The sequence below is a fragment of the Ascidia mentula genome, chromosome 6, assembly GCF_947561715.1.
Source record: "Ascidia mentula chromosome 6, kaAscMent1.1, whole genome shotgun sequence".
Classification (NCBI taxonomy): domain Eukaryota; kingdom Metazoa; phylum Chordata; class Ascidiacea; order Phlebobranchia; family Ascidiidae; genus Ascidia; species Ascidia mentula.
Window position 1 is genome coordinate 116 of NC_138571.1, and position 138224 is coordinate 138339.

At 38.9% G+C, this 138224-nt stretch overlaps 19 protein-coding genes and 1 pseudogene across 29 annotated transcripts; 9 read left to right on the forward strand and 11 right to left on the reverse strand.

Annotated features, from left to right (window-relative positions):
- Window positions 1-3129: 3129 nt before the first annotated feature.
- On the reverse strand, window positions 3130-8126 carry LOC145905613 (multicopper oxidase mco-like). 3 transcript variants are annotated; one of them, XM_082992858.1, is made up of 15 exons: window positions 7999-8126; window positions 7405-7563; window positions 7141-7325; window positions 6937-7038; window positions 6703-6834; window positions 5546-5745; window positions 5352-5492; window positions 5082-5286; window positions 4773-5026; window positions 4505-4601; window positions 4281-4398; window positions 4087-4229; window positions 3921-4026; window positions 3399-3618; window positions 3130-3322 (listed from the first exon to the last, which is right to left on the reverse strand). In XM_082992858.1, the coding sequence occupies exons 2-15, from the start codon at window positions 7538-7540 to the stop codon at window positions 3268-3270; spliced, it is 2094 nt and encodes a 697-aa protein (XP_082848984.1). In that variant the 5' UTR covers window positions 7541-7563; window positions 7999-8126; the 3' UTR covers window positions 3130-3267. The 3 variants fall into 3 exon arrangements, with proteins under 3 accessions (XP_082848984.1, XP_082848985.1, XP_082848983.1); XM_082992859.1 differs by having other exon boundaries at window positions 8017-8114; XM_082992857.1 differs by having other exon boundaries at window positions 7405-8120.
- A 1110-nt stretch (window positions 8127-9236) lies between these two features.
- On the reverse strand, window positions 9237-16483 carry LOC145906389 (multicopper oxidase mco-like). Its single transcript, XM_082993804.1, has 14 exons — window positions 16432-16483; window positions 16189-16373; window positions 15961-16062; window positions 15637-15768; window positions 14776-14975; window positions 14582-14722; window positions 14312-14516; window positions 14005-14258; window positions 10973-11069; window positions 10674-10788; window positions 10387-10535; window positions 10221-10326; window positions 9366-9561; window positions 9237-9297 (listed from the first exon to the last, which is right to left on the reverse strand). The coding sequence occupies exons 1-14, from the start codon at window positions 16481-16483 to the stop codon at window positions 9237-9239; spliced, it is 1995 nt and encodes a 664-aa protein (XP_082849930.1).
- A 2582-nt stretch (window positions 16484-19065) lies between these two features.
- LOC145905596 (mediator of RNA polymerase II transcription subunit 14-like) lies at window positions 19066-25219 on the forward strand. Its single transcript, XM_082992840.1, has 7 exons — window positions 19066-19548; window positions 20079-20807; window positions 20930-21090; window positions 21740-21908; window positions 21969-22128; window positions 22739-22997; window positions 23176-25219. The coding sequence occupies exons 1-7, from the start codon at window positions 19126-19128 to the stop codon at window positions 25154-25156; spliced, it is 3882 nt and encodes a 1293-aa protein (XP_082848966.1). The 5' UTR covers window positions 19066-19125; the 3' UTR covers window positions 25157-25219.
- Window positions 25220-28527: 3308 nt separating this feature from the next.
- LOC145906390 (uncharacterized) lies at window positions 28528-30848 on the reverse strand. The gene is made up of 3 exons (XM_082993805.1): window positions 30842-30848; window positions 30682-30776; window positions 28528-29433 (listed from the first exon to the last, which is right to left on the reverse strand). Exons 1-3 carry the CDS (start codon window positions 30846-30848, stop codon window positions 28528-28530), a joined length of 1008 nt encoding a protein of 335 aa, XP_082849931.1.
- Window positions 30042-32849, forward strand: LOC145907497 (serine/threonine-protein phosphatase CPPED1-like). Its single transcript, XM_082994909.1, has 6 exons — window positions 30042-31013; window positions 31278-31370; window positions 31422-31538; window positions 31751-32033; window positions 32274-32496; window positions 32699-32849. The coding sequence occupies exons 1-6, from the start codon at window positions 30890-30892 to the stop codon at window positions 32837-32839; spliced, it is 981 nt and encodes a 326-aa protein (XP_082851035.1). The 5' UTR covers window positions 30042-30889; the 3' UTR covers window positions 32840-32849.
- Window positions 32850-33139: 290 nt separating this feature from the next.
- LOC145907496 (zinc finger CCCH-type with G patch domain-containing protein-like) lies at window positions 33140-37639 on the forward strand. Of its 2 annotated transcripts, none has more exons than XM_082994907.1 (10): window positions 33140-33270; window positions 33341-33490; window positions 33843-34237; window positions 34295-34480; window positions 34533-34666; window positions 34731-34815; window positions 34914-35034; window positions 36277-36536; window positions 36946-37092; window positions 37158-37639. In XM_082994907.1, exons 1-9 carry the CDS (start codon window positions 33220-33222, stop codon window positions 37082-37084), a joined length of 1521 nt encoding a protein of 506 aa, XP_082851033.1. In that variant the 5' UTR covers window positions 33140-33219; the 3' UTR covers window positions 37085-37092; window positions 37158-37639. The 2 variants fall into 2 exon arrangements, with proteins under 2 accessions (XP_082851033.1, XP_082851034.1); XM_082994908.1 differs by having other exon boundaries at window positions 34737-34815.
- Window positions 37640-39697: 2058 nt separating this feature from the next.
- LOC145905928 (uncharacterized) lies at window positions 39698-41474 on the reverse strand. Its single transcript, XM_082993255.1, has 2 exons — window positions 41204-41474; window positions 39698-40330 (listed from the first exon to the last, which is right to left on the reverse strand). Exons 1-2 carry the CDS (start codon window positions 41404-41406, stop codon window positions 40012-40014), a joined length of 522 nt encoding a protein of 173 aa, XP_082849381.1. The 5' UTR covers window positions 41407-41474; the 3' UTR covers window positions 39698-40011.
- A 2316-nt stretch (window positions 41475-43790) lies between these two features.
- Window positions 43791-48516, reverse strand: LOC145906391 (b(0,+)-type amino acid transporter 1-like). The gene is made up of 9 exons (XM_082993806.1): window positions 48435-48516; window positions 47416-47667; window positions 46958-47164; window positions 46750-46886; window positions 46514-46661; window positions 45201-45388; window positions 44984-45094; window positions 44736-44831; window positions 43791-44341 (listed from the first exon to the last, which is right to left on the reverse strand). Exons 1-9 carry the CDS (start codon window positions 48514-48516, stop codon window positions 44111-44113), a joined length of 1452 nt encoding a protein of 483 aa, XP_082849932.1. The 3' UTR covers window positions 43791-44110.
- Window positions 48517-49366: 850 nt separating this feature from the next.
- On the forward strand, window positions 49367-56016 carry LOC145905538 (E-selectin-like). The gene is made up of 14 exons (XM_082992770.1): window positions 49367-49415; window positions 49495-49580; window positions 49700-49801; window positions 49859-49976; window positions 50036-50173; window positions 51094-51220; window positions 51461-51555; window positions 52152-52349; window positions 52883-53074; window positions 53180-53365; window positions 54232-54343; window positions 54525-54676; window positions 54834-54997; window positions 55714-56016. The coding sequence occupies exons 1-14, from the start codon at window positions 49367-49369 to the stop codon at window positions 55930-55932; spliced, it is 1938 nt and encodes a 645-aa protein (XP_082848896.1). The 3' UTR covers window positions 55933-56016.
- Window positions 56017-56147: 131 nt separating this feature from the next.
- On the reverse strand, window positions 56148-58002 carry LOC145905539 (3-oxo-5-alpha-steroid 4-dehydrogenase 1-like). The gene is made up of 3 exons (XM_082992771.1): window positions 57796-58002; window positions 57430-57648; window positions 56148-56534 (listed from the first exon to the last, which is right to left on the reverse strand). The coding sequence occupies exons 1-3, from the start codon at window positions 58000-58002 to the stop codon at window positions 56148-56150; spliced, it is 813 nt and encodes a 270-aa protein (XP_082848897.1).
- A 3092-nt stretch (window positions 58003-61094) lies between these two features.
- LOC145906147 (aldehyde dehydrogenase family 3 member A2 pseudogene) lies at window positions 61095-63276 on the forward strand (annotated as a pseudogene).
- A 7851-nt stretch (window positions 63277-71127) lies between these two features.
- Window positions 71128-86530, forward strand: LOC145906824 (kinesin-like protein KIF28). 7 transcript variants are annotated; one of them, XM_082994290.1, is made up of 28 exons: window positions 71128-71199; window positions 74930-74968; window positions 75621-75697; window positions 75881-75897; window positions 76014-76036; window positions 76169-76287; window positions 76484-76562; window positions 76671-76734; window positions 78319-78505; window positions 78642-78794; window positions 79000-79097; window positions 79414-79580; window positions 79955-80112; window positions 80227-80330; window positions 80489-80679; window positions 80732-80874; window positions 81022-81165; window positions 81383-81530; window positions 81620-81707; window positions 82179-82352; window positions 82545-82667; window positions 82774-82881; window positions 83070-83231; window positions 83514-83669; window positions 83745-83870; window positions 84059-84097; window positions 84325-84501; window positions 85883-86530. In XM_082994290.1, exons 1-28 carry the CDS (start codon window positions 71186-71188, stop codon window positions 86012-86014), a joined length of 3210 nt encoding a protein of 1069 aa, XP_082850416.1. In that variant the 5' UTR covers window positions 71128-71185; the 3' UTR covers window positions 86015-86530. The 7 variants fall into 7 exon arrangements, with proteins under 7 accessions (XP_082850416.1, XP_082850415.1, XP_082850414.1 ...); XM_082994289.1 differs by lacking the exon at window positions 71128-71199 and adding an exon at window positions 73846-73959; XM_082994288.1 differs by lacking the exon at window positions 71128-71199 and adding an exon at window positions 74324-74585.
- Window positions 86531-98036: 11506 nt separating this feature from the next.
- On the forward strand, window positions 98037-106089 carry LOC145905305 (protein phosphatase 1 regulatory subunit 3G-like). Its single transcript, XM_082992466.1, has 5 exons — window positions 98037-103754; window positions 103963-104176; window positions 104767-104912; window positions 105126-105260; window positions 105329-106089. The coding sequence occupies exons 1-5, from the start codon at window positions 103258-103260 to the stop codon at window positions 105567-105569; spliced, it is 1233 nt and encodes a 410-aa protein (XP_082848592.1). The 5' UTR covers window positions 98037-103257; the 3' UTR covers window positions 105570-106089.
- A 36-nt stretch (window positions 106090-106125) lies between these two features.
- Window positions 106126-110947, reverse strand: LOC145905304 (vesicular glutamate transporter 1-like). The gene is made up of 13 exons (XM_082992465.1): window positions 110853-110947; window positions 109953-110096; window positions 109597-109771; window positions 109409-109527; window positions 109060-109174; window positions 108913-109000; window positions 107987-108073; window positions 107784-107923; window positions 107503-107652; window positions 107208-107340; window positions 106955-107065; window positions 106744-106871; window positions 106126-106567 (listed from the first exon to the last, which is right to left on the reverse strand). Exons 1-13 carry the CDS (start codon window positions 110945-110947, stop codon window positions 106142-106144), a joined length of 1911 nt encoding a protein of 636 aa, XP_082848591.1. The 3' UTR covers window positions 106126-106141.
- A 6514-nt stretch (window positions 110948-117461) lies between these two features.
- LOC145907483 (succinyl-CoA:glutarate CoA-transferase-like) lies at window positions 117462-119672 on the reverse strand. Its single transcript, XM_082994888.1, has 2 exons — window positions 117857-119672; window positions 117462-117600 (listed from the first exon to the last, which is right to left on the reverse strand). Exon 1 carries the CDS (start codon window positions 119556-119558, stop codon window positions 118359-118361), a length of 1200 nt encoding a protein of 399 aa, XP_082851014.1. The 5' UTR covers window positions 119559-119672; the 3' UTR covers window positions 117462-117600; window positions 117857-118358.
- LOC145907484 (peroxisomal biogenesis factor 3-like) lies at window positions 119557-120784 on the reverse strand. Its single transcript, XM_082994889.1, has one exon. The coding sequence runs from the start codon at window positions 120685-120687 to the stop codon at window positions 119668-119670; it is 1020 nt and encodes a 339-aa protein (XP_082851015.1). The 5' UTR covers window positions 120688-120784; the 3' UTR covers window positions 119557-119667.
- A 2623-nt stretch (window positions 120785-123407) lies between these two features.
- On the forward strand, window positions 123408-126269 carry LOC145906460 (uncharacterized). 2 transcript variants are annotated; one of them, XM_082993877.1, is made up of 9 exons: window positions 123408-123911; window positions 123971-124094; window positions 124139-124363; window positions 124417-124575; window positions 124626-124764; window positions 124819-124932; window positions 125000-125182; window positions 125769-125911; window positions 125970-126269. In XM_082993877.1, exons 1-9 carry the CDS (start codon window positions 123508-123510, stop codon window positions 126156-126158), a joined length of 1680 nt encoding a protein of 559 aa, XP_082850003.1. In that variant the 5' UTR covers window positions 123408-123507; the 3' UTR covers window positions 126159-126269. The 2 variants fall into 2 exon arrangements, with proteins under 2 accessions (XP_082850003.1, XP_082850002.1); XM_082993876.1 differs by having other exon boundaries at window positions 123971-124068; window positions 124122-124363.
- Window positions 126270-127130: 861 nt separating this feature from the next.
- LOC145905952 (suppressor of cytokine signaling 4-like) lies at window positions 127131-131423 on the reverse strand. The gene is made up of 8 exons (XM_082993285.1): window positions 130586-131423; window positions 130438-130512; window positions 129877-129947; window positions 129345-129681; window positions 128840-128923; window positions 128393-128507; window positions 127678-127821; window positions 127131-127439 (listed from the first exon to the last, which is right to left on the reverse strand). Exons 1-8 carry the CDS (start codon window positions 130654-130656, stop codon window positions 127320-127322), a joined length of 1017 nt encoding a protein of 338 aa, XP_082849411.1. The 5' UTR covers window positions 130657-131423; the 3' UTR covers window positions 127131-127319.
- A 705-nt stretch (window positions 131424-132128) lies between these two features.
- Window positions 132129-133626, forward strand: LOC145906683 (uncharacterized). Its single transcript, XM_082994133.1, has 4 exons — window positions 132129-132386; window positions 132436-132544; window positions 132742-132929; window positions 133193-133626. Exons 1-4 carry the CDS (start codon window positions 132323-132325, stop codon window positions 133354-133356), a joined length of 525 nt encoding a protein of 174 aa, XP_082850259.1. The 5' UTR covers window positions 132129-132322; the 3' UTR covers window positions 133357-133626.
- Window positions 133627-133720: 94 nt separating this feature from the next.
- Window positions 133721-136495, reverse strand: LOC145906570 (uncharacterized). The gene is made up of 6 exons (XM_082994004.1): window positions 136374-136495; window positions 135245-135835; window positions 134958-135028; window positions 134558-134716; window positions 134240-134378; window positions 133721-134080 (listed from the first exon to the last, which is right to left on the reverse strand). The coding sequence occupies exons 1-6, from the start codon at window positions 136429-136431 to the stop codon at window positions 133887-133889; spliced, it is 1212 nt and encodes a 403-aa protein (XP_082850130.1). The 5' UTR covers window positions 136432-136495; the 3' UTR covers window positions 133721-133886.
- Window positions 136496-138224: the final 1729 nt, after the last annotated feature.

Below are 138224 nucleotides of genomic sequence, written 5' to 3' on the forward strand. Positions count from 1 at the left end.
CCTAACCCTAACCCTAACCCTAACCCTAACCCTAACCCTAACCCTAACCCTAACCCTAACCCTAACCCTAACCCTAACCCTAACCCTAACCCTACCCTAACCCTAACCCTAACCCTAACCCTAACCCTAACCCTAACCCTAACCCTAACCCTAACCCTAACCCTAACCCTAACCCTAACCCTAACCCTAACCCTAACCCTAACCCTAACCCTAACCCTAACCCTAACCCTAACCCTAACCCTAACCCTAACCCTAACCCCTAACCCTAACCCTAACCCTAACCCTAACCCTAACCCTAACCCTAACCCTAACCCTAACCCTAACCCTAACCCTAACCCTAACCCTAACCCTAACCCTAACCCTAACCCTAACCCTAACCCTAACCCTAACCCTAACCCTAACCCTAACCCTAACCCTAACCCTAACCCTAACCCTAACCCTAACCCTAACCCTAACCCTAACCCTAACCCTAACCCTAACCCTAACCCTAACCCTAACCCTAACCCTAACCCTAACCCTAACCCTAACCCTAACCCTAACCCTAACCCTAACCCTAACCCTAACCCTAACCCTAACCCTAACCCTAACCCTAACCCTAACCCTAACCCTAACCCTAACCCTAACCCTAACCCTAACCCTAACCCTAACCCTAACCCTAACCCTAACCCTAACCCTAACCCTAACCCTAACCCTAACCCTAACCCTAACCCTAACCCTAACCCTAACCCTAACCCTAACCCTAACCCTAACCCTAACCCTAACCCTAACCCTAACCCTAACCCTAACCCTAACCCTAACCCTAACCCTAACCCTAACCCTAACCCTAACCCTAACCCTAACCCTAACCCTAACCCTAACCCTAACCCTAACCCTAACCCTAACCCTAACCCTAACCCTAACCCTAACCCTAACCCTAACCCTAACCCTAACCCTAACCCTAACCCTAACCCTAACCCTAACCCTAACCCTAACCCTAACCCTAACCCTAACCCTAACCCTAACCCTAACCCTAACCCTAACCCTAACCCTAACCCTAACCCTAACCCTAACCCTAACCCTAACCCTAACCCTAACCCTAACCCTAACCCTAACCCTAACCCTAACCCTAACCCTAACCCTAACCCTAACCCTAACCCTAACCCTAACCCTAACCCTAACCCTAACCCTAACCCTAACCCTAACCCTAACCCTAACCCTAACCCTAACCCTAACCCTAACCCTAACCCTAACCCTAACCCTAACCCTAACCCTAACCCTAACCCTAACCCTAACCCTAACCCTAACCCTAACCCTAACCCTAACCCTAACCCTAACCCTAACCCTAACCCTAACCCTAACCCTAACCCTAACCCTAACCCTAACCCTAACCCTAACCCTAACCCTAACCCTAACCCTAACCCTAACCCTAACCCTAACCCTAACCCTAACCCTAACCCTAACCCTAACCCTAACCCTAACCCTAACCCTAACCCTAACCCTAACCCTAACCCTAACCCTAACCCTAACCCTAACCCTAACCCTAACCCTAACCCTAACCCTAACCCTAACCCTAACCCTAACCCTAACCCTAACCCTAACCCTAACCCTAACCCTAACCCTAACCCTAACCCTAACCCTAACCCTAACCCTAACCCTAACCCTAACCCTAACCCTAACCCTAACCCTAACCCTAACCCTAACCCTAACCCTAACCCTAACCCTAACCCTAACCCTAACCCTAACCCTAACCCTAACCCTAACCCTAACCCTAACCCTAACCCTAACCCTAACCCTAACCCTAACCCTAACCCTAACCCTAACCCTAACCCTAACCCTAACCCTAACCCTAACCCTAACCCTAACCCTAACCCTAACCCTAACCCTAACCCTAACCCTAACCCTAACCCTAACCCTAACCCTAACCCTAACCCTAACCCTAACCCTAACCCTAACCCTAACCCTAACCCTAACCCTAACCCTAACCCTAACCCTAACCCTAACCCTAACCCTAACCCTAACCCTAACCCTAACCCTAACCCTAACCCTAACCCTAACCCTAACCCTAACCCTAACCCTAACCCTAACCCTAACCCTAACCCTAACCCTAACCCTAACCCTAACCCTAACCCTAACCCTAACCCTAACCCTAACCCTAACCCTAACCCTAACCCTAACCCTAACCCTAACCCTAACCCTAACCCTAACCCTAACCCTAACCCTAACCCTAACCCTAACCCTAACCCTAACCCTAACCCTAACCCTAACCCTAACCCTAACCCTAACCCTAACCCTAACCCTAACCCTAACCCTAACCCTAACCCTAACCCTAACCCTAACCCTAACCCTAACCCTAACCCTAACCCTAACCCTAACCCTAACCCTAACCCTAACCCTAACCCTAACCCTAACCCTAACCCTAACCCTAACCCTAACCCTAACCCTAACCCTAACCCTAACCCTAACCCTAACCCTAACCCTAACCCTAACCCTAACCCTAACCCTAACCCTAACCCTAACCCTAACCCTAACCCTAACCCTAACCCTAACCCTAACCCTAACCCTAACCCTAACCCTAACCCTAACCCTAACCCTAACCCTAACCCTAACCCTAACCCTAACCCTAACCCTAACCCTAACCCTAACCCTAACCCTAACCCTAACCCTAACCCTAACCCTAACCCTAACCCTAACCCTAACCCTAACCCTAACCCTAACCCTAACCCTAACCCTAACCCTAACCCTAACCCTAACCCTAACCCTAACCCTAACCCTAACCCTAACCCTAACCCTAACCCTAACCCTAACCCTAACCCTAACCCTAACCCTAACCCTAACCCTAACCCTAACCCTAACCCTAACCCTAACCCTAACCCTAACCCTAACCCTAACCCTAACCCTAACCCTAACCCTAACCCTAACCCTAACCCTAACCCTAACCCTAACCCTAACCCTAACCCTAACCCTAACCCTAACCCTAACCCTAACCCTAACCCTAACCCTAACCCTAACCCTAACCCTAACCCTAACCCTAACCCTAACCCTAACCCTAACCCTAACCCTAACCCTAACCCTACCCGGCGTAACAAAGAGGCATTAGTAATCCGGTACTTGCAAGAAATAAAACACATACATTAAACTTTATTTGTGAGGGGGAAGACAATGCACAAAAATGAAAATGAAAATTTACAAAAATGTTTCACATTTGCAGCAAATACGACAAAATTCGCACGGTCAAGGCAATATTTGATGTCGCAGTAAACGCACGTGCGTGGGCACCGACGTCGTTCGTCATTGTGACGCCATGCATAGCAACAAGACAGTTGAGAGAAGGATGTACAAAAATCTACAAACGAAAACAATGACATTATGTTTTTGAAGAACTATCAAAATGTACATGGAAAATCATATTTGTGTTTTACCTATTGTGATCATTTCTCAGTGCTTTGCTGGTTGTTTGTTCAAACCTTCCAACCAGAATAGTCTCAGTTGGTTGGTTGTATGTAGTTGTCTCAGACATTGTGATTGTTGTGTTTTGTGCAGGACATGGGTCAGACATACTACCATAGGGATATGTGTCACATTGACCACATGTGGTCGGATAGGAGTTCCCAGATGCTATCACTGCTGTCAAATCAGCTCCTGCATATTCAACAGATTTTCAAGGATTGGTTTAGGATATACGGAACCAGCTAAAGTAAACCAAATGATAAAAATACGATTGCTAATATTACTAGTAAGGGCTTCGCAGTGGGGCGACCCAAGTTTGAGTCACTAATGCGTTGCCTGAATATGATTGTAGGGACCCTCTACGTAAATTGCTGCCTTGACTTTGGCCAAGCTCGATTGCTATCCGGATTTAGTTGTTGCTATTATGAGGGGAATAAAAATACTTTCAATGCAACCAAACTTTGTTGAACCCAACTTTTATTTTATATTATCACCTTGTGGTACAATTTCTGTTGTCAACATCATTCCAATATCTTCATGGTTAAGAAAATGGCAATGAACCACAACCGTACCAAGGAACTTGTCGGCAAGAAACCTTACCTGATGTAAATACAAAATATTTATTTGTGACCACTAGGTTCCGTTCGTGCACTAACTTACAGTAATATTTGACAGGGGTGGTACCCAAACTACGTCACGGAATTCCCCTGCTTCTGCGTAACCAAGTGTTCCGCTCCCGCCTGCCACCCAGCGTTCGTAATGACCGGACCATTGATTTTCCGGGAATGGAATAACGTCATCAGCTACACGGGATTTTAGTAATACGTTTATTTGTATTTCGGCGTCAAACTCACGATTAAAGTTGTGATGTTGGTGAAAACAAGTCTCTTTGTTCCTTCCAAATAATTTCCAATCCAATGTATCGAAATCCACGTTTCCTATTGGTCCTTTGTACGGCTGGAAATTTATGATCTGTAAACATCAGAACTTTCACAAACCAAACTGTTCACACGAATTCAACACCGCGATGACGTCATAAATACCATCGAACGAGATAGAACAAGAATAGTGATCTTACTTGGAAATGGTTGACGTGTATGTGTATCGGGTGACCAATATCAGGAGAAGTGTTGACAATTTGCCATTCCTGTATACTATCAACCTCCATTTTGTATCTAAACAAATATTGGTTGCGAACGAACGTTAATGTAACCATATGATATTGATCGCATAAGTTTGTTGGCAATTTTAACACGTGTACTTTTGTAACAATTAACCCAACACTTCATTCGATTATGCTTTTGGTGGGAATCGAACCACCAACCTTCGTACATGAGACAAATTACCTGTAGTGTTCTTCGCATGTAAAACGATCTCGATTTAAACCGAAAGAAGGACTCAGTTCCAAAACCCATCTCCCGCCAATTTCCTCATCGGTAACGTTTTGAAAATCTCCAATAAAACTTGGTCGTCTTGGTAGTCTGGTATCAATCGTTGTGAAGTTTTTCATACCACCGACGTTGATAGTAAGAAGCGTTCCGCTCCAACGCACAGCCGGTCCCAACGACGCTTCATCGTCTGGATCCGCGTTCGAGCGTAACTAAAACACGAACACTTCTCATTTCATCAGTGGTTTTCTATCATCTGTTGCTTACCAGATATATTCCAGGTTGACTGCACATTACCAACCAATCAGAACGTTGTGATGACATTAGAAAAGTTTTATTCAATCTCTGCTTCCTAGCTTCGTTTAAATAAACACCGTCTATAGAAATCTCATACACCTCACAGGCAGGCTGTCCGCTAGAGGCGTCAACGAGTTCAACCTCAAGGGTAGGTCCCCCACCAGCGTTCGCCATTCTGTAATAAACAAAATTTACTTCGTAGGGATTTGAACCCTTGACCTTCGGGCTACCCCAGCTTACCTAAATCTTTTAACTTGTCCAGTTGATATGTTTAAAACAGGTTCAATTTGTCCGTTTGTTGTGAAATAATCGACGCCATTGTTTTCATTTTCAATCCATTGTCTAAACGTCCCACCGTCGGAAACGTTGAAACGATTTAAACTGTTGACAAAGGTATGAAGTAGAATACGTGAGTGTTTGTAAACCACGCTTACTCGTCGACGAGATCCCCAATTTCATCCTGCACTGACGAGAACTGATATCTTGTTACAATATTTGAATAAAGCAAGGTTGGCTGGAAAAGAAGTTGGACGTCATCCTGGCAATTAAATGGACACGATACTGACTTCAGTTGTTCGCTTAACTCTGTTTCATCGTCTTCAACTATTATGAAACCGGCCATTCCACTGTGGACCTACCGAATATTGTACTTTTTATAAACGGGTTACTTACTTTTCATGTTAACATCTACATTAAACAGAGGAAAATGTATTTAAATAAACTTATTTCATTTGTGAGGTAAATTGTAATCATCTCACTTTCGTGATGTATCAATAAACAATTCTGTTTCGCACGTAGGCACAGGGGGGTTACCTGCAAACCCTTTTTCGCGTTATGTTAGAATAAATAATTTAATGCATTGTATCTGAATAGCGCGCACTAATTTTATTGATTTTGTTTTTTCCAAATTAATATTATAACCCACTTTATCGATTTGATATATAATTCCATACTTTTAGTGGTTTCCACGTTACTCGTTATCATGAACTTAATCGAGAATGTATTTTCTATTCCGGATTAAATTATGAAACGATTCAAGGCGGTCACGTGAGTGACAACATTGCCGGTCTGTGTGGATTTTTTTACTCCTGCCCAACGAATATCACTTTAATATTCAATGGATTTCTTCTTGTGTATAATTTGCATTGTTAAAATTTCAAGTTGTTTTCAACTAGATGACCTACAATGCAAAATGGTTGAGGACCAACGAGGTTCCCTGAAATGACATCATCAGAAGTTTCAACGTATTTTGTTTTCCTTCCTTTGTATTACGCAACTTACTGGATGCTGGGATATCGGAGGTTTAACACACATGAATATTTAAGATTATTTCACTCGAGGCGAATCCACAAAACCGTTGGGTGGCAGCAGACAGCACATGTGTGATGACGCCATCCAGCGGACTACGTAGGAAAGATGAAAACAGACTCGTAAATAATGTCGGAATAATTTAGATATGGGTCAAAACAATTTCTCAATAAAGTTGGTATTCAATACAATGATAAATAGAATGAAAAATTCTTCTCAAATTTCTTCACTAGGATTTTAATCGCATCTGATTTTGTGGCATTTTAACATCCTGGTTACTTACTTGAAACAAGGTTGCTCCATGTAAATGGGGGTGGTACCAGTAAGTTCCGGATGGCTGGTCACGCTCGATGGTATATTCATAAGTAAATTCTTGTTGGGGATAAACGTGTACGAATACATTGTCCCCGGGGACCTGGGGAGAAGTTTTTTATTACTCGGCCCACAACAGTGTTAATAATTGTGATGAAACAGAAGAGTTATATAAATTAAATATGACGTCACAAAAATATGTCACCTGACTCCCAACATGTAGTCCGTGGGTGTGAAGGTTTGTGCTGTTTGGAAACCTCATATTGTTGTGGCCAAAGTTAGGATCAGGTCGTGTGAGTTTGTTCATCTGAAAACATTGATTAGGGATATTCTCATATCAAGGAAGTAAAAAGAATGGACTTGACGCCCGTTTGCATGGATGGATGCCGTAAACATTTCAATGACCTACCAGCCTGACTTTGACCTTGTCTCCTTTCCTAATGTTCCAAGTTGGGGCTGAGATGAATCCGTTGAACATTCTTCTTCTCAATCTCATCCAATCCACGACAAAATCACCAACATCAGAAATCAAATCTATTTCTAAAGATCCGTTAACTGAACGAACTTGACGCGGTTCCACCAAATCGTTTCCGCCTAAATATACAAACTTTTATAACCTTTTCAGCACAAAAACTTACCAACTTCGTAACCAACCAAACGTTACAACACAAACCTGTTAGTCGACACGGATGAGTGAAATTACATGATTTTTCTCTTTGTGTCGTCATTATGTCCACGAGTATTTGTGTTTGTCCATCTCCCCACAAGCAACCAATCACAAAGAGTAATAGCATCACGTGATTATACATGGCTTGTAATTTTGAGTTTTCACCTGAATAATCCATAAGAAATTGCCATCATTTTATGGCGTTCTTTGTCTCAAAATCATTTCACGAAGTGACGGAAAGTTGTGGAGAATATTACTGCAGTTCATTTGTCCTTATTTAGACTGAAGTTTGAGGGTTTATGCGCAAAATGGGTGAAAAAGGGTTGCAGATAACTATGTTATAGTTCAGTCAAAATCAGCACTTTCATTGACAAATTACCAACAGAGCATATTTAAATGGAAATACATGTCACACACAAATCAATGTAGTTAATGCAAAGCAACGTCTGACGTAATATTTATTTTATTTATTTTTCAATCTGCTTCGGTGATTACCCTTTGGTTGTGGGTCAGATAGAAATGATACAAAACCTTACAGTAGCTGTGTTTGCATCTGAATTGCCACATATAAACATATGAAGTTCAACACTGGGGGAATACCTTATTGTGACACAGCACCTTTTTATTTTCCTGCTTCTTCGTTTTAAAAATAAATTCCTGATACAAAAACAAGCAAAACAATTGCTCAACCCTTTATAGTATTTTCTACAATCTCGAAAACTAACGAGTTAAAATTTATGCGATGTTTTCGAAGGGGCGCTTTATATATACCCCTAACAAAGCTCGTATTGTTTCTCAACAATGCCGTCTTTGCTTGAATAGAGGGGGCGGGGGTTTTCCACAGAAATTTCCAAACAAGTTCTTTGGAATTTTCCACAGACAAACATTCAGGGGTAACTTTCTCACAAATGAGTATTGAAAATAATGTTTACTAAAACGGGAATTTAAAAGCAAAAGTTCTTAATTTCAGTGTTAAGCAATTAATAGAAACAAGAAAACGTGCCACAAAATGTAAAATAAAATCGTAATTAATCTGACAGTTTGGTGGAATGAACCGGACTTTGGGGGCAATAGTTGGCTCTAACCCCGCTTATATATTTACGGTCATTATGTTAAACCCTACAAATTTAAATGTCCATGAGTTAGACTTTTTCCGTTGGATAATTTTTGCCACAAAAGATATGGCCGAAGGTGAAGTTTAATCGGGATTTAAAAACCAAATTACTGAAGATTTCAACAAGGGAAAGGAAACTAGTGCTTGGTCTCCATAATGCCGTGTAAATATATCGCGCCCTTATTGTGACGTCAGCTAACAGTAAGGTTGCCTCGCTCTGAAAACCACAGAGTTTCTAAAGCCCGCATAGTTTCGACAAAACCTGCATAGAAGGCCACGCGCGAATGAACAACCTCCACTGCTGTGGATTTAGGTTTCGGAGGCTAAATAAACCTTTTGATCAATGAGGTGGATTCGACTTACCTATGAAGTTATTTTGTGACGTCACAATATCAACCCGACTCGTAAGGATGTAATATTTATTTATCAATTATACCTGAGTTTGTTGCAGAACAATAGGTTAACAAAGGAAGGCGTTTATCTTTCGAAAATCCACCACGCGGTAGTCGAAGCCCGATTGACTCCTGTGGGTTACAGCGTAAAACCCCAAAGTTTCACAAACCGTAATTTAATCCCGACAGACGGCTTTTGGGGATTTCTAAAGAGATGCGTAAACCCCCCCAGTGCCCCCTGGATTCTTCACGCTTGCTTTCAAAGTGTGCTCAACATCTCACAAACACATTTCTTTGCATTTTATACACGATAGTCCGGTGTTAAATGATTGTTAATCGATTTTAAATTCACATTTACTTGAAAACACGATGATCAGAATGAAGACAATGAACCTGGAACAAATATAAATCTTGTTGGTGTTTCACCGAAACAACCCAAAATATTTGTTTATAAAACTTACACAAATCTTGGATTCACTCTGATTGCGTCACTGGTGGTTACGTTAAGAACGCGTGGTGTGGCGACAAAAGGTGACCTCAGTTGCATTTTTGCATTGGGTAAGTTACATGGACTTGGTGAGTTTGACGGGAAGCTGTCGCATCTGTCACAAGTGCCTGGGTAGGAATCTCCTGGTAGTAGCGCCGCTATATTGCTCTCTGTGTAAAGGAAATATGGTCTCAGTGGTTTTCACTGTTTTTTATGCTTCCCCCCTTATTTGTGCCTCTAGTGTTTGCGCTGTCTTTGAATCGTTTTGAATGTGGGTGTGGCAGTAGCGAATAAACATGTCTTAGAGCAGAAACAAATTCCTTTTGGCCATTTGTTATAGGCATTACACTAGTGATTTGTTTGGTGGGAACAGTGCGTCTATAGTTGCATCCATTGGCTCTCTGTAAGGGTTCAAGTATTACACCTTGCGCTTGCGGCCCAAGTCGTTCTTTCAGTTGTAATATGACCTCACAGTCGTCAATTATTGTGACACAAACAACCGAATAATGTCATTGTTTGTGTGTCAGAGGAAGATGTTTACTTTCAATGTCAGGCCAATTTGTTGTAATTGAAAGTATGAGGGCAAAAGAAAGGTTTGGCCAAATTAAGTTTTTGAAGGCAGAGGATATTGTGAATAATTTGAAAGTGTCTGTTTCTTGTAAATGTGTTGTCAGACACTTGAAAAAACCAGCGCAGCTGTATTCTTTATTTCGTATTCCAGTCTTTCCCCAATAATTTACCCCTGCCACAAGTGTTGAGCCCTGCTGACGTAGATCATAAATTCCCACGCAAATATACAAACATGCGTTACTGAAGATGAAAGTTTAACCTGAATTAGAAACTTTAACTGTCAACATCATTCCAATATCTTCATGGTTAAGTAGATGGCAATGAACCACAACCGTACCAAGGAACTTGTCGGCAAGAAACCTTACCTGATGTAAATACAAAATATTAATTTGTGACCACTAGGTTCCGTTCGTGCAGTAACTTACAGTAATATTTGACAGGGGTGGTACCCAAACTACGTCACGGAATTCCCCTGCTTCAGCGTAACCAAGTGTTCCGCTCCCGCCTGCCACCCAGCGTTCATCGTGACCGAGAAATTCAAGGGCATTTTCAGGAAAGGGGATTGTTGTGGAGTCTGGTGAAAAATAAATCATCAAAACTTAATCATTCACTGGCGACGTCGACAAGACATGATTTTCTTGCTAATACAATCTAATACAATTTCACTTTTACAATTACAGAAAAACACTATAAAGTAAAATTGTTGTATAGCCACCGTCATATAACTTGTGTTGGTAAAAACAAGTTTGGTTTGTTTGTGAATAAAGTTTCCAATCTCCGTCTCTCGCCGCTCCCACCGGTCCAGTGTATTCCTCAAAACGAATTATCTTTGAAACAAAAATTATTTCTATGTTATTGCAGAGTGTGTATAAGCTGCAGACAGATGGCCACTGTCTGCAGCTAATACACAATTCATATCATTGGCTCCACTTTGCTTATTGCAGAGTGTTTGTCACAAGCAAATCAGGCGACATAATATTTCATTGTTTCTTCATGATTAATTGAAATTACCTGAAAATGATTCACATGGATATGAACTGGATGGCCCTCAGTCGGATGAGAGTTAAGAAGTTGCCATTCTTGCAGACTCCCTTCTTTCATTGTGTATCTGTAAAATAAACACTGTGTGGTAGAGTTATTAGGAGGGCTTTATTACGTAAACACTTTGTAGTAGATTGATTAGGAGGGCTTTATTACGTAAACACTTTGTAGTAGATTGATTAGGAGGGCTTTATTACGTAAACACTTTGTAGTAGATTGATTAGGTGGGCTTTATTACGTAAACACTTTGTGGTAGAGCTATTAGGAGGGCTTTATTACGTAAACACTTTGTAGTAGATTGATTAGGAGGGCTTTATTACGTAAACACTTTGTAGTAGATTGATTAGGAGGGCTTTATTACGTAAACACTTTGTAGTAGATTGATTAGGTGGGCTTTATTACGTAAACACTTTATGGTAGAGTTATTAGAAGGGCTTTATTACGTAAACACTTTGTAGTAGATTGATTAGGACGGCTTTATTACGTAAACACTTTGTAGTAGATAGATTAGGAGGGCTTTATTACGTAAACACTTTGTAGTAGATTGATTAGGTGGGCTTTATTACGTAAACACTTTGTGGTAGAGCTATTAGGAGGGCTTTATTACGTAAACACTTTGTAGTAGATTGATTAGGAGGGCTTTATTACGTAAACACTTTGTAGTAGATTGATTAGGAGGGCTTTATTACGTAAACACTTTGTAGTAGATTGATTAGGTGGGCTTTATTACGTAAACACTTTATGGTAGAGTTATTAGAAGGGCTTTATTACGTAAACACTTTGTAGTAGATTGATTAGGACGGCTTTATTACGTAAACACTTTGTAGTAGATAGATTAGGAGGGCTTTATTACGTAAACACTTTGTAGTACATTGATTAGGTGGGCTTTATTACGTAAACACTTTGTGGTAGAGTTATTAGGAGGGCTTTATTACGTAAACACTTTGTAGTAGATTGATTAGGAGGGCTTTATTACGTAAACACTTTGTAGTAGATTGATTAGGTGGGCTTTATTACGTAAACACTTTGTGGTAGAGTTATTAGGAGGGCTTTATTACGTAAACACTTTGTAGTAGATTGATTAGGAGGGCTTTATTACGTAAACACTTTGTAGTAGATTGATTAGGAGGGCTTTATTACGTAAACACTTTGTAGTAGATTGATTAGGAGGGCTTTATTACGTAAACACTTTATGGTAGAGTTATTAGAAGGGCTTTATTACGTAAACACTTTGTAGTAGATTGATTAGGACGGCTTTATTACGTAAACACTTTGTAGTAGATAGATTAGGAGGGCTTTATTACGTAAACACTTTGTAGTACATTGATTAGGTGGGCTTTATTACGTAAACACTTTGTGGTAGAGTTATTAGGAGGGCTTTATTACGTAAACACTTTGTAGTAGATTGATTAGGAGGGCTTTATTACGTAAACACTTTGTAGTAGATTGATTAGGTGGGCTTTATTACGTAAACACTTTATGGTAGAGTTATTAGAAGGGCTTTATTACGTAAACACTTTGTAGTAGATTGATTAGGAGGGCTTTATTACGTAAACACTTTGTAGTAGATTGATTAGGTGGGCTTTATTACGTAAACACTTTGTGGTAGAGTTATTAGGAGGGCTTTATTACGTAAACACTTTGTAGTAGATTGATTAGGAGGGCTTTATTACGTAAACACTTTGTAGTAGATTGATTAGGTGGACTTTATTACGTAAACACTTTATGGTAGAGTTATTAGAAGGGCTTTATTACGTAAACACTTTGTAGTAGATTGATTAGGAGGGCTTTATTACGTAAACACTTTGTAGTAGATTGATTAGGTGGGCTTTATTACGTAAACACTTTGTGGTAAAGTTGTTAGAAAGGCTTTATTACGTAAACACTTTGTGGTAGAGTTATTGGGACGGCTTTATTACGTAAACACTTTGTGGTAGAGTTGTTAGGTTGGCATTATTGCGTAAACAGTTTGTGGTAGAGTTGTTAGGAGGGCTTTATTACGTAAACACTTTGTGGTAGAGTTGTTAGGAGGGCTTTATTACGTAAACACTTTGTGGTAGAGTTGTTAGGAGGGCTTTATTACGTAAACACTTTGTGGTAAAGTTGTTAGGAGGGCTTTATTACGTTAACACTTTGTGGTAGAGTTGTTGGGAGGGCTTTATTACGTAAACACTTTGTGGTAGAGTTGTTAGGTTGGCTTTATTACGTAAACACTTTGTGGTAGAGTTATTAGGTTGGCTTTATTACGTAAACACTTTGTGGTAAAGTTGTTAGGTTGGCTTTATTACGTAAACACTTTGTGGTAAAGTTGTTAGGAGGGCTTTATAACGTAAACACTTTGTGGTAAAGTTGTTAGGTTGGCTTTATTACGTAAACACTTTGAGATAAAGTTGTTAGGAGGGCTTTATAACGTAAACACTTTGTGGTAAAGTTGTTAGGTTGGCATTATTGCGTAAACACTTTGTGGTAGAGTTGTTAGGTTGGCATTATTGCGTAAACACTTTGTGGTAGAGTTGTTAGGAGGGCTTTATAACGTAAAACTTTGTGGTAAAGTTGTTAGGTTGGCTTCATTATGTAAACACTTTGTGGTAGTGTAATTAGGTTGGCTTTATTACGTGAACACTTTGTGGATGAGTTATTAAGTGAGCTTTATTACGTAAACACTTTGTGGTAAAGTTGTTAGGTTGGCATTATTGCGTAATCACTTTGTGGTTGAGTTGTTAGGAGGGCTTTATTACGTAAACACTTTGTGGTAAAATTGTTAGGAGGGCTTTATAACGTAAACACTTTGTGGTACAGTTATTAGGTTGGCTTTATTACGTAAACACTTGGTGGTCAAGTTGTTTGGTTGGCTTTATTATGTAAACACTTTGTGGTAGTGTAATTAGGTGGGCTTTATCACGTAAACACTTTGTGGTAAAGTTATTAGGTGGGCTTAATTACGTAAACACTTTGTGGTAAAGTTGTTAATCGAATATTTGTGACATCTGAACGAAACGTACTTGTAATTTTCCTCATACGAATAATGCTCTCTGTTTAGACCGAATTCTGGAACAATCTCAACGGAAAACCTTCCCCCCACATTTGAATCGGTAACGCCATGCAAATCGCTGACGTAACCCGGTTGCTGGGGTAACGCGGTGTCGATTGCTGAAAAGCGTTCGTTTCCAATAACGCGAAGGGAAAGAAGCGTTCCGCTCCAACGCACACCGGTGCCGATTGATATGACGTCATCTTTAAGCGGGTTGGAACGGAGCTGGCAAACGCGAAATGAGTTAAGATAATGTTAAGGAATCACATATTATTTACCAGATATATTCCAGGTTGACTGCACATTACTATCCAGTCACATCTACCAGCGGGAACAAGAAAAGTTTTGTTCAATCTCTGCTTCCTAGCTTCGTTTAAATAAACACCGTCTATAGAAATCTCATACACCTCACAGGCAGGCTGTCCGCTAGAGGCGTCAACGAGTTCAACCTCAAGGGTAGGTCCCCCACCAGCGTTCGCCATTCTGTAATAAACAAAATTTACTTCGTAGGGATTTGAACCCTTGACCTTCGGACTACCCCAGCTTACCTAAATCTTTTAACTTGTCCAGTTGATATGTTTAAAACAGGTTCAATTTGTCCGTTTGTTGTGAAATAATCGACGCCATTGTTTTCATTTTCAATCCATTGTCTAAACGTCCCACCGTCGGAAACGTTGAAACGATTTAAACTGTTGACAAAGGTATGAAGTAGAATACGTGAGTGTTTGTAAACCACGCTTACTCGTCGACGAGATCCCCAATTTCATCCTGCACTGACGAGAACTGATATCTTGTTACAATATTTGAATAAAGCAAGGTTGGCTGGAAAAGAAGTTGGACGTCATCCTGGCAATTAAATGGACACGATACTGACTTCAGTTGTTCGCTTAACTCTGTTTCATCGTCTTCAACTATTATGAAACCGGCCATTCCACTGTGGACCTACCGAATATTGTACTTTTTATAAACGGGTTACTTACTTTCATGTTAACATCTACATCTACATTATATTTAAATAAACTTATTTCATTTGTGAGGTAAATTGTAATCATCTCACTTTCGTGATGTATCAATAAACAATTCTGTTTCGCACGTAGGCACAGGGGGGTTACCTGCAAACCCTTTTTCGCGTTATGTTAGAATAAATAATTTAATGCATTGTATCTGAATAGCGCGCACTAATTTTATTGATTTTGTTTTTTCCAAGTTAATATTATAACCCACTTTATCGATTTGATATATAATTCCATACTTTTAGTGGTTTCCACGTTACTCGTTATCATGAACTTAATCGAGAATGTATTTTCTATTCCGGATTAAATTATGAAACGAATCAAGGCGATCACGTGAGTGACAACATTGCCGGTCAGTGTGGATTTTTTTACTCCTGCCCAACGAATATCACTTTAATATTCAATGGATTTCTTCTTGTGTATAATTTGCATTGTTAAAATTTCAAGTTGTTTTCAACTAGATGACCTACAATGCAAAATGGTTGAGGACCAACGAGGTTCCCTGAAATGACATCATCAGAAGTTTCAACGTATTTGGTTTTCCTTCCTTTGTATTGATTTTGTGGCATTTTAACATCCTGGTTACTTACTTGAAACAAGGTTGCTCCATGTAAATGTGGGTGGTACCAGTAAGTTCCGGATGGCTGGTCACGCTCGATGGTATATTCGTAAGTAAATTCTTGTTGGGGATAAACGTGTACGAATACATTGTCCCCGGGGACCTGGGAAGAAGTTACCCATGTTGATAAACAAATTTGCAACTGGACGTCCCCGTATCGATTCCTTTCTTGTTTATTCAAAGGAAATGACAAAGTAATAAAATTTAAAGATCTGATAAAGGAATTCGTCATCGCCGCTAACTATATATTGATATGACACAAGTTACTGGTCTATAGTGTACCCATGTATTTTACCTCACTTCCGATGTGTAATCCGTGAGTGTGGAGGTTTGTGCTGTTTGGAAACCTTTGGTTGTTGTGACCAAAGTTATGGTCGGGATACTGCAGCCTATTTTCCTGACAAGAAATACACGGAATTTTCGTTAATTTTTGTTAAAACTCTTGCCCCGAATCTCATTAATGGACGAAGAAATTGACACCAAAATGAACTTAGAGAAATTGAAATACATTTCAATGACCTACCAGCCTGACTTTGACCTTGTCTCCTTTCCTAATGTTCCAAGTTGGGGCTGAGATGAATCCGTTGAACATTCTTCTTCTCAATCTCATCCAATCCACGACAAAATCACCAACATCAGAAATCAAATCTATTTCTAAAGATCCGTTAACTGAACGAACTTGACGCGGTTCCACCAAATCGTTTCCACCTAAATATACATAATTTCAATACCAACAGGTTTGTGAGTTACACCTGTGGGAAGCAACCTCTTAGCCGACACGGATGAGTAAAATTGCAAATATTTTGTTTTGTTGTCATTATGTCCACAAGCACTTGGCTTTGCCCTTCTGCAAACAAGCATCCAATCACTACTAGCACAAGCATCACGTTACAACACTTCTAAGAAATCTGCAAAAGTTAGGCAAGACATATTTATGATCATCTGCAAAATTTTATCCCAATTTGTCCTTTGTAAAAATATTTCTGGTTTCCAATTAGTTATCGCACGTTTTGTTCAAGTTAAAATGCGCAGACCGCTAGCTTTTCTATCGATCATTGACATCGAGAAACTATTGCTTGTTTATTTTTCACTTTAAAAAACCAGTTATTTTCCTAAATACCTCCAAAGATCGCTTGACAACCTTCTGCATTTATAGGGTTTGTAAAAACGTAATCTAAATGTTCCCCGCAGTTAATCTAGCTATGCGCATACACATAGATGAGGGGCTACGGAGTAAATATATGCAACGGATTTGAAGTGTGTTCATGCCGCCGAATACATGCGTACCTCGTGTGTTTACACGTGTAGCGACCTGTTGAACCGACCAACAGCAAATAAGGGACAGAAACACGTGGGTTTAAAGCTGCAAATTTGTGGGGGTTTATATCAACAAGAAATCACGATACTACTGGAATCTTTATTTCTAATAAACGCCAGAACTGCAAGTCATTTGACGTTATCTATGACAGTAATCTCAATTATTCGGATGACTTCGTCACATGTCACATGTCGTTTAAAGCGACGTATCCGGATTAACAAGTTCGCAAACATACAATGAAGCTTTGAAATACGCAAGGAGCCAACTCTGAGAGTTATGGATTGCAGGAGATTAGAAACTCACCGTGGTCTGGTGCTAACCTTACATTGTTACCCCATAGTGCACTTGAAATTATCTGTGTTCCTACCAAAGCACAAAGGATTGTCCATGATATATCGTGTTACTTCACCAACAATGCTGTTATATTCACTGCCATTTCTTTGTATTATCTCTACCTGTTGCAGGTTTGGGCCCTGAAGTCTAAAACATTTCAGGTAAAATCCTGACGAGTATCGAATGCCTGGCCTGCAAAGACAATCTCAGAATGGTAATGATTGGGGTCATTATTTCACACACATTTGAGGTTAAAATGTCAGGGTTTTCAAAGTATCACTAAATCAAAAATTGTAAATTCGTCAAAGAAATTATTTGATCGGTAATTTATGTTTTTTTAAGTTGTTTGAACATCACAACATATCAAGCTTAGCATTTAATAATGTTTAAACGATAGTTCAGGATCACGGTTTATTAACAAACTTGCACAGCATAATATAATGCAGGTTTGAAAGCCTAGTGGTGATATTCCAGCACAAACACATGAAACTTTCAAAAGGTTTTGTGCGTTAAAAATCCATTAGGTCCGAAGCCATTTTGGAGCAGCTGTTATGGGTATTATTGATAAGCTTGGACAAAAAAGTTTTCGAGACATTGTTTAGTTTAAACGTCAGAACTTGTTTGCTTTTCAAGTTAAAAGATACTAATGATATACTAAACCACATAAGATCACCAAACACGGTATATTGACGTCACAGCGACAGCATCTGCAACAACCGCACTGCTATATATACCAAGACCATCGGGTTTCTACAACGAATTTACGAAACAATATACATTTCACTAAACCAGTGTTTCCCAACCGGAGGTACCACTAGTGGTACGCGACTGCATTCTAGGTGGTACGCGAGCACCTTTCCCTAATTTGAACCCATAATGCTCGTTACTTCATATCACTGCACTAAACCACAATCAGCACCACCAAACTATACCGTAGTATCTTACACACACAGTTTTTTGGATACCGTATTTACTCGATTGTAAGCCGCGGCTTACAAAGTTGTTTAACCTACCGTTTGTGATGCTTACAATCGGGGACGGCGTACGTTATTTAATTGCAATATAAAATAACGTTGTGTCAAACGCATTTATTGTTAAGAATACATGTTTCGCTCAAAATAAGCATCCAAGTGGCGTTAGAAAAGGTCGATTTCGAAATAAAAATATTGAATGTTGTTACATTATTTAATGTCACGCCATATTTTCTCTGCAACTCTGAGTTTTAATAAAATTCACTTATTTCAATACGTTTTAACGCTCATGGTTGTCAGCTTATCTGACAATTTTAAACGACAGATTTGTTGATAATTGTTGTTGTATTGCACTAGTTTGCCTTTAACATTTATGTGCGGGCTTACATTCGAGGGCTTGTAAAAGGTCTAGAAAAACGCCAATTTTAAGGCTACCCTTTTGTCTCTCGCTGCAGCCATTTTTTCAGTGCTTTTTTAACATTTTAGAGGGGAACGTTGTGGTTGGATACTCACACATAGTTTGCGGAGCAATAAACTGGTAAATTGAAGCAACAACGGCATTTTTAACACGAAATATGGTCAGATAAACAAATGCTTTTAATTCGTGTCAGAATGAATGAAAAACAACACTTGCTTGTATATTCTATTGCACAACATACGACGCTTTTTCTAGAATTAAGCAGTTTTACAAACCCTGACCAAAAGAATTAAAATTATCTGCAACCACGCACAAACCCTGTCGGTCTGGATTAGTCAATAAAAAGGTTTTTACTGGCGAAGTCTCAATTTGTTTGGAAGACGGCGTTCGTGATGTTTGAATTAGCACGGTAACGGAAAGATGTCACACATGATCCAAAACCCATTGCTTCAATTGAATCAGCATCCAATGCAGTTTAATGAGCAGAATATGAACCATATTCATCAAGCAAATAATTCACAGATGAACCAAAACTTTATGCAGTCCATTCAATCACAAAACCAGATAATTCCAGCAGTCAACCAGTCGCAAACTGTGCCTCCACCTGGGACAATTCCACTGAACACCTTAATTGAATTTGTTGTGCATAAAACGTATCATGACGTCACAGTGATGGCTGACTTGTTGCCTTGCAAAACCGACATGGAGAGGAAAGTTGCCGTATTTCAATTTGCAACAAGGACTCGACAGTTGTTTATTAAATTGCTCAGTTTGGTAAAATGGGCAAGTTCAGTTGGAAAAGTTGTAAGATGCAGTGAGATTTCATCATTTCTAGACAGACAGGTAATCCCAGTTTCACTGGAAATTATTGTTATCAAAACTATTACAAGATACTTCTTAAACAGAACAGCCAACAAATAAAAATCTTTTTTTGCAATATCACCACACCCAAGGGTTGGTTTCAGACAACCAATTGCAGATTTTACCGGCCCTACGTCGCAATCCTATGTTAGATTTATCATTTTTACCTGTACAAAGTTTTCATTGTTTGCAGATAAATTGGATTGAACTAACTAAATTCTGCTGGTCACAATTAAATCATTTTGTTTTACATTATTTTGTATGTTGAATTTAAATTTGCCTGCTATTTACAGGGACACTGAAATAACCTTAATTGAAGCTATCAAGTTAAACACCCATAAAATATAACATATATAAGTGTTTGGTGTTGTTTCTTCAAATTTTATTGTTTTTTGTGGGTGCACAACACATATTAACTAAAGTTCACTTTACTAATCAGACAATTTTTTTATGGATTGCCATAATATATCAACATAATGATATTTGTTACTATCAGAATTTTGTTATTGCAGGCAATGCTGTTCGTGGACACTGCAGATAAATTACATATCCTCGCAAATCAGGTTGTCGTCCAAGCTCGGCTTCCAAACTTCTCTGTTCCCGCTGCTGTTGATGTTCTCACTACAGGGACTTACCCACGACTGCCAAGCTGCATCCGCGACAGAATTGTACCTCGGGATCCAATCAACAAAAAAGAAAAAAAGGCAACATTGAAAAGAATAGAGCAGATCATTTTGTTCCGTTTGGTCACAGAATTTATTCCTCCTCAAATTAATGAACTTGTGGTTAGAAATGGAGTTGTGTTCCTACACGTTCCCAGTGAATTTAAAGCTTCTGTAACACTAATGGGGGATGGAGCCGAAGTACCGTGGAGACTTCTAAAACTGGAGTTTTTGGTAGAAGACAGAGATGTTGGGAATGGAAAAGAACTTGTCCACAGTGCCCAAGTTAACTATATCCATGAGCTTGTTCAATCAAGGCTGCTTGCTAATGAAAAACCTTTACTTGATCTTTTCAATTTGCTCCATTCATTCTGCCTATCCCTGAAGTTGGAAGTCCTTCAGGCCCAGGCCGATCGCCTTATGAGATTAAGATGGGGAAAGTTTATACAATTGGATGAATACCAAGCAGGAAACAAGATGACTTTATCTTACTGGAGAGTTAACCCTTACAAAAAGCAAACCAAACCTTTTTATATTGTGATACGCCAATCAGCTAAAAAGCCTTCAAGACCCCTTGAGGTGATACAATATGGCCAGAGGTCTAATAATAAAATAACAAGCATAGTCAGCAATGTACATTTGGTGAATTTTTTTATTTAAAATGTTCTTTTACATTTAATAATCCAATAATATTTTATCAGATTGTGCATAACCCAAAGCTTCCATTGAATGAAGTGGTATTGGTCAAGTCCGCGTCCAACATCAATCACCTTTCGTTAGAACTTCTCATTAACCAATCTATCTGCATAAGATCTCAACACCTTCTTATTCAAATGAAGGAGATGCTTCACAAGCACATCAAGTTTGTATTATTTCAAAGTTTACAAAATGTGCCATAGAAATATATAGAGTAAGTAATAGTTAGCAGACCTGGTTTTGCACTTAATGGATTGAAAATGACTTTAAATCTTTTTATGTAAGTTACCAGAGGTGGCCAACCAAACTTATATATTACGGCAAATAATATAGAACTGCAGACAGTTGTATACAGGCTGTTTCAACCTATAAGGTCAGATTAGTGCAGCTGGTGACTGGCTGGTAAACTGGCCTGAAACAGTATCTTCCACCGTGTGTGATATACATGCAAATAGAGATTGACTCCCACAGTACTAATGTAATGGTCATTATTTGTGTAGTACATTTTCACCTGAAATTCTGTTTTAATTATGATTCATGATTTGGAGGAATTTATGTTTTACTTTTTTTCTATATGTATATATACAAACATATATCTATTAATAGTATTAATGGAAAGGGAGCATTTTATTTTCTTTGATGTGTTGTACACCGCTCATTGTATAATGTGCCACTGTTGGCCAACCCAGGTCCAAACAGATTGGGAGGTCACCTACAGAATGTGGGTGTGGCTTTGATCCTTGGCTGCAATCCCTTGAATGTGATGCTAATAAACTTAAATGTGGGATTATCATGAAAAATTGTCATGTGTTTAGGCACGATGCTTCATACTTGGTGGGCAAATCCCATAGACAATCACCTGTTTTGCTGATTCCTTTGTTGCATCCTTACAAAGACAAAGATTGTTTGAATATTCACATTGACCCACAAACTGGAGCATTTGTGCCAACGGTTAACAAAATTGCACAGACAGTACTTGACAAGGTAATGAAGTTATCAAAATGTGTGGGTGTAAAATGTTGTTTGGCTGTCGATATTTTACAGATGGAGAAGGAAATTAACGAAAATCAAATTTCCTTGCTTGCATGGATAAGCACATTGCGGCAGATGTCTCTTATGACAAGATGTCGTAGCTTCCTTCAGCATTTACCCATCGTATGTTTGGACAGACTGCCTTTGGCTGAAAACCAAGCCGTCTCTATTGGTGAATAAAAATGTTGCTTTTTTTCTACTAACATATTTAAAATTTTGATGGATGGTTGGGGGTCACCAAACTTTTTTTTACACATAAAGGTCTGATATGTGCAAAAGCCATAATATTGGAGAGCTGCAGACAGGGTGTGTACACGCACTGTTTCGACCTGTAAGGTCTCATCAGTGCACCTGTTGAGTGACACTGTGCTAGCTTTTACACTAGCGGGCACACTAATTTCCACTTTGTGGTACCAAGGTCTGATATGCCTGAGTAATAACATGAATATTTATATTTTGTACGGTAACACCCATTTCAGACAACGCATGAAACTTCATATACAAGGGCTTGAAAAACAAGAATTTTTAATTCCAGTTCCAGCTAAAAAACTAAACAAAATAAAAAGTAATGCTGCTTAGAATGTGTTTTTTCTGTGGTGCCTACGAGTACCAACATATATCTGAAAAAACTTATCAATCCATGGCCACATCCTGGTATTTTACACATGTATATATCATGAGGGCAATCTGGCACCGAAAGTGTTGATAACTCAAATATTTTGCACCTAGTTACTTCAAATGGCCGGTCATGCTATGGTAACCAAAGTCAACTTATCTTTCAGAGCACCTCAGCAAGCATCGAATGTTTATTAAAATGTCCCGTTATCCTCTCTATTACATTTTGGTTACAATGAAAATTGATGGGATTCAGCCGATGAAATTCAACAATGAATATTATTTACTACAAACAAGCAATACACCACCCATAAAGTCTGAAATCAACAGGGAATGTGAAACGAATGAATTGTTCATCATCAGTTTGGCCCAACTTAACATTAAACTGACCAATGTGGACATGGGATTTAGGTCATCAGCTAAAAGGTGGAATAACTTGACCTGAACTTATGTTACTACCACCTAAAGCTGTATTCTGTCTTATTAAATCATGTTTTAATAATTTAATAAAAATCGAATCAATGTTGCAACATAAAAACGTTACTGTGTGTTAATTAATACAACAAGCCAGTTCGTCACAAAAACTCAATGTTATTATTCTCAGGATAAAAACTGAATCGTGCCAAGAGTTGGATGAAAATGGCTCCCAACTTCTCTATGTCACCTCATTATGTTGTACCAGAATCCCATTCGTATCACTGATGGAAAAACTCCGGGATGCAGGAATCAAGCATCAGGGTTTGGAGGAGGAAGGATCAGATGTTGGGATGTCATGTAAAATCCTTGATCTTCCTCCTGTAAAGGGGATAAGCCCTGAATTGAATCTTCTCCTCCAGGATTCTATTCTGCAGTGTTCCTTTAGACTCCAAGAAAGGTTAAATAAGTTTTGGTCGGTTGAACTCCTCATGAAAAATCCTCCCCTTAAACCTGTGTTGCCACGACAAGAAGGGGAGTCCATACAGGTCACTTTCCATTATGAGGTTGGGATTCACTCAAATTCCTCTAACCCAAATCCAGTTGAGTCCTTTCTATCTGATTGGGGATCGATAGCCCGCCTCTATGGACCTTACTATTTGTTTGTTGAGCAGATCAAGCATTCCGCTCTTCTCAGAAACTTGACTGAGTTGCATTCATTTAACTACAAGTCGATCACAGTAAAATATGGGAAACCATCAGTGTTTTTTGTCACCATTACATGGAATCCCACCAAGAAATACCAATTGCACTTTGGCCGTTGTGAAAATGCTGCCAGTAGCAACGCTCATTGTCTGACTCGCCATTACCTGAATGATATGTTTAACATTAACCCAGATATATCAAAACTGATGCATGTCCTACTCGATACGCTGCAACCCTTGCAGGCGATCGCTCAACTGCCAACAACACCCATTATTGGGGTTGGATTCAAACTTAACATAACAGATCAAGTTTTTTCTGTTATTGCTCAAGCACCAACCCATGTTAAACTCACTTTCCTCTCGACCTACTGCATCGAGTTCTACTTCAGAAGTGACGGATTGGTTGCCATTAGAGACGCTTCATTTTCACAATTTGACTTTGCAAAAGTTAAAAACAATCTTATTCCAATACCTGGATTCTCCACTTTCCTTGCTCGGTTTAAAGACCCAAAAGATCTAAGACTTCGTTCAGGTTTAGAGAAGGACAACCCACCTTCTCCAACACAGGGTTCTAACTCTGAGAGTTATGGATTGCAGGAGATTAGAAACTCACCGTGGTCTGGTGCTAACTTTACATTGTTACCCCATAGTGCACTTGAAATTATCTGTGTTCCTACCCAAGCACGGAGCAGTAGGAATCAATCTTTTAGTCCTTGTGCTCTTGAACAGTTTCTTGGTGTGACAACAGTCCGAAGAAATCTGGACCGATGCATTAAATCCGCAAGCAGTGACATCACAGTCATCCCTATATCTAATACTGATGGAGCAGATGGTTCCCTTGCCTCTGCATTTGCTACCAGGTCTCTTCAGTTTCTTTGTCGACCGCATCCACAGACTTTTCAACAATTAGTTCTGAAAATCCAGCCTGTTCAGATCGGACCACAGATGGAGAATTGGACCCCGGACGACCTCATGTGCCTTGAGAATTACTTTGAAAGTCGTGTGGCATGTCCACCGTACAGATTTAATGCGATGAAGTCTTTCTTCACCATGATCTCCGCTCCTACACAAATCCTCAAGGACTTTATTCAACTGATGAGGATGGAGTTGAATGGGTCGAGAGGAGCAGGACCTAATATTAAGTGGACAATGAACATTGGTCTCACATCACCTCCGAGAGTGTCTATCGCACCTTTCGGGATGCCTTCAGTTCTAATTAAGGATAAAATTCTTCTTTTTGTCCAACTCACGCAGATTCTTCCTGCAGGAAGCAATGCAATGCCCCAGACAGTGGTCATACCATTCCTCCACGAACCACAATCTTCTACAGTTAAAATCCTACCTCAAGCTTTGGGAGGAAATATTATTCTGCAGCAAATTTCAGAGTTCCTCATTCGCCTGCCAGAAGTTCGTGAAAACTGGTTTTCTCACACAATCCGAATGATTATGGACAATTTCACAATGTAGATCACATAGGGATTTTTATTTTAATAAGATTTTGTGAAAACAAACTTCACTTCAATAAATTTACTGCCGTAAAATACCTTGTGTGGAAATGTGAAAGGCATAAAAGCAACATGTACACAAAACGAAAAGTATCAATTGACCACAAAAAAGGCAGCAAAATTAAACATAGCAGGTTAATGTGTTGTATTTGTGTGTTTTCACAGTAGAATAATGAGAGCCACAATAACAATAATGAATAAGGATTGAGAATTTCATCATCCACATTGTATTTTTAGTGGAAGTATTGTTTTGCATAAAATTACTTTGTCGTGGAAACCAGTTATATTTAATTGGCCTCATCAAGCCTGTTACGTTTATATCCGGCACCAATCATGTAAACAACCTTTTATTAAGATGGCTGAAACGTACGGCAGCAGTCCAAATGAAACCACAAGTAGAAATGGAATAATCATGCAAGCCAATGTGGCCCATATAAAGCATGAACACAAGTCACAAGTGCCCGCTAGGCATGTCAGGGCGGACCAACAGGTTACAGCACTTTATAGTCCTTTATTGTTTTAGAGCCAGGGCGGTCGTTGTTTAAAGGTCTGTAATTATTACTGTACCACGTTTAGTTTGACCTTTCTACGTGGGAACCCGGTCACAAATATGAACAGTTCCAATATTACAATTGTCATATTAATATTAACTGTGTTCGCTACAAGCCTTATTTATTTTAAACAAAGCTTGCGTCCATTCCCAACACGACTGTTTTTAACCATAACAAACTAATCGCCATCATCTTAATTTGAGCAAAGCTAATAATCAGAGAACCGCATCGACTTATGGTCGCATCATAATCTTTGCCTTAATTTTTCTGCCGCTTCAAACCGTTGTTACACCTTACTATTTTGGTAATTTTTGCGCATGGCTATTTGACATTAAGCTGTAATTTTGGCCGTTTTTCATTATTTACTTGATCTATTTGATGGTAATTATTATGGAAAACGTTGTAATTAATTATTGGTAAATGTTTTGCCGTACTGTGAAACGTTCTATTAATGGCCTCAATATTATTAATGCGCTATCTGACTCAAGAGTAACTCCAATACTAGTAAAGCGACAAAAACCAAACCTTCATGTAATAATAACAGTACGACTCCAAATAAGGCGCGACAAAAAATGCGAAATTCTCTTGTTTATTTTCTTATCTCACAGCATACAATATATATATTGTCAAGAGATCTACATGCGTCTCACCAATTTACGTAACTAAAAATCAGCGATGTTTTATTGGTACAGTACAGTTCGGTGATTGTAAAATAAAAGGGAAGTGAAAAGACGAGAAAACGATACACAATACATGTCACGGGGTTTGGCGATACACTGTCAAACAACTCTAAAACAAAAGGTATAACTTTGCGAATGTGATTAAAACCAACGTTAGCGAATCAATCAACAAACAATATATTTGTCTTACTTAGCCTTCCTAGCGCAACCCAAACTACATTCGTCTCTTTCCGGTTATTTACCCAGCTCTGTTATACGCTGTCCTCTGCATCTTTATAGTCTTATGGACTAGAGGACGTAAAATAACATTTTATAGATGAGCTGCAGACAGAGGGCCCTGTTTCGACCTAAATAGGTCTGATAACTTCTATATATTCAAGCAACTTTCAAACGAAACAACTTTGCGGAAATCAAAAAATGACAACGAAACAACGCATCTTGCTTCCACGACGCTACAGAAATGACCCTGAAATATTCTCCGGTCCGTTGACTTAGTTAAGGCCAGCAATAGCAAAGCGAAGCAATAAAACGAAACAGCGATATATGAACTATTCGTTTTTGTTCGCACAGACGAAACGCCAGAGAATAAAACAAACACCAGTAGCGAACCCAAAGGTTTAAGGAAGCGACAAAAAAGTACAGCTAAATCAGAGTGGGATATAAATCAATACAAAGCATCAATCACTGGTCAAACGGCCAAACATAGGAAACAATGAGTCAAGAGTTGTTACGGGCGAAATTGCGGAACACGGGCGAAAGTACTTTTACGATTTAAGCATTCGTACAGGCGAAACGTCAGAAAAATAAAATCTTTTTAAACAAATGGTGGATATTTGTTGTTCTCCACCAGACGAACGAACAGTTTAGTATTTACCATAATAGCTGGTGGTTATAAACCTATTACAGTTTTAACCATATACGCTTTTAAAATGGTCGATTAGATTATTAATCCCAATACGTCATGAATTTCATGGTTTCGGCTTTGCATCATCAATGGGTCTCACGTGACGAAGGTGCAGGTACAAATTGCCCGAAAATGCATTGGTTTAGATAGGGGTTATTTACTAAAACGCGTGTAGCGCAGCCTTAATGTTTTTGTGGGAAAAATGTTACATTTAGGCATAACAACTGTCTAGGAAACTTTCATTTCAGGTTAAAATCTTTCAGTCTTCTTTAATTAGACATATATATTTCGCTTCATTAAAAGCATCATCAGTGTCTATAAAAGCAAATTAAGTATTAGGTTCAAATAAAATAAAGTAAAGGCTCTCCACTACCTCACAACACGCCATTTACACAACTAAAAACCTGCCACATGCGGCCGTGCACATTTATATCAAAATATATGCATTGGCGGCCGCCGTGGCTTCTGAAACTTGTTTTTCTAGCGGTCGCAAGAGTTAAGCTTTTAATTCGGCCCATTTCCGCGTTATACACATTCGTTCGCTGTAGCGAGTAGTAACTGGTGCAGCCACCGCAACCGAGACAAAGCGCAACAATACGGATGGTGACGTCATAAAACGCAAAAGGTTGTTAAAACAAGAGAAAATGGCGTTTAATCCCAAATGGGAAGTGGATTATTTTATGATGGAGACGTGAACCTAGCGTGCAAGAACAAGGCAGTCATTGAATAATTCGACATTTTATTACATAGTAATATACGTAATTTGGCAAATGTAAATGATAAATAGTGCACATTTTTCAGGTATGGAATCATTTCCATTCCTTTCAAATAATGCTCACCTCAACTTGTCGTAATTATTAGGAGTATATCGTTGGAAAAGCAGTATATTCAGTGGCGGCCGTTAGCACACAGTGGTGTGTGTGTTGCGGCCGGCAATAGTAAAAAGGTTGTGCACCCCTGACGTTGACCAACCGCTTACTTCGTTTAACTTCGATGGAATTTCACACACGACTTTCTCTGTTTAAACTAGTTAACACGCCCTTTACACAACTAAAAACCTGCCACATGCAACGGGTGGAAGCGTTGAGAAACCACGGAAAAGATAAGGACACAGGGAAAAAATAAAAACACGGTTATGATAAAACACGGGAAAGATATAGAAACAGTATCTGCTTAAAGCAATGTAAACAAAAAAACATCATTTACACCGCGGTAAAATCATTTTTTGTATATTAATTTTAGCGTTTATTTTATTTAACCATTTATCTTCAGCCATGTCCAAATTTGCGGTGCGTGGTTGTTCAACGAAAGTGACTTCGTAACATTGTTCAATGGGTGGATGTTGAGAAAACGAGCGTGGATGGCAATCTTTAAAATGATGCAAAAGCGCTGTTCCATCGTTGCGCTGTGAAACGTCGAACTTGGACCATGTGGCACGGTGACCCGACCAACGAGTGGCAAACCTGTTTTTTGTTTGTCCCACGTATTGTTCCTTACATATGTTGCAAGTACCAACGTATATACCACAACTTTTGCATGTTAAGCTTTGAATAATCTTAACTGTGCCAGTTGGAGTTTGTAAACATGTTGATGGTTTAACCATGCTTGTTCTATGTCGACCGTGGTTGCCACATAAGGCACAATGCCCGCAGGGATATGATCCTGTTGCAGAGCTATCTGCAGATTTTCCGATGGCAATTTGCCTATGGCGTATCACAATGTCTTGGAGAGATGGTGGTCTCTTGTATGTCACCATACAGTTTGGTTTAAGTTGTTTTTCTTTTTCTGAAAGTTGTAGTAGCGCTGGAAACTGCGAGGCCCAAGTGATTTTCTTAATATCTTGCATTGACGTCTTGTCTCTGTTGTTGTTGTTCCAAGTTCTCGCTTCTCTAATGATATCAGCAGTCACTCGTTTGGGAAACTGCGAGCGCTTTGCCTTTGCCTCTAGTCCGTCAATGCTGTTGTTATAATCGATTTGTAGCTGATTGAGGTACCTCAATCTAATTGCTTCAGGGAGCACAATGGACTTGAAAGTGGCAGGTGGGTGGTGTGATGTTCCATTGAGGTACAATCGATTAAAGCTAGTTGGCTTAGTGTAACTACACTTTACAAATCGAAACGGATGCAATAATGGTGTAGTTCTATGGAGCACATCCAAAAATTCCAGGCTTTTGTTTTCTTTCCTTGTGTTCAACGAGCGCCAGGTTAACTTTAGTCCGAAGCGTACAAATTGCTTATAAGGTCTTTGGTGATTTGCTCGGACAAAGTTTTGCCAATGCAGATAAAAATAATATCATCAATTGTACCTCAATGGAACATCACATCACCCACCTGCCACTTAATGTCACGAAGTCACTTTCGTTGAACAACCACGCACCGCAAATTTGGACATGGCTGAAGATAAATGGTCAATAAAATAAACGCTAAAATTAATATACAAAAAATGATTTTACCGCGGTGCAAATGATGTTTTTTTGTTCACATTGCTTTAAACAGATACTGTTTCTTTATCTTTCCCGTGTTTTATCATAACCGTGTTTTTATTTTTTTCCTGTGTCCTTATCTTATCCGTGGTTTCTCAACGCTTCCACCCGTTGTATGTGGCAGGTTTTTAGTTGTGTAAATGGCGTGTTGTGAGGTAGTGGGAGAGCCTTTACTTTATTTGAACCTAATTCTTAATTTGCTTTTATAGACACTGATGATGCTTTATACGAAGCGAAATATATATGTTTAATTACAGAAGACTAAAAGATTTTAACCTGAAATGAAAGTTTCCTAGACAGTTGTTATATATATAATAAGGTGGAAATCTTCAGGGCCAAAATTGCAACAGAATGGAAAATGATTCCCAAAATCAATTCTCAAGCATTTAGGCAGAACAGAAATTATCAATGAATATAAGTAACAAGCACTAAAAACTAAAATTAACGTCGGAGCGAAGAAAAAAATGTGTGCAATTAATGACAATAAGGCGTCATAGCAGCAACTTGGCAATTTGGTGTGCTCTACTGCGGCATGGTTTGGGTCTTCATCGCACGGAAAATCACAGCAGATGGACGCTATAAAGTTTATCTGTCATGTTTTTTTCTAAACTGACCTTGAGAATTAGGAGAACACATTTGTAAATTGATTTGGTGTCGTTTGTTTCAGTATTTTCCCCACTACCAGAAAGTAAAATCCCATACCAATGTTATGTCGCTGCCAAACGCTCTAGTTGCCGTCAACTCTACACCTATTTCTTCGCCCAAAAGTAAAATTTTCCCCAAAACAGGATTTTTATCGCATCGCTACACACGTTTTGTTGAAGAACTCCTATCTATTCTAAACCAATGCATTTTCAACCAATTTCTACCTGCAGTATTGTGACGTCGGACCCATTGTTGTGCGAAGTCGGGAGCATGAACATGGAGAGTTGTGGCATTGAGCTTTCGTTGTAGTCTGGCAACCCTGGAACATATTTTGCCACAGTGTGAATTATTAATCGTTAATATGCCACATACCACATTTTATACATTCCATGACAGACAGTTTTACGTAGCTTTTATTCTAGTGTACAAAAAATGTGGGTTTATGGTTTAGTTTTTCAGTGCTTTGTATGTTTTGGTTTAATTATGTCCTGCCCTATTGGTGAAGAAAGTAGGTTTGTCCGGGCCAGAAATCAACAAGTTGAAAGATTTACAAAAGGTCTAAACAGTTATGTAAATTTTGTTGCACATGTTTCTTGGATTGCAGTTTGCACTATGTTGTTTTGCTGCAGCAACCCCATGGGGTCTAAACCCAAGCACATCTGCAAAGTTAAATTAATGCATCCATTGCCCAGAAATTTCCCATATTAAGCACAGAGTAACATGGATTGTATAGAAAACATTTTAAAAATGTATTTTGCATGAATTGCCTATTAAATTTTGTCATACTCACAACTATTGGTATGTATGTGATGATTTTTAGAGTTGGAGGGGGATTGGGTGGAACCATATACATTCATATTTGCAACAGACCCACAACCTGGATTGATCAACCAAGTACAAGATGAAGGGGATGGTATGTGTGTGTATTTACATGGTTTGTAGCTAATGATTACTTTTTCCTTAGGAGGACATTGGGATGCTGAGGTTGAGTTAATGGATCAAGCTGTTTTAGCTGTAAACAAACTAACTCCCCAACCAAGATTCATGGTAATTGGTGGCGATCTTCTTAATGCATTCCCAGGTAGGTAAACATGTTGTACCCCAACTTGTATGCCCTACTTTATACTTAGAAAGTAGTGTTCCCAATAATATCGCTAAATGACAGTTATATATTACTGTTGCGCATGGCTTTGTATAAAAGGCTATTTTTCTGCTACTTCACTTAAATCCAATCAAAACTTAATAATGGGGTTTAGAAATGAAGTCTTCTAACCTATAAGAAATTTTTTTCAGGTCAACCTTACAGAGAAGCACAATACCGTTCTGTCCAGGCCTCATTTGCAAAATTAAACAAAAGCATTCCAGTACTTGTTGTTAGCGGCAACCACGACGTTGGGAATGTTCCAACCAATGAAACGCGAGATATTTACAACAAAGAGTTTGGGGATGAGTTTTATTCTTTCTGGGTTGGAGGAGTCTTTTATATTGTAATCGACTCACAATATCTGTTCGATGACTCTCTAACACCGGAAAGATCGTCTGCCCAACAAACTTGGTTCATTGACACTTTGGCAAAGTAAGACAATGTCTCGACTGCCATTTTACTTTCACATCTTAATGTAGAAATTGTAACAGCATCAGCTATTGCTGTTGTTGGGTTACACTGCTCTAATTGTTACTTTGTAAGTTGGTTTTTAATGATGTAGAGATTATATTCAATTCGCATAAAGTGATGGACACAAACGAGCGGCTATAACTTGACTCGTTTGTCTTATAAGTACCCAGTTGTTGCCAGAATTAAGTGCTGATGTCACAGGGCTCGTGAAAGCGGGAGCAAGCATACTGTTCTCTTCATGCACATCCCGTTATTCATCAAACATGTTGATGAGGATGACAATTACTTTGCTATCAGAAGGAATGAAAGAGTTGGAATTCTCACCAAACTTGCTGAGGCTGGAATTAAAATAGTGTTCCACGGGCATTACCATCGTGAAGGTGGAGGTTCGTGGAGCACCCAAGTTAATGGAGAAATGCACACAGTAAGTCGACTCAATTATCTACTTTTCATTGTTAGTTTGTGCTTATTTAAACTCAATCTATGCTTTCCATGTGTAAATACGTCTATATTCTCAACCTTTTTTTTCATGAACGAGTGTGTGCCACAGTTAGTGATAATTTTATTTTTAAATTGAAAATTACTAATTATTTTTTTTTATTGTGTCCAAATATCGTTGATTTCAGATAAAAGTTGTTGTTTCATCAGCCATTGGATGCCAACTTGGTGATCAAGAACCAGGAATAAACATTGTAAAAGTTTTGGAGGATGAAGTTTCTCATCAATATTATCCAATGCAAGACATACCATGTCTAGTTGACTTTTAATAAAATATCTTCAATTTTCTTGCTGAGGTGTATCGTTGCAAGTTGTCTTCAAGAATGTTTCAGACTGCTGCACTGTAATTTACAATTGACATCATTATTATCCTTCATTGTTCTTCCAATATGAAAATATTAAATCTCATCCAATCATGGAAATTTTCCTATCAGGAAATCATCTTTCACTTGTTTAAAGTTGATGCAATTTGTTTGCGCGTTTTACCTTTTAAAACTTTACAAACCACTTATTTGCATATTGCTTTAATGCAAAAGTGCATTGTGCAGAAATTATTTCCTTTTGATGCAATTAAAGCCAAACTTATTTTATGTTTCAGAATCACTGTTTGTAAAAAAGTATGTAGTAATTATCATTACAAGCAGATATTATGGATGAGTTAAAATCAGCTCTCAAGTTGCATCAGAGCCAACTTACCCAGGTATAAATTTGCTTTTTATAGTTGTAATGCTTTTTATTTTGCACAATTCTTTATTATCTCCTGTATGAAGATTGAAAAAGCTATTTCCAGTGGACAAGGAAATGAAGAGTTGGTTCAGTTGCATGAAGACATGAAGGAACTGATTTCCCTGAAGCAAGATAGTTTGCTCTCATATGAAAAGAGCAAGCTCATAGCAGCTGTTGATGATCACCAGCAACAGGCATGGATATATTTTTTTCATGAAGTGGGAGAGAGCCAATATAACGTCTATTGGTTTCCGGGTATTTATATTTGACTAGTTTGCCAACTGGACCCGACTTATTTAGGTTCTTATCACAATGCAATTTTAAATCGAGAAAATCATATAAAAATAACAGCAAGTTAAAACTGGAAAGGAATATTACAAAAGTCAGATATATATTTTCCATAAACATAGGTGGCAGGACAACACTAAATGATATATTTTCGAAATAACTTTACCTTTCATGATTTTCAAAAACAAGTTTTTTTCAAGGGAGTTTTAGTTTATTTACAAAATATTTTTAAGTTTAAAATAAAGTTATGTTTATAAGGAACCTCAACAAAATTCTGAAGATAAATGCCTTGGTGTCCCAGAAGTTGCTTTTGACAAAGAAATGTCCAAATTTTACACTGAAATTGCTGAAGGTGATGATAATATAACAAACAAAAACAATGAAACTAGAGAAGAAAACAAAATCAGGAAAAACACTTTTTTGGAATGGAATGATGATGAACGGAACAATGAGTTTTTGGATACTATTGAAAATTGCGATGATATCTGTGGAAGAAAGTGTCGCGCCCCAATAACCACTGACTGGTCTGGAACAAGTTACCACAACGCCATGATTATGAACGTTGTCAATAACGAGTTTGTTACTGTTCTGTTTATAAACCCCGTCAGTGAGGATATGAAAACATGTCCTTACAATCTTGATGAGCGATGCAGGTGGGATGCATCCTGGTGTAAAATAGTTTTGTACAAATAAATTTACATTATTTACAGGTTTTCTGATGGCCAATGTCAATATTCCCATGGACACTTAGTTAACCTGTACCACCTGCACAAGTTTAAAGAGCCGGATTTCTCCAACTTTTGTAAAGGCTCTTCATGTCTAGTGAAACAATCTGATGGCTTGTGGGCTCATGCCCAAGTGGAGAGTTGCCATGACAACCACCAGTTTTCAATCAGGCAAGTAATCGAGTAAAGTTCTTCATCTTTTTTATGTTTATCAATTGTTTAGATTTTTGCACAAGAACTTGAATAGTGTTGTTGACATATCGGACATTTTCCCAACACACCATGATAAAAACAGTGATGATGACAGTGATAATGATGACATTATTGAACTTGGCAATACTATTCTCACAACAGTTGGTAATGTTATACAGTTTTTACATTCACACGGTTTCTCACAACTAAATGATGTCCATATTTCAAGAAAAAGATACAAAAAATTCAGAGCAAGTTGGATCTTGGGAAAAATACACAAGAGGAATTGGTTCAAAAATTATGATGAAACAGGGGTAAGTTTATTGGCAGTTTATTAAGCTGGTCACTAAAAATAGTTAAACAAATATATGTAAAGTATATTGATCTTATTTAACACTGTCCCAATTCTCAGTTATGTTCGAGGAGAAGGACTTGGACGGGATCGAAAAGGTCGTCTGAATCCCGTCCCTGTGGTGGTACTTCCCCCGGGAAAGTCCCTGGACCATTGTATGAATGTAAAGGAAAAGAAAAAGGTATTTGTTGTAAATATTTGCACTGAAATGACAAAAACGCATAATAAAGTTCACAGGCTTCGCAGCCAAGGCATTGCAGCCAAGCTGGATCAGCCACTTTTCCCAACAAGTCGGGCGAGATCTGAGAAATCTAGCTCCCGGTGAGGTTTGAACTCACGACCCTGGGCTAACCAGGCCCTGAGCTACAGGAGCTCAGTGGCTTCACGGGGTATATTGTGGCCAAGGTACACTGGTGCGCAAGCGCACAACTTGTCAGGCGACCTTCACATGCGTAGAGGATCTCCACCACCGTAATCAGACAAAGCAGTCTGGTTAGCCCAGGGTCGTGAGTTCAAACCTCACCGGGAGCTTGATTTTTCAAATCTCGCTCTGACTTGTCAGGAAAAGTGGCTGATCCAGCTTGGCTGCAATGCCTTGGCTGCAAAGCCTGTGAACCTTATGATCAGAATATTAGAGCTGTGATTGCCAAATATAAAGGGCCTGCGCAGTGGGGCGATCCCGCCTTGCTATGCGTACTAATGCATAATAATATTGTTTTGCTATTTTTGTTGCCAGGCATACTAATTAATCAGAATTGCTCTTCTGGCACTTAGTTTCTTAAGTGCCAGAAGTGCAATTCTGATTAATTAAATATTGTTTTGTTCTATTACTATTACTCACTGAAAATCTACCAAGTTAGCACTAGATTCAAAAGTGTAACAATTTAACTAGAATAACTTCATGAAAGCAACCTTTTTTGAAGAGATACTACTTGCTTTAAATTAGTAATTCTCAACCATTATTTATTATTATTATTGTGGCTCTCATTAATCTACTGTAAAATCCATCAACACTTTTGTTGGCAAAACAGTCAAATACAACACATTAACTTGCTATATTTAATTTTGCTGCCTTCTTGTGGTCGATTGCTGCCCTGCAATAAGGCTCAGTGGGACCTGATTAGAAAAAAAGAATGCAACGTCTACACTTCACCTAAAAAGATCTCTAGATTTTAGATTTGACCTTATTTGGGATTATTGGTAAACTGTGCCTCCTTTTGATAAAGGGGTTCCCTCTAAAATTATGGGCCCTGTTTTGGTCATATCGTTTAAATGTGCCCTTGAAGGTTTATGGTGTTTAATCCAGCTCTTGTATTTGGTTCCTACTTTAAACACTGGTGTAAATAAAAGAAATATTCTGGCCTTAATATTATCACTTGCTGTGTAAATATTACGCTAATAAATAGTAGCCATTATTTCATAGGTAGAGAAGCAGAAGCAACCTCAGAAAGTTTACAAATCACCAACAGTTTTTCATTTTATCAACAATGCTCTTGGTGACAAACATAAGAAAATTCAGGCCAACAAATTTTCAAGGAAAAAGGATTTGTTTGGAATAAAACCAGATTCTTCTTCAGATAAAACAACTTTTGGAAGCCAACTTTTGAAAAATGATTACAGGCTAAAAGAACTAAACAATCGCATAAAAAAATTAAGAGGATCTGTGTCAAGAAATATGATCAAGTATGTTCATGAAATCTGGTGTTTGTTGCAGAACTAGTTGATAATTTCTATTATTTGGGATCTTGGCATAAACTGACAGAAACAATTGCTGGACATTGTGTTAAATTTCAAATTTTTGTCAAAATATAGAGTATTAGAAAAGTCCAAATATATCAATTATCTGGAGCATGGTTTCGCGAATACTTTTTGTGTGACCAACAAAAATATTTCCAATATTATGTGAACCAAAAAGGAATGTAACATGTTGTTTGACTGTCAAAGTAATGTAATTGTGATGTAAGAATCGAAAATATTAGTGAATTTGTGGCAACAAAGCAACATTATGAAGTGCATTGAATCAGTGTCAATTTAAGCACAAAATACGTACATGTGTCGAAGTTTTACAACTCAAAATTGTGTCCTGTATCAGAAACCCAAAAGTAGCAAATCAACTTGGCGAAAAGTTAGCGGAAGCATTAGAAGAACTAAAGGCAATCCAATCATCCAGCAAATCAATCGAAGCACACCAAAACAGGAGTGAAACCCACAAAAAAATGACCAAGTTCTGACCCAGTTGGTAAACAAATTTTAGTTATACTTCTTTAATATTTTGTTAATTTTAATCAGACTCTTGTGTTACAGGCACTGAAGAGACAGAATCTGCTTTTGGCATGTCATATGTTGCACTTGTATATTACTATAGTAATATCCAGTACGGCCAGAAATTGTAATGGTCTTTTTTCAAACAGTTTTATGTGAATTGACAGAAGATTTCAACATTTTATCAAATATTATTTTTGTTGTTATTATTGTAGGGTGTGAGGCCATCGCATTCAGGACACAATCCTCGTTTGGCTGTAGAAAAATAACAATCGGCTTGTGGGAATAAGGCCGTAATGTCGTATGTGTGTTTCACCAATTAACTGTGTGGGAATACGCAACCTGTCATATGTGTTTGTCAAACGGTTTCTAAATATAATATTTATTTTAACAAGACCTCTGCAAATGCACTACTAAGTCCGAAAGGTTTCATTTATTTGCTGAATGTATCACAACGCTGAATGTTATTGGTGAGGTAATGTGTGTATAAGATGCATGTCGAAGAATAAATTAAAACTTTCCAAGCCGATTTAACATGAGGAATATCATGATCTTGCGTCACAATGCTGCAGGTAAAAATTGGCTGAAAGTGGTTTGGTGTAGATAGGACTGAAATTCCTGTGGGCAGCGGTATAACTCGTTTTTTTGGAAAATTTCACGTTTGCGCAAAGCAGAAATAGTCGATGAATATATGCGCCAAGCTACAAAAACGAAAATTTACGTTTAGGCGAAGAAAAAGGTGCAGAATTGACGGCAACTGCGCGTCTGACAGCGACTTGGCTTTGGTGTGCGCTACGCTGCACGCGTTTCATTAAATAACTCACTATCTCCTAATGCATTTCCCGCCAATCTTTGTACCTGCAGTATTGTGACGTCAAGCCCATTGATGACGCGATGAAATTCTTGTCAGAAGTCGCTCCGTGACCATTATTTGTAATCAAGGCGTAAATTCCGGACATTATCAAGGTCCTGTGAGAAAGCCTCCAGCTCAATGAATCTTAACCTTGGTTCGACGGCGGGGTTTCAGGAGTTCGGCGTAAGATCCAACATTTTACAAAAAAAAGGCGCACGTTTCAACGATAGTTCTCATTTAAATTATGTTTTTTTTTGTTACAAGTCTGCCACGGAGTCGAATTTAGTGCTAACAGCAAGAACACGCAAGCAGAATTTAGCTTCAGCAAAGCAGCGACTGGGAATCCTATATTGGTACGCTGCAGTAGGTATAGTGGGGTTGAATTGTAACATTATAGTTTCACTTCTGTGGTGTAACAATGACCATTACAGCTATATGTACTTCCAAGCATGAGTTAATAAGATAGTATAATTGCTGGGCGTAAATTTAAACGTTCGCTGTCTTATTGGCACAGGCCGCACAAAAGGGCGTTTAAAAAATATTTTTATATGCTGTGGTGCAATCAATACACTCCAGTAGCTAGGTAAAATATGCTTTATTGAGCGAGTACCATATCTGACTAAGTACGGTGATGTCCTTCCATTGCGCCAGCTCGTGTCCCCATACCTAAAACTTTTAAAACCGTGCCAACAGTTTCGGCTTCCACACTCAAAACAAGAATTTCATGAAATGAAAATCAATCAACAGTTGCTTGTGCAAGTTTAACGTGTGTTGTGATGCCATAGAGACTTTTTTATTTGGCAGCTAAGTAAACACAACAGACGCAGTCCGTTTAAACTGTCGAGTTCGGGTTGAGGGATATGGGCCGGAACCGAATCCGAATATCGACAACAAATCCGAATATTGACTTCCTCACGAATTGTACATTTATTGTGTTTTGCTGAAATTTGAGCAAGGATACTAAGAATCAAGCAACGTTGTCGGTATTTGTGCTCAAAATATGGATTATACGAAGCAAACAACGGTCACTCGCTTCCAGCTGCGTCCTAACTATGAATTACTATGCGATTTCAAAATCTCCGACTTTATTCATTTTTGTCATTTCTCCCCAACCCATATCTTTTGCTATTTTAGCGAGCAACAGGCAGCGATTGGTCGTGGTTAATGATTACCAAACTTGTGGCGGCTTGCTGTGATCCTAGCGTAAATCTCCGTGAGGAAATTACCTTCACATATGGCGCCTGACTAGGAAATTTCAGCGCCATTTTATGTATGACATTTAGTCATTTAAAACCGGCGATGGTCAACACTTTGCTGGTATTCATATTACGCAACTTTATCTAAATGCAGATTGCCTTGCAAATGAACTGTCAAAACCCAACACTAATTTACCAGCGCAGTACTTCCAAAACTTTTTGCCAACCCTCATTTTTATGGTAAGGGGGTTTACTGAGATTAAATTTGACGAGGAAACCTCTACTACACCGGTCTGGGACGGCCCGTAACTATCGCCAACTTAATAATCCTACACAAACTGCACCAGCAGTGCCAAGTTGTTCCATTCCAACATTATAAACATCTTGTTCTACATAAAAAATAGTGACTATTACGTCACAGCAAGGAAACTTCAGCACCGAGGAGCGGAAGTGACGTAATATGAGTGTACATCCTGTTTTAGAGTGGAGGGCGTTTTGTTGTTTATGTTTTCTGGGAGATACCAGCACTCATAGTTTCTTGATTTGTTTTAATCGCATTTTGTTGCCTGCTTAACATATGGTGAGAAATACAAGTTAAATTAAACCCAAAAGCAAGTGGCCACATACACATTCAAAATCGTTCCACAAGAACACTGAAAGTCGCTTTTAACAACAAATTAAAGAGCTGTTAGTACTGACAGTGAAATTATCAATGAAAATTCCAAAGTTCATATTTTAATAAATTTAGAAGGCTGACTCATTAAATCCCAGTATTGCAACAGCACAGCTACTGGAAAGCTAATGGACTACATCGATTATGATTTAGGATACAAATGTGGAAAAGTTTTTAATCTTCTTCACTGTCATCACCAGAGCTTTCATATTCTCTGTTTTGAGAGTTGACATGGTAACGACGGCCCTCAAATCTTCTTGCTGCTGCCCCCTTCTCACAAATTTTCTGCAGGACTGTGTTGGCCTTCTTATCAGAATCATCATTCATCTCCATGAAAGCAACACCTGTCAACGACTTCTTCACTGCATCATAACTGGTTGTGGACACCATCTTCTCTTTAATTGATGCTTTATCGGATGCCCAATGAATGCACACAACTTTGTCAATAACTCTGCCTTCACCATTCTTGCATTTCACATTTGCTATTACATATCTGCAAAGTATTCATATTTTATGGTCTCTTTTCATAAACATTTGACTGAAATTGCAAATTATCATAAGGTATTTGCATTTTATCTATCGTAATTTGCCTTTATGGCGATACTGACCAGACCCAAATAAATGGCAATATGCGAACATATTTAGTTTGTGCACCTCTACATTTGACAGAAACATTGATATTCATAAACATTATTACCAGTAGACCGTTTTTGTATTGACAATATGCCCAGCACCTGTTATTAAATTTAAGTCATTTGTTTGTTCTCATATTTATGCAAAAGCATGTAAAAAATGAAATTATAACCAGTAGAATAAATGCCAACATAATGCATTGCTCCATTTTCTACATTTGCCTCATAATTGTGATAATGCCACAAGACAATATATGTGCAAAACAAGCCATAATATTGGACAGTTGCAGACAGGGTGTACACGCACTGTTTCAACCCGTAAGGTCTCATCAGTGCAGCTGTTGACAGTGGCACTGTGATAGCTTTTATACTACACACTAATTTCCCCTTTGTGGTACCTTTTGGTCAATGTCGATTCGCTCCACAGTGCTTCGTCATCTCTGTTGTTCGGTACCTAGTATAGGGTACCCAACGGAACGACGTTGACAGAAAGGTACCACAAAGTGGAAATTAGTGTGCAATATAAAAGCGAGCACAGTGCCACTGTCAATAGTTGCACTGATGTGACCTTACAGGTCGAAACTGTGCATGTACACATCCTGTCTGCAGCTCGCCATAAGACAGTTATATGAAAAAACTTTTGTCCGCTGTAATAGAAAGTTTTTTTTCATGAAAAGAGCATTACCATACTGTTTTTAAGAAACATCATGCACAATTAAAAACAACAATATTACCTGCAATTGTTAAGTTTACATGCAGCCATTGCTTTTTTGTAAGGTCTTTTTTCATCACATTTGCATTCAAATTCAGGGTCAACCTCAATGCACTTCTGGTCTTTGCTGATTTTCAACAAGCATGCTTTGTCTCCTTTGGGTCCCTTAATTTCATCACATTTTGTTTTTGCAGATTCCTGCAGTTTTACTCCGGACATTGCCATCTTGAAACAATTTTTTGATTTTTGCCACAAACTAGGAAATCTGTAACTAATATAAAAATTTTAAGTCAACACATTTTGACCACTCGAAAATTGGCACTTTTTGGATTAAAACTTTATGCAGTGGCCAGATTGGAAAAACACCAATAATCTGAATAAAAACAATTACCATACACAGTAACTTAGGAAAAATGTTTTGATAATCGGTTGATTGTCCCCACACTTAACGATTACAACAAAAATTCCTCCATAGAAATTACAAACTTTTCAATGTGGTGTGTAGCACATAACCACAAAAGTCCACTGCATTTATTGTAATAGGCATATTGTTTTATTTGGGTCTGACAATATCCTCTAGAACTTCCAAGACATAAAATAGTTGTACAGAAAAATTACATTTTTAGACATTTTTTTGTAGATTCTGTTTCTCAGGTGCACATACTGCACAACACAGCCATGATTGGAAAAAAGGACATGAACCACTATCGAATTATTTTTGCAATTTTATCTGACAAAAAATCAGTGCAACAAACTAATACACTGATATCAGAAAAAAGATAAAATCCTTCATAGCAATTACGAATTTTCTGGCGCCCTGATGAATGGTGACCCATAATAAGTATGGGTTCCAGCCTATGCATCCCAACACCACAATGAAGTTTTCGAAAACATACTAACAGTAGTGATCTTTAACTTGGCGTATTTAAATAGAGTTACGTTATCCACATAAGTGGACAACAAATTAATACGGTTGACGTTGCCTATAATTAAAACATAAAAACTTTATCAACTAGAAACCTCAGATTTTACTTGTACAACAATCAACGTCTGACTGCTGTATTTAAACTAAATTATGTCAACAAGTCATGAACTAATGTTTGACTACAGCTTAATTTCTACTTCCGGATATGGACATCTTCACATCAAGGGACCACGTGATGAAACTAAAAGGTAAAACACAACCTAATAAGCCGCACAAGCCGACAATATCGTGTTCCCTTTTAACATTTCGACACCCCTACTAAAGCAAACAACCTATCCAGCTTTACAAGAATAAGCAACTAATGCTGAAGGAAAGAAAACGGACTAAACAGACCTTATTTAGAAAAACGTCGCACTTGTGGCTCGGAACTGAAAGAGAGGCCGGTTACCAGTTCCCTTTCAAGCATTTTTATTGGCTGTGATCAGTAGTGCGTAACTCTTTGACCATATATGGTGCTTCGGGGCGTATGTGTGCTTAAAATTTAGAAATGAAACTTTCCGCCAACAAGGTAATTTGTTAATTACTGATGTTTAACAGTAATCGACTTTTAGAGTCTTTGATTCCCACCTCCTAGTGGTACAACTGTTCCGCGCGAGGTCAAACCTTCAAATAATTGAAAATGGGGTACACAGTACAGCCAGGTCGCAAACCCAAATCAACATACAAGCCTATGTAACATATAAATTTAAGTGATCATTACCTGTATAATTAATTACTGTATTTCAATTTGAGTTGATAATAAAAAATAACAGGTGGTTGCTTTGTTTACACCTGACCGTTAACGTTTGCACATATTTCTATGTTACATAAACGTATATGTGGATCGGAAAATACTACAACACCGAGTCACAAAGTTTTCGCCAAACTTGATCCACATATAAGTCTGTGTGAAACAGGAATCTGTGCGAATTTTAATGATTAGGTGTAAACAGGGCAGCCATATGTTATATTGTCATAAATTTGAATTGAAATACTACACTAAATTATAGCGTTAATATTTGCACAGATTTCTCAGTTACAAAGGCTCAGTTATCTTCTACAGCATTTTGTGAATCAAATTTGGTAAAAACTTTGTGACCCTGTGTAATAGTATCTTCCATGTGTATCAGGGTTTGCAGCCCTGTTTGTGGTGTGTCCCGGTGAATTATAATATACCCAATTAACGCAGGTCCTCTTGTTTCAGCCTTCTAGTTCTCTATTTTAAAGAAGCATAAACAATTAAACACAACAATACACAAAACACATAGTTGTAACCGGGCCCGCCCAACCCGAAGTTATAGTTAGTTTGGGTCAAGTATACCCCACTTGTTTCTGTTATAGTCCTATAGTTTTCAAAAATGTAAATACCAAAAACGCTTTGAAAATATACTAATCTTTTAAAATTGTGCTGGCAACTACAGTGACAGATAAAATCTCTTTTGGTAAATTTTACGTCACACTTAAAAGATTGGTTACGTCCTAATGCAGAAACATTTTTGGCGAATATCTCGGAATTATTTGGAGTAAGTTTGAGATTTATATGTAGAAAATTTCGTGAGCAGTACGATTAATAACAGAAGTTAACATTTAATTTAGCTGAAACAAAAACATCTGCAAAATAGCAACGTTATGACGGAAGATATATTTTCAATGAGCAAAGGATTTTGGTCCTCTACCCGAAACGTTTGCCACCTGCATGATTTCAAATAAATTCCAGTAAAACCACGTTTGTTTACATTTTTGCCTGAACTTTAAATAAAAACAACTTTACAAAAAAAAGTGTAACTGGGGAAATGTTGTCAGTGAATGGGTTTCTAGGACAATAAAGACACACCAGAATAAATCATAGAATTCAAAGGAAAATTCAGTGAAAAACACTAAATAGCTAAACTAGGTTTTCTTGTCGATTTACTACCAACAAATATTTAAAAATAGTTTGGTGCCCCTGATTTGAATGTGTGCTTATTATTGCTCCTTGTTGTCAGGAACAACGTTGATAAACCGTTGCATGAAGCTGGTCACGTGATCAATACCCGGCACTTTCTTGTTAAAGTAAACGAGTGGAATATAGAAGAAGATTCCAGAAATTGTAAAGCAAGAAGCATACAAAACAAACGGGTCTGGTTGCAATACAAGAGGGGCCACAACAAGATAGGCTGACATTATGACCACAGCTCCAGGGATTACAAGCGGGACCTGTAGAAATAAAACCTTGTTGGTTTGATTGTTCATCATTGCTACTCAAGCAAACAACCTATCAAGCTTTACAAGAATAAGCAACTAATGCTGAAGGAAAGAAAACGGACTAAACAGACCTTATTTAGAAAAACGTCGCACTTGTGGCTCGGAACTGAAGGAGAGGCCGGTTACCAGTTCCCTTTCAAGCATTTTTATTGGCATTGGTCAGTAGTGCGTAACGGAACTATACTTTCTCCTCACACGATTACGTTATTTAGGTAGTGACGTCACGCCATATTTGTCTCGAATGTTTTGAATTTATGCGGAGTTACTTTCTCCACAATAGGCTAACACCCAAATAAGCCCGTTTGCACAATGAAAGGAACAACTACAGTAAAGATATTAAACTTACCTTATAAGGTCGCTCCAAATGCTTTTGTGTGTAACGAGTAAATATTAAACCAAGTGCGCACATTCCAATGTAAAGCCATTCCATGAATTGCGTGCCCTGAGAAAAACAATTGAATTAAATTTTAAAAGTACATTTAACAAACATCAAATATACAACTAAGGCTTAATTGAAGTTTTAGTCGACGAGGAAAGTAACCACTAAACTGGATCTAATTGACAACAAGAAACAAGGGTGGTGATGATTCTAACCTGCACTAAAGCGTCAAAATTAGATGGGAACACGAATATGACGTCAAGAATCGCAAGAAGCCCGATGCCGGCTGCTGGAGTTTTGTAATCAACTTGAACCATTGAAAGGATCTGCGTGAATACAATGAGTTATTAGCACCAAATTAAAGATTGATAATTGCATAGTCGACATGGACACTGTATCTGTAACCATCGGTTTTCCAAGCAAACTTTGTACCTGGGGAAGAAAACCTCTTCTTCCTGAAATGTACATCATTCTACCGTTTGCCAACAAACCAGAGTTAATCGTTCCTGCTACAGATAAAGCGACACCCAGCGGAGCAATCCAAGACCATGACGTCATTGTTCGGTCAGCGACAGAAGTTGCAACAGAGCGGGATTGAAGAAGTTCACTTGGGGTCAGCACTGCCACGTGACAAACAGAGACTATAGAGTTAAAACTGCCACGTGACAAACAGAAACTACGGTTACCACTGCCACGTGACAAACAGAGACTATAGAGTTAAAACTGCCACGTGACAAACAGAGACTATAGAGTTAAAACTGCCACGCGACAAACAGAAACTACGGTTACCACTGCCACGTGACAAACAGAGACTATATAGTTAAAACTGCCACGTGACAAACAGAGACTAGAGTTAAAACTGCCACGTGACAAACAGAGACTAGAGTTAAAACTGCCACGTGACAAACAGAGACTATAGAGTTAAAACTGCCACGTGACAAACAGAGACTATAGAGTTAAAACTGCCACGTGACAAACAGAGATTACGGTTACCACTGCCACGTGACAAACAGAGACTAGAGTTAAAACTGCCACGTGACAAACAGAGACTATATAGTTAAAACTGCCACGTGACAAACAGAGACTAGAGTTAAAACTGCCACGTGACAAACAGAGACTAGAGTTAAAACTGCCACGTGACAAACAGAGACTACGGTTACCACTGCCACGTGACAAACAGAGACTAGAGTTAAAACTGCCACGTGACAAACAGAAACTACGGTTACCACTGCCACGTGACAAACAGAGACTAGAGTTAAAACTGCCACGTGACAAACAGAGACTATAGAGTTAAAACTGTCACGTGACAAACAGAGACTAGAGTTAAAACTGCCACGTGACAAACAGAAACTACGGTTACCACTGCCACGTGACAAACAGAGACTATAGAGTTAAAACTGCCACGTGACAAACAGAGACTAGAGTTAAAACTGCCACGTGACAAACAGAGACTATATAGTTAAAACTGCCACGTGACAAACAGAGACTAGAGTTAAAACTGCCACGTGACAAACAGAGACTAGAGATAACACTGCCACGTGACAAACAGACACTAGAGTTAAAACTGCCACGTGACAAACAGAGACTAGAGTTAAAACTGCCACGTGAAAAAAAGAGACTTTATAGTTAAAACTGCCACGTGACAAACAGAGACTAGAGTTAAAACTGCCACGTGACAAACAGAGACTAGAGATAACACTGCCACGTGACAAACAGACACTAGAGTTAACACACTTCTTACTTACCGGAGAAATAAGCACAGTTGACGAACAAGTACACGATTATCACGACACAAACGCCAACAGTTATTGAACGCGGAAGATTTTTTTTTGGTTTATTTATTTCCTCAGCGATCACGCTTAGATTGGCGAATCCTGCGTACGGCCATAACCCCTGCAGAAACCACACAGGTTTGTTGTTGTAAGTGAATGTACTCACTACACTTTCTTACAAACCGCGTGTGGTTGTAACACATTCATACCTGGTACAATGCTAGACTGATTTCTTTTGCCCCAACTTCATCAACCGACCCGTAAACAGGATTGGATAAATCAAAAGCATTGTTAAAGTTCGATTCAGCTACAGAACTGTCGACCCCGATGTAGATGTACGCAGAAACTGAAACCACAGCAAGATCATACACCACTTTACCATGTTGCAAAGAAATGCAGCATAAGGTTTTTGCCCACCTGATATTATGACGAGGACAATAACTTTAGCTGCCGTGAAGAAAACAATTAACCTCACTGCCGTCCGCACACTCAAACAATTAATAAGAGCCAGAGTTAAGATGACAGCGATAGCAACACACTTGATCAATACATCAGGAGCCTGACATCCGTTATAGAATGGTGACGTCACGTATTCTCCCATAGCAATGCCCAGAGCTGCTCCCTCTAAAAACGCATTTGTTTGGAAGGGAATTCTTTCAGCTGAATTAAACCTAGCATTATATCAATTAATTCATTCTTGAAAGTAACAGCGATTCAACTAGTGCATTCCAAAATGTTAGGGGTTCCACAACAAAAAGGTTTCATGACATAAAGGGTTTAAGGAACTACCTCGAGTTCTAGGCAAGCTTAAAAACCTTTTATTCGTGATTGACTTGAGATTTAAAATAATGTTTGAATAAAACAATTGTTGATACTTCCGGGTAGTACAACCAGACAGTAACTCCACGCATGTAGGAATGCAATCCCTTGTCCGTAGCATTCCAGAATGTATGTGTTGATGCCTCCAGATGCTGGGTATGTGAGACCGAGTTCACTCAGGGTGAGAGCAGAAAGTAGGCATAGCAACCCACAGACTACCCACACAACCAGACTTAAACCCACACTCCCTCCACAATACCTCAATATTCCAGTTGGAGAAAGAAATATCCCTGATCCAATCATGCTTCCTAAATAAACATAGTCAATGCTTTAGTAATTGTAACGTCACAATACTATGGACTATTACACCACATCCTACTTTTATTGCGTAATTTGGCTGATAAAAAATAAGATCGCGTTGAGAAGAGGGAAATACCCATGTTGTGTTAAAGAAGCAGACAGTTTTGACCTATAAGGTCAAGGTCAATGCAAACCGTAGCACTGAACAAGCTTTGAAGAAGCAGGCGCACAAATAATTTCCACTTCGTGGTACTTTTCAGTCAACTTCGATATAGGTACTCAACCACATCAGAGGCGGACCGCTTTGAGTGCAACAACTTACTTGTATTTAAATTATGGTTTGTCAAAAACCACCAAACTAACCATCCAGTAAGTTGTTAATTTAACGTGTTTCTTTCAAATGCCCTGAGCATTGGTGGCTAATATATAATTGGAATAAAATCCACCTAATGGACATAATAACAAAAAAATAGTGTGTTTCGTCTGGATTGCAATAAATCGCTTGAAACTTTGAATTACCCTGAAATTACTTCGACGTTTTAAGATATGCAAAAAACACAAACTGTCAACCGCGGGGTTTGAGGTTTTCTTTCAACATCGTTTCCAAATCTAATTCAAGTGAGAATTTACATTCGAATAAATTTAAGCAGCAATTTCTATTTGAAGCGTTTCCGAGGTTCTTACATTAAAATGTTTTCGAAAGTAAACGTGGCAACAAAATGTCATGTCCGCTACAGTACGTTTCTTTAAATTGCAAACTTAACAAACTTCTCACCAATTACGATGCTCATCCCACGCACGAAACCGATTCTTTGCTTCAAGATAACATCATGTGGCAGTTTGGTACCCGTGTCCATTATAAGACTGATTGAACTAATACGATGAAATACAGAGCTGCAATAGTAACTGACGCAGAGAGGGACTGTTATCTGTACGCAGCATCCACTTCCCAACTAGTAAATAAGTAATTTGCACAGAACTGTAGGCAACTGCGCTCCATGCAATACCGGCCTTCCTGCAGGGCAATATTTACACAAAATCTTCATTGTCATCAATGTTTGTTTGAGCTGCACTCCCAATCCATCAACAATTGCCTTTGTTGGATCATAAGTGCTGAATAATGGATGCATTCCCTGTGCTAATAATCAAATAATTTGCTTCTTTGCTTTGCAAACAAAGTTAAAATGAACCAAGACATATTTATAGGGTTCATTCATTACTTTTCACAAATAAAAGTCAAACTTCACCTAATGTTGGTTGAAATATTCGCCGCCAGTTCAGTAGAAACCATTAGCGTTGTTAATGAACTAGGATGCAGCAATTAAAGGTTTAATTCATATGGTCACTCCTTCAGGCTATCTGTCTTGCAAGATAACAACCATTGAAAAGTTTTGAACAATGCAGGGAATATCAATTTTGTTGATTATGGAAAGCCTGTGGTTTGGTCTAAAGATTTAAAATATTTGATGAACTTTTCACATTAAACTTGTTTATTTCGTCGACAAGGTAACGTGGGAAGAGATTTACTGGTCATAAACCAATTCACAAACCATTACGTTTATTGCGTCATAGATCAGTCGACCTGTGGATTGTGACATCACACAGCAACAAACTTCGCCGAGGGCAGGGACACTGAAGTTTTACAATTATCACTGGTAGATATATAGACTGGATGTGGAGAACAGATGCAGGAGTTTAGAAATCAGAATGAAGACGATTGTAGCATTTTGTTTGTTCGCAATTTCGACTGTAGCGGGTAAGTGTGATTGTTGTTTCTAAAATACAAAGTGTTGAAGCAATCTGGTAAATAAATTATTTTGCTGATTGAATTTCAGCCCTTCATTGTTGGCAATGCGAAAATGCTTGGGGGAATGAAGATTGCTTGGAAAAAGGCCATTTACAAAAATGTCAACCAAACGAGGTTTTAAACGTTTAACAAATATGTTGCAAGTTTTATCTCTCGGTAAAATAACGAGAGGACATAAGTGAGATGTTTTTTTTAATTTTCATGACAAATTTAATTGGAATATTCACTTCCAGCAATCTTGCCTAACTGAAATACGACACGGGAATTGGAACAGCAGAATTTTGATAAAGAAAGGTTGCAAGCAACCCCTTGCGTGTTATAACAATTACATTCAGGTGATGACAGTATTTGTTACATTCTTACCGATTACTTACGTCTATTGTTCAATGCAGAACCCGCGTGGAGCTTGGGTCCCTTCTCAATGCAATGAGAAGGACCCTTCATCTGTCTGTAGATGCTGTTGTGACACCGATTCATGCAACATCGACCTAACCTCATGCACAGATAAAAGTAATACGTCATTTTACTTTATTTCGTCACTGTGATATGATTGTAAATGTGTGGTTTAGGTCCCAGGTGCTTTCCTTCCCATGTAAATCCAGCTGACGGGGATGTCACCTGTTCTAATGGCAACGAGGTGGGCAGTGTTTGTTCATTCAAATGTAACGTCGGTTACGATTTATTCGGGGAAACCACCTCCCTTTGTCGTAAGTTTTTGAATTTATCAGACTTAAAGTGCATATGACGCGGCCATGGCAACTTTGCGTAAAACTAAAGGTACATCTACAACAAACATATATCCAAAGTTTTACGGTTCTACGTCAACTAAAAAATGTAGAAAACTGCACGAAAAGTAACGGCGACCAAAAATCGTGAACCTTCATTTCTAGAACTATATTGCGAAAAATACATTAGTGGTTGATTGTGGCGAATCAAATTAATCATTTATGACGCGAACTCGTAGGCAACTACTGTCGGACAAAAAGTGGTTCTATGACAGGATAACAGTGTTGTGTTGCATAATCAGCTAATTTGGTGGGTTTTTCTCGGCGGTCTTTGCCAGCCTCAAAATTCAATTCCTTTGCAGTGAGTGGACAAAACGACAATGCTAAATTGGCGGTTTGTCTCTGTCGTGTTTTCAAAAGTTCATGTATCACGTTAGCGATCATAAATGGTGCAACAACAAGAACACCCTCTCCCATAAGTAACTGTTTTTTTTATCACATAACTAAATAAGACATAATAGGTCTAAACAGCGGCCATCTGTCTTCAGCTTAAATTAACATCAAAATCCGTTTGTTGCACTTGTTCACTTGTTGTCCCCTGTTTAATGCAAAACTATACCAAACCAGTTTTACAATGTTTTCCATTCGTACGCATAAGACCGTAGCGCCTTCAATGACGTCACGCAACAATAATCTCGCTTTCCCACGATTTCGTTCGCAGCGGTAAAAGTGCGACTTTGATCAGCTGTATCTCAGAAACCAGTCGCCGTATCAAGCTAATTTTTTCGCAAAAAATGTTTTAAAGTTATGAACATCTCTTAGTTTAATTATTGACATGTTTGATTTTTCCGTGTCACGTGCACTTTAACAGCAAAATCTTTAAAAACGTTCTGACGTTACAGAAGAAAGTAAACAATGGAACAATGCCGCCCCCTTGTGCCGACCATCAGTTTGTCGCCCACTTCACGTAGCGTCACCTAACGGTCGACTTTCATGTTCGGATGAGAACAGAGTAAATAGCAGATGCACGTACGTTGTATCCTAGTATTGTTTACAGACTTTCGTAACTTTTACCTCTCTCTTACCCACAGACTTCCGTAACTTTTACCTCTGTCTCACCCACAGACTTCCGTAACTTTTACCTCTCTCTCACCCACAGACTTCCGTAACTTTTACCTCTCTCTCACCCACACACTTCCGTAACTTTTACCTCTCTCTCACCCACAGACTTCCTTAACTTTTAACTCACAGATTTATTTTTATTTACAGATTTTTTTGCGATTTAGGATTTTCTATCAAGGGAATCTCAGTCTCCCGTTGCCAGGACAACGGAAGGTGGTCTTCCCCCCCACCAACTTGTGAAGGTAAAGAAATAATTTAACAACTCACTGTAACTGTAGTTTTCCCGCCCATTTTTTATACATCACATGATTTTACAAGCGGTGTTAGCGTTATCCCCTTTTTCGTGTTGGCACGTTTTTTGGCGTTAGTTGTGTGCTGTACCATTACCTTGAGGAAGCCTTGTTGAATAACAGGCGAAACGTCGGTGAATAAAGCTACGTTTTGGCTTTATGGCCGACAAAGACATTGAAACATTGATTTTTACAGCTTTTGTAAGAAACATTAAAGTCGATTGTTTCACAACGAAGTGTTCGTTTGACTCAAACTTACCCTAAAACAGTTATTAGTGTTGAACGCCAGTTTACTGCTTTTTGTTTTGTGAAAAAGCCCAGATTTTAATTCTAACAATAAACAAACCTGGTCTAACCAAGAACGGTTGAAACATTTGTTCTTTAGTGTAAACATTTACTTGGTTCGGAAGCTCGATAAAGCCATATAATCATGCAAGAACGAGATGTTTTAGGAAAGGGCTTTGAGGCACTTATGCGATTATATCTTGAAACGCCAAACTCTAGTTTGAGAAAGATATATTCCCCTTACACAAATTTCATTTTTACAGAAATCCGATGCATTCCTCCATTAGTTGCGCCTGAGAATGGTGACGTCAGCTGCTCACATGACAACCTGGTTGGTAGTGTTTGTAGCTTTGCATGTAAAGCTGGCTTCGCTCTTATTGGTCAGTCTAAGGCCACGTGCGTTGACGACGGTAACCAGGATTCCTTTGGAGTCTGGAGCAACCCTCCGCCATCTTGTACAGGTTCATAAATTTGAACTAATTGTTCCAAAGGTTACTGTTGTCAAAAGTCCTGAATGATGCTCGGCAAGATGATGAAAATATTCCAGAATAACCAAATTTTATTCTTTAGCGATCACGTGCTTACCGGCGCACACCTCCACAGCAAATGGCGATGTCTTCTGTTCAAATTCCAACTTCCTGGAAAGCGTTTGTGAATTTTCCTGCGCTTCTGAATATTTCATAATTGGAAGTCCGATTTCCGTGTGCGGGGAATCCCCATCAGGTGGAGTCCTTGGTGTGTGGAGCGAAACACCACCAATTTGCCAAAGTGAGTTTTCTTTTAGTCGCAGTAAGGTGTGTTTTGTATAACATTTGTTACTAACAAATGCAAAATATGCCCATGTCAAAAAAATTTAACTGGTTACCATCTAGATTGGAAAAAATGTTGTGCATATTTGCGAAAATTAGCGGATAATCCGTGTATTGTTCGCACAATTAATGTTCACCAAAAATAATGTAAACTTTCAAATCTGGGGCAATTTTGTTGCTTTCAGGAAAATCATGTCCACCTGGCCCTGGATCTCCATTGAATGGAAGAACCTTGTGTTCTGATGGAGCATACATTGGATCAGTTTGTGAGTTTGTTTGTGACGACTATCATAGATTGGCGGGTGATCACATATCTCAATGCATTGAAAGTGATGAAGGAACTATTTCCTGGGACAAACAACCTCCAACCTGCTTGCGTGAGTACTTAATTGTGGATTATTCCATGCCCTCTACTATCAACTTTTATCCTTTACCGCCGTAATTCCAATGATAAATAAATGAATCAATAAATATTGTTTCAGCAAATTTATGCAGCCACCAAAAAGCTCTGCCCCATGGGCAGATATCATGTACCAAAGATAACTTTGCAACATCGCAATGCAACTTTCGTTGTACAACTCCAGAGTATAATCTTTATCCTGCTGAAAGTTTATCCAACGTCTGTCAGAACAACACTCAATGGACAATTCCTATGCCATGTTGTGCAAGTGAGTTTTGTGCTAGTTTGTTATCTAAGACCAGGAGTGTGCGACCCTTGCTCCTTGGCTGGTTGCCCACAAGTTCTCCAGAGAAAATTTGACCACAATAAGAAAATTTTAACTTGACATATTTTTGTCAATTTGAAATAATTGTTGACCTCTGCTACAAGTTTGTACAAATGAAAGTCCGTTGAATTTTAGAACTCTACTAAAACGTGTTTGGAAACCCCCTGACAGTCTCATGGTAACAAAGACCTGGTATCTGATTTTTTTATTATCTAAGACCAAACCTTTGTCTTTAAGTTGTTTTTAGTGATACTGATGATGACGAGGTATAGGTGGAATATATATAAATCATAAACAACTGAAAGACAAAGGACTTAGGTTTCCTCTTTTATAACCCATTGACCATTATTTCCATTTTCCTCATTGAATTCCCTTTTTTCTGTATATGTTAAAGGCCAATATATCATACTTTCTGCTAATAATTTAGGGATGTCTGTCAAAGTGAATACAAAGTGGTCTAATGTGGTTGGATGTATTTGGACCAGTTATATTATTGGATGCACCACCCTTATTTAAAAAAAATTAAAGTGCAACTTTGCTTTTGCCTTTTATGAAGGCAGAAAAATATCGGATCCTGTTTTAAAGTATGTGCTTTTTATGTGTGTATTCTTACAAATAAAGATAGCCAGGTCTTCATCTGCAGATTATGGTTTAGATCCCTAATATTAAATGTTATTAAAAAAATAATTAACGCTATTTAATTTCTTTAAAGGCAAAGTAAATGTTTGATAAAAATTAAAATAATTACAACATTTGTTAATCATAAACCAATTTAGATTATCTTTTTGAATTTTGATTAATGTTTAAAGGACCTTGCCCACCATATGCTGTGATGGATTTCATTGTCATTCTGGACTCATCATCATCTGTCGGATCAGAAAACTGGATTAAAGTGAAGAATTTTGTAAGAAATTTTCTCAAGTAAGTCATTGTCAGTCTTGAAAAATGTTTTATGCTCCGGTTGCAAATAAGCAAAATTTTAAACAAAGTGAATGTCGTTATTGAAAGTACTCAACACAAAACCTTAAGATTCATGAAATGAAATATTGAAAAATCTGCTTCACATTATTGTGTCACAGTCATAACAAAAATTTATAAATAGTGATTTCACGGTTGCTCCTGATGCGAGTTACTATGGAATCTTCCGATACAACAGAGAGGTTGACACCGATACCCAAATACTGTTAGGGGATTACCCCAACAATATTGATGCCTTACTAAATGCTTTTGATGAAATTCCTTATGATGGATCAGGTATTACGTCTATTGAGTTATAATTACATATTAAGTTCATGAAAAATTGTTGACCAGAATTCCTAAGTAAGGAAGTTTTTTTTTATGTAAATCTGGAATAATTCTCGTTGTGAACAATCACTGACCAATGTGACGCAACAAACACGTTTGTTCGAAGGAACGAGAACAGGCAACGCGATTAACCACGCTGTTGACGTCATGCTAAAGGAGGAAAACGGCAACAGACCCGGGGCTCGTGACGTAGTGCTGATTATCACCGATGGAAAATCACAAGATGACGTCATCGAACCGTCACAGAGGCTGAGGGAATCCGGAGCTATTGTAAGTTTTGTTAATATACAGACTCCCAATGCTGACGTAGGCGCATGCAGGGGGAGTGCGAGGGATCCGGCCCCCATTTTGTATTTGGTCTGTTTTGATAGCTAAACAAACGCCACTGTATTAAAATCCCTTTGAAAACCAGAAACTTTTTTCAACGTTGACAAAAAAAAAACGCATTGTGCTTGCATTCACATATTGCATTGTTACGAAACAAGTGTCATTTTTCGTCAGTGTAAGGACGAAATGTCGTTTATTAGTGGTTACGTTGTTGTATTGGCAAGCGGTTTTCTTGTGTGTGAAGACAATTAGTTTAGTTGTTAAAAACGTTGCCAATGTTACGTATGTTAAAAACAACTGTTAGCGCTTGCATGGATGCAAAGAACAATATCGGTTTTTATTTGTATGTTTTCTTGATAATTAAGCGCACATTTCATCCTTTTTGGTTACATATATTCAAGCCTTTCTTTTAAAAAATCCTGGATACGCCGATGCTTGCAAGTAAAAACAACTTTTTTTTACTTGTTACGTCATTTACAACCATAATAAGTTTGTGACGTTAAAATGAACGCGTGCGATTTAAAAGCACGAAGCAACCTTGAGGCAAAATTTTTGCGTCCTGTCCCCACGCCCCCTTACTGTGTAACATTGTGACCAACAGTATTGTCACGACGTATTCTGTCACAATATCCCCACAAACTTTCAACTCTTTGCACCAGGTCTTCGTTCTCCCAATCAAACCGCCTCAGAGAAATCCCAACAAGGTCATCACACTTGACCTTGAAGAAATTCGTGCTATGTCAGGGAGTGAAGAACGTGTGATAACAGCCGCTATTGAGGGTGGATTTGACGCCCTCACCGACGACTTCTCCATCGAAGTGAGCAACATAATTTGTGGTAACCCCTGTGATCACGTGCTTCACGTACACCAAGATTGACCTGCAATAACCCTGGACTGACACATAGTAACCCCGCATTATCTTTGTGGTCATCTATCATTTGTTAATATTTTATTTCTTGCATGAATAAAGTGTTATATGAAATGTCGACTGTGTTGTCACAATGTTCGTGAGGGAAAAACGACACGAATCACGTGGTTTGAAGGTTAAATTATGACCTTTATGACATCACGTAAAATGCAAGAGAAGTTAAATTAAAACAGAAAAGGAATAAAAGCTTTTCTGTTTCGGGGATAATCCTTAAAGTGGCGTCTGTACCAAACGTGATGAGAATAACTTCTGGCGCCAAGAAAAGCCACCGCAAACGCAGCAAATGCGACACCTTGTGGTGACCAACATGCGAGCGCCCATCCAAACCATTCCGTCGCTTCTCCCAAGTAATTTCCTCCAGATACAAGTTCAAACATCCAACCATGAGGGACTTTGTACCCAATCTCACCGGGGGCTCGAAGATTGCGCAATATCTTGTCACACCTTTGGTTTGTGTAAAAACCGAAGAAAAATATGAAAGAACCGACCACAAAGTTCCATTCTTTTATCCAAGAAAGAGAGTAGTTACTGTGACGTAACAAATAATTTGCCTGCAACAACAAACAATAACATAAGTCTGAATGAACGGCTTCATTTGTTTGTGTTAAAGACAACTCCAGCTTTACAAATAACCGATTTTTTTGCAATCTTTAATTAAAGTTTGTTAAAAATTGAATACGTTTTAAACAATAGTCCTATATCCTGAGCAAACCACGCTGGTATTTATTCTGTGGCTAACCAATAAAATGACACCTAGCGCGTAAAGGAATTTGTCCCGTGTAGTTCATAACCTGTTTGTGGCTACAATCTGACGTAACAATCTTCTTTATTACAACACAGATGAGTTAAGGTTTTTTTGCTTTGTGTGCTTAAGGGCCTGTGGCCTGCTACATCGATTAAAACGAACATACCTCAAATCAAACTAATTTAGAAGCATTTCTAGCGAAATGAACGTGAAGCGCCGTGTGGGCTCAGTTAAGGCCTTACATTTTGTGCAGAAATGCATGTTTAGGTTTGGACACAGCAAAATTAAATGCGTGCAGTTTCGTTAAAGTATGAAAAATTAACCATCCAAGTTTCACTTTACCACTAGTAATGGTCGTGGACCACCCGGAAAACTATAGCCAATAATCGCATTTTGTTTGTTGGACGTATTGGAATTATTTAAAGTGTTGAAAGCCCTGCTGAGTTATTGGACAAACATTCACTTCAGCGTATTCTCGTAAGTCAAGTAAAATATTTTGAAGTAATTTGAACTTTGAACCCATCAACCCATTACTGAACTCCCCGTTGCCTGGCAACGCATATTTTCTGACGTCACAAGTTTGTTTAAACTGTAGGTGAACCCGGGGTCACGCACAGTTTAATACTTGTGTTGTACTTTGTTCGCAAACAAACGACGAGATTATGACGTAGTAAAAGGTTAGCCTTTAATTGAACTCTTACCTGCATGTACCCATTGATCGTACAAAAGAATGTCGCAAGTACGAAGAACGGTAATGGTGATGGTTTGCCCCCCCTGATACTCCTGCTGTAGATCAACACCCTGTACCCATAATGCATCACGAACATCCCTAGCAACACCAGTGACGTCACTGAGGGTGGATTGTTCCGGTCGTATGACGTAATAAGTGCGTATATTGGAATAACGAACGATGGTAGTTCCTGATAAAGAATGGTTGAGGTGATTAGATTCAAGAAAAAGGACTTAAGGCTGTTGTAATTAACCTCTGTCACGTTCTGATTGAATCCCATCCTCAGTATTACGTCACTATTCGCTTATTGTTTGGCTTATTTATATATAGAACTTACCTGCACTATCCATCCCAATCTTGCGTTGATGTGAAGCATTTTGCTCTCAGTTCCGTATCTTCCATACGGCAGCAAACCGCTTATGACAACCAGGGGAGCCATGCAGGCCCAATCGATCATTAAACTTGCCAGCAAATCAACCCGTTTCTTTTCATCTACATACGGCCACACCGCTAACATCAGTCTTCCTACTATTGTATCTGCCATTTCCTTGTGTTACTCCCACACCTGTAAGTAAGAGACCTGATTGGTTGCGACAATTTAAACGTAACATTCCAGATTTTTCCAGGGTGTAAATTTGCTTGACTGTGCGTTTGTTACGTCATTATACATCACCACTTCATTATCTTAACTATAATCCAGGATATATGAGTAAAATACCACCGACTTTCAACAAAACGCATTGCCACCGAAACAAGCGGTTACCACGCCGCCTAATACCGGAACTGTAATGTCTGACTTCTGAGCAGCTTGGGCATCGGGCTTCATAATCACCACGTACCAATACTGATTAAATACAGCGTTCTCGGATTCAAATTATGATTTTCTCGGTAGTTATGGTTGAAATCACTTAACCCATATGAACCGTCTTTCCCACCAAAACTCATTAATTGTACGTCAGCCGGTCGAAACAAGGTTATTTTATTTCTATGTTTGTATGTTTATTTTAATTTGAGAAGATTATTTAGCAACCAACTTAAGACCTCGAAATGGTGCAAGAGATGACGTCATATATAACTGATATATGTTTTCAGCAATACTGTTCCCTTAGTTTTTTCCGAATCTAGTCCTCTGGTTTGCATTGTTTACTAATCAGCGACACCAATCTCCTATTTAGTATTAAGAATTCAATGAAACTAGCAGAAGTTTCGAATTGAGTCAGCTGATACCGCATAGCTTTCTGTGTTTATTTGCAAATTCGAATTTGAAGAAACTGAGGATGCCAGTTCAGGCGAAATCGATTTTTTACTAATAAATCAGCTGACTCAATTCGAAACTTCTGCTAGTTTCATTGAATTCTCTGTTTTCAGCAATATTGTATGTTTTGCGCATAGATATTAACAAATTGTTTGTACCAAAGCTTGCTTCAGTTGCAAAAATATGAAGAGAAGATATCAAAAATTTCCACGACCCAAACATTCCTGGTTTTGATCCAAAACAACTCGGAGGTTACTTTGTCTGATAAATTGCTCTTTGCATTATTGTTTGCAGGGAAGATACAGAAATCTGGAGAACAATTGTTTCCATAGATCTTACTGTCACAAGAATCATAATTATTTTGTTATCGGGCAGATATTCTGCATCACTAGGATTGCCGCTCTTCCCACAATGCAGTGGGGACCTTCCACAGTAAATCAGGGTTAACTGGAATGTTTACTATGTGTTTTGTACGCACTTACCACCATGCTGGTTCAAAGGTCAAGGATGCCCATCAAAATTTCGGAAACGAGAAAACATTACAAGCTACTAATGAGGGGAAGGCTATATCGCTACTTGCAGAGTTTAAATTGGCTTCTCTCTGTATCGCGATATGACGTTAAAGTGCATGTGACACGGAAAAAACAAACATGTAAATAATTAAACTAAGAGATGTTCATAACTTTAGAACATTTGCGAAAAAAGTAGCTTAATACGACGACTGGTTTCTGAGATACAGCTGATCAAAGTCGCATTTTTACCGCTGCCAACGAAATCGTTCGAAAGCAAGAATATTGTTACGTGACGTCATAGAAGGCGCTTCGGTCGTGTGAGTGCTGACAGCAAGCCTTATGCGTAGGAATGGAAAACATTGTAAAACTGGTTTAATCATAATATTGCATTAAACAGGGGACAACAAGTGAACAAATGCAACAAACGGATTAAGCTGCAGACAGATGGCCGCTGTTTCGACCTATTATGTCTTATTTAGTTATGTGATAATTAAACAGTTACTGGGACAGGGTGTTGTTGTTGTTATAGTATTTGTGATCGCTAACGTGATACATGAAACTTTTGAAAACGCGATAGAGACAAACCGTTGGTTTAGCATTGTCGTTTTGTCCACTCACAGCAAAAGATGGAAATAGGTTAATTCCATTTTGACCGCCGAGAAAAACCGACCAAATTAGCTCATTATGCAACACAGTTATTCTGTCATAATACCAATTTTTGCCTGGCAGACCAGTAACGTTGCCTACGAGTTCTCGTCCTAAATGATTAATTTAATTCGCCACAATCAACCACAAATGTATTTTTCGCAATATAGTTGTAACTAGAAATGTTGGAATCATCAAATTAAAATCAACAGAAAGGTGAGGATAACATTATGACATCACAACCAAAATGACGTCACGTAATGTCACTTAGCAAAGAAACGCACCATTCCCGTCTTATCGAAGTACAGAGTTATGTCGTTTTTGCTATACCCTTTAGTTTTCCGATAAGGGAAAAATATTCCTTTCGTCTGTGACGTCACAGTGACATATTTTTGTGTGATGCAAAACCCTATCCTGACCTTTAACGTTTGAAACTATTCGATATGTGCAATATAAGGCGCCTTCTCCTATCTAAACAATGCATTTTTTCGACGCGAGCGCCTTGTGTGATGTCATTTTCGCCACAGCGAAAAAGGTTCACGATTTTTGGTCGCCGCTGCTTTTCGTGCAGTTTTCTGCATTTTTTAGTTGACGTAGAACCGATAAACTTTGGATATATGTTTGTTGTAGATGTACCTTTAGTTTTACGCAAAGTTGTCATGGGCGTGTCATGTGCACTTTCAGCGTTTACGACCATGTTACAAAGTATCACTGTCTTTATGTAAAAGTATGGTATTACTTCTGTGCTTATTTCGTTCAGCTTTACATTAAAAAGAGGGCACATCGGTTTATAAAGTCTACCTCGATAAAAAAAAACGCTATGCAAAGCGATAGAGAGTATTGACGAGCCAGTTGTTCCATAAGTGATCGAGTGGTTAACGGAATTCTCTTGATAAAAACGTTTCCGGTAAGGAGTTGACGAGAGGATATTTTATTTACATTCGACTGCAGCAACATGACAAAAAATGCAACAGAAACATATAAAAAACAGCAAACGTCACTACAAAATATGTCGGTGGGCACGGAAAGTTTTTTAATTTTTTTATTCCTTTTATTTTTATTTCTTGCGTAACAAGGGATCAAACTATCGTGTTTTGGGAACAAAGAAAAACTGCAACCCCAAAACCACGAAATTCCACCTTTATATTTTCATGCGTTGCTCTGATTGGATAAAACGACAACACAACATTTCATATGGGGCTGTGTGTGGACTGTGGACGGACGCAGTGCAATATATAGGGTAAATGATTTCAATTACCCTTCTTAGATGAAAATATGTATTCCTGTTGGCCGCTGCAGTCACGTGTTTAGGTAACTGATTTTGTCCAGTTTACTGATCTTGGTCGCTTACCTATGTTGGCCGTTACGTTGCAGCCCCTTCTCAAACATTTGCTGAGTCATGAATTGCCCAAAATCCCAAATACAGCTGGTTTTGCTAAAGAGCGTTTGTTGCAAATTTTAGATTGAAATTACCAGCAAAACTGCATAACCAGTGTTGGTTTGTTCGCTGCAAAAATTACACGCCGGTTCTTTAGTGTAGAGTTAAATCCACTAAGTTAATTCCAAATCCAACTATTTGTTACATTTCAAGTTTGTCCAGTTAGCATTTGCTGAAAATCATGAGCAACTATACAGAAAAGATTGAAATTGCCCGCAAAGCATTTTACAGTGGAAAGTCCCAAGTTATCTCATTTAGAAAGAAGCAGCTTCACCAACTGTTGAAGTTTATCAAACAGAATGAGGAAGCAATTGTTAAAGCTGTTTCACAAGACTTGCATCGACCAAAAACTGAAACAATTTTGTCCGAAACGGTCATGACTGGTAATGCCATCGCCAATGCCCTGGACAATATTGATAATTGGGTCAAGGATGAACGCCAGCCCAAAACTTTGCTGACAATGTTTTCTGAGGCAAATATAAGGATGGAACCATATGGTGTTTGTCTCATTATATCTGCATGGAATTACCCTGTTGTGCTTCTACTAATTCCTCTTATATCAGCAATTGCTGCTGGGAATTGTGCCATTGTGAAACCAAGTGAATGTGCATGGCATACAGCCCAACTACTATTGGAGGTATTACCAAAATATCTTGATCCGGAATGTTATCCTGTAGTTGTCACAGATGCAGCAGCTTCTGCTGATTTGGTGAAAAATAATAGATTTGATTTTATCTTTTTCACTGGAGGCACTGTGATTGGCCGCAACATAATGAAATGTGCAGCTGAATATCTAACACCTGTAGTGTTGGAGCTTGGTGGCAAAAATCCGTGTTTCATTGATCGAACCGCAAACATCAAAGTTGCAGCTCGCCGTGTTTGCTGGGGAAGATTTTTGAATTGTGGCCAAATCTGCATCGCACCCGATTATATCCTTTGTGAGACTGAAGTCGTTGATGAATTCATTCAGGAAGCAAAAGCAGCAATTGTGGATTTTTTTGGGATGGATCCGCAAAATTCTCCTGATTATTCAAGAATTATAAATGAACGTCAAATGAGAAGGTTGGTTGATTTGCTAAAATCTAATGATGGAAAAATTGTCCATGGTGGGTCATTTGACATGAAAGATAAATATGTGTCTCCAACAATAGTAACAAATATCACACTTCAGTCAAGTTACATGCAACAGGAAATGTTTGGCCCGATCTTGCTCGTCATGCCAGTTGCTAATGTGGGTGATGCCATAGCAACAATCAGACAGCTTGAAAAACCATTGGCGGTTTATGCTTTCTCTAACAATCGGGCAACGATTGACAAGCTGCTCCTGAACACCTCCAGTGGTGGAGTTACTGTAAATGATGTCACAATGCATTACACCCTTGATTCACTGCCTTTTGGTGGAGTTGGTAACAGTGGAATGGGAAGCTACCATGGAAAGTTTGGATTTGATGCTTTTACCCACAAGAGGGCAGTGTTGTTAGACGGAACACCAGAAGCAATTATGACTATGCGATATGCTCCATATGATGATTCAAAACTGGGACGGTCAACTTTCTTCATCAGAAAGCGTCCCAAGTCAGTTGGCTTTTATGGATGGCTCAAAAGTTTCCTCTGGATATCAATCATTGGTGTTATTTTAGCTTGTAGCTACAGCGTAATTGTGTAATTTGTGCAATATTCGTCTAAAGTTTGATGATTTGATTAATGTATTTGTAATCTTAGGTGCTAATACAGACTTTGAACTTGGTGCTGCAAATAGATTATTGTCCTGGAGATTTGTGTGAATGCAATATTTGAAACTATGCAGTAATTATTTAGGCTTGTAATGCAACTCATGGGCAAGCAATATTCAGCATGGTTAATTATTGATCATATGTTTGTGAATATTTCGTAAATGTGTTCTAATTTTTGATTTTCCCTTTTATTTAAAAGCTTTTAATTTTCTACTTAGCACTGTATTGTATTTGTCCCATTCTATACTTCGAGTAATAAAAATAAAGTAATTCTACGTTTACATTTTCTTGGAAACAGCATAGTTTGATGGCAGAAAAGTTGTGTTTCAACAAACAACGGACCAAATAATGCCATAACGCATGCAAATATTTATTCTGCCTCGCTTAAACATATGCCAGAAAGCTTCAGCCAATGATTTTTTTTCACTCTGTATTTCCGAGCCTAACTGGTCGAACATTATGTTTAGAGCGGATTGGTTGTGGCCATTCGTGTTGAAATTATCAGTTAATAGTAAACTATTTTGTTAAGTTCAGCCATAAATTAGAAAATATAATTCAAGGTTGCACATATTCCAAACTGCATTGTGCAGTTTCCCGTTAAATTTCGAACTCGTAAAAGCACATTTCCAGTTCCTAACACCTGGTCACAAGTTTTTGTCAAACTTGATTTACAAAAAAGAATAATCTTTGCATGTTGATGTGGGACAGGTTTCAGGTAAATGTGGGACGGGTTTCATGTGAATATGAAACCGATTTCATGTGAACATGGGACGGGTTTCATGTGAATGTGAGACATGTGTCATGTGAATATGAAACCGACTTTAATGTGAATATGGGACGGGCTTTTGTGAATATGAATTCGATTTCATGTGAATGTGGGGCGGATTTCATGTGATTATGAAACCGATTCCATTGAATGTGGGAATTGGTTTCATGTGAATATTAACTCGATTTCATGTGAATGTGGAACGGGTTTCATGTGAATATGAAACCGATTCCAGTGAATGTGAGAATTGGTTTCATGTGAATGTGGGACGGATTTCATGGGAATGTGGAATTGGTTTCATGTGAATATCCACGTAATATAAAAAATATTTTGTGAGGGGCAGACAGATGACCACGCTTTCGACCTTCGAAGTCTCACCAGTGCAGCTTGGCGTGACTACGAACGACATTGCCGACCAAACGTCCAAGTGTTACATCTTATTTGCCAGAAATTGCTAATTTCTATTGATGTGCCTTTTTTTCTTTTCACTGCTATAATTGTTGCAGTCTATTGCAGTTTGTGACGTATCAGTTAACGGACAGTTTTGTTGAACTGTAAACGTGGTTATACCTCTTTTTCGTGTTTGGCTTCCGTGGAGCACAGTTCTATGTCGCAAAGGGCTTAATGATCGAATGTTCGTGCCATTTAATCAGGTGGTGCTTGTGGTTTGTTGTCACAACAATTGGCGTGACACTGAACCAGCAATTTATTCGTTTTGTATGCCGGTTCCGAAAACAGTTGGTGAGCCTATAATTGCATGTGTGCATGTTGAAGTGCATTTGTTGATGTGATGCATTTTGTATAGAAACCGTCTTCTTTGTCCGACTAAAAAACTGCGAATATATTCGAAGAAGTTCAGGAGGCGCCTTTTAACCGTTCCTTCGTGTGACGTTCCGCTCCACGAACCGGAGAGCATCTAACGGGCGTTACAATCGGACTTCCACTTTGTGGTGGCAATCACCGTCATTCGTAGGGGAACAAACAAAAAGCTTGCTTTTGCTTGGCCATAAATGTGTTCCCACCTCGTTTTCTCCACATGGTTGAACCTTTGGTGAAAATCAAAGAAAAACGACGATCTAAAAATTTGAATTTCGTGATAAAATAAATCCGCAATTTTTTCACAAAAATTGTTGAATTAATTCTTTGGATTAAGTCGTGTAAATGTAGGGGTCATTTCACTTTCTCGTTCAATAATTATATTGTTTGGTGATTGGATCGGGTTAAAAACACCGATATCATCAGAAAAAAACATCTTCATCATTGTTATGTGATTTGAGTATCGATTGTACGTCACAATAGAACATCAGCATTCCGCACACCGCGGTAAATATCTTTCTCGTTTTGTCCGACTAACAAAATTCATTAACAATGATTGTTTGTGACGTCATAGTATCGAGCGCGGGTTCTGTTTACAAGTGTTGTGAGTGGACAAACAGTCGGGAGGATGTAAAGCTTTCAGGTCTTTGGCAGAATTGCTGACAATTTGATTCGAGTGAAATGTTAAATAACTTCTTTATTGCCATTGTCAGTTAATATGAAATTTACAGTGGATTTCAAACAATTTATGTCTTGGAACTTTACCTTGCTGTTCAAAAGGTGGTTCGAGACTTAATATGCTGGAGGTAAAGATTTAAATACATTGATAGCAAGTGTAATGCAGGCAATAACTCTGATAGTCACACGGTTGTTTCAGCAAAATAATTTGTAGTTAAATCCATCGCATCGGTGTCCTTTTATTGGGAAAGTTCAAACTTCTCAGCTACGAATGGGCTGAGGTGACGGAACGCATAAAGCCCGCAAATATATGAAAAACAAAAACAAGCTTATTACGATTTATAGAAATAAAGACAGGTTATTTTTATGTGAGCTTGAAATCACGTGACAAGGTCAGCTTTCTGCCAAGATCTCGTTGTGACGTCACATTTTCGTTTTTCAGTTTTTTTTTATAAATAAACTGAATGGCGAAGTTGCAAAGGAAGGGTTTTGAGAGTAAAGGTCTCGTCTCAAACTTCAAGTCAAGCCTTCGTGGGAGAAGAGACAGGTATGGAACCCAATTGTAACCTTAACCTTCGCAACCCTAAACATAATCATCGTAACACTAAACTTAACCTCCTTAACCGATAATCAATTCCAAGGGTGAATAAATGTGATGCCGGTAGTTGTTTATCAATTTGTATGCAACAGTGATGGAAAAGTTTAGGCTTGTTGTATTGTTGTTTAAAGCACGCATGTCACTTTTCGGGCACATAGTGACATGTGATGGTGCACATAGTGACATGTGGTCGGGCACATAGTGACATGTGGTAGTCCACATTGACATGTGGTAGTGCACATACTGACATCTAGTAGTGCTCATAGTGACATTTGGTAGTCTTTAACAAAAGTTGTTGGTTGTAAGTGATTTGCTGTGTTACCTGAGCCGTGGATCGAAGAAAACTTTACTATCACACTTTGAACGTTTCGCTAAACTCTGTAAAACTTTCTCGGTCTGTTAGGATGAGTTAATCGTTAACTGAAAGACAGATTCCAGCATAATTTACGGCCCGGCTACCAGTTTATCCACATTAATGTTGACCAACAGTCTCCACAACAAAACGTAACCAGGTCTTCTGTCAGCACCAGCAGTTTGTCATCTCAACATTGTTATTAAATTCTATTTTAGCTCAAATAAATTTTGGAATTAGATTGACAATGGTTATAAGTAAAAGAACAAACCCGATAAACAAACTTATTATGATGAACAATGCTTGCAATTTCGCCACAGTTGGTTTTATTGAGTGTTTAGCGACCGATTGTTCACAACAATGCTTGCGCACAAATAGACAAACAAACATGCACACCCCCGCAATTATCAGCTTGAAACCAAAACATTTTCTCTTACTTTAAACTTTACAAATAATCGCTTTGATTCCAGCATTGGCGTTTTGCCGATGAGGTTTCAGACGAGTTTTGGTTTATTTACAATTCTCAAAGTAAGTGCAGACAGAGATGCATCAAAATCCAAGTTAGTTTGATTTAGACATTAAAAAGTTTAATTGAGGAAATCTACGTCTTCGGAGAGGTTTGGTAAACAGTTTAAACTTTAATTAAGTTGATTATTTTAAACAGTGGCAAAATGCACATACCTAAGAAAGTGAATGGAAAATGTCAAATAAATATCTGCGGTAACAACAATAGAAATAACAGCAACAATAGAAATGACAGCAACAATAGAAATAACAGAAACAATATCATAGCAACAAAAACAAGACATATGGAACCGGATTACAGAACAAAGATTGTGAAGACAAAAAGGAATTGGTAAGAATTTATTTCTCATAATCACATGGTTGTGGGTTCGAATCCCAGCCGCGTTGTGTTGCGTGGTTTAGATGTATTAGAGTATTGATTAATTCAATTTCATTCATTTATTTTTTTAAAGTATTCAATAAATCTCTGGTAACTGTAAATTAAGTATTTAAATATTCAATATTAATTTGTAAATTACTTTTTAACTAAATCCTGAAAAAGGCATTTGAGAAAAAGAGATAGACCTACAGTTTCTATTGTCGGGAAAAATCAAGTTCATTTTCGTATGCTACTCATGTAAATAACAAATCTGGCAAATAATATAGCACAATTAAAGAAAACTTTGTATAACTGAATGAATTCCGAAAGGTACCACAAAGTGGAGTCTAGTGTGCCTGCTAGTGTAAAAGCTAGCACATTGCCACTTAACAGCTGCACTGATGAGGCCTTACAGGTCGAAACAGTGCGTGTACATACCCTGTTTGCAGTTTTGAATGAATTCCAATTGTTTAGAGCTTGATAAATTTCGATTTATCCGTATTTTAGCTTCCCAGTGTACAATGGGTCGAGAACAAAAACAGATGACAAGCAAAACGCCACATGTTTCCCAAAGGACAAAGGACATTTAGGGATGGGAAGCTTCTTAATTTGGTTTCGCACGGTCGTTTGTTGAGGTTGTCGGAAAACCACTAAATAGTAATTGTTGTCTTGCCGAATAGTGTTAACCGTCTGGACGACCACAGATTAAAAATCACTTGGATATGAGATCTGTAGACAGGTGTACACACTGTTTCAACCTGTAAGGTCTCATCAGTGCAGCTGGTAGACTAGCAGGCACACAGATTTCCACTTTGTGGTATCTTTCGGTCAATCGTCGATATGTTGGCTACCAGCAGCCGCACTGATGAGGCTTTACAGGTTGAAACAGTGTGTATACCTGTCTGCAGCTCTCATTGACTATTATGGCTCTTTTGCGCACATAATATGATTTGGGTGAAGCCGAGCCGATAGCGCTATTGGATCCCATACAGTTGTTTTGGCCATAGTGCGCTCCACGTGGTTCGTCTGTGTTGATTGCATGGTACCTAGTTTGGTACCCAACATATCGACGATTGACCGAAAGGTACCACAAAGTGGAAATCTGTGTGCCTGCTAGTCTACCAGCTAGCATGTGCCACGGTCACCAGCTGCACTAATGAGACCTTACAGGTCGAAACACTGCGTACACCTGTCTGCAGCTCTCATTGACTATTATGGCTCTTTCGCGCATATAATCTCACTTGAATGTAAGGTGTATAAAATTTCCTACTTATTACGAAATTGTTGTCATTTCGTTTGATGAGTATTTCTACCAAGACCTTAACACACCCTTATTTTCCAAACGTTTAAGAACGTTCTTTCTACGTATTCGCTGTCACTTTTTTTATTTATTTTTTTGTTACCGCAGTAAAGGACACGATTTATACATCGGAGCAAAGCGAAAAAGTAAAACAAACATGACAAATTACGTTGGACATTTCAGACAGTAAACGACCAATTAGTTTAATGCAAGTATAAAGTCCAGAAACATTGCTCAGAAAATTAACACATTATGTATAGGTCGGGTTGGTTTCCGCGTACTTGCTCATGTAAATAACATATCTTGCACATAACATCGCACAATTTAAAGAACGTTTACTTGGTATATTAAATTGAATTCTAAATAGTTTTTCTGCATCTCTTAAAAAACATGACACGCAGTTTCCACCTGCTTCTTGCAAAAAAAGGCACATGTTGTTATCTATTTTTCCAAAAGAATCGAATTGCTTGTTGGTTGTCACGGCATTGAGGTTCAATTTAATTTGGAAGCTTCTTAATTTGGTTTCTATGGTTGATTTGTAGACATGTTTATAAACAAGGGGACATGGGGTCTCTTCCCTTAACCTTTTGTCCCAGATATCTTGTGCTTTTGGTTTATGAGAGGCTTTGTGATTGAGAAGGGAATATATGTCTTTTGTTTTGTTCAGGGTATGCAAAGTCTGAATTATGGTATTGACATGGGAATTGTGCGGTGGGACACATTCCATAGCCCACTCGGGGGGGGGGGGGGGGGGGGGAATTTCGAGACAAGCTTATAAATCCAACGAAATCCGTATTATTGGGCGTTAAACCTCAATTTTTTTTGCAATTGTATCATATGCAAGATACTCTACGTTTGCGTTTAGTATGTCTGTCTGAAATAAAATCACCGCTTTAATAAATGCATCCACGAACCCGGGTTTTGCGTGGTATTTTACTTGGGCATTGAACCATAATGGACGATTGTTCGGTTGTAAGCAAAGCGTTTTGAAAAGATTTTTGCAAGCTCCTACGGTGGCTCGCAGGGATCGTACGACTATTCCAACTTTTTTTGACGGGGATAGCGCGAACACAGTCCCCACTAGCAGAAATTGCACAGCCGAGTCACACATTTGGGGTAATCGCTAGAGTCAGCTTAACCTAAATTGCTGGCTTAACTTCCGACTTTAAGCGCCACTTTGTGGTTTTCTGTATCTTTTTAACACGTCACTAGATGTCAGTATGTTCCCAGACCATTCGCAGACGAGCATTAGGAGAAGCGATGCATTGAACCCTATCCCATGTAATGAAATGTGAGTTTACCAGGGACTTACAAGGATTGTACAAAAAAAAACTAAATTATCTTTTTAAAAACGTGTCTGCAGATGTCACTCAACCTCACCAGGTCACGTGTTGTATTCAATTACCATAACAGAGTCTAGACAAGCTTTAATATATTTACTAACGCTTTCTGGGAAACGAGTTGTGATTGAACAAGCCATATTAATGACGGAATAATGGCCTTTATGTATGCTCACTCAGGCCTTCTGACGTCATAGTGAGATTTACGGCGTAGTTATAACGAAAGGAGTCTGGTTTGGTTTCAAAATTCATTTCTGACGGCCCTAATTAAAGTGGAAAATACTACTACACAGGGTCACAAAGTTTATTCCAAACTTGATCCATGTATAAGTCTGTGTAAAACAGAAATCTATGCGAATTTTAATGATTAGGCGTGAACAGGGCCACCACCTGTTATTTTTTATTATAAATTTGAGTTGAAATACTACACGAAATCGTAGCGTTAATATTCGCACAGATTTCTATGTTACATAGGCTTATATGTGGATCAAGTTTGGAAAAAAACTTTGTGACCCGGTGTAAAAGTATCTTCCAATTAAAGTGGAGAAATCCCCTTGATCACGATTAAGTTTAACAACCTTGAGAGCAGCGTATGTTTCCTTTAAAACACAAAAAATATTGACAATATTTTGTTTATTTTGTCTTTGTACAAATACCGTTTTTCAAATGGTCAAAAATGGATATATATTTCTGAGAACAATGAATTTAGAATACATTCCTTGTCTACGCATTACTCCTATTGATGATACGTTGTGATGCAACAATCGAAAGCACCCAGTAACGCAAACCCATCCCCATTGTAACGTCACCATCTGCTTGTGGAAAGGGAACGGAGCAATTGTCAAAACACGCGACGCCCGGGCGTGTATGAACTTGATAGAATTGCGCGAGTAGGTCGCTCGTAAATTCGAGAATTGGAATGCTTAACGCTACTTGTCATCCTGTGTTAGCTCACATGGAACGGCGATAGTGTCGTCATAATGAGCCTTAGGCAAACAAAAGGGTCCCCTTTTCTTTTGTCCGGTAGAAACGCGAATGTTTGCTCGGTGTTCCTTGTGACGCAGAACCACAAGATATCGCGGCTTCGGCGTTCGATCGGCTGCCGAGCGAAACTTTGCAGGCAGGTTCAAGGTTCTATTGTTCGCGAATTAGAAAAGGCACTATGACGTAACACAAGGTCTTTGTTGGTTATCCCACTCTCAGTTGAGGTGTTTGAATAGGTTTTTATGACAGATGAGCTTGGGCTGGAAAACCCGCATTCTGCAAATGTGCGTCGCGAGGATTTTGCACAAAAACCACGTCATCAACTCCGTTCAATTGGAAACTTTTTCTTTTTTAATGATTTTATTTTACAGAATTTTTTTAAATTTCATTCTTTAAAGACCAAAAGGCGGTTATTCGTGACGTAACAATGAAAGAAGAAGCGTAAGTAAAGATCATGTTTTATACCAAACAAAAAGTGCAATTTTCTAAACACGTAGGTGTAAAATCTCCCTATTGTGTTGTAATAGAGCACTTTGTTCTTACAGTGCGACAAACAATGAAATTGTTATTCCAACAATGAAGCGCCATTGTTTGGAGTTCTGGTACATTTTCAGATCGACAAGCTTTGGTACAAACGCCTATTTATTGTCATGTGCAGACAAACCCTGAAAGGTGTAGAGAATGACGTCATAGCTTAGTAACGGTTCACTTCCGGTTGTGTGGAAAGTTTATAAGGCTGCATGAAGCATGCCTTAATGTGATGGTTATTCGCGGAACAGTTGATTTTCCTGTGAAGCTGTTATGACGTCACAATTCCTTCTTATTTTATCAGTTTGACGTCATACGCGCCACGGTTGAACCCAAGTTAACAAGTTAAATTTTGTGGCCAATCATTAGATTTTTTATAAAAAAATTGTTTTGTATTGCTGAAACACTACGTACGTTGGACTATATACAATCTTGTCGTTAGTTGTTTATTACACGGTAATGGCTCGATTGTGCGTCACAATCCATTAAAGTCGATTGCCTGTTTTCCCGCGACAAGGGATGGTAAAAGTTAAGGGCTTTCCGTTGTTAAAAGACTGTAATTGGTTAATTCTGTGATTCAACCTTTCGAATGTGGGGTGGGGGGGGTCGTGTTTCCAAACTTTCGAGTTTACGTTCAATCTTTACAAACTTTTCAAAACTGTCCAATTGCCGATTAGAAACATTTGCAACGTTTTGTTGTGTTAAATACGGCATTAAACGTTTGGAGCCCACGATACCCACTGACCCGTGACGTTTATTTCGTACAAACCTCCGAGCTGACAGTTTTGAGAACTCCAGTCACCGTAAAGTTGTTCACCGAAAAGCAAGTTTCGGTAAGCACTTAAATACGATGAGCGCAACGTAACTCTCAGGAGAGTCTAGCGGGACCGCAAAAACAGGAAGGTCGTTTAAAGGTCACGCCAAGTTGTATTTCAATGAAGAAAATTTGTGACCGATTTATTAGAGAGTTCGGGGAACCCCCGAATAACAATTTCCTGTCAGGAGGAAAATTTTCTTTCTTGTATTTCGATTTAACTCGGCAGGATTCGTCGAACATTAACTAACGACCCCACCTCGAGTTTCGTTTGTTAGTTTCATTGTTTTGGTTGGGTGCTGGTTGGCATGGAAACAGAAATCACAACACATAAATTAGTAGCGGTGGAGAATATGAGCAACAACTGAAATATTGCAATCCTGATATTTTACGTAATTCAGTTTTATTTTATGATAATTTTCTGTTTGAAAAACTTGGCCAAAAACATCGGATTATATCCCTGGAAATATGACGTAATCAATTATTAATGAAGGATGTCCCCATGCTTGATTGAACAAGCAGGGCAAATTCTACATTTATTGTTTGTTCGGGATGGGGTGAAAGGATTTTTTCTCTATGTTTGTTTTACGATCCAACCTCGCCCTTGGTCGCTCTTCTCAAGCATTATTTGAAGTGGAGCGGGCTGGGTTAAAGTGGAGCGGGCTGGGTTAAGGCCGCACCTGAAATAATGGATATCGCGATTCCAGCAATGAGAGCTTTTGTCTGAGAGATTCTTGCTTGTGGGCAGACAGACGTAAAAATTGTGGTTGGCGATTTTGTCTTTTCAGGCATTTCCTCCAACCAAACTTAGACCTTTCGATATTTTTAGCTATTTTCAACCAGAATAAAATTAGAATCACCGAAACATAAATTTCAGTTCAATTAAATCTGAATTAACTTTCATAAGAATCAAAATCGCAACAATTTATGGCTACGATTGATACGTTTAGTGTTGTTACAATTCGCCTGCGAAACCTTGTCGAAAAAAAATTGGACAAAGTAGCGATTTTAATAAAACCTAAAAAATGAAATTAGAGTTATAGCTTATTTAGTTTCTCCAAACTAGAGTTGAAGCAAATGTTGTAACAACACGTTTGTGTCAACTTAACTGCTGTCATGCAACCGACGAAAACGCATTACTGCAGTCATGAAGCTTACGTTGTTCTTAAAATATCACCGAGAATCGCAATATTTGTGACGTAACAATGTACATAGCTCCACAGGTGTTCGGTGATAAAACATTAGAGATTAATTATAACTTCTTGAGAGTTGTCTGTCTTCGTGTAGTTACGCAATAAATCACATCGCTTCGGCGCGCAGCGCAGCGCAGCCACTATTATGAAACAAAGGGCGTTCTTGTAGTCTTCAGTCACATTGGAATGATTTCGTCCTACTTTCTTTGTCACATTAACTTGTTTCGATAACCATTGTTAAAAGTTTTCAGACAACCCTTTTAGTTGTTTGTGATCTAAACTTGAATTGCAATGGAGGACTTTCTGTTTTTGGTGTCGTTTTGCCCGGAATGATTTGAACGCAAATAGAACGATGTTGAGTTGTTCGTTGCCATAACGGTCGTTCCAGAAAGTCACTGAGCACTACCGTACATAGTAATATGTTTGAACTGACAACATATTGTCGCAAAGACAACCAGTAATCAACAGATTACTCTTTGTGTAGAAAAATATACCTTTACCTTTTAATGTCGACCTGGCTTTTGTGACTGTTGTCGCAAAACTTGCTGTTTCAGAAACGTGAAACTTGTTTGTTTTCTGTGCAATCTGTGTAACAAGCAAAAAGATTTAGGCAATCTTAAATTTGTTTTGGAATTCCTCGTCATTCAAAATGTCTGGAGGCGAATCGTAAGTACAGAGTTTTATATATTTAAGTCTGGGACAAAATGCAGATTTTTTCGTTTTGGGCGCTCAAAAAGTTTTTAGATCGCTTGTGCTGGTCCTTTGGGGGTTCCCAGATAAAATGCAGAGGCAAAATATTTTTTCCATGTTATTTTTGTGTTTTCCATAATCGACTCAGATGTTTGAAATTTACTTTTTGTCTGAACTGCGGAAAATCATAATTATTAATCCTGATCGGGGTTTATGAACTCCACCCTGAGTTGACATCACTTACTGCTAAAAAGAATTATTTTTTTACCTGTAAGCAACGTTGCAAGTAAACAAGATTGCATTGCTTGTGGGTAAAACTTACTTCTGATGTAGGCAAAAAATAAATCGTGCACTTGCATGTCTTTTATGACGTCAGATAGGCGATTTTGCATGAACGCGCGTTGTCATGGCGGAAAGAACAAACACAACGACTTGAGAGTGACAGGACAATGCTGTATTCTGTAGTTGACAAACAATGGATTGTTATCAATTGTCTGTCGTTCGATCTCAACATTTTGTAGCGATGACTTAAAGCGCGAAGGCCAGGTTTGCTGGACTTGTTTTAACGTAGTTTTAGTTGAGATGGCGTCAAAGTCTAACTCGTAAGTTCAATGTTTATTTCAAAATGTTATGTGCGAAGTGATGTACTGATGCGCCTTGATGTTCATGATGAAATGTTTGGTTGCAATCCAATTCATATTCGCCACCGTTTTGAAATACACTGTACCAACATGCGCATTAAATTGTAATTGTATTGAGAAGTTCATCAGGACAATTTTTGCTTGAGGTTTATAGTTGTATGAGTAATATGATACAATTTGGCCTTATTGCCAAGAAAATACTTTAATTTGATTTACCTTTAATTCCTGCAAGGTTATTTCTGTTGGTCTACAATGAGAACTGACAAGGTTATTTTAACCGAATAACAACATTTATTTTGTTTTAGGGTGAAGGTTGCTGTTCGTGTGCGGCCCTTCAACCAAAGGTAAGAATGGAGAAAGAAGTTAACCACATTGTTTAAAAGGGTCTATGCCATTCCTTCCATTAATTAAGTCACTGTTATTCTCAGTTCACTGTAGAAATGTCAGAAATCCCGGCACATATTCACACATAGCACAGTGTACAATTAGTGTGTTGTTTGTTTACATCTTTTCACACCTAAAACTTCGGTAAAAGTGAGTTGGCATGATCCCATAAACCGTTCTGGCAATACTCCGCTATGCTGTTAAGGTAAAAATTCAACGGCTGTCATTTTTTATTCACTTATGCAAGAAATCTCACTTGTAAATTAAATTTAAGAATAGAATAAGAACACACAATGGTTTATGTACTTTTCTGTAAATTCAATTGGTCTGGTAAGAATTTTTTTTACTTTAAACCTTGCCTAAAACTGTTGATTACCAATTAACGTACGAAATTAAGTCTACCTATAACAGGGTTCCTCATTTGGGTCCATGGACCAAATATAACATCTATCTGTACATTCTACCAATTATTGGTATTTATTTAAATAATTGTGTGATACATACAAAAAATTTTCAATATAACTTTGCCTTGGAACATGACAGGACCAAAATGTTGAATGTTATAAGCTTAAAATTTAGATAATTTCGTGAAACAAATCTTGATATTTTTAGAGAAATGGACCGGGGTGCAAAGCTTGTGATTGACATGCAAGGAACGACCACAACAATTGCAAACCCTGACACACCAAGTACGAGTAACTTTTATGCAGTGCTTGTATGAAATGTGCTCATATAAAATTACAAACACTTTATTTGTTGCCTTCCAGTTAAAAGATAGTTTCAATTTTCATATAACAAGCATGCTCTTGTTTTAATTGAACTTACTCATGATAATGATGGTGACATATATTAACCATTTTTTTTTGTTACAGAAGATGAACCAAAGCAGGTAACTCAAACTTCAAATGATTGGCTTTGTTTAAATTATTGTTGTTTGGATGAAAATTTATCAAAAGTAAATTCTTATTTTTTAATAATGTTATTTCATGTGTGTCTTTTTTCCAGTTTTCCTTTGATTACTCATACTGGTAAGTGCTCTCTTATATATTTAAATTGTAAATCAATTTGCTGAACTTGGAATAAATCCTAAATCTGCTCACTTAGTTTTAAATTAGTTTGTCTTTAAATACATTATATTATTGATGAAAGATTTGGTTTAGGTCCCATGATGGTTTTGATGATGTAGATGGAGTTCTTACAGCTAATTCCCCAAAGTATGCGACACAAAGAGATGTATTCGACAATCTTGGGCAAGGAGTGTTGGACAATGCATTTGACGGTAAGTTACTTCAGTTTGAATCTTTTTATGACATTGCTGAAACTTTGCCAAATCTGTGCTCGTAGGCAAAGTAAATTCCTACCTGTCATAGGTGGTATTTAAACCTGCCAATAATGTGTCTGAAGTAAAATTGTTTGTTGTTTTGTTACAATAAAATATTCCTTCCAAGAAGAGAGTAACCAAACATAACGTCCAGGTTACAACTGCTCATTGTTTGCTTATGGCCAGACTGGATCAGGAAAATCATTCTCCATGGTCGGTTATGGAAAGAATAAGTAAGTTTTATTGAAAGGATTAAATTTACTTTAATTTTTCCACATTTCTTTAACAAAAATTCTGTCACTTCACATTTCTACATGAAAAATAATTTATATTTTTATCAGAGGGATCGTCCCAATCACTTGTGATGAACTTTTCAAAACAATTGAGAAAAGCAAACAAGAAACTGTAAGTTTGTATCTCCACTTTCCCAACACATACCTTTTAACAATTACTATAATTAAAAGTTTAGTAAATTGAACAAATAATAGACAATGTTCATTGCTGACATCACAAAAAGATTATGATGTTTGTGTAGTTGAATGATTTAAAACCTGGCAACTTCACACAACTATTGTTTGATCAATCTGTCGTCAAAACACTTACAGCAAACCACGCCCACTTCAGTAATTCTGTAAACCTTAAGTTTGTTGTGATGTCACAATGGTGATGGATTGTGTGCTTAATAAAAATTAATTGGTTTTCTACGTGTTGATTTGCCCGAAATGAAAATCTAAGAAGTATTTATTTCCAGGTTTTGCTCAGCAACCGTAACCATGTGCTACTAACTATTTGCGACTAAGCTTCTATTTAACATTTTTTATATTGTTGTCATGTGTTACATGATGTATATCACATGATATGTATCATATAATGTGTATGAAATGATGAAAAGTGTTGTTTCAAATTTCTAACATTGAAATAGAAATTATCTTTGAACAAAAGTATAACAAAGTTGAAATTAATGGGAATTGCTCTTCTGGCACTTAAGTTTCGAAAGTGTTTATTGAAAACAACTTTATGACCACCATCAAGCGAGACTTCCTCAGGGTTATGTCACAACGATAATGCATCAAGCGCGGGATGAAACATCGATTTCAATACACACTTACGAAACTTAAGTGACAGAAGAACAATTCCTATTAATAACTATGCCTGGCAGCAAAAATAGCATTATAAAGTTAAAATTGTTTTAAACTAATTTTTTTACATTGTGACCTCAAATGTGATTGGACAAAATAACAGTAAAACAGAATTGGTTTGGAACGAACTTATTGCAGTTTTGTAAGTAAACCCTTTAGGGCATTTTGTGTGGAACGACATGATCGTAAAAATGAACAAAAGGTCTGAACAAATTGACTTTGGGCTGAAAATTTTATGAACAAAGCATTTCTTCCCCCCTGCATGGTTTCTGGGTGCCTTTCTGTCTCATCTGTGAATGGAGATTGCGATGTCATTTCTGTTGACCTTTCCTCCACCCCAAGCCAGACTAGTGCCAATATTTTAATTCAAACATTGATTATTTGCTAATATACCATCGTCGATGCCTGGCTAGTCAACTACCATCTTGTCCCTGCCTAAAATGTTGGTTTTATCAATTTTGTGTATATATTTATATGTCGACAAATATATTCTTCTACACATTTTAATAAACTAAATATTTTGTTACATATTTTTTGTTTACCATTAAAAGATGTCAAGTATTTGGACTTGCTTAATAGCTGTAGCGGAATCTAACCATCAGTTAGGCATTGTTTATTTATCTGCGACAGCAAATTACTTTAGTTCGTGTATATAATGAAGCAACAATACTCTGATTTACGCCAGCAGATTTTATTTTGAAAATTCGATTTCGCTTATGTAAGTTACCATAATCATCGTCAGTTCCTTATTTAAATAGAATGTGTATTAGTTTGAAGTTTTTTTAATTACAATGTGAGTCGTGGGGGTCTTCACACAAAAAAAAACTTATTGAGAAATAATTGTTTACAGAAATATGAAGTGACATTCTCGATGTTGGAGATTTACAACGAACAAGTCCGGGATCTTCTTCAGAAAGATAATCCAAAGGGGGGGTTGCAAGTCAGACAAAACCCTAAACTTGGACTTTTCTACGTCGAGAAATTGAAGAAAGTTGCTGTCGGAAGTTACAACGAAATTGAACGCAGGATGGAAGAGGGTGGGGCTTGTGTTTGGCAAAAACTCCCCGCTTATATGTTGTGGTTTCTTGGTACTTCCATGATTAATATTAATGTTGGCAGGACCAGGTCGCTGTTCTTTGTATTAACACAAGTTAGAAAGAAGCAAATTTTTAGGGACGGCGAACAGGACAGTGGCGTCGACGCAGATGAACGCTACAAGTTCTAGAGCTCATACTGTCGTCACAATCACATTCGATCAAATCCAGAAGAACGAAGCTGGGCAAGAAACAAAAAAGAGCTCAAGCATAAACCTCGTCGATCTTGCCGGTTTGTAAACGTCACAATGCACAATCATTATGACGTAAAAAGAAATAGAAAGATACGAAGAAATTCTTAAAACATGAACCCGGTCAGACCATGGCAAGCAATTGCCTCTGTTAATGTGATTATTGTTTGTTGTGGGGAACGCATCCAGTATGTTAACTGGCCAGGCAATTTATGTTTCTTGTATTCATATCATTTGTGTTGTTAGGGTCTGAGAGAGCGGACAGCACAGGGGCCACTGGTGACAGATTGAAGGAAGGAGCGAATATTAACAAATCACTTTCTGCTCTTGGAAACGTCATTTCTGTGAGATATTCTGCCACCATTGTTACTTTGTTATTCCAGACAATGACAAATTCTTTTTCATTAAGTGTATTCATTGTTTCATAACAATGAAATCTTGAGTAAGGCAAGTAGAAACTAAATCTTGTAAATAATGCTACTGGCAGCACTGGTGCCTTGACAAGTGCAGAATCACCAGCAATATATTCAACAACTAGTTTCACTAAAATAAACCATATTTTACCACACGGGAAATCCCTGGTTACAACAATCGGCGTGTACCTCCCCATTTTTAGTTTTGTTCAATCCCTGAAACAAATGTTTTATGTAAATTGTGCAGGCCCTGGCTGATATGTCGCTGGGAAAGAAGAAGATTGTTGTTCCATACCGTGACTCGGTTCTAACAAAACTTCTCATGAACGCCTTGGGTGGGAATTCCAAAACCATTATGATTGCCGCCCTTTCTCCGGCTGACATCAATTATGACGAAACACTTTCCACGCTTCGGTAATGTTTGTTACCAAAAATTTCGTTAAAATGTAATAAGATTTCGGCAGCCTGTTTTAAAAATCGTTGCTTTTGTGACTTCTGCTGTCTCTGTTTGTCTCCTTACGAATATGAAAGTAATTCTAGATATCAGCAGTTATGAACATGTAGGTTCACTGATCGTTGTGAATTTATCTCAACAAAGTTTTCCTCTCGCAAAATTTGTTGTGGAAGATTACGCGCCGGGTAACTGACGTCATTCGAGGAAATGGGGTGTTGTAAAGTTTTATTGGAGGTCGTTTTACGGGAAAACTCGTCAAACAGATTCCCATTGAAATCCGCCTGGAACAATTGTCCAACTTCAGAACGCAAAATTATGTCTCTTTTCTTCATAGTTACGCTGACCGCGCCAAAAAGATTAAAAATAAAGCTGTTGTGAACGAGAATCCTCTCGACAAGTTGATCCGAGAACTTCGAGAGGAAAATGAAAAGTTAAAGAACCGACTGACCGGCGATATGACTGTGATGCCTCAGAGTGGGATGGGTCCTGGAGGTAAAAACGTATATTTCATTACAATTTCCCTGCAGTAAATGTTGGGCGTTTTTCATCAAAATTATAAATTCGCCGTTTGTATGTCGCCTTGTTAATTTATTTCAATCACTACAGATATTGAAGATATGCGCCGCAAGATGGCGGAAGAGATCCGTGCTCAACTGATGGCGAACCAGGAAATGATGGAAGACATGGATTGGGATGCAAAACTTGCTATGGTAAAATCATGAGGTCACGGGTTCGAATCCCGTTCACAATATTGGAAAAATCCTTGACCAAATTAAGAATCCACATATTACGACGTATTGACATTTTAAAACCTTTCCGATTTTGACGTAATATTGTATTTTGTGACGTAACAATTGTGTTTTGTTAGTCGCGACAAGAGGATCAATTGTTGGAGAAGAAACACGATGGTGGCAAGATTAAAGAAGCTCATTTCGTGAATTTGAACGAGGATCCGATGTTATCCGGAGTGATAAAGCATCCGATACATAAGGGGAAAGAGATTCGGATCGGAAGAAAGGATTCGGATCCTACTCCTGATATCGTCCTCACTGGGCTAAGGTATGTTGCCATTATGAGTGGTGAGATGTTTTCTTATCTAATTCTCCTGCAGCATCCAGAAGAATCACGCTAGCATCCATTACGAAGATGAGGATGTTGTCATCAAGCCTGAAACCGCCGGATCAAAAATTAAAATCAACGGAGCTCCACTAACTGGAGAAAGAAAACTAGAACACAATGACCGAGTTCTATTCGGTATTTGTTTGTCATAATCATATTTGTAACGTCACAAAGAATTTTAACTAATTGTGTTTTGGTTGTATGGCATTCAGACATATTTTCCAAGTTATCCGTGACATCATATAAAAGTTTCCGCTGTGACGTGAGGTTGTGACGTTTTAGGTTCGAACCATCTGTATGTTTTTGTGAATCCTCTAAAACCAAATCTACCTGAGGGTTCCCCTGATGTTGTGGATTGGGATTTCGCTCAGAAGGAATTGGCTGAAAACAGCGGATTCTCAACCTTACAAGCTGGCATGAGTAAAGGTTAGGGTTCTTGGTTCGAATCCCGCCCAAACCCTATTTTAAATCCTTGCTTTTGTGCAACGGAAACATTTTTTTCCAAAAAAATTCCGATGTAAATTTTCCTTGAAATCGATTCCGAATTAAATTTCCAAAAAATGAAAAACGTTTGGTAATGTTTTTTCGTCGGTTTTCAAATATCTGACGTAACATCTGACGTAATATCTGACGTAATATTCAGACCAACAACGAACACAGGAACAAGTTCTTGAACTCCTGCCGATGATCAGCGAAATAAACGCGGTTTCTGAAGAATTGAACAAATATCGCTCGTTTGAACTCGTTCTCATATCAGGGGGTTACCAGGAAGACCGGGACAAAGGACCAAAGTAAGTGACGTCACAATGTAACACAATAGGTCATTGTTGCAGTAATTTTGTCCAAATTATTTAAACTAATCGGTTTATGGTTGATTCAGACCGATGGTGAAAGTGAGGAACTTGCTCAATGATAATCTCTGGTTGTGGGAGCGTGGAAAGTTTATGAACAGGCGTTACATGATGCAGGTAACTCGGGTGGTCGTGGACGCCGCTCTCACATCGATCTGTGTTGTGACGTTTACTTACGGTTGTCACGACAACCAGCTCTGCCCATGCGTGAAGTTAGAAGCGAAAGCCGCCACCATGGCAACGCAAATATTGACGGGCGGGACTTGGCAAATAGCGTCCTATTATGAGATCACAAATGTAATATTGTGACGTATTTACTGAGGAAATGCGGTTCTTTGTCGAATTGCGGTTAATTAAATTGATTCAAGATGACGCAAGTCTATGGTTTGATGTCTGCCATGCCCAAACCTGCTGGTATATCAGCAGTTACCTTGCCAACAAATCTGCAGAGTTTTGTTTTAAAACTAAACTAATTTGTTGCACTTTTGGTTTGATATATTAACCCCGGTTATTCCCCTATCATACCACGGTTATTCCCCTATCATACCACGGTTATTCCCCTCTCTTACCCTGGTTATTCCCCCGTAGGAGCAATACCAGCAATACGTGGATGGGGATGACGGCTACAAGGATATACCGAAAGACAAGGATCCATTCTTTGATCCACCCGAAGACGTGATCATAGGAACGTCGAATGTATTCCTACAATCCCTTTCCTACGCTCTCGACTTTGATGACAAACTCGCTGTTTCAAACTACAAGGTACCGGGGTTGTTTGGAGAATTTTTACAATCATTTTCCCACTGCATTGTAATGCCACTGTTTCACAAACTGACATAATTTAATTTAGGATTATAAGGTTCACAGGCTTCGCAGCCAAGGCATTGCAGCCAAGCTGGATCAGCCACTTTGTTGATTTAGGATTGTTACGTAACTGTCATTATTATGACGTAGGGCGATGAGGAAGGTTCTTTGTACGTGTCTGTTTCTCCATGTGACGCCAAGGGGAAGTCCCTGGATGAGGAAAGCTTCATAGAAGAGCCGAGCGAGTTGTTGGGGAAACCTTACCATTTCAAGGTAAGCAGCCCGAACAATGATCACCACACGCGGGCGCCACCTAACAGTCATTTTAACTGCTGTGAAATACGTTAGGTGGCGCCCACATAATCCTGTTTACTTCAAGGTTTCGATCCGAACCGGAGAAATCAACAATTCCAGATTCACGAAGGGAGTTTACGTCAAGTACAAAGCGTTGGGCGACGACGAATCAGTTTCAACGAAGATTGTTAAGGTTTGCGGATCTAAACAAATAAACTAAAAAGACAATGTTCACTTTAAAGGATGTTAAACTTTCAGTAATCAACAGATTCAAAACGTTTTCGGTAGAAATAAATGTTTTTAAATGTTGGATTGTTTAAGTCGCCATTGTTTCAACATTATTTGTTCTTGATTTGCTTGAACTTGATTGTGACTTCACAGGAGAGTCTGTCACCGGAGTTTGGTCACACTCGAGTTATCACCATCCCATCTGTGAATGAAAGTCATTTGGAATATTTCGAGAACAATTCCATCACTTTCTTTGTTTATGGCCGGCAGGAGAATACACCTCCCAACCCAAGCGTGGAGAAGTTGAACACAAAGGTGGGATTTGTTCGACGAATAATACATTTCGATGACGTCAGACGTCTCTAACTAATCTCTAACTTTGCGTTCATTAAAGCGCCGGAGTTTTTAAATGGCTCGGACCAATGTTTGAAGTTCAAAACCTGTAATGAATTTCTGTGGAGTTTTAAAAGGGAGCTGATGATGAAAATTTTTTCAACTACATCTTGCTTACTGTGACATATTCCAAGACGAAATTGCGCGGATTCGAAGCCTTCGCGGTTCATTTGACTCATAACAATCATGTTTATGACGTAACAGGAGCTTCGCGAGATGGCGGGCCAGATGCGCCCCCAGATGGTTCGGCGGGCTTCCATCCTCCCCAGCAAATCCGCGGTGGATCCCCAACTTAAATCGGAACTTCACACTTTGCAGAGAAAGTTCGATCGACTCGACAAGAAGGAGAAACGAATCCAGGTACGTTATTCGAATCCTGTTTGTTATTCGAATCCTGTTTGTTAACTTAATCCGAATTGTTTGTTGAAATACTAGGAGTTGTGTAAACAGTGGAGTGAAAAACCGAAGGAAGGGGATTTCGAATCCTTTTACAATTCGATTCACGCCGTCGCGTTCAGCAGCGGAAACAAACTTAAAAACAGAGTCAGACTAATCAATCACGTGAGTGTTCCGCTTGACCGATCATGTGTGACCAGTAGATTACAGTGTATAGAGTTTTCTAGATCTTAACCCGCTGTTCCATAAAATCAGTATTTGAGAATATATTTTATAGGAAGGTACAGTAGTAATGTGATTGTAGATTTCGTCTGTAGGTTTTTGTGTAGAAATAAATATTTTTCCTTTGCCAGCTGATAAGAGCCCAGAAATATGTTCGAGAAAATCAAAGCGTAAGAATTGATATTTGAACTAGCTTGTGACGTAGACAAGTGACTGATTATGATCTAACACTTGAGTTTGCTTATGATCTTTGTTACTAATGCATGGTAGTTTCCCCTTTCTGCTCCCATTCGTTTTATGTATATGTGACGTCACAAAGCGACTTTTATAACGTCACAATTTAGACTTTTTTTAATACGCGGCAGTGCATGATAATGACGTAATTATGATGTCACAGAGGGATTCAGACGCTTTCAGCGTATACAGTTTCGAATTGACCCCAGAAATGCGGATAATAACCGGACCATACGAAGAACCGATTATAGAGGAATCGGAATCGGATAGCAGGCGTGGGTCCGACCCCAAGGAAGGGGGAAAACCCTCGCCCCCAGTCAACGGTTCCAAGAAAACCCCGGTAAGAATATTGGAGGCGGTCGCACAGGCTCATTAACATAACTTCTAATCGGGATTCCCCGGATTCCTGGTGAGGGGAACTCCCTGTGGAAGCTGTGTTAAAAGCGGGAATTTCACGCTTGAGTGAATTTCCTGCAGCATGTGTTCACAAATAGTCGCAGCATCATCATACGTCATCGCTAACACGTAGCATGAATCATCGATTTTTTATCATTGCATGACTTGGTGTTTTGTTGCGCATTTAATTCCACGTATAATGCTCACAACTATTCGTGTGCTTAATGTCGGTGGTTTAATGTTTTTACCTTTGATATCAAACGTTGCCAAGTTGAATCAGTGTGGGGTTAAGTTGAACAACGGCATGGGATACAGGAGATAGCTGCATGATCTTATGGTAGATAACTAAAGCGCTTTAAAACATTCAAAATTTCCATTACTTTTTGACATTATCGCGTATTTGTGTCCTCATGTTCATTTAACTTTTTACTAACAAAATACCATTGTTACAAATCATCACCATGGCAACCTTTGTTTTAACCAATGGGGTGGAACATCCTCTGAACTTGTAATTTTTTTTTAAGCAATCAATCATTGCAATCAATTTTCCCGCCTTGCGATTGGCTCATATACGTCATGATGCTGTGACCAATCACCGCCTTCCGTATTCTTACTGTTTGTTTGTTTCCGAACCAAAATGTCGTGGGTTCGATTCATGCCCACTCCACATAAAATTCACTGTAGTTTATGCACCGCTAGTAGGCGCTGTAGAACTTTCAGTAAACGTCACAACTTAAGGTATTTGACCGAAGGTTACAACAATATTGAATTAAAAAAATCGTCATTCGTTGTTTTTCGTCATACTATGACGTCATGGGAGCAAGACAGGGCATTCAAAAGGCAAAGCTTTGATTGTGCGCAATACATTTAGATTCTGCGCATTTTTGGTAAGAAAGGTGACGTAACAATACCGTTACCTCGATCGAACATAATGACGTCACGTCGTGAAAGCCTTGCTGCATCTCGGCGCGTTAGCGATGCTGTTTTGCGCCCTCCGGCGGAAGCAGTGCAGCGTCGTCGAAGTAGTGGCGTAACCAAGGTGACGTCATGTTTCCCTAACTGAGTAAATTTTTCACCTCATTCAAACTTTTAATCGTCATAGAAACCATTGTTCAAACCAGTGCAAGGGAAAACCCCTAAACCATTTTCCATCAGTTGACTTTAACACAAATAAACCGACCATACAGGAGTGCTGCATGTCAACAATAATTGCTTGTTTTGCATGCTGGGTGTCATTTTGCTGCTGATGCTTTCTTCTTGTTTGTTTTATTTGGAAACTACTGAATACAGAGGGAAGTGACGTCAATTGTTTGTTATCGTTGTAGCTCATACAAGCGTCCAAACAATCCCCACAACAACCACAAAAACAGTCGACCACTACCGCCGCTAACGGGCGCCCTTCACCGACGTCCAGTGGCAACAAAGTGAAGAACTCAACTGCTTGCGTCATAATGTGAATATTCGGACGTCACAATGTGCAATAAAGACGCACTGTCCGTTCCATAATGACATCACACTGTATGACCTTTCTTAGTTAGCGTTAGTGACGTCACGAATATTTTTGTCAATACTTTCTATTTTTCTACATTGTTCTATTTTCACGCGGATCAAAGTGCCTTCACCTTACTTAGGCTTCGTCTTTATGACGTCACATATAAATCGTGCTTATTTATTGGAAATTTTGCCGCAGTAATTTGTCTTGAGCCATTTTGCACTTATGCGTTTCTTGAAATTATATATATGCGCTTTATGACGTCACGCTATTTGTGACGACAGTTAAATACGTAATCACTTCGTTGCGTCAGCACAAGTGGTAGATTATCAGTAGAATTAGTTTTTTTCCCTGTTTGTTACGCTTTTTTAATTGTTCAATGATGACAATGGTGCCTTTGTTGCGTATGTAAGTATTTTATTTTCACGTAATTGTCCACTTTAACCAATTATTATTTGATAAAATGAAATTTTAAGGAATTGACAAATATTGTGAAACCGTTAGATGCACCGTAGGGGGAATAACCAAAAATTTTAGATGATGAAAACTGCTTGTACTAGGGGGATTCACCTAATAAGAAATACATGTGAATTGGGGGATGCAGGGTATACACCCCACCACTCATAAATAATGCCAGAGGGTTGGGGGATACAGTTTATACAACCAACCACTCATAAATAAGGTGTGTGAGTTGGGGGATGCAGGTTATACAACCAACCACTCATAAATAATGCGTGTGAGTAAGGGGATGTGGGGTATTCAACCAACCTCTCATAAATAAGGCGTGTGAGTTGGGGGATGCAGGTTATACAACCAACCACTCGTAAATAATGCGTGTGAGTTAGGGGATGCAGGGTTTTCAACCTACCACTCATAAACAATGCATGTAAGTTGGGGGATGCAGGTTATACAACCAACCACTCGTAAATAATGCGTGTGAGTTAGGGGATGCAGGGTTTTCAACCTACCACTCATAAACAATGCATGTGAGTTCGGGGATGCGGGGCATTCAATCAACCACTCATAAACAATGCATGTGAGTTGGGGGATGCAGGTTATACAAACACCACTCATAAACAATGCATGTGAGTTGGGGGATGCAGGTTATACAACCAACCACTCACGAATAATGCGTGTGAGTTCGGGGATGCGGGGCATTCAACCAAAATCTCATAAACAATGCGTGTGAGTTCGGGGATGCGGGGCATTCAATCAACCACCCATAAACAATGCATGTGAGTTGGGGGATGCAGGTTATACAACCAACCACTCACGAATAATGCGTGTGAGTTCGGGGATGCGGGGCATTCAACCAAAATCTCATAAACAATGCGTGTGAGTTCGGGGATGCGGGGCATTCAATCAACCACTCATAAATAATGCGTGTGAGTTGGGGGATGCAGGTTATACAACCAACCACTCATAAACAATGTATGTGTGTTGGGGGATGCAGGTTATACAACCAACCACTCACGAATAATGCGTGTGAGTTGGGAGATGCAGGTTATACAACCACCACTCATAAACAATGCATGTGAGTTTGGTGATGCAGGTTATACAACCACCACTCATAAACAATGCGTGTGAATTCGGGAATCAACCACTCATAAATAATGCGTGTGAGTTGGGAGATGCAGGTTATACAACCAACCACTCACGAATAATGCGTGTGAGTTCGGGGATGCGGGGCATTCAACCAACCACTCATAAATAATGTGGTATACAATCAGCAACCACTCACAAATAATGCCAGAGTGTTGGGGGATACAGGTTATACAACGCACCAATCAAAAATAATGCGTGTGAGTAGGGGGATGAAGGGTACACAACCAACCACTCACGAATAATGCTTGTGAGTTGGGGGATGCCGGGTTTTCAACCAACCACTCAGGAATAATGCGTGTGAGTTGTGGGATGTTGGGTATACCACCAACCACTCACGAATAATGCGTGTAAGTTGGGGGATGCTGGGTTTTCAACCAACCACTCATGAATACTGCGTGTGAGTTGGGGGATGCCGGGTTTTCAACCAACCACTCATAAATAATATGTGTGAGTTGGGGGATGCGGGGTTTTCAACCAACCACTCATAAATAATATGTGTGAGTTGGGGGAAACAGGGTATACAATCAACCTCTCACGAATACTGCGTGTGAGTTGAGGGATGCTGGGTTTTCAACCAACCACTCAGGAATAATGCGTGTGAGTTGTGGGATGTTGGGTATACCACCAACCACTCACGAATAATGCGTGTAAGTTGGGGGATGTTGGGTATACAACCAACCACTCACGAATACTGCGTGTGAGTTGAGGGATGCTGGGTTTTCAACCAACCACTCATAAATAATATGTGTGAGTTGGGGGATGCGGGGTTTTCAACCAACCACTCAGAAATAATGCGTGTGAGTTGGGGGAAACAGGGTATACAATCAACCTCTCAATAATAATGCCTGTGAGTTGGGGATGCTGGGTTTTCAACCAACCACTCAGAAATAATGGGTGTGAGTTGGGGGCTACAGGGTATACAACCAACCACTCATAAATAATGTGTATGTGTTGGGGGATGTTGGGTTTACAACCAACCACTCACGAATAATGCGTGTGAGTTGGGGGATGTTGGGTATACAGTCAACCACTCAGAAATAATGCGTGTGAGTTGGGGGTTGCTGGGTTTTAACCAACCACTGAGATATAATGCGTGTGAGTTGGGGGATACAGGTTATACAACCACCACTCATAATCAATGCATGTGAGTTGGTGGATGATGGGTTTTCAACCAACCACTCAGAAATAATGTGTGTGAGTTGGGGGATTTTGGGTACACAACCAACCACTCACGAATAATGCGTGTGAGTTGGGGGATGTTGGGTATACAATCAACCACTCAGAAATAATGCGTGTGAGTTGGAAGATACCAGGTTTTAACCAACCACTCAGATATAATGTGTGTGAGTTGGGGGATGCTGGGTTTTCAACCAACCACACAGAAATAATGTGTGTGAGTTGGGGGATGTTAGGTTTACAACCAACCACTCAGAATTAATGCGTGTGAGTTGGGGGATGTTGGGTATACAATCAACCACTCAGAATTAATGCGTTTGAGTTGGGGGATGCAGGTTATACAACCAACCTCTCATAAACAATGCGTGTTAGTTGGGGGATGAAGGGTATACAACCAACCACTCACGAATAATGCTTGTGAGTTGGGGGATGCCGGGTTTTCAACCAACCACTCAGGAATGATGCGTGTGAGTTGTGGAATGCAGGTTATACAACCAACCTCTCATAAACAATGCGTGTTAGTTGGGGGATGAAGGGTATACAACCAACCACTCACGAATAATGCTTGTGAGTTGGGGGATGCCGGGTTTTCAACCAACCACTCAGGAATGATGCGTGTGAGTTGTGGAATGCAGGTAATACAACCAACCTCTCATAAACAATGCGTGTTAGTTGGGGGATGAAGGGTATACAACCAACCACTCACGAATAATGCTGGTGAGTTGGGGGATGCCGGGTTTTCAACCAACCACTCAGGAATGATGCGTGTGAGTTGTGGAATGCAGGTTATACAACCAACCTCTCATAAACAATGCGTGTTAGTTGGGGGATGAAGGGTATACAACCAACCACTCACGAATAATGCTTGTGAGTTGGGGGATGAAGGGTATACAACCAACCACTCAGGAATAATGCGTGTGAGTTATGGGATGTTGGGTATACCACCAACCACTCACGAATAATGCGTGTAAGTTGAGGGATGTTGGGTATACAACCAACCACTCAGGAATAATGCGTGTGAGTTGGGGGATGCAGGGTATACAACCAACCTCTCATAAACAATGCGTGTGAGTTGGGGGATGTTGGGTATACAACCCACCACTCACGAATACTGCGTGTGAGTTGAGGGATGCTGGGTTTTCAACCAACCACTCATAAATAATGTGTGTGAGTTGGGGGATGTTGGGTATACAACCAACCACTCACGAATAATGCGTGTGAATTGGGGGATGCTGGGTTTTTAACCAACCACTCAGAAATAATATGTGTGAGTTGGGGGATGCGGTGTTTTCAACCAACCACTCAGAAATAATGCGTGTGAGTTGGGGGTTACAGGGTATATAACCAACCACTCACGAATAATGCGTGTGAGTTGGGGATGAAGGGTATACAACCAGCAACCACTCACAAATAATGCCAGAGTGTTGGGGGATGCAGGGTTTTCAACCAACCTCTCATAAACAATTCGTGTGAGTTGGGGGATACAGGGTATACAACCAACCACTCAGAAACAATGCGTGTGAGTTGGGGATGCAGGGTATACAATCAGTAACCACTCACAAATAATGCCAGAGTTTTGGGGGATGCAGGGTATACAACCAACCTCACATAAATAATGCCTGTGAGTTGGGGGATGCTGGGTTTTCAACCAACCACTCAGAAATAATGCGTGTGAGTTGGGGGCTACAGGGTATACAACCAACCACTCATAAATAATGCGTGTGAGTTGGGGGATACAGGGTATACAACCAACCACTCAGAAATAATGCGAGTGTGTTTAGGGATGTTGGGTTTACAACCAACCACTCACGAATAATACGTGTGAGTTGGGGGATGTTGGGTATACAGTCAACCACTCAGAAATAATGCGTGTGAGTTGTGAGTTGGGGGATGCTGGGTTTTAACCAACCACTCAGATATAATGCGTGTGAGTTGGGGGATACAGGTTATACAAACACCACTCATAATCAATGCATGTGAGTTGGTGGATGCTGGGTTTTCAACCAACCACTCAGAAATAATGCGTATGAGTTGGGGGTTGTTGGGTATACAATCAACCACTCAGAAATAATGCGTATGAGTTGGAAGATACTAGGTTTTAACCAACCACTCATAAATAATGCGTGTGAGTTGGGGGATGCTGGATTTTCAACCAACCACTCAGAAATAATGTGTGTGAGTTGGGGGATGCAGGTTATACAACCAACCTCTGATGGACAATGCGTGTTAGTTGGGGGATGCTGGGTTTTAACCCACCACTCATAAATAATGCGTGTGAGTTGGGGGATGCTGGGTTTTCAACCAACCACTCAGTAATAATGCGTGTGAGTTGGGGGATACTGGGTTTTAACCAACCACTCACAAACAATGCGTGTTAGTTGGGGGATGAAGGGTGTACAACCAACCACTCACGAATAATGCTTGTGAGTTGGGGGATGCCGGGTTTTCAACCAACCACTTAGGAATAATGCGTGTGAGTTGTGGGATGTTGGGTATACAACCAACCGCTCACGAATACTGCGTGTGAGTTGGGGGATGCTGGGTTTTCAACCCACCAATCATAAATAATGCGTGTGAGTTAGGCGATGCAGGGTATACAACCACCACTCATAAACAATGCATGTGAGTTCGGGGATGTTGGGTATACAACCAACCACTCAGGAATAATGCGTGTGAGTTGTGGGATGTTGGGTATACAACCAACCACTCAGGAATAATGCGTGTGAGTTGGGGGATGCAGGTTATACAACCAACCACTCAGGAATAATGCGTGTGAGTTGTGGGATGTTGGGTATACAACCAACCACTCAGGAATAATGCGTGTGAGTTGTGGGATGTTGGGTATACAACCAACCACTCAGGAATAATGCGTGTGAGTTGTGGGATGTTGGGTATACAATCAACCACTCACGAATAATGCGTGTAAGTTGGGGGATGTTGGGTATACAACCCACCACTCACGAATACTGCGTGTGAGTTGGGGGATGCTGGGTTTTCAACCCACCAATCATAAATAATGCGTGTGAGTTGGGGGATGCAGGGAATACAACCTACCAATCACAAATAATGCCAGAGGGTTGGGGGATGCAGGATATGCAAACAACCTCTCATAAACAATGCGTGTGAGTTGGGGGATGCAGGGTATACAAACAACCTCTGATAAACAATGCGTGTGTTTTGGGGGATGCCGGGTTTACAACCTACCACTCAGATATAATGCGTGTGATTTAGGGGATGTGGGGTATACATAATGTGTGTGAGTTGTTGAATGCAGGTTATACCACCAACCAAACGCAAATTACCGACGTCCCTCCATCTAATAAATATCTTGTATCTTTTCACGTAGTGTTTTACCTTCATTTACTTAACTTTGATGAGTCATCCGGCAACTTCTGTCAAACCATTGTGACTTGGCATTCTTTTTGGCTGACCTACGCGGTTCAACTGCCCACCACCCCTCAGGCGTCGCTACATTCGAATATCGTGCCTGGCCACGTGATTCAGCACAAAATCGCTAGTCGCTTGTGTGACGTCATAGTAGAGAAAGGAAGTGCATCATAGTGTAGTGAAGAGATGGGGTTAATTTCGTTTAAATTTACTGCATGTTGGACACAAGTTGTTTTCCGCTATTCGTTTGTAAAGAAGCATTAAAATTGTGGCATGCCCTGAGTCTGTACCCAGCTGTACGGAAAAGTGTACTTTCAAGCGCTATACTGTTGCTGTTGTTGTTGTTGCTATTGTTGTTGTTGCTTTTGTTGCAGTTGTTGTTGCTTTTGTTCCAGTTGTTGTTGTTGTTAAATTGAGTTTGTAGCGACATGTCATAAAATATAATAATTGCAAAGTCTCGAAAGTTGTGTGTTATGTCATAAACTGTAAACAACAAAAGAATCCCTTATTTACCGACGAGTGGGCTCTGGTGTTTACAAACAGTTTGATTCGAACAGCAATGAATGGAGATTCGCCGGTCGATGTCGTGTTTACTCAACAGCCGGATGGTGAATATGATATTTACTTGGAGTGAATTCTAATTGTGGCATTAGGTGGTTGAAATGCTTCTAATTTCAACGAAGGCCAGTCTTGAGTTGTAGAATTCGATGTTGTGCAGAGTATTGCAGGAACAAAATCATTCTTGGGTCATAGTGCAACATCTTGTCAGTCATTGTGAGGTCATAGTAACCTTACTTGCCGGTTTTGTTGTTGTAATATAATCAACATTGTTGATCAACAATTGTCACAACAAATAAGGTTGAAACCCTGAATAGTTTCCACAGGTATTTGGTACTTGGTACCACTGTGACGTCATAATTGGGCTCATCTTCGTGCTGAGAAAAACTAATGAAACAAACCCCCTACTTCGCTCCTGCTTGCTCTAAAGGAAGTGACTGATTGTGACGTAAACAGCATTTAACCGCCATCAGTCAATCAGCGAATGACGACGTCACTATTGGGGAATGTTGTGTAACAATGACTATGTTTGTTAAAAAAACCCGGGCAGTATTATTCGGAGTGAAGTTTTGATTGTCATTAAAGTTTGTGACCTTCTGCTACTTGGACAAAAAATCTTTATTAACTGTGACTGTTGGATGTTTTTTGGTCTACCTGAAAATACTGATATGGTTTTCAGCAAACATATCTGAATGTTTACTGGGGAATTCCCGGTGCGTGTTTTGTCAACTGAGGATGTAATGACGTCACTTACAATGACTTGCATTTTAATCAGAGGGCGGTTTGTAGTTGTTTGTTTGGCTTCATTTGAGCGCGCAAGAAGTGTTCAGCAAATTTCACAGCATCGATAACAGCTGTGAGCCGATGTTTCTTTGTATTCTTCCGCCACATTTTGTCAAATGTTTTGTGAAAAACCACTGACCGGAAAATTTAAATCGCTACAAAATTTCTCTCCATGTAGTTTCATGTCTACGAAACGCTTGACTGATCACGTGTAAAACTTAAATTACCTATGCGTGACGTCGCGTGTTACGGTTCACTGATCACTGTGGGAAGCGAGAATATCGGATTTTTTTAAAAACATTTTAAACGCGGGATGTTAGGCCTGATTTACGCCGTTCTCGAATTAATCTCCTATTTTCCAAACGAGTAACCCATAAAGTCGAATGCATTGTTACGTCATAATAACGCATTGTTAATGAATCGAGAGGGATTTCAGGGTTTTAGTGAAGGGATAACATTTCAGTCGTGCTATCGGAATGGGAAGTCAGCTGTTAGCTTCAATCACTTCTGATAAAGTGTGTGTGTGACGTAACAATTAACTTTGTTCATAATATTTCGAGTTTGCCAGGATGTTTGTTTATTTGTGAGCAGGGGGCGTCTGTAACGCAGCAGGTTTAGCTGTCTGGGGGGTTAATATACGACAACACCCGAAGCTAACACGTGATCACATTGTCCAATGGCAACAATAGATTTCTGACGTACACGCGTTCGGATTTTGTTATATATTGAGAAGTTATAGATTATAGTTGGGACCAGCAGTTGTCCCATCAACATGTTCTATAATAAATGACAATGGGAAGTTTGTTGTCGATCACACGTGATGCCAGTTTGTTGTTGAGATTTTCCGCATTTCGGGACTGTAAAAATATTTCGGTTTGTTGCATCACAAACGACACAACAATATCGTGAAGCTGCGTCATGTAAAAACTATTATTGTTGGTACGTGACGTCATTCTACGTTTGTACAAATATGCCGCGGTTTCAGTTCATATTTGAGGCGAGTTACAGGGGCAAGGCTGAACTTTGTGAAAGGAAACTTTGTTGAAAACTGAAGTATTTTTCATATAAGGCGCAACCACAGTCAAGTCACCCTTACTTTACACGGTACAACGATTTGACAACAAACTTCCAGCCTCAAGTTCGTCGAAGGTCAATTGTCTGCGTTGCCAGGTGAACCACAACATCACGTGGCCACACGATTGCTGCAAATACGCCGACGTCAATACTTTGTAGGTCAAAGTTTATTGTTAAAGTCGGGGGCTCAACATATATCCAAGATAAACTATTGGCTCTGACTTGAGAATGTTTCATGGAGGCAGCTACAAATGCCGGTTCCAAACTTAATCCAGCAACTATTTGCTTGTAAAGCAAATTAAAGTAATTGTGATTGAGTTTTCTCCAAACTAACTGTTCAATGAAAACGATAGACTCTTGCCAGCAGTTGTAAACTTTCACGTGGTACGAAACGTCATAAGTAATGTTGCAAAAGTAACAGGGTTCGATTAAAACGTATAAAGTAACAGGGTTCGATTAAAACGTATAAAGTAACAGGGTTCGATTAAAACGTATAAAGTAACAGGGTTCGATTAAAACGTATAAAGTAACAGGGTTCGATTAAAACGTATAAAGTAACAGGGTTCGATTAAAACGTATAAAGTAACAGGGTTCGATTAAAACGTATAAAGTAACAGGGTTCGATTAAAACAGTGGTTCTCAAACTGTGGTACGCGTACCACTAGTGGTACGCGAGAGCTTTTCAAGTGGTACGCGATTTAGCCTACTCTATACAATTTGCCGCACTTTGCAGAAGCCAAAACCGCTGCGAATACATGATGTCGGTTTTCTTTATTGTGCATTTGTGACGCAATAGTATCAACGTGAAATTGTTGCACTGTTGAAGTAATTTTGACATCGTGTATTCAACTGTGCAACAATTTCACGTTGATACTATTGCGTCACAAATGCACAATAAGGAAAACCAAGCAACTGGTTATATTGGCTAAATTGTTATTCATTGGTGGTATGTCATAACAGTTATGGTATAGTAATACGGTGGTACGCAGTTTATTAAAAAACAAATGAGCGGTACGTGATTGGAAAAAGTTTGAGAAACACTGGATTAAAACGTATAAAGTTGGAACATCTAAACTGCGTTGCTACTGGTAGAGTAGTATACGTAAAAGTTTTGTAAGGAATGTGTAGATTGAAACAACATCAATATTCTATCAAATTCACCTCAAATCAATCTGTTCGAGGTATTTCTCGCCACATGGTGGAGCTAGTAAGACTTTTATCTGACATTAAAAGAACAGAAAGTAATCGAAGTTGTAAAACATATCTCGTGTATTTGCATACTAGCGGTAAGTTTAAGCGAGTTGTCGTATTTTCCACCCTGAACATACTAGCGTACTTGTGGACTTATGGAATAAGTTTATGACATATAGGTTAATATGCGGACTAAATACATGGAAGTCAGTTATTACAGAAATCCGGATAAAAGTTGTTCGTTTTACACCTCACAATCCGGTTGAATCCGCGCCAACCTTCTAGTGACCACTTTGAGGGAGAAGTTCTGAATATTTTAACTTCCAGTAACAGGTGCATCCCCTAAAACGTCATAACAAACTTCAAACCGTTTTGCTTCACTAAGTAAATTTAGCGTGCGATGTCACAGTAACGTATCAATGTGTGGTTGTGATGTCAGAATTGCGATTATGGATGGTTTGTTCGAACAATGAATCCATACTATAGACTTGCAATAATACAAGTTCGAGTTCCATAAAACACTTCAGCTCTGAGCAACTTCCCTACTTCCTTGAGTCAACGATCGACAGCTCGTCGACTGCCTGTTGTTGTCAAGCTGATCACGTGGTTCGCTGTGTGTACGTGGTTGAGGGCACCGCTTTCTCTGTAGTCACGTAAGCACGTCTGAGAGGCGTGAAATTATGCGTCTGTGAAAAGTTGCGATGTTCGATTTATTCTGACCTCTGCCGACAGGAAATTTGCCGTTTTCGTGATGTGTTTTGTTGTAATTTGTTGTTTAGATTTGAAGTTAAAGTTTAGAGCAAGATGGAATAGTTTATTACTTACGAATTGTGAGGTCATGCCATGTTTGACGTCACAAAGCAGAATGTTTAAGTTCATCGCAGTTTCGTTGCATGAACTTCGCACGAAATCACGCGACGCCATTTTTTTCGCCATAACATCAGACTCCACACTTCATAACACGAGGAAAGCCTCGTGATATCACAGGCACGTAAACATGACGTCACAATGGTGGAATGTGCGCGAATAATGGAGTTAATTCGTCGGTCTTATTTAAGCCAAGTCGTTCGAGTTTTCCGTCAGTACCCGTGGATTTAAGTTAAATTTGTGATGATAGTTGGAATTATCAACAAAGGCAGTCTGGCGCGGACATATTTTCTAAATATTTGAGGATTGATTGTCCATCGTCATCTGTTTCATAGCAACCTTTCAAGTTGTGCTACATATTCGAGCAGTGACGTCATGTTTGTGGTCGGTTTAGAAATGATTTCACTTCCTCGTCAACTTCCGGTGGATAATTTCCGTTGTCACGCATGGAATGTTTTGTGCTCGCATCAGTAATTGTACTGTGCATTCAGGCGTATCGAAGGTTGTTTATGTTTTAGTTTTAATTGTTGATATTTTTGCGATGATAGACTGGGGTACAGGGGACGTGGTTTTGACTTCTTCGTCTCATTTTGGAACAAATCTGTCCACGCACGTTTCAATTGCAAATAAAAGTCATACATGACTACGAGAGAATTTAGGGGAAATCCCCAGTCATTGTCATAAATGTTCAGGTTCAGCTTTTTATGTGTAGGAAAGTAAAGTTAGAGTGTGTTGTTGCGATGTTTGTGAAGTAAAAGATGATGACGAAAGTTGTTGTAAGGAAATGCTGAAATATTCGTTTTGTAGCAAGCTTGAACTTTGTGTTGGAAATTCTTTTGCGCCTCGACAAGATTTGTGTGAACTTTGTTCTGATTTGTTGAACTTTGATGTTTGTTCGAATCTCAACGTCGGGATTTATCAAATAACTTTATGTTTGCCTGAAAACTTGTTGAGATGAAAGCGTAAAGAGTTCCAATGTAGGAAAGATCGATAAATCCAACAAAATTACTTGAATAATTCTTATTCTGGTCAATAATGTTTGATTTCGTCATCAATCGATATTTTGTTTACAAATTGTCTACGTAACAAAACAAGCAGAATATTTCAATCGTTTGCTCCGTTGGTTCGCGCAGCTTAATCACCTATGTTGGGAATATCATCTTCATCTTAATCCAGTTTCTGGTTTCTGATTGGTTTAGCCAATCACGTGGTTGCTGCCAGCCTTACAAACAAACTTCTAAACTTTTTCTTGAACATTCCGCGGTTTTGCGCCAGTCACGTGATTCCAATAGGGAAGGAACCAAATAAGGCAACACGCGTGTGCTCGAAAGGGGGGTGGGCAGCTGAAGTCACGTGGCCATTATGTCACCAGATAATTCACTATTAAAATTTTTGTTTTCAAATAATGTCTCATGCGACAAAATTGTAATGCAGATGCTCGATGTCAGTGATTTTCAACCGGTGTTCCGTGAGAGATCGCCAGATGTTCCGCGAGAATTTTTTTGTTTGACTGATGTTCCGTGGAACACGGGTCCGAAATCACTTGTTTATCACAAACGGCGTAAATAGCTTTCTATCACCAGTTTGAATGTTCCATCGTGAATTGCTTCATTAATTGTTGTTTAACAATAACACTCGTTTTGTAATAATAAGAATGTAACGGCGCGAACCTTTTGCTGGTTAAGTACAATGCCGCTATACTTCCAACAGTTTGGTGTTCCGTAAGATTATTTTAATAAAAAAGTGTTTCGTGGCTCAAAAAAGTTGAAAAATACTGCTCTTTGTTACGTCACAAATATCAACTAGACGTCATAAAACTTTAAAGAATATTGCTTTGTAGACGATAATTTTGAAACTATAAACGTCGGGTTAACACACATGAAACATTCTGAAATAGGTTTGGGGGTGTATTCCACCCTCCAGACCCCCTCCGTTATGAGATTAAAACATGACCTTGTGTCGCGAGAGTTCAGGTCTGGTAAACAAGTTTAAAACATAAAACTCCACCCCCATGTCCGACAATGCTGGGATTGTGACGTTACTATCGGACTTTGTTTCGTGTTGACGAGCGGTTAGTGACGTGAAATGGGACAATATTTGGTTTGTGTGAGTAATAATTGCAACTTTATGGGGAGTGAACCGCCACAAAGCAGCTGGTTTTTATAAAATGTCTGAAACTTTTGGGCCAATTTCATGAAAAGTAATGATTTAAAAACACTTTCAGCATCGATTCTGTCAATGAACTGTAGATCTCTGAACACACCCCTCTTTAAGCCAATGAAATATTCATGTTTGTGACGTCACACACGGTTAACAGTTGCAGCGAGCACGCCAAGAGCGCTTGTTGCTCGGACCTGGTTTCTTTCCTTCTCCTCTCATTGCCGGCCGAGCCGTCATACGTGACTTGGTCCACGATGAAATGTCCGATGGTCAGAGGTTGTTTGCCGGGACATTTCACGCGTTGCGGTTGTTACGTGTGGTGACGTCATAAACACGCTTGGACATAAAACTTCCCCGGTTTCAACTCGTAGCAACATTTTTAAGCGTTAACAACATATCAAAACGTACACAGTTTTGTTGCATTCTTCCCTTTCGTGTAAATAAGGTTACAACGAAGCAAAAAGTGGCAAATGTAAAAACAGCCCGAGGACCCCAGGCTTCTTTGTCACCATCTGTTCCATCGCGATTCCACGATTGTAAACAACGACCATTTATTGAGTCTGACGTAAAACACCTTCAATTAAATAACTCCAAAATTGTTGGTCGGCTTTTTCCAGGTGATAAAATATATGCGTTTCACCATTAACGTTTTCCCTACGAGTCCGGTTTTGTTTGTTATTTATTAAATCGCTGAAGTCATGTCACCTGACGTCACAATGGGTATTGCATTTCGGCTTCTCGTTTTAATCGTGCAAACCGCGTGTAATTTTGTTGCTGAAACACGTGACCGAGGTTAGCCAGGTAAACTGGGGTTGAGACCTCATGCGCCTTTACATGGACCACGTTTAAAGTGACGTCATCAGCTATAAAATGAACGCGTTGCAACGTATGCCGCTTAACATGAGCAACCATGCATGACCCAGTATTGGGTGACGTCACTTCCTGTTCAGCCTACATATAAAACGGATTCGTGATGAGCTCGCTATGAGATTGTTTTGTGTAGACTAAGTTATGTTGCGTGCATGGTTTTGTTGTGTGCTTGAAGCAAGATATATTGTCAAGTTATCAGTGGCGTCATCGTTTTCAAGAACATTCACAAGCATAATTAGGGTTGAAATGGTTTGATTAAATCTTGACTAAGGTTTTTAGCTTGTGTCAGGTATGCGTTGGTACCTGCCACTACTATCTTGTTTCTAAACATATGCACAGGAGAAATTGTAACAAAGCAAGGTCACCTTGTGTAGGTTGAACGTCAGATCGGGAAAAATAAAAGGTGACGTCACAAATCATTCGGATTGTAAGATTTGGAGTGCAGAAATTCGAGAATTCTGTTTTGACGGTTTATATTTTTTATCTATTTCAAACCTTATGTGCATGCATAGAATGCAAAGTTATTCAAATTTGCTTTTGGGGCGAAATGACTGAAATGTCCGCGATAATTCGATTCCATGTAAACGGCGCTCGGGATCTCAAGACAGGGGCATTACCGTACTTGGTCAGATATGGTCGCTCTTTAAACACCGGAAACATAATTAACGACACCACTAGAGGGATTGCACCACAGCGTGTCACAATACGTTTTTTTGAAACGCGCTGTTTTCACCGTAATGATGTCATAAATGTGCTGATTGTTTGCGTCAGCCAAGACTACGAACGATTAGATTCACGCCCAGCAATTACCATCTTAACGCGAGTACAAGTAACTGTAATGTTCATTGTTACATCACAGAAGTGAAACTATTTAAGGGTCCCGAACTCCTCCTGTCCTAATACTAAATACTTTTGTCTCTGGAGATAATTGTAAGAAAACTATGACTGAATCGACCGCTGATCATTGGATCTTCGTCGAATTACTGAAACCTCGCTATCGAATCCAGGTTAAGAACCACTGCATTAATGGGGACCGGGCACCCGGGTACCCTGACACGTATTATGCTAATGTATGCTGTTAGATCTATCTTATATTACTTCCAGCAAATCAAACTTTTGTGATAAAAAACGTAGCGCGATATTGCATTTGGCCGGGTTGCGGGACAGTTTGTTTGTGACAAGTTCGGTGACAAAACATAAAATTAAAAAAGTCATATTTAAATACAAACCATCTGCAAAGTTCGACAGACAGTGCTTGTTACCGGCGTGTGTTATCACGTTTCACTGTTACGACGCAGTGCATCGTTTTATTGTTGCCGCCAAAACGGAAAGGTTAGTACGCGGTTAATATCGCGTGGTTTACGCCCAGTTTCCGTAAAAACAATGAAATATTTTGCCGATTTTTTTGCAACGTTTTCAAGTTACGTTGGTAATTTTCTGAATTTGTTTTGTGACAATGTTGCCAACATGGATCATGCTTGCATTCCAGGGATGATGTTTACAAAATGGCTGGTGTGAGTATGCCTGCTATGCTGCAGTATTTCAATTTGTTGTAAAACACAGGATTATGAATACTCTCAAATAGTTGGAAATAATAAAACTCTTACTTTATAATTATGCGGTTGTTGAATGAGCGTGTATCTGACGAACAAAAAGACTATACCATGTTGCTAACTTTTTCAGCATTAGGCCTGTACACCACAGCAGTTTGGTAATTTGTTTATATCAGGTTGCACAGCTACTTATTTGTACATGAACAATTCAAAAATCACTGAAAGAGCAACTTGAATACACCATGATATTTAGTGACTAAAAATCGTTCTTATTAATTGTGTAACCAAGGTATTACTCAACCATTATCATCAGCACATCAAAAGTTTGTGCCAAACTAAGCAATGTCCCTCGGCTATGGTGTAGGTTTTTCAGTAGGCCACAGAGCTGAAATAATACGTGAATAGCGAAGTCAATAAGATAGTCTGCCACATAATTTCGACCACGCAAAATACCTTGGTTTGTCAAAATAAGTGCGGAATTTATAAATAGTGGTTCGGTGGTAAATAAGCTTTGGAAAGTTTTGTACGGAAAAAAATTCGACTATTTCCAGCCAAATGTTTATTTGACAAATTGAATAATTGTAAAAATGACAGCATCCTTAACTAAAGCATAAATTCAGTGTTGTTAAAAGCGTTGAAATTCTCAAACCTCATTTATTAAACCCGACGGCTTCCTGCGGCGAAAATAAAATGGCGGCTCTGTTGGAAGCCAACCTTACAAACTTGTTGCCAAACTTCGAAGCTTGTGTATATCCTACGTGACAAAATATATTTGAATAAAACTACACGTTTTTTTACGTTTTTGAAGTTTATTTGTTGCAAATTTTGGTTATGTTTTGTGGAATTTTATTGCAAGGCATGATTAATTGTTTTTTTTGGTTTAAATGGAGGTTGTTGATTTAGGCAATTGTTTGTTAACAAAAATCAATTGTGTGGCAACAGACGGAATGTTTGTAGTATGGCGTCAGATACTTTATCTTGTCAGTTACTTTAGGAATGTTGTTGCAAACATGTCAGTTAATCTCAACCCATCCTGTAGGTATTACAAGAAAATTCCTTGGGTTAGATATTAGCCCTGAGATTAAGTTCGGTTGATATATCCATTCATATGTTTTACTTTATGTTGCATTTGCAACTTAATTTAAAACGAAAAATAAATGAAGTTTACTGGCAAATGATTTACTCGTTGAGTTGCTTGTTTCGAATTGTGGCATGATTGCAGTCTGTGTGTTAATTTTCAACAGTTAATTGATTGATTGACGTCCATGAAATATCAATTCCAGCAACAAACGCTTCTGCCGTCTGCTTTTAATCAACACCTTTTATCCAGCTGTACTTAAAGCAGTTGTAAAAAAAATGGCGGAAACCTACCACGACATTTAGATCTTTTTAGGGTGGGTTAGGGTTTAAAGGCATCAATAAATTCACAGTTGAACCATGCATGCAGGTCTGGAGTAAACAGTCTTGGTCCAAAGATAAGCATAATGCTTGTTATCGTTAACCTTCAAGGCGTAAAACGCTGTCCTTGAATCGATTTCCTCGATCGAGACTGTCTGCGCCGTGGTCGCTAACACCGCTTCATGCACTTCTGTGTAAATTTGTGATTGTGTGTTTGAATCGTTGTGGCCGTTCCCAGCTTACGTCAATAGGTGCCTTGGCTTTTTTTGCGTCGTCGACCAGCAAGGATATAAACGTTAGTGAGCGTCGTTGGACTGGAGAATATGTCAAGACTAGACTTTTCAAGCATGAAGTGTTAATGGTTTGGCTGCTGCTGGCTGTGTTCAATATGAACCTATATGTTTATGGTCAGTGTCGCAACAATAGCGATTGTTTCGTCACAGTGCAAGTGTTTGAATCAGATTTGTGTTCACTGTGCTACAACTGTTTACTGTTGGTTTTACCTGCTTGCTTTTATTTCGCAGTGGTCTTGGCAGCTTGTGGGTGTAAAATATGGTTAGTTGGGTTGTTGTTAAGTTAGCTAAACATGAGTGACAGTCATCTGATCGCTTGCTTGAGGGAAAAGTCGTTTGAAGCAAACTATATATACCCCACAGTGCTGCAGCAGCGTGTGCATGTTACGCAGCCCATGCGAAACAGCGCTCCGAGCCGCTTGCAAAATATTGAAGAAATCTACCTTGTGGAGAGTTACAGCAGCTTGTGTGGCAGCAAGACACGGTCATTAACAGACCTTTTTGTGCACGACCGCAATGCAAATTGTTGTGGGGCACCAAGCAGAGATCAGTGCCTTTGCAGAAGCTTCCAACCACTCACGACGAGAGACGTTATGCCGCCACCTAACGGCAACTCTGACGATGAAACGATTGATTCGAGACAAGATGAGGTTCCACTTGATGGTGGTGACGAAGAAGCTGAGGTCTTTCAGAATGACGAAGGTTTTGAGATGTCAGAATTAACTGCAAGCCTCGAGGCTGATGACAAGAAAGAAGGAACCACCAGCGGAAAAGAAAATTTAATTTTACTGTGAGAAAATTTTGGTGTAAAAATACTTCGGTATGTTTGTTATTGTATAATCTGCAACATACGAACCTATGTTATTGATGCGCTATAAATGATCCGATTGCATTTAATGAATTATTATTTAGTCATCACTTCATATTTAAAAAACTCTTGATGTTTGTTTTGAAAACTGCATTGAAATAACATTCTTATTCATGACAATTCTATACAGAAACGACGAATCGGCTGCAGATGGCGGAAGGTTTTCAAACCCTCAACAACTTATACGATCTCTATCCGACAGCAGCGTTGATGGTCGACCAGTCACGAAAGTTTACAGAAGAAAGTCTGTTCATTTTGCGGATACGAAGGGATTCGACCTTGAAATTAAAATTCCATTTTGCCGTGAATTGGACGAATCTAACACTCCACCGAGATTACTGGAGGTAAAAGTTAGCTCAAATGTAGAAAACCATCCGACTACGTAATCACATCAGCAACAAAGTTGTTTAGTTTCCATTATTTTGGAACAATTTTAGTTCCACAATGCCCCCCCTCTGGGCATTGTGCTTCAGACAGAGCGGCAGACTTTCGCAAGGTCACGCAAACATTGTTATAGATTTTCCGAGCGACCTTGAACCCGCCTGTCATCAACCTTGATTGATTTGATGCCTCACATGTAAATTGTGGCTGCACAATCCCTTCCCTGCGTAACTGTACCTCGGGTGTGACCTCTGTTTAATATAGGATGGCTTACGATCGGATAATATTGGCTTATTTACAATCTTGATATAACCACCGGGAGTACAATCAATAATAAGTTGGGCAGAACATTCGATTGTTCAATATAATGTTATTTATTTGATGTCACAATTCATAACCAACACAAAATAATGCCGACTGAAAGAGTTCTGTAATCTTTTTGGCACTTCTCTTAAAACTTGCCCAACCATTAAATCCAACCACCAGCCAATATAAGCTCGATCACAAGCTCACGTACGCCATCTAACGATTCTAATACACCATCTGCTTGCAGGCTCTTGAGAAAGTTCGTGCTGAGATTCAAGGGAAGAGCAGCCCGGTATCTGTACCAGTGCCCTGTTGTTATGACGAATCTATATCATGCTTCTCCTTGTCTCCACAATTCTACCAACCTTTTCTCCACAATAACTTCCAGCCAAGGTAAAAACACGAATCTCAAAATTGTTTAAAGTGGTTTCTTTATCTCCAAACTTATTTATTTTGTTGGTGAATTTTTGGTACGTTGCCACGCGACGAACGGTGGAAAACCTGGCATTTAATATTTTCCTGTTGAAATGTAATTACTGCAATTCCACGTTTGCGGGATATTTGTTGCAACTTAATTTGCTGGAAACTTTCTTCTGTTGCTTACAGAGTTGGGAGTCAGATGGTTTGTCTTGAGAGTGTTGCCATGGTACCGCATACACGCTCGCTCACTGGGGTGATCAGAGTGATGAACATCCACTTTGAGAAACAGGTCACAGTCCGATATTCAACAGACCGATGGAGGTAACTTGATTATTCTTGTTTTGTCACCTATTTGTCAAGTTGTGCAATAAACTACATTGGTTCCAAAGGTGCCATGAAGATATTCCAGCTTGCTATGTAGCAAGTCAACACGATTCAAACCAGGACCAGTTCTCTTTCCACCTGGTGGCGCCAAGAAGCTTGTCAGGAGGCGATAAAATCGAATTTGCGATCCGATACCGACTCCCTAGGAGCGGACAAGAATTCTGGGACAATAATAATGGAAGCAATTACGTCATAATATGTGTTGAACATAGCGCGTCTCCGTCTGACGACGGTATGCTGACGTAACAATGGTTTATATTTATCGTCCCGCTCTTTGTGACGTCATAAAGGTGCTATGCCGATTGTAACATGCACGGTTACATGTAAAGGCTGCGTTCACAAGGTGATAGCTGCATCGTTTACGTCACGCTTGCGTCGCGTTTGAACTACGTCACACCTGGCACGACATAATCGACTTGTTCCTTTCTTCAAACTTTCTGTTGTGTTGCACTTTTAATTTCTAATTTTCCTTCTGTAGCTTTAATTGCCACTGTGACCTAATAATCGGAAGGTCGGAGCAACCTTTTTTCTTTTTTGCGACGCAGCATCATTTTGGTTGTGATGTCACTACCGTCAAGGAAATGACGTTAATGGAGTTTAAAAAATTATCTTTCGATAATCGCTTGGTTGCGCCCTGTCACGTGATTTCACGCTTAACTGCATGAGCACTTTTTGTGATGTAATAACAAAATATCTTGCCCGTGCGCCACATAGTGGCGAGATATCACCACAAGGCTGTGTTTCGGAAATAAAACGAGAGAACTGACTACATTTGTATTAGGAGGACAACAAACAATAAATAAATACACCATATATTCCTATTCTCCATCTCTCTCACAATAATCCATTGATGACCTCTGAACGACCTCCGTTGTGACGTCATAACACGGTCCATCCGACGTCAACTTTGACGTCACATACATCTGTCGTTTGCCTTCGGATGATGTCGAGTCGGGCGATGCCTCAGAACTAACGGAGTAGCCGTTGCCAGGCAACTCTCCACAGCTCTTGGGCGCCCTCTTGACAAATTTATCGGGCGGTGCTTCCCCGAACATGGAGTCCGACGACTCGGCACGTGACCATGCGGGAGGGAAATCCCCAGCATCATCAAGTATCCCGATTTCTTCTTGTGGAGGATCGGCCCAAGGTTGTCGTTCCCCCGAAGCAAAGAATCCATAGAAGATGACTCCACTGAAGTGGATGCAGGAGGCAATGATGAAAACCAACTTCCATCCGTCCTCTGTCTGCGAGTCAGAAACGGTTAAGGGAAAGTACCGGGGTAAAGAAGTTGTTTATTTAACGACGCCAAAAGAAGTCAGATTTATATTTGTATGACGTCATTGCGTACGAGTAAGGACTGAAGTAACCCCGCCTCAACATACGGAAGAATCACCACAATGAAGTCGTTCTATATACCAACCTTATCCTTTGTGACGTAACTAACGATAAGAGGACAAATCATTCCAGAAAGCGTTCCCGCTCCGTTGGACAGACCCATTAAAATGCTGGCGTAACGGGGGGCAATGTCCAGGTGATTCACGTTGAAACCTGACGTCGTGGATTTAATTACGTCAATAATGTTAACAATGTTGCATCACAGAAGAAATTTTCTCGTGTATTTTGCAGTTTACCCGATATTGCAAATCCACTGAATCCAACGGCGAATACGAGACACACAACAGCGGCAGTTGTTCCGTGGCTGCAGGCAAGGATCAGGAGGAACAACGCCTCCATCCCGAAACCTGCAATAACGACAACAGTTTTAAATGTCTTGAGCTTATTTTCAGATGATCCAGTCATAATCGGTAACATTGGAGAAAAGTCGACGTGAATTTCCGAAATCACTTTTGTTGTTTTTCATGAGCGGACAAAACATTTTCAAACCTCCGCAATTCATCATCTTCCTTACTGCGGTCGTGCTTAAAATATTCTTCTTGCGGAGAAAATCTGCTATAACGCCACCTATTGGCACGATTATTGTCATCACTAGGTGGGGCACTGCAGCTAGAATCCCAACCTGTGGAATATTACAAGCATTGGTCGTTGTTATGGTAACACGAAGACTTAATGAAAAAAGCAACTCAGGAAGTTTGTTGAATTCAGGTGTTTTGTTAATTTCGTGATAAAACCTTCCGGTGTTACGAATATTTTATTCGCTTCATTAATTCGTGGCTGAAACCTGAGAAATGTCGTATTTTAAAACTTCTTCGAAGTATGTTGGTTGGCTGATGATCAGAAGATAAAACGTCCAACTTCTACAAAAGTTCGCGACGATAATCGCCCATACAGGAAGTGACGTAAAGAACTTCTTCCACGGCGTTCCAGACCACTAGGGAATTGGAAAAATATGTCAGATATTTCAAAGATATGCCAAAAACGCAAGTTTTATATGAAAGGGAAACATTAAGGTTGACGTAATTGCGGTATTAACACCCCCCCCAAAACAATTCCCACTTGTACCTTGGTCGTCGCCGCGCAATCCGACCTCCCAATGCTTTCCTCTATATAAACACGTTCCGCTTCACTGATATCAGGATGTTTGGCGGGAGATTCGTGAGCCACCATTATCCACACCATGAACCACGTGATTCCACAACCGCCTGACGTAACAAACGCGAAAATTATGTCACAATATCAATTGAAGTCCGTATAGAACAACTCACCGAAGACGTAGAAGACCGACGGCCATCCCACGTACTCGACAAGTAGGCCACCTAGCGGCATTCCAATTACTGCTCCAGCGTAACTTCCTGGAAACAATATCATAAACAGAAGTTTATGAGCTGTGACGATATTTGGTACTTTGCTTTCGATAAACATAAAATTTCCAAAGAATTCTTGCCTAACACCACAATGCAAGCAATCAGTTGTTTTATGTAAATTATGTTTTGTAGCTATACGACGTCGTGTTGATCGCCTGTTACGTAATAATTCGCCGTTGTTTCCCACACGTCCAAGTAACAACAATGCAAATGGAACATCGAGCGACTTTTCATCGATCGACGCGCGTGCCCAGTTATGTACATTGATCGATCGCGACCAAAGTAGAATGTTCCACAAGGAGCTCTCCAAGCTGATGCATTATTGACGAACAAGCACCGATTATTGCGTCACAACAATTGGTTAATCTTCTTCGAGTTTTTGACGTCACAAGTGGATAACGTTCGAAAGTTAATTACTTTTCGTTGTTAATGCACCGCTTCCAGAAGGCCGGGGGGATTCATTATTAGAGGTTAAACGAAGGTCAAATTAGTGGTAACGGTTAAAAAAACCCACGATTTTAAGATTTTCGTTTTTGTGAAATCTGCCGTGTTCAAGTTTTCGGTCAAAAAGAAAATAATTTTAGCAGCAGTTTTTGTGTTTGGAGGAAAAAAGTTGTTGCGTCCAAAGTTATTTCATTGTAAAAGAAGTTCATTGTTGCGTGTGAGCGCATTGTGATCTCATGAATTATTTAAACAATAGGGCGATTATTTGGTAAGTATGGACATTGTTACATAGGCCAGCATCCTTCCCCCATCAATGTTACTTGATGGATTCTTCGCAAGAATAAGGTTTAATTGTGGACGGTTTTGTCAATTCTCGAACTAACCTGAGAATGAAATTGTGGCGAGTCTGCTGCGCTCTAGTGGTGGAGCCCACTTGGCCCACATCCCATGACAGGAAGGATAAAGAATCCCCTAAAGTGATAAAACTGTGTTAAATGAATGTTCATCAAACATTATGACGCAACAATTACCTCAGCCAAGCCTTGTAGAACCCGAACAAACACGAATGCCGTCCAATGATACTTAGCGGCAGCAGGAAGAAACATATTCAACGCGCAAGTAGACAGAACCGCAATCCCAAACATTCTAAACAGATGATAATTCATAATGATTGGAACAACGGATAAATAACCTCCAAATAACCTTCAACGTGTTGCGCACGTGGCCCTTATAACGTATTCTCTATACTACACGGTTACAATATTATGTTCATGGACACTATTTGTCGGAAAGCTGTATTCTGTGATGCCACATATCTTATTTCTGATAATAAAGTAGGAATTCGGTCAAAACGTCATTATTCATGACGTCACAACAAACCTGTTTGCTTGGATTCTTGAGGCGAGGTAACCTCCAGGAACTTGTGTGATTATGTAACCCCAGAAGAAAGACCCATGTATGAATCCCTGTTTTCCCGGACTCCACGTAAGATCCGGAGGCTGGAACGCAAATCTCAAGGGGTTACGGGTTCGAATCCCGGCAAACGTTGGTTATTTCGTGTTCGTTACCTTGACAACTCTTGTTCCATTCTCCAACGTCTCTGTATAATTGTTTGCCATCTCAACCATAGCAACGCCCAGATTACATCTCATCCCGAACGCGATGCAAAACCCGAGCCCACTGAGCAGGGCGAGGATGTAGCGCTTCGGAATCCACATGCAGGTTCCAAACCACACACATGAACTAAACACTTTATTGTTATCACAATAGTCAGCAAGTGTTACATAACAATAAGGAACGCCCGACTGTGCGAAAGTGGATGATCGATAGCTTGGTTGCCAGAGAATCTTACGTTCGTGCAGTCGATTTCAGGGAATTTGCTTCGTTTTATTTTCAGAGAAAAAACTTCACATAAAAATCTTACTTCTCTGAAACTCCGTGGGGCTTCCCCCATCCATTGGTAGTGGGCGGGACGGGGGCGTGTCCGTTACATCGTTTTCCAGATCCGTCAATCGGAGAAACACTGCCCTCTGTTGCGTCATAATCCGGTTGACCCGACCTCGATATTCTACGAAAAGTATTTTTACTTATATATGAATTTTCTGGGGGATAAATTTAATAAGTCATAATTTCAACCCACAGCTATATAAAATTGCTGAATCCAATTAAAATAATTGGTTTTAAAGGCAACAGAATTAAATTTTATTGGATTGGGGGCGCAGCCACGCTTCACCCACACCGCGCCTTATTATATCATAATTTTTATCAATTTGGTGACGTAACAATCACGTCTCATGGCAAATAATCGAGTTTCGAGTTCACTTGTGTTATTATAAACTAAACAAACAATCGACAACCGTGAGGGTGCATGCTGTCGGCGAGCTCATGAATTATTCAAACCACCTTTTGTTAATTCACTTTCCTACCAGATCACGTGGCCGCACTTCGAACCTACCATTGTCGCGTCACATTTACATCACAATGTTGTGTTGTTACGATTATCGATTTGCTTTAACTTCCGATTCGCGAATTTGCGGCTTTTCTGTTTTTTCAAAACACGTGTTTTGTCGTGTAAGCTATTATGACGTATCAACGATACACATTCGGAATGTCAACACGGGATTCCTCAAACTTCTTCGAATTTACGTCGGATTACTCGACATTCAGCTCACAAAAAGAATCCTTGAAACCTCTTAAAAACCAGTAGTTAACCAGCAAACTTAAAAACTCATTCAAAAATGCAAATAATTTCTGCCACATTTAAATTTCAGAAACCCAATTAAAGTTTTACTGCGTCATTTATTTGGTGATTTTTATTCAATACCTGTTCCGGAAGTTGCTGATTGTGTTCGAGGCAGCTTTTCTCGCGTTGTAGAACGCCGTCATTGTTGTGCTATATGACGTCCCAGATGACATCATTAACGCTATTGATTACGCGATAATGAAAAGAGAATTTCTAAGTCAAGTGGTGATTATCTGAAATGGAATTAGAATAGAAATTATTTGGACGATTATTACGTTGTGTTATTACCTTGGCACCCTGCTTTCTAATTTAAAGAAGCATTAGCGATAATAAAAAATATCAATATGAAAAATATGGTAAAAAAACACACAGCTTTGACCCTGGAAGCTAAAAGTCCATTCATATTTTTACCCACAGGAAAAAATACACATTCTGAAAACAAACTAAAGACAAAAAATAAGTTTCGAACATTTCAGACCAACATGAATGAAACATTTTCACCAAAAAGTAATTTTAAACTTTTGGCAAAAAAATCCTTCAAAATGTCACAAAATAATATCTGTCGTTCCCATGCAATAACTATTTGTGACTAAAACCACCTGTGTTGATAAACTGCCGACAGATTGAAGTTCTCACTCCGCCCACTTCCCAGCCCTCTTGCAATATTTAACACTGCTCGCTACTGACATGAAACGTATAAAAAATTCATCTTCAACACAAAGAAGTACCCACTCTTGCCTCATAATACTTTTCTTTGTGACGTATGAAAAATAGTGACGTTGCTCTATGAACCTCAGCGATTTTTTACTTTATTTTCACTGAGACTCAAACTGCAGCCTATAAAACTTGAAAAAAAACAGCTGCATTAATTTAAGGTTTGCAAACTTTTTGTCCGTAAATACTCGGAAACGTTGTTTGTTTATTTTGTTGAAGTCTTGAAAATTTAATCGCTATTTTGAAAAAATCATTTTGAAACGAAAACAATTATTTTTCACAAGTTCGTTTAGAGTTTCGAAGACAAAATTTTGCAGCAAAATTTTCAACAAGCGCAGCGTTGAAGGTTTGAAGCTAATAACGGCGAATACGAGCTGTTGTGAGTTGTTGTAAATCCCCTCGTTTCCCGGTGGATTCGACAAATCAATATTGAACAACATAATCTTCATAATGCGAACACTTAAAAGGTCGCAGAAGCAATCAGGATTAGGAAACCTGACAATGTAATCACTCCAAGAGATGAAATAGCATTAATGCTTTAACAACGAGACGACATGCATGCGAACCATGCGAAAAGTTCAAGTGCTTTCAACCAACAGTGCCGCCAGCTTCTAAAATTTGTGGAGAAATTATTGAGAAAGCATTAAAAAAATATTATTTTAAAGTTAAAAACAATACAAATTTTAACTTTAACTTGAAATTGAAATTCCATAATCCACAACACCACAATCATACCAGTATGACTTCAAGGACAAACATTTGACTTTGAACGAACAAAACGGAAGAACAAAGACACACACTAGCCCCACCATGTGGTTAAAATGTTTTTTTTTGACAAAAGTGTAGTGGTTGTAGAATAGAAATAACATACGTCACAATTCCGTTTAAGAAGTTCAATGTATTTTTTTTTATTAATGACAATTAGAATTGTTCTTTTAACACCCTCCAAAGTGATTTCCACAAATAATTAAGATGAAGAAACCTCATTCACTTTTGTATAGAATATCATTGGCGGGCAATACGTGTACAGCCAGTTGTTATCTGAACAATGTGAGGACTCTTGAAAGTCATTCGGCCAAACTTTAAATGACGTTTTTATTGTGACGTGTCAGAATCACGACAATGTATCGCGATCAGCTGTTGAATTTTAGAATGGCTTGGAGAAGATTTATGTTTCAATGCAACTTCTTTCTTCCGTCCAAGTTGACGTAACTTTACCTTTTGTTTTTTACTTGTTGTTTATTTTTCAACTGTAGTTTTCCTGTGATAATGTGGCAACGCTTGCTGGTTGGTCAAGGTGGTGGATTATCACCAAGCGCTGACAATTTTGTGTAAATATTTACTTATCTTCATTCAAGAATAGGATGTAGAGGTTGTGAGTTTAATGCAGAGGTGAATTATGGGGAAAACCAGGAAACGGAAAGATGCAAAGGAGGAAAAATCAAACAAACAAAAGATTGAGAACAAGAAAAAAAAAATACAAGAAAAACAGGATCTTAATAATAAGTAAGTTTTGATTTATTTGCTTCAAAAATATAAAATATGCAAAAATCCATCATATGTTTCAGGGTAGCGCATCCAATAAACGTGTATGGAATTCCAAAGAAAGTTATTGCGTTTTCAGTGTGTGTCGCTGTTGCTTGCATCATAGCGTACGTCATGCTGGATGCGCAAATACCATGCGATCATCCGTAAGTTATGACGCCATAATGTAGAGTTATTAAAGATTTAGAAGATTTATTTCACAGACTAAAATTCAGGGTTGTAGGACCTGAAATTTCCACACAACAACAATATGACATCACAAAAGAAAAACCCCTTAAAGATGACGAAACAATCGAACCAGCAGAAGCTAAAGACGACATTGTTGAGGTCATACAAGAATTTCTAGTTAAAAATGTCGAAATAATCGAACCAGCGGAAAACAAAGAAGACACCGATGACGTCACAGGAAAAGTCACGGTAAAAAGTGACGTCACAGAAAATGTTGCAATTGAACGTGAAGAAATAACCGAACCAACAGAAGCTAAAGTCGATATTGATAACGTCACAGTAGAAATTGCGGATAAAATTGACGAAATAATCCAACCAGTAGCAAATAAAGATGATGTTGATGACATCACAGAAAATGTTGCAATTGAACGTGAAGAAATAACCGAACCAGCAGAAGCTGAAGTCGATATTGATGACGTCAAAGTAGAAGTTGTGGATAAAATTGACGAAATAATCCAACCAGTACCAAATAAAGATGATGTTGATGACGTCACAGAAAAAGCGGTCAAAAGTGACGAAATTACCGCAAGAAAAATAATTGTAGGCAATATTAATGATATCAGAGAAAATGCTGCGATTACAGGTGACGAAATAATCGACGTCACGATAGAGAAAGCTGTAAAAAGTGACGAAATAATCGAACCAGTACAAGCTAAAGTCAATATTAATGATGTCACAAAAGAAGTTGCGGATAAAAGTGACGAAACAACAGAAACTGGATATCGTCATATTGATGACGTCACGATAAAGAATGCTGTTAAAAGTGACGAAATAATCGAGCCAAAAGAAAGTGAAGACGATATTGATGACGTCACGATAGAGAAGGCTGGTAAAAATGACGAAATAATCGAAACAAAAGCAACTGAAGGCGATATTGATGACGTCACAGAAGAAGTTGTGGATACAAGTGACGAAATAATCGAACCAGCAAAAAATAAAGACTTTATTAATGACGTCACAAAAAATATTGCGGTTAATGGTGAGGAAATAATCGAACCAGTGGCAAACAAAGATAATGTAGATGACGTCACAGAAAAAGTTGCGGATAAAAGTGACGAAACAACAGAAACAGAAGACGATATTGATGACATCACAGGAGATGTTGCGGGTAAAAGCGACGCAAAAATGGAACCAGCAGAGGTTGAACGCGACACGGGTGATGGCCAGGGCAGAAGTAACGAAACAAATGAACCACCACAAAGTAACATTGATGACGTCACAGAAAAAGTAACCCTCAACGATGACGAAACAACAAACGTATCGAGAAACATAGAAGGTAATTAATCACACGTAACAAATACGCAAAATAGAAATGTTTATGTCGACACAGACAATGCAAAGATGGATAGTGACGTAACAATCGGTGAATCAATTGAGGATATGACAAAAGAAGAAGACGAAGATTTACTGAGTTTAATTTCAGGTGATTTTTTCTGTTCATTTTGTCAAAAAAGTAAGAATTGCGTTTAAAGAACAAGATTATGGTGACGAAGATTACGACGAAGATGATGATGATGATGATGATGAAGATATTAACACGTCATACCCTGATGACGATTTAAGGTTGGTAAAGACTATTTTTGTTAATAAAGCTTCTGCAGTTACAATTCAAATATTACTCAAGCATTTGAATCTGAATCGATTTTATTCACAAAATTTCAGTTTCTTGGAAGTGACTGATGGTGTTCGGAAGCTGGTCAGGCGGAACGGAATCGGTAACCTGCCTCAGCGCGGTGACTTCATAACAGTTCATTGTGACGGTTTTGTTGACGTCATCCCGCGTAAAAAGTTCTGGAGCACTAAAGATTTGGGTCAGAAACCGTTTACATTTTCAGTTGGAATGAAGCAAGTTATTAAAGGTATGATCCGAAGGGTGAGGGTTCGAACCCCCTTCCCTCACTGCCTAATGTCTGTGCCATATTTACGTGCTTACTGTAAGAAACGATCCAATTTCAACGAAATAAAATTTGACGCAAAATTTTCATGAAATTCTTTCCGAAAACTTTTTAGGATGGGATGAAGGCGTGGCTTCGATGAGACTTTATGAGAAAAGCAAAATTAAAATTAAGTCCTTCAAAGCTTATGGAAAGTTCGGTTTCGAAGCTTGGGCATATCCTTTGCAAAACTTGTTTAAAAACTAAATACTACTGTACGCATAACACATTGCGTCACATCGGAGGCTTAATTGTGGTTTAGTCATGAAAAGGTGTCCATGTTTTTTGTAGAAATGCAAATGAAAAAACTTCCTTAACATTTTCACACAATCCCTCCCCATGCCGACCTACTGCTGGAAATCGAAATAATCAACATCAAGAAAAGCAAAATTATGTAACATTATTACGTCATAAATAAGACGATAAGAGAAAGTGAAGAAGTCTTCGATGGAGTTTTTCAATAAACAAAACTATTGTTTATCCGTTGAGATTTTCGTCGAGGCAATAAATATATTTTAATGCAACAATATGCTTGTGTGTTTTATTGGTGGTTAAAAATTTTAACAACTGTTTGGCTTTCGCGAAAGAATGTCCCGTTTGTTACGTCATAACAACCCCAATTAACCTACACAACATAGTCGACTTATTTTACTGTAACAGCATTGCTGGGTGATCATTGCATGTTTAACATCAACCCCATGTGGTAAAGACAAAACCACCCAACCATAGCTTGGAGATTGGTTCATAAAATCAACTATTTGAAATAATCAAAGTTGCGTCAACTTTGTTTCAAACAAAAACTTTAACATGGAATTTATTTAAAAAAATGTAAAACAGACTGCGGGTGACAAAATGATGCAAAGATATAAGAAAACATTGAAAAATTAGGCAAGAACTTGCTCACGAAAAATATTTGACACAAATAAATTCTACAATACTGCAAAGTGGATCTAGAAGTTACAAAAAATGATTTTTATGATAAACAATTTGTCAAAGGAAAAACACCAGTTAAAAGTTTATGAATAATTTCAGGTGTAATAAATTTGCAACAACAATTTGTGTAACAGAATCACAACAAACTTAACATAACAATTCGTCAGTGGCACATTATCTTATTTTCAGGCATTGTTAAATAAAGGTTTTGCCATTCTGGATACTGTTAGCATGGTTACATTGGCCTGGACACTAACTATAAAATGATCTTTTAAAACACTTGTGAGCAAATTGATAACCAGAGTACATCTCCCACTTACAGTGGAAAGTATGGTTGATTCCTGCGGCCAACTTTACAATATCGCCAGATCCACATCGGCAAGGTTTGGCATGCAAACCCTTCCAGCGAAAAGCATCGCGATGACACTGAAGAAGATCGACATCGTGAAAAGAACATACGAACTTCCAACCCTCATCTGATCGGGAAGTCGGAAGGCTTCACCTCCAATCTGGTTGTCATAGAAACCGGCAGGAAACAGTAGACAAGCCAAGCACATCAGGGTTACTATGACAACATCAACAAATTAATTTAAACCGGAAGTGCAATTTGTGCAAAACATGATAATTAAGGGTAACTGCTTTAAAATTTCTGAATGAATTGTTAATAGAATACATGCAATACCTGATCGCATTAAACCAACATGCAGAACAAGTATGTCACCAAATTATATTATGTACATTTTGAAGGGTTATGGTCAACAACCTTTAGCATGCTGGATGATTACAAAATTGTTTCAAAATGAAATCAGTGTTTCAAACAATGGGCAAGTTCACGGTTAAAATGTGATTGAATTACTGTGTGCATGTCGACCTACAATCAACATGTTCAACCCAGTTACCATAATTTCATCTGTTGAGGAGCCAGATCCTCATCGGCATCATGAGAATACACCATCCGGAACATGATAGAATGATCGCGAAGACCCACAGCAATTTATAAGAGTCACCAAGATTCCACAGTTCAGGTAATTTGAAAGGTTCCCCTCCAATTGCAATTTGCCGGAAACCGATTGGAAACAGCATTCCAACATGGCATAAACAGCCGACTAATTGTGATGTAATAAACGATGAATGTTATGAAACAAAATATGACAGATTAGTTTTAGGCAACTTTTTAAGTTTTAGTGAAAAAACAAAAACAAATCAAAAAAAAGAAAAAATGAATTGCTGGATAATATTTCTGTCAAACAACAAAGTCTTACTGGCAATAAATGCAGCCCATCGAGCATAGATGAGCATCGAGCGATACCAATGTGATGAAACAATGAGGCAGCATGTGATTGCAAGACAAACAATTCCAGCTACAAGGAAGAAAAGAGTTCCAATCCACTCAGCAGGAAGTACAGGGGAAAAGCACGTTCGATTCCGTCCGTATATTGTCTGACATTGCTTGGTCAGACCCAAGGTAATCACACCTAAAATTAATTTTATTTTTGTTACTAATTTGATTGAAAAACAATGGAGTCAAGAATGCTTTTAGTAAGTTGCAGACTTGAACACTGTTCCAACATAGTTGGTCTTGTGCAAATTTATAACAACAACCTTGCCAGCTAAATATTGATCAGTTGTCTAGACAGCAATTGTTGATGCAAAATCAGTTGCAGAAAGTATTTTATAATTTCAAAAGTGCACAAAGGATTTTTCTTTTATAATATTTGCCTCCATTCAGACCTGCTTCAGCCCCAGTGTTGATCCAGTCTGGATGTGACAAACTGGCAACAGCAAACACTTCAGATGTGATGAACAAGAACCCTGATATTATCGTTAACTTATCCATATTATTCACAAAATTTTTATCAAGTTTCGATTTAGCTAAAAATAAAAGCTGTAAGATTATTTTTAAATTAAAAAAAATTGCATTGCAAGCAAAGCACAAATTATACTTCAACAAAAATATACACATACAAAATTGCATAGCGATGAAAATTACCCACTAATAAAATATTGCATTTTGGACGTCAATTTCACTATATGCTTCCAAAGACTATTGACATGCACACATATTGTTACCAAAATAAAAAACTATTTAAAAAAAGGTAAAACACAAACTACAGGTTCTCTACCAAAAATACACCACACAATTCTTGACCACATGTTGGTATAAATATCACAATAAATTCTGTACTTTTTACAGTTTCTTTAAATATATGAATTGTGATCATTTATTGGAAGTCTACTCAGCCACACATCTATCCAGTATCAGTTGATCAACATCGACATCTGTGTAACCAACCTCCGTCAACACTTCCCTTGTATGTTGGCCCAATAATGGGGGAGCTTTTATGTTACTACCGAAATGATTTTTGCTGTATTGAACTGGGGACCCAGGAACACGTATTTTGTCATTAATTCCATCATGTTCCAACTCCATGATCATTTTGTTGTGCAAAACCTGTGGATTTTCAAAAGTTTGCTTCATATTGTTAATCGGGCCGTACGGGATACCACTCCCCTCCAGTAGGTGGAGCCACTCATCTCTAGTTTTGGTTTGAAATACTTTCGATAAAATCTTGATAAGTTCTTCGCGATTTGCCAAACGATCTTTGTTATCCATAAATTTTGGATTGTTCGATAATTCTTGAAGGTTTGTGATGTCACAAATGGTCTTGAATTGTTTATTGTTTCCACCTCCAATAGTAAGAAAATGTCCATCTTTAGTTTTGAAGGCTTGGTAGGGGACGATAGTGGGATGAGCCGTTCCCCATCTGCGTGGTTCAATCCCTGAATTGAGGTAATTAGCAGCAATGTGAGACAGCACAGATACCTGAGTTGAAAGTAAGTTGCAATCAATCTTCTGCCCAAGACCTGTTATTTCTTTGTCTCTCAGTGCAGCAAGTATAGCCCCGTGTGCAAGTAATCCTGTGCAAATGTCGGTGACTGCGACACCTACCTTGCAAGGATCCCCATCCCCAGGTCCAGTAATGTTAATCAAACCACCCATGGAGGATGCAATAACATCGTAACCTGCACGACTTGCTAAAGGTCCATCTGCTCCAAACCCAGTGATTGAACAATAAACAAGTCCCCTGTTAAGTTTCTTTACCTCATTGTAACCCATTCCCATCGCATCAAGTTTGCCAGGAAGAAAATTTTCAACCAGAATGTCACTATTTGACACGAGTTTGTGCAAAACTTTTAAACCTTTTGGTTGTTTTATATCCACAACGATGCTTCTCTTGTTACGATTTACCGACATGAAATAAACACTTTCACCCCCTATAAAAGGTGGGCCCCACGCTCGAGTGTCGTCGCCGGCCCGACTTTCAACTTTAATCACGTTGGCTCCCATATCACCAAATATCATGGTCGCGTATGGGCCAGCCAAGATACGTGTCAAGTCAAGAACACGGACACCTTTTAGCAATCCACTCATGGTTGCTATGGTTACTACACCCTGTAATGACAAATAAAATTAATACAATACAGAATTAAAACTTGCACAAGTGATAAGTAATAATGATCATTGAGCCGCAGACATCACTTTAAAATGAATCAAAAAAATTTACTGAAAGTTTCTGAAGTAAGGAAGTTTCTGCAACATTTTCCACAAAATCTCTGGAACAAATATAACTCAACTGAGTGTTCAGGAGAGGTATGGATTTGGCAAGTGGAATAGAAGGTATTTTAACAGCGTCTGGTGCAACATTGGATGCTGAAAGTATCGAATCACACAAATTTCTCCCAACAAGTTCAATACCTTTTGCCACACAATTTACAAACACCCGGTGGCAGTCTGGAGACTGCAGAAGATCAAGTGTTTTAGAAATATTTAAACAAACTTGTGGATGGAAATCTAATTCACATTCATCAGGGAAACAATAATCTGACAAAATAAAGTTGTTTTCCGTGCCATTATCGCTCATACTGCAGGACACCATGCTTAACAATGTGGTTTCGATATTTTTGAATGTCACCAAACATTGCAATGGTAAACTCTCTGTGACAGTGATGCTTTTATTGTAAAGTATTTTCCAGAGTTTTTTTATTCCATTGTCTTTCAAATAGTTGCAGGAAACGGAAAGAAATTTTTGCTGAAGTTCATCAGACAAACCATTGTCAGAATCACTGGACATTGAAGCTGCAAGTTGAACAAACTGAAAACGTAGAACCACAACCAAGGCAACAACAGAAATAATACCAGTTATAGTTTTTGTAAAAACTGCAACTTTAAGTTCATTCCATAGTTTAAGTTTGTTATCTTTAGAGTTCTTTAGCATCTCAGTTATGGCTTCCGTGTCTGAAATCTTGAAAACTTCATCCATGATTTCTTTCAACATTGATTCAGTGAGCGACACAGAATGCATGTGAACTTTTTCTAAGGTACGTTGTCTTCTCCGACTTGCAATGGCATTGTTTTGTTCTTCCTTTATGTGTTGCTTAAATTTATATTCAGCAAACTTAACTGCTCCAACCACACCACCAACAAATACCCCGGTGAATATAAACTTGTTACGGTGTCGACGGAAAAACCAACAAAACGACTTTGGGAACGTCCAAGTCATGATATCCGTCACAAGAAAAATTTAAAAGATGAATATTAGGTTGGTTTGCTAAATTATGCTGAACAAAAGCAGTATTCCTAGTAAAACTTCTTCTCATCCACTTTGCAAAGTTTTGCGCCTGACTCAGTCAATAGAAATATTACATGGTTTGGTGAATCCAAACTCACAGAGATTTACAAATTTACAGAAATATTAATTTCGCCATAATAGCACCGTCAGTTTCTGTGCTAAAGAAAGAATAAAAACAAAGTTCGACGTTAACCCCCAGTAAAACAACAAGCATCAATAAAATCAATCAAATGTCTTTGACTGGAAGCAACCCAGAAAAGTCACATCAGGATGCGAGTGGAAAGAGAAGAAAGCAAATTTTCGAGAGGCGCGGAAACGCAAAGAACAATGAGATTTACTTTGCTTTTCCCCATGGTCTTTTTGTGTTTCCGCGGTTCTTGCTTATCTTATCTTCCCACTCACTGCCACTGTGTACCTTAATTGTTGTTCTTCATCTGCGCATTCTTTCATCGGTTTGGCGGCATTCGAGGGTCTTTACTGAGGGTTGCTTCCAGTCAGAAATATTTTATTGATTTTATTGACTCCTGTTGTGTAATTTACCAAGAACTTTGCTTTTGTTTTGTTTGTTTTTATTTTTCTTCTTTCTTTAGCACAGAAACTGGCGATGTCGTCGAGGCGAAAGTAATATTCCTGCAAAATTTTTAAATAAAATATCGCATTGATGCTGATCGTCCATCTCTTTGTGAGTTATTTTGGACCCCTGACTATAACACAGATCAGCTATAGGAGCGTATTTTTTCACTTATTGTCAGGAAAGCCCAAGTACAAATCTTTCTCCGAGCGCGGAAACCAAAAGTTGCGTAAAAACTAAAGGCGATGAACGGAAATACTGTTATGACGAATCTGTAAACGAGAAAACAGTTAAACGATTGTTACAAAAATACCAACGAAAGTACTATCAGACATTAGATAATACGGTGCAATAGATATTTGTAATATATAACTTCTAAAAAGAACTTAATCCCTATATGTCCAAATGATCGGCAGTATTTAGATAAGATACCCGCGGCCGTTTCCTAGCATTTGTTGGAACATAGATATCAATGTTGGTTTAAGTTAACTTTAACCTCCACGGTTAGAGTGAGGAACAAAACCATCACTTCATAAGAAATCAAATGTTTTTTCAGTTATTCCCACTTTTTGCTTGGCTATATTTTTGTTTGAGATTTCCCGAATATTTTTTTTTGCTTAATTTTTCCAACAATATTAAATCCTTCTGCGGCAAACGCGCTTGGAGTAGAGGCAGGATATCAGTCGTTCATTTCGAAAGAACTTACTTTTTACATTATTTATTATTCCAGTAAATCTTAAAAAACTTATTTTCAACGTTTGCAGATGATCTCAACGTTTGCAGATGATCCCAACGTTTGCAGATGATCCAAACTGTTTGTTTTTGGTTTAGAGAGAAGATTGCCCAGTGCAACCACCTTGGAATGTTGCCAGAATGTCTATTTATGGGAGTCTTAAACAACAGACTCGGGAACCTCATGGGAAATTTTACGAGACAAGCCTCTATATCTTGGTTACGTGGTGAATGATTAAACCGAATTAAGCCAGCACTAAATCATGCACGGGTCCGGAACACAAGAAAAACACGAGGTTCTGACGAACGTTATGTTGGCATCCAGGAAAGGTTTGTTCAGTTATAACAGGTGTTTTACATCTTTGAATATTTCGTTCCAAATCTGTTTGAAATGTAAGCAAAGTTTTTAATGTCTAATGGTTCATTTTTATAACAGACTTTGGGTCAGAGTTCAGGACTTTGGGTCAGAGTTCAAGACTTTGAGTCAGAGTTCAAGACCTTGAGTCAGAGTTCAAGACCTTGAGTCAGAGTTCAAGACCTTGAGTCAGAGTTCAAGACCTTGAGTCAGAGTTCAAGACTATGAGTCAGAGTTCATGTCAATTTATAAAACTTCCCGGTCAAATATAGAACAAACCATGATACAGTTTCACGCTTGTTTCATTTCAACTATCAACAAATATAAGTCGAGGTATTTTTAATTTAAACCATGTGTCACAAAATAAAACTAATCCAATAAAAATTATCGTCAAGCAGACACACAGCACGTTCCGTTATCATACCTAACATCTGTGACGTCATAAAGCATGATTGTTTGCGCACAAGTCGCGACTTGCCTGAATGGAGGTTTAATGGACAGCTCAAGAAGATTTGCCGCGCATAACTTCGCCCAAACATGAACCGTGTTTGCTTTCTAGATTTAATCGCTCGCCGCGTTCTGAAATAGGGATCCAGCGATTGTTGTGGAACAATAATAGTGTGGGAGCAAAACTTCTTGAAGTCACTTTGCGAAGTGGAGTTGCGCGATGTCGCGATGTCGCGATATAAAATAATGGAGTCGAAAAATCGAATTCCGCTTTTATTAACATCAGATTGTAAACAAGCGAAAATAACGACGAGTTTTTTTATCAAATGTTGGTCGCCGAGTTTGAGCCACGAATCCAACTGATGGTCCTTTATAAATATTTGAATAGAGTGAGGAAATAAATGAAGTATTTGTAATAAAGAATGAAGTCTCCTTATTGATAAAGTCTAACGCATTGTGTTATGCCAAGAAAACTAAGCAGATAAATCAATTTTTGAAACAAAAGAAAAATATTTTTGTTTGTTTCGTTAAATTGATTTTAGGAAAATCAATATAGTGACGTAGACTGGTCACGTGACGTACACAATTTATTTCTGCATCTCGATGCTCGTTGGAATATTTCGCAAAAACAAGGTGACCGACAGCAATGGGTTGTGCTTCTAGCGTCAGCGTCAAAGAAGTAGATAAAGCCTTTCCGCGAAGTGAAAAAATAGACCAGACCTACGCAGGCTCGAACCGCTCTAGTCTTGGGCAAGAAATATCGGATGACCGGGCGATAAGTATACTGACGCTAAAAAGTGGTCGAATCAATATCCCCGGAGATACCGCCTTCGACACACCCATCAACACTAAACGTCACAACGAAACCAACGGAGCGGAACGAAAGGTTAATGGAGACGTAAAACCAGCAGTTCCGAGAAGATTAAAAGATGACATCACGCGCTTCTCGTCATTGTCGGTGCCTACGTCACCGTTAGTGACGCGCATCAAGGAGAGACAAGAAGTTTTGGACGGGAGAGCTTCAGCTTTGGGAATCTCAGGAGAAGTGAGGTAAAAACCACGTGACAAACGAACTTAAACCAGAGTCAGTGATCACGTGATGTTTACAGCGATCCTCACGTGATCTTGAACAAAGCTTTGAGAGAACTCAGCAGGAGTTTGTCAGCAAGCCACGGAAGCGTTTTCCATGTCGACAATAATGAAGCAGGCACGTTGTCATCATTTGTTTATGACGTAATATTTGATACGAAACATTTGCAGAACCGCCCCTGGTACAGCCCCCGGGAAGTCCCCCTGAAACCCACATAAACAACAATACGGTCATCATCAACATTGGCAGTGGGTACTGTAAAGGGGGATTTACCATGGAAGAAACTCCCTCCGTCGTCATGCCAACTGTAGTGGGAAGACCGAAGTCGAATGACGCACTTCCGGGCATTTCCTTGGATACCATATTTGTTGGCAACGATGCGAAATTGAGGAGGGAAGCCCTTGTTCTTACGGTAAGCTTAAATAGTACGTCACAGTTACGTCATCAAACGTCATTGTTCGCCAGCATCCGGTAAAAAGGGGCGTGGTCGAGAATTGGGAGGAGTGGCTGGCCGTGGTCCGTCACGTGATTACGATGGAACTGAAAGTTGATCTGGAGGAAGCGTGCGTTGTCATGCCAACGTCGCCTTTGGCAACACGCGGGAACAGAGAGAAGATAGTTGAGGTTTGTTCGTGTCAGGGGGTAATGGAGATTTAAACTTGTCCACTCCACAGCTCATGTTCAAAAACCTTGGAATTTCTAAACTGTATCTTGGCAACAGCGCCCCGATGGCCCTGCACGCGTTTAGTATGACGTCATCACTGCTTATTAAAGTTGGTCATGACATCACAAGCTGTGTTCCGGTTATTCAAGGTCAGTAATTGGAGACAATGTTGGCATTGATTTCACTCATGATTTCGTTGACAGGAAACGTTTGCTCCGATGCTGTGAGGATAATTCCACTGGGTGGCGCAGATATTACCGAGCGACTCACTTCGCTCATCCGACGAGAAGATTCAAAGGAATTAAATCATGAAAACGGTGTGTGTTACGTCATAAACACCGCAGAACTTAACAGAGAAATAATTATTTACGTGGTTACTTTTAGATGACGACATTGCAAAGGCGATGATGGAGAGGCTTTGTTACGTAGCAAAAGGTAGTAATGATGACACAGTGATAAAACAAAGAAACAGGAGAACTTATTCTTTGCCCAATGGTTCGGATGTCAAACTCGACAGGGAAAGATTTCTTGCTCCAGAAATTCTATTTAAACCATCTCTGAAAGACGGTACGTAATGAGTGGGAGTTTGTGGTAATAAGCAGCTGTTAACACAGCCACAAATCACAACAAGGTGTGTGCAGAACCAAGCCCGAAATTATTTATTTTCGTATAGTTTGTTTTCGTTGCGCAAAAGCTTCACAGACATATTTAGTGGTTTCGGCCGGTGGGTGTTGGGAACCTTCGTTATTTCGTCATGAGTATCTTGGCCCCACCTAACTAACTCATAAATAAAATACATCGAATTTACCTAAACTTACACATGAAGGCCTTCATCCCACACGGTTGTGTTTAAATTGTGGGTGATTTGATGAGGAAGTTGCAACAAGTCAGTTCAAATTCATGAAAAACATGTTTACGACTCTGAAAATTTCAACCAAGGGACGATAAGTTTGAAGACAAACAAATATGACGCTTATGAATTACCATTATTTGCTCACACACGAAGACAATGACTGATTATTTGCTCACAAACCAAAAACTACTCGCCAGTTTCCGATTGGCAGATAATCGCCCATAGAGGCCCACCAGTGTGTTCTATGACATCACAATACAATCACAAAAATGATTTATAAGTGAGAATTTTTTCTGCTAGAGAGTTCACGTGACAAAGGACTACATCACGTGTGTGTTGAAAGCATTCAAGCATGTCCAGATGACGTGAAAGATGAAATGTGTTCGAATGTTGTGCTTGTTGGTGGTGCGTCACTGTTGCCAGGGCTACCAGAAAGGTTAAAGGTCAGTTTAATGTCATGGAATTAACCGAAGAATTTGGCACAACAATATTTTCATTTAGAACGAACTGAGCCACCTCCTTCCCGACAAGAAACACGTGATTAAAATCAATGCCTTCCCAAAGCGCCAGTACGCCATCTGGCGGGGAGCAAGCAGCATGACGTCACTAAGTACATCACGGACCCGTTGGATTCGAAAATCGGAGTTTGAGGAATACGGATCCTCCATCGTACATAGGAAATACGTTTGAACAACACTGTGACGTCATATAACGTGTTGTGTTTGAATACTTTTGCACTTTTGTTGAGTTACCACAATAAATAAGCGAAGTACGCCAGTGAAAGTTGACTACGGCATATAAGGTCTATCCTGACATAGAGCGGAACGATAATGGTTATAGGGCATGTGACGTCATTAACAATCTCTTGTATGAAGACTGTACTTGCGCGATTTAAATGCCAGTATTTTGTGAGTGTGATTTGTCCCAAATATAACATTTACAAATATTTCTACGAAGGATTCAACCAAACTGACTTTTTCTACAGAAATTTTCGTTCGTTTTCTCAGCCTAGAGTAACTTCACAGACGAAACTTACCTTTTAAATAGATGATCATAATTAGTTGAATGTTGGCCGGGAGGTATTTACCCGTAATTGCTGAAATAAGCTACAAGTTATGTAAAGAACAAAAAATTTGAAAAAAATCCCTGGTTGTAAAACAGATTCATTCACTTTAAAAGTGTTTTGAATTGAGGAGTTTCTTCACCCAAGTTGTGTTCAATAGATTTGCAAAAAAAAACAGCCAACAGAAAAAACAAGGTTGCTTTGAAAAAGTACATTTCCAAAAAAATTAAAGCAAGAATTGGTGATTATGAAGTCACAAAGCGAATCACAGTGTCGCCTCAATTACAGATGCGAATAAGAAATCATTACATGTCAATGCCATTTTATGACACACAAAATGTGCAATGCATTTAAAATATATGAAACTTGTTTACATGAAAAAAACATTACTTGTGAATGAAATTAATTGAAAAGTAGAAGCATTAATTTCACCAGAGATGAATCAACATTTCATTGAGAAGAAATGAGCAAAAAGGTTTTGTAGATTTCCAGTAAAAAATTTAAGTTGTGAAAAGGATGTCAACATATGATTATGTAAAATGTTTTGTGAATAAACCATATTGGGGAATCACCATCTACAGTAAGAGCTTGTACTTAAGAAAAGTGTTTTAAAAATAAATTTTAATTTAACTCAAAGTCAACAAAGTTATCAGCACCTAATAAAATGTTGAGGCACAGAAATATAAAAATGCAAAGCGCAATTAAATTTGCATACTAGGAACAATGCACAATGAATGAACACAAAACAGTAAAAAGACTACAACGAATCTAACTATAAGTTGAAGCATTCAGAAATAGGATTGGTTTAGATACCCTTTCACCATATTTGGCAGTGGTAAATTTTCTATGTGGTCAATTCTTGTGTATTGCCGAACCACAAACCTACAGAGGTATCTCAGAGTTCGAACCTAAACAAATTATAAACAACAGATTAATGCATAAACTTTAGGATTATTTGACTTCACAAATATTGTTGTCATTGAAACTCACTGGCGAAACTTTTAATTTCACTCAAACCAATAGTTTTTTCACCAAATAAAAAGTTGAAAAACACGCATCGGTGACGCTTGTACACAAAATTTATGTTGTTCACTAACAATACGGCTTCCTTTTAAATCAGCAAAATATAAGAAACAAATAAATTACCTCAGAAAGTCTCGAAACAGGATGGGTCAATTTCACGGACGTTACAGTTGCAGGGTAGTCCAAGGATCTCATGTAACAAAATGCATTTGAATCTTGTGATTCCCGGACGGAGTCATTGATTAATTTCACAACTGATGGCGACGACTGATAACAAACAAATACAGCAAACTTTGGTTATTTCAGTTTCAGTTAATATAGATATTCCCCTAAATATTATTTGCAACCATTTTATTTAGAATGCGGAATATTAATCATTATCTACGACTAGTCTGGGCAAAACTTTTTGCAACACGTAATCTGCATTTGGGTGAATTTTCAGCTTCAACAAAGCATTTGTAAACCACGATTTCAGTTACATTGGTAAACAACCACCTTTTGTAAACAACCACCTTATACAGTTAATACTACATTGCAACCACTCAACTGACAGCCAATATGGTTTCTAGGTACCAAGTTACAAGCTCATGCTTAAATAGGATCCAAGTTAATTTAAAATAAAATCGTTTCATCTAAACAATGACAAACTTCATGTGTTTGTGATCAAACCTACGAAACATTACCAAGAGCCCACAGTTTTTTATCAAAATAACTCCACCTCAAAAAACACTACAAGGATCATCAATTTTCAGTTTAGGAAACCATGATGTGGTTGTCAAGGTAACCAAGTTAAGGTAAAATTAGGACTTGAATTGCAAATAACTTTTTTGTTACTCACGTAATCGAAGTTTTCATAAAAACTGAATCCATGTGAATATTGTATTCTGGTGTGAAGGGTGCGACCGCTGGAGCGGAAACTTACAGAGAGAAGATATCGTTCATCTGAGCTGTCCCTGTGGGTTATTGGCAGTGTTGAGAGTTTATGGGCAACACTAATAGTACAATTGCTTCCATGTTGGGTGGAAAATAAAAATATTTTACATCACAGCAGTGGCTAGAGGTTACCATTGGCATCAAGGTACTGTTTTGCCCTCCAACATGGTGCCAAGAAATTTGCTTGTGATCAAATTTTAACCTTTGCTTTGCTTAAGAAAAAATATGTGAAACAAACATTTGTTGTGTTACAATGATTATGGAATAAATGTGTCGCTTACAGTAAGAACTACTGGTTTACAAAAACTAAGAGTTGATTAAATTTTTCATAAGAGTAAGCTACATATGTTACCTGACAAGGAAAGATCCGTCTTGCGCACCTTCCAGTTTTGATTCTGCTTCAGATTTGGTCAGCGGGCCCCAATACCACCCTTGTCTGAAAACAACTTAAGTTGACAAATAATATTTCAACAACTTTCTGGATATTTATTATCTACAGAATGGGGAAATTTGTCTACTTGCGAAAAAAAACAAAATTTGACAGGAAAATGTTATTGTAAGTAAAATAGGCAAACTAACTACGGTTTAGTTTGTGAATTCACATCAAATATATAATATATGTAGTAAAACTGAAAAGCATGAAAAATGTGCAATAAAATTACACTGAACTGAAACAGCATGTATAAATATTTTAAGCAAGACGAATTTATACCAACTGCTGGGGTCTAAATTTGGCCCATGGGCCACAGTTTTTCAGTTCTACTCAACAACTGAATATTGTTATCCAGGTCATGTAAATAAAATCCAACAGAAATCAATGGAAAATTTTTAAGAACTAAATATGATTTAATGCATACTTAGCGAGATTTCGTAATTCTTCTGTGAGTGGGTTGCTGACGTTTAAGATATTGTTGTGACAGAGTTCTGGGCTTGGCATTCTTGCCCGAGTGAGTTGGTTGTGACTCGATGATGGACAAACATCGTTCAAAGATTCCACATGAGATCCCTCCAATCTTGTAACTTGAAAGGTTGGAGGTTGCACTGCTTCACTTTGCACAGTATGTGAATAATCAACTTCCCCAAACAGGTCCTCCTCTTCATCTTGAGATTTCTTTATTTCTTCTTTTTCAAATGTTGGAAGTTCTTCACTTGTGACGTTATGTGTTTGAGAAAAGCTCTCATCTGCCACCGACTCTGAAACAACATCCAGTAATTTATAAAAAAATAAACAAAAAGAGCATTCAGCAACAAACTAAACAAAATGGTTTGTGATCGATCACAAATCTATTGAGTCCCTTGTAAGTAAACCAACACCTGCCAGATCTTCACAACCCACCTCAGTGGTGCCACAATATGAGGACCAGTGAGTTAAATTATTAAATTTTTTACCTTGGGCAGTAAAAGTTCCATTGGACAATGGGGTTTCGCTGTTTTCTACACTTGATTCATCAACACTTGTCCTGCATTAAATAATATTCACTTCATTAAAGAAAACAGACAAAACATCCAAGATACTACAAGATTAACATATCACCCAAAAAAATCAGTAGAAAAACAGCTTTTACTTCCAAAGTTGCAACAAGTCAGCATTATATTTGAATGATTATATTGAGATCAACTAGATTTACAGACTTGACAGCCAAAGTATTGCAGTCACAGGATCAGCCATTTTTTCCGCTAAGTTGATAAATCAAGTTCCCGGTGAGGTTTGAACTCACCACCCTGAGCTAACCAGGCCTCTTTACCAACTGAGTTGTGGGTGGGAACTCATCGGTTAAAACAGGAATATAGTGGCCAAGATATGCAGGTGTCCAAGTGCAAATGTCGACCTTAACATACATGTAGGGCAAGGGCATCTACACCTTACAATCTCACTTTTGCTTTGTTAAGAATTGTATAAAATATTTGTGAAAGTTTTTCTGTTGTCAGACTTCATGCAAGTGTTCTTACCTGGCGTTCCCCTTGCTAAACCGTTTAAGCAATGATTTCCCATTTTGCTTCTTGGCACTTTTATCATCTGTTTCACTAAAATTAGCATTTAAACAACATAAATACAGTCAGTGTTTCTGGTAGTTTCAGTGAAACAACGGCAACTTACACTTCATCAGTTTCTGTGCTTTGCTGGGATTTCTTTCTTAAGTGAATCGAAAGTCTTCGTATTTTTTTCATCTTAGTGTTTCATCGACAGAAAAGCATTACACAGAATAAATTAAGGTCACCATTTCACAGATATATCCAAAAGAAATAATTTTTGCATGATTTCAACTAACTTCAATTTCAAACAAGTTAAAAGACATCAGGAATTTATTAATGGTAAAATTAAATCATTATTTGGAATTTTTTTAGACATCCCAAAGATCAAGACGCACTATAGCTGAAAGCAATTTCGTTTCACCAAAACATCAACTAACTTAGTTCACGTAAACAATAGGGAGGGGTGGTGGGTTGTGTTGTTTCAAATGCGTGCAAAACCAGAGCTCGACAGCTCATTGCATAAATATCGTTGTTTGCTTTTAAAATTTAAAAATTCCACCGGAAAGGCTTGATATATCTTGTGCCCGCATACGAAGGATGTCAAATGTCCAACAAGAACAGTGGATTTGGTTTAACAAGGAGAATTCCATAACCCCAACCCAGAGTTGCCAGAATATTTTTTTTTGTTTAGAGCCAAACAGCACGACAAAAAACGCCAAAATTAGTTTTGCAGGAACCAGAAAAGAGCCAATCGTTTAAATACTGTATGGTTTAATTTTCTGCTTCCCCTAACATATGTTAAACTGTATCTACAGGCAAATTACATTCATGTGGTAGAGCAACATATGATCTATTCTTTGTTTATTTGTGCTCTTGAATTATTTCCGCCTTTCTATGTGCATATAGCAGTGCCAGTGCTACGCAAACTTTCAACAAACAGTCTTTAAAAACTCAAATTATGACGTCACTATAGAATTAGTCAAGTTTACGCTACCCAGGCATACAGTTTGCAACGCTTCTGAACTAGCTTGGGCTGTGATGCGTGACGTTTTTACCGAAAAGAAGCATACCGCGAACCTGCTTCGTCACGAACGAGCCCGGGCAACTTCCGAACGCAAACAAACAGGGAAAACGCCAGAAAGGGGCCAAATAAGCCAAACCAAATTTTGGGCGCCAGACAAAATGGAATTTAGGGAATTTGGCGCCGACAGCGCCAATCTGGCAACCCTGCCCCAACCCCGCCATTCTACTTTCACAAACATGTCGATTTCCCTTGACGGCGTGTCGCATGTCGCACATTGTACCACAGCATGTGACCTTTGAAACGCAATCAAGTGACAAACTTGCAACTCCTTAATTAATATTGGAACAGCATCGCTATTTTTTCAGTGGAAATACATTATTTTTCATCATTTACGATATCTAATTTAGCTTTTCAGAACCGTCAAGCACAATCAACAAATTATTCCTTTCAGAGTCAACAGCACAGTTATAATTATCAATGTATTTATCCACGCAGAGAAACATGAATGCTTGCTGCCATTCATAGGTATGTAATAATAGACTGTTTTCCAATTTACTTTTGGCACAACTTCACTTCAATGTATTTCGATTATATGTTTGTGTACCAGTGCTCATTTCACAGTAGTTTAGATCCTGCATTTTCAGGAAAGCTACAAATTAATCTGACATTTATCGAAAAGTTCCTTGTACTCAACTGCTGTTCTGATATTTGCAGTTTTGATGAGTGCACAGAAACAATTTCCTTGTGAGAAATCAAATCCTTTACAGATCTAGACTACTGAGGTCTATTTAAGACAGTACTCGTGTTTTAAAGACAGAATTTGTTTGTTTTCCAGCAATGATGGAAATCTACATATTGTGCTTTCTGTTTGGGGCAAACCTAACACCGGTTATCATGGCAGGTACTTATTATGAAAACACCTCTACCATTTATTAATATTCTGGTTGCAGCGAATTGTGGATCTGTCGATTGCGAAGGTGGGAAATACTGTTGCAATTTCCTCCTTGTCCTGAAAGCTTGCAAGTCATCCGGAGGCGATGGGTGCACCTACATTCCAATGTAAGTAATTCATTGTCATGTCGGTCGCCATGGCGACCAGCAAAAAATAACTTTTAAGCGAATTTTTTTACTCATACATAAAGAAACGATACAATTTGTTATCGCGTACAGCTCATCCGTTTTACGATCAAAGCTGTGTTCTTTTTTTACTTTTTTAATGTATGACGCAATAAATCCTCCCCTCCACACTTGTCCAGACAATGGTCCGAATACTTGGACGTAGCCGCGTACGCAGGGATCGGGGTCGGGTGTTTCTTTGGGTTTCTATTGGTTGTGTCATTTATCGTATTCTGCTGCAAGCGGAGGAACACTCCTTCCCAAACCGTGAGTGTTCCTATGACAACCACCACCTATTACACCCAACCAGCTAATCAGCAACCGACACGTAAGTGATAATCATATCATTCTTCACAACAAATGCCGTTGTTTTATGCTAGGTTTGTTTTGACACCGAACTAAAAACACGCAATGAGTGAAGTCACAATATCTTGCTTTGGGGATTAAAGTAACTGCAGTTGTTTTTTGTACAAAATTCATTCAAGATAATCATGAAATATTCGGACTATGTGGTTTCCATGACTATTTGAAACCTCATAATCCTATTGTGAAATTTCGCCAGTTGTAAAGAACTACGTTTTCTGTACACAGCCCAGATCAACGTCATCAACCAACAAAACCAATCAAATAATCAACAGAACAGCCAAGGCCTGCCAGTTGCTCCCCAGTATCCAAACTTTGGAGGAAATATTTATCAAAACCACACAGCAGCTCCTCCATATGAACCCACTCACCCCCCAATTATGAAAATGTGAACTTCGTAGTTGTCAAACAATCGTAGTTGTCGTAGTCCTATATCATAAGCATAGTTTACACTAAAATGCATTCCTGTTACAAGTTAATCATTAAACGCATTTCTCCTGGTTTCCATTTATTCCATGGCTTAAATCTTGGTGGATATTTTGGTTGCTGACGCTGACAGAGAAAATGTTTCTTATAAATGTTCAGAGAAGTTGACTTGTTTGGTTTCTTTTCGGCTCGCCTACGTTTGATTCTTTTTCAGCAGTTGGAAATGTTTGTCTTGTCCAAGCAAAATAAGTTGTTGTGTTGTTTCCAGTTTAAGTTTGAATATTTGACGATAAAAATCTCCTCTCAATTTCGTTTCTATATATTGGTTGTTATTAGCAACAGGTAACCATAGTAAATATTTGCATGATGAGGTTTACGTCAACACCTTGCGCACAGTATGAGGTTCATTAAATAGCATCACAGTATGACCAAAAAATGTGCAACACGCATATATATACACACACACATATACATACAATGTACATTCTATGCCGATTCATGCGTCAAAATGGGGCTTGGTGACATCACAGTGGGTTTGATGACGTTTAAGCAGTGATATCCTTGAGAAGGTTTTGTCGCAGGTTGGACAGCTGTAGCGTTTGATGGTTTCATGGGTTTGCATATGAGCTCTCAGATTCGATCGGTCAGCGAACGCACGGGAACATACGCTGCACTCATACGGTTTCTCGCCTGCACGAAACAAGTGGGTAAAATATTTGGTGGACAAAAACACAAGTTCTGTCCAAGTAAAAAAATCACGAAATGAAGTAAACAGGTTTTATTTTTCACAGCTTATCTACACTTTATAAGTGCTTCTCTACTGTAACACATGTAGACAAAATCTGAAACCTGTGTGGGTCCGGATATGTCCTTGGAGTAGCCAGGTGCGAGAGAATGCTTTTCCACATATATGACATTCACATGGGAGTGTGTGGGTACGGATGTGCATTCTTAACGAACCCAATGAACTGCATTCCTTCTTGCAAATCTGTAGGTTGAAAGGCAGGTTAATTACCAAGTAAACATTGGATTCATTAACTTTTGGTGCAAGATTTTAGTTGTGGTTGTCTTCTACATTAAAACATGTAGAAACAACATTAATCTAAGGTTTATACGTTAATATAACAACCGTTATCAAAAATACCCAGGACACGCATGATTGCACACCTTGCAATTGAATTTACTTCCGGCTTCCGGGTCTTCGTGGGTTTTTGAATGTTTCGCAAGGGCGCCGATAGTTGCGTAAGTTCTTCCACATACATCGCATGGCAACCGACAAGGCTTGAAATTTACCGGTTGAGGGCGCACGAGACCTTCTGATGTTAACTGAACATAGAAATGCAAATAAATTTTCATTGCATTTTGAAGTTTCTGGCACAGCACTAGGGGGCGTTAAACTTCCAATTCCAGTTATATTATTTGCAGAAATTAATAGTTCCCAGAAGGTAGAAATGACTTCCAATAAACTAACTGACATCCGTATTTCGTTTCAAGCAATAAAAACAAACTTCCTACGTAAAACTTTTCGGTTTTGTTAAATTTAGTTGAAACATCTTCTGTGACTCACCTCATTTGTGGCTCCATCAGGTGACTGGATACAATTTTTCGATTTTTTGTCGCTAGGTTGCGCTGTTTCAGCTAAAGTAAAAACAAGGGTTTTCAAATATCAACAATTGACAAGAGAGGAATTTCAAAACCTGCTTTATGTTAAAACCTGACCAGGACCCGGATATCTAGGGTTCGAATCCCAAAGAGGTAAAATATATTAAATATTATCGAATTTATCCAATGAAGATGCAGCACAGAATAAAATGTTTTAAATCTCTGTGCGTTGCTTTTGTTCTAGAACTTTACCTCCTATGTCGCGTTTTCTCTTTATTCCTCCCATCGCATATTGTGACGTCACCATCGTTGGTAAATTGTGGAACATTGACAATTGGTTGGCGACGCCGAGTTCCTTAACGTTGCGTGTTGGTGAATGCTTAATGACTTCAGCCTCGCGCAATCGTTTATCTGTGACGTCATTTGCGCGACGGTGTACAGCACTCTCGTATTTCCTGATGACGTCAGAATGTTGGGTTCGCTTGACCAACTTTTGTGTGCTGTTGTGATGTGGACTGTACAGACCCGGATTGAACAGGCCACTAGCGATTTGCGGGAATGGCGCGATGCTCCCTAGCGCCGCTGGTGGGAAGAGGTAAGGCCAGTGGATGAGTGAGTTAGGGAAGATGAGCGGAGCGACAAGAGGGATTTTATCAATTCTGCCTCGTTTGTGGCAACTCAAGTCCATCGGTTCCTCCGCTTGATGATGTTTCAACCTGTCATCGTTATCGCCTGAGGATGATGTCACCGATGACGTAGGAGATGACGTAGATGCACCCGAATCTCCGTTGCTGTAGAAACTATCGTTGCTGACGCCAGCGTAGTCACGTGGAAAAGGAGTTTCTGAAATAAATATTTCAATGGAAAATTTCGGTTGTGTTGGGAAAATATTCAAATCCAAAAAACACAAAATATTTCGTGGTTTTCGTGCATGAAAACCTTCTGTTGTTGTTGCCGTAACGTTGCAATAATACATGTTTACAACGTCACAATTGCAAGGAAGCGATAACAACACGAACAACTGCGTCAGACTATCGGAGTAACGTAATAGTTATATTTGTGTCGTCACAATCCCTTGGGAATGTCGCTCTATTAATACCGACCACCTGTCTGTACAGATTGTCGCGTCATAAAGTGTTGGCAGACAACCAAGTTCAGGAAACTTTCGCGAACACCTATCGTTTATGACGTCACAAAACAAAGTTTATCACGTGTAAATAGGGAACTTCCTTTATCGCTGCGGGAATTCCCACCAATAGAAAGTCATGGTGTTTGTTACGTCACAAGAGAGGATTTAACTCAGCGGGTGGAGGAAGGTGTCCTTCACGTCGAGTGTCGGTAACTGTTACATCACAACTGTATTATGACGTAAAGTTCTCACCTTGTACATCTTTGCTTTCGAACTTTCGCGTAAACAAAATCGAATCCATAGATGCCATTGTCACGTCACAAATCACAGTGGTCAGTAATAATGTTCAAATCCAAACAAATTAATAAATAACAACTGCAAAATTCAAGGTTTGATCTTCGTCATTGCAGGTCATTATTTTTATTATGTTGTTTAGTTTTTAGCTCCCTGTGTAGTTGCATAACTCAATAAAAACAATTCTAACTATCAGCTATCATAGCTAGATTTAAACAACGCAGCAATGATGCAATCACTTGATCGCTGCGCATGCGCAGTTTCTTACTTGACCGGAGTCACTTTTTTTGTTGTTACTCGTGATCGCGGCCAATTTGACCAAAATTCTAAGAACAAACAAGATCCTGTCTAAATTATTTGTAACATACAGAAGTGTGGTCTGGTTTTCTGCTTTGCCAAACTTCTTATTAATCTGCGTATCTTGCAACAAGTTACTGTGGATCTGATGGATCGGAATAACTTCGTCGTCGCCTTGTGGTGCTTCTTAATCCCCGTACACGGCAGGTGATACTTCCAACGCAAGAAGAAGGCAGGCAGTAGTTAAGGTGCGATGACTGCACAGCGTGCATCGTCTGGCTACGTTCGCAACTATAGTTCTACCACCAGACGCCGCAGTTGGCCATCGTATCACACGGCCTGTTATCTTCTGTCACCTTTTGCTGGGTGTCAAATTTGTGACGTCGGACAAAACTTTTCAAGTTGAAAATGTTTAAAGATAAATGTTTTTAACATTTTTTTTAATTCTAAACATATTGAACCATAGAAACTTGTTTTTGGGCAAATTATTAAATACCCTTTTCGTTTGTATATCGCTAAACACGATTATGTTTGACGAATTAAACCAGTTCCACTGTGTGAAGCAAAACCAGTGTTTCCCAACCGGTGGTACGCCATTGCATTCTAGGTGGTACGCGAGCACCTTTCCGTAATTTGCGTATCTAGTTCGAATTTAAAAAATGGTAAGTGAACCCAAAATGCTCGTTACTTCAACCCCTAGGTTACTTTGTAACACTCAACAAGGTTGTACGCTTCAAAATTGTTTTACCTCCAAGTGGAAAGGAACCACAAAAAGGTTGGGAATCACTGATTTAAACCAAATAAAGTTTGGCGGACTGGAGTTGAAAACTATCTGAAATAACATTGTCAAGACCTGTGTTCGCACTTATTGCACATTTCTGCTTGGGTTGTTAACAACAAATTGCATTCTAGTTGTTTCAGCTTTCCCGACAAAATTATTTAGAGTGACATCATACAATGAAAGGTGTGTTACCAGTTAAGAGTGCAAACCTATATCTGACACATGTGCAAACCTATATCTGACACATGCGGCCCGATCAGCTGCAAAGGGAAGCGCTAATTTTCACCATGAATCAAGGTGCGTAAACTGGAACACGCACCCGTACGAGTGAGTACTCATAATGCATCGGTGTTACGTCACAGGGATATGTTGTTTTAATAGTTTGCATAGAACTTATTATATTCGTAACATAAATTTCGCGACAAAACATCTACACGTAAACTTGTGACGTGCAACAATCACCCACTGTGACGTCGGGCAGCCATTTCACGCGGCTCGTCTGGAGACAAACAATTATTTCAACAATTAAACAAATGTTGGAACTTCTGTCAATTTCCTCTCATGCTGATTTCTCCACTTAATTGGTGATAGACAAGTGCCTGTGTGACCTCATAGCGGGGTTTCGTCTATGACGTTTGGAGCAACTGCACCCCGTCAGAAGAATAGGACATGAATATCTCGTTTATTCAACTGAAAGAAATTGCGGTAAATACCTTGCAAAGCTCTTCACA

What these genes read in the sequence shown, in the direction of transcription:
- LOC145906391 (XM_082993806.1), bottom strand. Translation starts at nt 48,516, where the DNA reads ATGGACACGGGTACCAAACTGCCACATGATGTTATCTTGAAGCAAAGA. An exon ending in TCAGTCTAGCATTGTACCAG is followed by an intron (nt 46,662 to 46,749) that starts GTATGAATGTGT and finishes TGGTTTCTGCAG; the next exon opens with GGGTTATGGCCGTACGCAGG. An exon ending in CAACTGTGCTTATTTCTCCG is followed by an intron (nt 45,389 to 46,513) that starts GTAAGTAAGAAG and finishes GTCACGTGGCAG; the next exon opens with TGCTGACCCCAAGTGAACTT.
- LOC145905539 (XM_082992771.1), bottom strand. Translation starts at nt 58,002, where the DNA reads ATGGCAGATACAATAGTAGGAAGACTGATGTTAGCGGTGTGGCCGTAT. An exon ending in GATTGGGATGGATAGTGCAG is followed by an intron (nt 57,649 to 57,795) that starts GTAAGTTCTATA and finishes ATTCTTTATCAG; the next exon opens with GAACTACCATCGTTCGTTAT. An exon ending in CGATCAATGGGTACATGCAG is followed by an intron (nt 56,535 to 57,429) that starts GTAAGAGTTCAA and finishes TTGTTGTTGCAG; the next exon opens with GCAAATTATTTGTTACGTCA.
- LOC145905596 (XM_082992840.1), top strand. Translation starts at nt 19,126, where the DNA reads ATGTCACACATGATCCAAAACCCATTGCTTCAATTGAATCAGCATCCA. An exon ending in CATCATTTCTAGACAGACAG is followed by an intron (nt 19,549 to 20,078) that starts GTAATCCCAGTT and finishes TTGTTATTGCAG; the next exon opens with GCAATGCTGTTCGTGGACAC. An exon ending in AGCCTTCAAGACCCCTTGAG is followed by an intron (nt 20,808 to 20,929) that starts GTGATACAATAT and finishes ATATTTTATCAG; the next exon opens with ATTGTGCATAACCCAAAGCT.
- LOC145906390 (XM_082993805.1), bottom strand. An exon ending in CCGACGTCACAATACTGCAG is followed by an intron (nt 29,434 to 30,681) that starts GTAGAAATTGGT and finishes CGATTTGTAAAG; the next exon opens with TGTAGTTACACTAAGCCAAC.
- LOC145905304 (XM_082992465.1), bottom strand. Translation starts at nt 110,947, where the DNA reads ATGATGTCATCTGGGACGTCATATAGCACAACAATGACGGCGTTCTAC. An exon ending in ATCAGCAACTTCCGGAACAG is followed by an intron (nt 110,097 to 110,852) that starts GTATTGAATAAA and finishes TACTTTTCGTAG; the next exon opens with AATATCGAGGTCGGGTCAAC. An exon ending in ATTGCGCGGCGACGACCAAG is followed by an intron (nt 107,653 to 107,783) that starts GTACAAGTGGGA and finishes CCAATTCCCTAG; the next exon opens with TGGTCTGGAACGCCGTGGAA.
- LOC145906570 (XM_082994004.1), bottom strand. Translation starts at nt 136,431, where the DNA reads ATGGCATCTATGGATTCGATTTTGTTTACGCGAAAGTTCGAAAGCAAA. An exon ending in CGAAAGCAAAGATGTACAAG is followed by an intron (nt 135,836 to 136,373) that starts GTGAGAACTTTA and finishes TATTTATTTCAG; the next exon opens with AAACTCCTTTTCCACGTGAC. An exon ending in ACATATCCGGACCCACACAG is followed by an intron (nt 134,081 to 134,239) that starts GTTTCAGATTTT and finishes TGTTTCGTGCAG; the next exon opens with GCGAGAAACCGTATGAGTGC.
- LOC145906683 (XM_082994133.1), top strand. Translation starts at nt 132,323, where the DNA reads ATGATGGAAATCTACATATTGTGCTTTCTGTTTGGGGCAAACCTAACA. An exon ending in AACACCGGTTATCATGGCAG is followed by an intron (nt 132,387 to 132,435) that starts GTACTTATTATG and finishes TTCTGGTTGCAG; the next exon opens with CGAATTGTGGATCTGTCGAT. An exon ending in AGCTAATCAGCAACCGACAC is followed by an intron (nt 132,930 to 133,192) that starts GTAAGTGATAAT and finishes TTCTGTACACAG; the next exon opens with CCCAGATCAACGTCATCAAC.
- LOC145905538 (XM_082992770.1), top strand. Translation starts at nt 49,367, where the DNA reads ATGAAGACGATTGTAGCATTTTGTTTGTTCGCAATTTCGACTGTAGCG. An exon ending in CGCAATTTCGACTGTAGCGG is followed by an intron (nt 49,416 to 49,494) that starts GTAAGTGTGATT and finishes ATTGAATTTCAG; the next exon opens with CCCTTCATTGTTGGCAATGC. An exon ending in CCCTCCGCCATCTTGTACAG is followed by an intron (nt 52,350 to 52,882) that starts GTTCATAAATTT and finishes TGTTGCTTTCAG; the next exon opens with GAAAATCATGTCCACCTGGC.
- LOC145905928 (XM_082993255.1), bottom strand. Translation starts at nt 41,406, where the DNA reads ATGGCAATGTCCGGAGTAAAACTGCAGGAATCTGCAAAAACAAAATGT. An exon ending in TGTAAACTTAACAATTGCAG is followed by an intron (nt 40,331 to 41,203) that starts GTAATATTGTTG and finishes AATACTTTGCAG; the next exon opens with ATATGTAATAGCAAATGTGA.
- LOC145907484 (XM_082994889.1), bottom strand. Translation starts at nt 120,687, where the DNA reads ATGACTTGGACGTTCCCAAAGTCGTTTTGTTGGTTTTTCCGTCGACAC.
- LOC145906389 (XM_082993804.1), bottom strand. Translation starts at nt 16,483, where the DNA reads ATGACAACAAAACAAAATATTTGCAATTTTACTCATCCGTGTCGGCTA. An exon ending in GTCAACCTGGAATATATCTG is followed by an intron (nt 14,259 to 14,311) that starts GTAAATAATATG and finishes CGCGTTTGCCAG; the next exon opens with CTCCGTTCCAACCCGCTTAA. An exon ending in ACACAAGTTATATGACGGTG is followed by an intron (nt 10,536 to 10,673) that starts GCTATACAACAA and finishes ATTTTTCACCAG; the next exon opens with ACTCCACAACAATCCCCTTT.
- LOC145905305 (XM_082992466.1), top strand. Translation starts at nt 103,258, where the DNA reads ATGAGTGACAGTCATCTGATCGCTTGCTTGAGGGAAAAGTCGTTTGAA. An exon ending in AAAGAAAATTTAATTTTACT is followed by an intron (nt 103,755 to 103,962) that starts GTGAGAAAATTT and finishes AATTCTATACAG; the next exon opens with AAACGACGAATCGGCTGCAG. An exon ending in CTCCACCGAGATTACTGGAG is followed by an intron (nt 104,177 to 104,766) that starts GTAAAAGTTAGC and finishes ATCTGCTTGCAG; the next exon opens with GCTCTTGAGAAAGTTCGTGC.
- LOC145907497 (XM_082994909.1), top strand. Translation starts at nt 30,890, where the DNA reads ATGTGGGTTTATGGTTTAGTTTTTCAGTGCTTTGTATGTTTTGGTTTA. An exon ending in AGTTGAAAGATTTACAAAAG is followed by an intron (nt 31,014 to 31,277) that starts GTCTAAACAGTT and finishes GATGATTTTTAG; the next exon opens with AGTTGGAGGGGGATTGGGTG. An exon ending in TTAATGGAGAAATGCACACA is followed by an intron (nt 32,497 to 32,698) that starts GTAAGTCGACTC and finishes CGTTGATTTCAG; the next exon opens with ATAAAAGTTGTTGTTTCATC.
- LOC145905613 (XM_082992857.1), bottom strand. Translation starts at nt 7,576, where the DNA reads ATGGATTATTCAGGTGAAAACTCAAAATTACAAGCCATGTATAATCAC. An exon ending in ATGGAGCAACCTTGTTTCAA is followed by an intron (nt 5,746 to 6,702) that starts GTAAGTAACCAG and finishes AATATTCGGTAG; the next exon opens with GTCCACAGTGGAATGGCCGG. An exon ending in CTGAGAAATGATCACAATAG is followed by an intron (nt 3,323 to 3,398) that starts GTAAAACACAAA and finishes TTTCGTTTGTAG; the next exon opens with ATTTTTGTACATCCTTCTCT.
- LOC145906824 (XM_082994288.1), top strand. Translation starts at nt 74,566, where the DNA reads ATGGCGTCAAAGTCTAACTC. An exon ending in GTCGGTTATGGAAAGAATAA is followed by an intron (nt 76,563 to 76,670) that starts GTAAGTTTTATT and finishes TATTTTTATCAG; the next exon opens with AGGGATCGTCCCAATCACTT. An exon ending in TGGAGAAGTTGAACACAAAG is followed by an intron (nt 83,232 to 83,513) that starts GTGGGATTTGTT and finishes ATGACGTAACAG; the next exon opens with GAGCTTCGCGAGATGGCGGG.
- LOC145905952 (XM_082993285.1), bottom strand. Translation starts at nt 130,656, where the DNA reads ATGAAAAAAATACGAAGACTTTCGATTCACTTAAGAAAGAAATCCCAG. An exon ending in GAATTACGAAATCTCGCTAA is followed by an intron (nt 128,924 to 129,344) that starts GTATGCATTAAA and finishes AGTTGTTTTCAG; the next exon opens with ACAAGGGTGGTATTGGGGCC. An exon ending in TTTATGAAAACTTCGATTAC is followed by an intron (nt 127,822 to 128,392) that starts GTGAGTAACAAA and finishes GTTTGTTATCAG; the next exon opens with TCGTCGCCATCAGTTGTGAA.
- LOC145907483 (XM_082994888.1), bottom strand. Translation starts at nt 119,558, where the DNA reads ATGAGTGGATTGCTAAAAGGTGTCCGTGTTCTTGACTTGACACGTATC.
- LOC145906460 (XM_082993877.1), top strand. Translation starts at nt 123,508, where the DNA reads ATGGGTTGTGCTTCTAGCGTCAGCGTCAAAGAAGTAGATAAAGCCTTT. An exon ending in GGAATCTCAGGAGAAGTGAG is followed by an intron (nt 123,912 to 123,970) that starts GTAAAAACCACG and finishes TGATGTTTACAG; the next exon opens with CGATCCTCACGTGATCTTGA. An exon ending in TAAACCATCTCTGAAAGACG is followed by an intron (nt 125,183 to 125,768) that starts GTACGTAATGAG and finishes TTTTTCTGCTAG; the next exon opens with AGAGTTCACGTGACAAAGGA.
- LOC145907496 (XM_082994907.1), top strand. Translation starts at nt 33,220, where the DNA reads ATGGATGAGTTAAAATCAGCTCTCAAGTTGCATCAGAGCCAACTTACC. An exon ending in ATCAGAGCCAACTTACCCAG is followed by an intron (nt 33,271 to 33,340) that starts GTATAAATTTGC and finishes TCCTGTATGAAG; the next exon opens with ATTGAAAAAGCTATTTCCAG. An exon ending in GTGTCAAGAAATATGATCAA is followed by an intron (nt 36,537 to 36,945) that starts GTATGTTCATGA and finishes GTCCTGTATCAG; the next exon opens with AAACCCAAAAGTAGCAAATC.